This window comes from Macaca nemestrina, chromosome 19 (assembly GCF_043159975.1).
Source record: "Macaca nemestrina isolate mMacNem1 chromosome 19, mMacNem.hap1, whole genome shotgun sequence".
In the NCBI taxonomy this organism is placed as follows: Eukaryota; Metazoa; Chordata; class Mammalia; order Primates; family Cercopithecidae; genus Macaca; species Macaca nemestrina.
Genome location: NC_092143.1, coordinates 6,728,746 through 6,872,924, shown reverse-complemented (window position 1 = coordinate 6,872,924; position 144,179 = coordinate 6,728,746). Strand labels below are relative to the sequence as shown.

Below are 144,179 nucleotides of genomic sequence, written 5' to 3'. Positions count from 1 at the left end.
TTATCCATACAATGGAATACTACCCAACTATCAATGGGAATAGACAGTGAATACTGGCCACATCAGACACCGATCTCACACTTATACTGAGTGACAGAAGGCACACGAAACGGTATGTACTGTATGATTCCAGTTATAAAAAGTTTCATAAAGGCAACTTAATATATCATGAAAGAAGCACATTGGCTGTTATGAGGGCAAGATGTGAGGAGAAGGGATTCCCAAGGGGCACAGGACAACTTCTGGGGTGACCATGGTGGCCATCACGTCCCTGTGACCTGACTAAAGTTCAGACAGATTTCTTCCTGACCCTAGGTTCCAAGCTCTCTTGTTCCAGACTGCTACTTTTGGAAACATAATTGTCAGTTCTGCCCCTTTGAGCTGTAAATCTTTTTTTAAAAGCCTCTGACCAGTTTCACAACACAAGACTTTCTTTCTGAGAAACCTGGGAGTCATCTTTTTGACATGTAACAATCAAGAATGACCACTCTCTGTGGGAGAGTAGGAGCCTAACTTTGCTGAATGCCTTTCTCCACGTTATAGAACTACTTCCCATGAAAACAGAAGGATTACTCCTGCTTTGGGCACAGCCAATTAGCAAACAGGAGACCTATGATCTCGGCTCCTGCTCACTCACCGCAGCTCTTAAAACTCTCCAGCTCTTTATTTTATTTTATTTTTTAGAGATGAGGATTTGCTATGTTGCCCAGCATGGAGTTCAGTGCCTATTCACAGGTATAATCATGACACATTACAGCCTCAAATTTCTATGCTCAAGTGATGTTCCTGCCTCAGCCTCCCAAGTGACAAGGGTATAAGTGCACTACCATACCAGGATCCAGGCCTTAGTTTTCAGTGGAATCCAGTTCAGACCAAGTCCTGCCTTTCTGCCCTCTTGCAAGTCTCATATGAAGTCTTCTTTGCCTGTTTAATGTTGGTGCAATTTTGTTTTGACTGGGATGATGAATACATTCAATGTCTTGATTGTGGTTATGGTTTCATTGGTTTGCACATAGGCCAAAATGGAACATCTAACATGTGTGCACTTATTATAAATAATTATAACTCAATACAGCTATTTTTTTTTTTTTTTTTTTGAGACAGAGTCTCACTCTGTCACCCAGGCTGGAGTGCAGTGGCCGGATCTCAGCTCACTGCAAGCTCCGCCTCCCAGGTTCACGCCATTCTCCTGCCTCAGCCTCCCGAGTAGCTGGGAGTACAGGCACCCGCCAACTCGCCCGGCTAGTTTTTGTATTTTTTAGTAGAGACGGGGTTTCACTGTGTTGGCCAGGATGGTCTCGATCTCCTGACCTCGTGATCCGCCCATCTCGGCCTCCCGAAGTGCTGGGATTACAGGCTTGAGCCACCGCGCCCGGCCAGCTGTTATTATTTTAGATGCCATACTAAAACCCAAATTTTAAAAAAACAGCTAACTACACAATTAAAATAATTAATTTGTTCAAATTAACATTTGGCAAATTGAGTTTTGGTGATCCATGGTGCCTCTGTTAACAAAACACAGACAAAGAGGGTATGTTCCTTATTGTCCAGGAATGGTTTTGCCTCCTTTCAGTGTTTTTGTTTCCTGTTGTGAAGGTTAGGCATATACTTGGGTCATGATTTTCTCAGCCATGAATATTTCTAAATGGATTTGAACCTAAAACACAGCAATTTAGTCAATAAATAGCAAAACACTAACATATTCCCACAGGTTTTTCAAATATTATTTTATTAGCTAACTCCTGTATTTAGCTTTTGTGAATCTTCGATTTTCTTAAGGCAATGAATATCAGATTAAAAAAATTAAGGACAGATATAGCAAATGATTTTTCCTGCCACGGGAACTTTGTGGATAACATTCTGGTTTCCTAATAGATTTCTCAAAGGTCATTTTGTCAGAGTTCTTTCTGCCCTCAATTCCATGTCAATGTCTTTATAACATACTCTCTTATCTACATCCACTTTTCCTTCATGGCAGTCGTCTCTGTCATCTTAGCTGTATTGTGTGGATGTTTGACTGATGTTCATCATGCATGGAAAATGTTTAAGTACGGAAACATGCAGGACTGGCTCTCCTGTGCTCACTGTTCTTTCCTCAGCAGCCTATGTTGATCTTGGTATGTGGCAGATACTCAATAAATATTGGTGAAAAAAATGAAATCAGTGAAAACACTTTGCAAATCTGACATTCTGTAAAACATTATTAATGTTTGTTGTAAATTTAGGCAAGTGCTTCAAACCCAATATCTTATTGTTATTTGGTTATAGTTAGTTGGGTATATTTCACAATAAACTCTAGTACACACAATATACTATATAACATCGGGGTATAATACTGACTCCATGAAATTCAGTCAAATTGAATTTTGTATTATTGTTAGTAATACCGTTTATTTGTTGTAGTTTGTTTAAATATGGTTTTAATCAACTAGAGCATCGAAAACTTTCTATAAAGAAATACTGGTCTGGTCCTATCATTGTCTTGCTTCAAGACTGAAACATCTGTATGTGTGAAGTACAAATCGTAAATTGTAATAGGTCCTGTAACATCTTCAGCTGAGTAACTAAACACCACATTTAGTACTTTTTCACTCCTGTAATTAACATTGAGTAACAAAGCTGGAACATGTATTATTCATCTTAACATAAATAATATATTTGGTTCTGTTTTACTTCAGATGAAAATATTTCAGGTGATGTTTTAATAACATAGATGCTAACCATCCTGTTTATAAGTACATGTAATTGCAACTGAAATTTAATGTAGGCATAACACAGAATGAAGTTTCATAGTTAAAATATTACATACTGTATACTTGTATTGAAATATCACTGTACTCCATAAATATGTACAATCATTGTGTGTCAATTAAAGTAATAAAATAAAAAATACAAGTTCTAGAAGATGCATACTTCAAAAAGTAAAGGAGAATATATATGTATGTGTTAGTATTTGAGGCTATGTCTTCCAAAACTTGTATATTTGGGAACTTTAATATATATAATCTTAATATATATGAAATATGTACATGTATTAAATAATATATTTTAGCAACAAAAGGGGGTATATTTTGTTGAGCCCCATTGAATAATGTATGGTAAGTAGCCAAATAATGTATAGTATTTCGCTAAGCAATTAAATACAGTTTATAATGAATATGCTAAAAAGTGATTCTTACCCATAAGGGAGTAAATTTTTATATCAAACTCAGAAAACCATTTTGTTCTTTCATACGAGCTGAGAGGTTAACACCATGAAAGGTAGTTATGTAAGTGACAATAATAAAGATGCAATGTGATTTGTGGTAAGAATTAACTGAACCATGATCTGCATTGGACACTTCAAAATATTCAGGCGATTTGAGGGAAAATATATAAAATAAAAAGAGGAACATTTCATCTGTGAGGGTGATCTAGAAGCTAATTAATATTAATAGTACAAATTAAGTATTAAAATTTGTGAGAATTATATGTTAAATAAGGAGAAGATAATGTACGTCATCTTAACCATAAACTATCTGATGGCTCTGGCTGTCAATGGAGTTGACATCTTCCATTCCCAGCACCCTCATATCACGATCATCCAATTCATCTTCTTTCAATCAACCAGTGAAGCTAAAAGGATATCAGAAAACTAATGTTTTGTGAATGGTAATTACGGAAGGACACTTTACTTAAATTGTCGCAATTAATCTTCACAGTACCCTGTGAACTAGATATTAACTCAATTTACATATGCAAACAAGCTCAGAAAGGTAAAGTAACTTATAATAAAATAATATAATCAGTGAATAACAGGGCCTAGAACAGCATCTATTTTTAAAGATGAGCTCTGTCCACTCTACTACACTGCCTCAAGCAAATAATTCTTATCAGATTCAATTAACTCAACATTTTTCTCTTAATTGATATCATAATATACAGATAGAAATAGTTATCAAGAATAATTATTAATTTTATTTCTGCAAAGAAAATGAGCCAACTTTTTTCTTCCACAAATAAATGAAAAGAAATATTGTAACAGAGACATGTAGGTCATTTTTGGAGAGAGAAAAATGTAGCAACATGTTTTATTTATTAAGGCACACAATTGAAGAAAAAATTGAAAGCTCTAGAATGAACAGCATGGCTGTCTGTTCTATCCTTTAGCACCCTCAAGTCTGTCTGCAGAGGCTTCTGGGTATGATGGTTTTGATGTTTGGTGTTTCTGAGTAATGACTTCCATGATTTTAAATGTACCTTACAGCTCTACTTACGTGTCAGCTTTACATACTGCATGTGCATGGTTGTTTTTGAAAGATGAGCATTTGACTCACACAAATTACTTTCTACCTTCCTTCTCCTCCTTGCCCACAAGCTGATACAATTTTATTTTATATTCATCTACTGTTTATGTTTGCATTTTTAAAAATTGTGTACTTAATCCTCTATGTCATTTTCTTTCAGTTTTAGTTGTAACATCTCATCTCCCCATTGTGTAAAATAAAGGTATCATGGCTTACTATATCTCCTTAACACCTCCTATACAATATTTTCCTCTTTACAACTTTTTTAGTCTCTAGGTCACTGATATTATTTATATTCTATTCTATAACCATGAAACATTAAATAAATGGAGATATATTTAATATTTCATCTCTCAAATGCCTAAGATTTTTGAAAAATAATATGAATATAAATCAATAAGGTAATAGTTGTCATTTCTGAGTCAAGTAGTAAGATTTCATTTTTATCACATTCTATCATTTTATTTTTATTACATATTTTTCACTAGTGACACACAAATAAATAGTATCAAGGCAACCATTTTGCACTCTAGAAATTTCTCAGAATCATACCATGTATTATTTTGCACTCTGCAGAAGAAGAGAAAAAGACTGGTTGACAAGGATTATAGAAACATCCTAGAGGAAGAGATCCTTTAATTACAACTTAATTAATGGAAAGAAGGAACTATTCAAGTGGCGATGAGGAGAGACATTCTAAATGCAGGGAATCAACTGAGATAAAGCAAGAGAAGGAGAATTATGACTCATTTGGGTACAGCTTTAATCCCACAAAGCATAGTAGGGGAGATATGGCTCCAACGTAAGCTGGGGCAGAATTCAGGCTCCTGATGAGGATTATTTTACCTTGGAATAATGGCAGCTGGAAAGACAGGAAGGTCAGGGAATTCTGCATAGCCAACTCAATCAGTGACTCGGTAGGGAACCAAAGTTTATGAATAGCAAGTCATTCCAATGACTAGCTGAGAGTTTCACGTGGCAAGCCATTTTATACGAAGAATTGGATGTTCAAGGAAGAGAACATGACAGATATGTTATAATCTAGTGTTTTTGTTCCTGATAACCCACTTTATTGAAAAATGGTTTACAACACATATCCTAGTTTTATAAATGGCAATCTGCTTCTTAACAATCAGCCTTTTACTTTACCTAAATTTGTAATGTATTAGAAAACAAACTATTCAGGGCATAAAATATTTAAAAATCAGTAGTATTTCTATATGCCAACAGTGAACAATCTGAAATCAAGCAAGCAAATGCATTTATAATAGCTACACAAAAATAAAATGCTTAGGAATAAATTTAACAAAAGAAGGAAAAGATCTCTGCAATGAAAACTATAAAACACTGATGAAAGAACTGAAGAGGACATAAAAATAACGAAAAGGTATTCTGTTGTCACAAAATGGAAGAATTAATATTTTTAAATGTTCATACTACCCAAAGATCTATAGATTCAATGCTAAATCTATCAACATACCAATGACATTCTTCACAGAAATAAAATAAATAATTCTGAAATTTATATGGACCCACAAAGGACCCAGAATAGCTAAAATAATCATGAGGGGAAAAAAAAAAAAAAAAAAAAAGCAAAGCTGGAGGCATTACATTACCTGACTTCCAATCATACTAGAAAGCTATAGTAACCAAAACGGTATTGTACTGGGATAGAAACAGACATGTAGACCAAGGCAACAGAATAAAGAACTCAGAAATAAATCTCCATTCACAGCCAACTCATTTTCAACAAAGGCACCAAGAGCATACACAAGAAAACGACATTCTCTTTAATAAATGGTGCTGGGAAAACTGGATAGCCATATCCAGCAGAATGAAACTAGATCTCTATCTCTAACTGTATACAAAAATCAACTCACAATGGATTAAAGACTTAAATGTAAGACCTTAAACTATCAAACTACCAGAAAATAATATTGGGGAAATTCTTCAAAACATTGATCTGGGTAAATAAAGATCTCAAAAGCACAGGCAACAAACACAAAAATAGACAAAAGGAATTATATGAAGCTAAAGAGATTCTGCACAGTAGAGGAAACCATTATAGAGAGAAAAGACAGCACACAGAATGGGAGAAAATATTTGAAAACTCTTCAACTGGCAAAGTATTAATCACCAGAATATGTAAACAACTCAAATCAACAGCAAAATTAAAAAATAAAAATAAAAATAGGCAAAGGATTTGAATAGACATTTCTCAAAAGAAGACTTATAGATGGCAACCAGGTATATAAAAAATGCTCAACATAGCTATTCATCAGGGGAGTACAAATCAAAGCCACAATGAGCTGTAATCTCACCTCAGTTACAACTGCTATTATTGCCTGGGCGCCGTGGCTCACGCCTGTAATCCCAGCACTTTGGGAGGCCGAGGCAGGCGGATCACGAGGTCAGGAGATTGAGACCATCCTGGCTAACACGGTGAAACCCCGTCTCTACTAAAAATACAAAAAAAAAAAAAAAACCCAAAAAAAAAAACCAAAAAAAAAAAGCCGGGCGTGATGGCGGCACCTGTAGTCCCAGCTACTCGGGAGGCTGAGGCAGGAGAATGGCGGGAACCCGGGAGGCGGAGCTTGCAGTGAGCCGAGATGGCGCCACCGCACTCCAGCCTGGGCGTCAGAGCGAGACTGCGTCAAAAAAAAAAAAAACACAGAGGCCAGCAAAGCAGCAAGGATATGGAGGAAGGGGAACGAATATTCATATACTGCTAGTGGGAATGTAAATTAGTACAGTGACCACAGAAAACGGTATGGTGGTTTCTCAAAAACTAAAAATAGTACCAACATACGATACAGCAATCTCATGGCTGCATACATAGCCAAAAGAAGGAATCCTTCATACATGTTTATGTTATATATGTGTTGATTTCCTTATTTGCAGATTATATTTTGTTATTCATTTCTAAGATAATTTTTTCTTTTATTTAATGTCTGTCTGAATTTTTTCCACTTCAATTATATATCTTTTGCTGTTCATCCATTTCTATTTTAAATTTATGCCTATTAGTTTGTATTTTTATATGATGGTTGCTTATTTAAATGAGTAAGCGATAAATTTTTTCCTGTTTGTGCTCTAGGTTTCTTCCCTGCTTTACAGATTTTTTAAGTATTTTCATCAGACAATGTCTTATCTTCACTTTGTGTTCTCTTCTCATAGCTTTGATTAAATGAAGACTTTGACTTCCTGCTCATTATTGCATACTAGGATATTCCTGTTTAAACAATAATAAAGCATTTTAACAATTTTATGAGGGGAAAGTTTAAGTAGCTTAATTCATTTTTTATTCAAAGCACTCTCTTCTTTTGGTATTATGAGGCACCACATTATTAAATCAATGACGTCTATGGAGAGTCTATCTTGTAACTTTTTACACAATCTCTGTTTTAACCAATCTTTCTTGCAGTCACTTTGTTTTAATACCTTCCCTTCTAAGTCTACAAGTAATGTCTTCCCTCCCCCAGGAGCTTTCATTTCCAAGACAGGCACCTCTGGTCCTTCACAATTTCCAAGCCCATAATCTTTAGTACTACTCTCAAACCTGTTCTTCTTGTTCCATTGTCACTCATTTGGGGGCAGCTTGGGGTGACCCCCCCACCACTGGGCATACTTGTGCTTCTCCATCATTTGTCACTTTCGATCATCTTCAGCTTATCTTCCCCTTAATTATGTTGCTGATAATAGTTTTAGAAACACCTCTGCTGACCTCAGGAGTTTATTTCCAAATTACCAGTAAATCAGGATTTATCACATTCTTTATTTATGAATTGTCCTCTTAGTATGAGTTTTGAATGATAGTACATGTAGTCTTTATTTATCTGTGTCACTTTTAGAACAGGTGTGTGAAGATTTCATTTAGCAGCCACATCGGTGCTATAAGATGTAGGAAGCCCTCTGTATAACTGTCGTTATGTCATCATGACCATTCGGTTTCCTAAGGGCAGCTTTTAAACAATATTCATCTTAATTTTTTGTTGTTATTATTTAACTTTCCTTAGGGAAGCTTTTAAATATTGCATGACATCTTACTTATCCATTTAGAATTTTAACCTAGAAAATCTCTAGACTATGGTTAAGCATTTTTAATTTTAGAAAACAGTTATTTCCCTACATGATCTCAGCAAATTCTCAGAACTGTTGTTTTCTTCGTTGATGTCTTTGTGCCAAAATGAAAGAAATTACACCAGGAAGAAATTTATACATGTAAAATGAAGATTAGTGGAAAGTGCTGAGAGAGAAAATGAAAAAATATAAAATGTCTGAAAGAGAAATGAACAGCAATAGGACGTATTGATTGATACTATGACATTTTTCTTTTTTAAAATGTATTAAAATCTCAATAATATAAGATATCTATAATTTTAAATATTTCTCTAAGTTTCTATATTGGAATATAAATTCCTCCATCTTCATTATTAATAGATGTCTGAGTCTGAAGACTGTATTCTTTACCTACCATAGTGTTTTTTATTCCCTCTCATTTTGAAGGGTGATTGAATATATTACTTTACTCAGAAGATACCTCAAAGTACAATGATAGATTATATATAATAACACTGAAATATTACATGAAGACTAAGATTGATGCTTACAACAACTCTCTAAAGTAGGTATCAATATTAATATTATAAAGCTGAAAAAGATTGACTCACCAAATCAACCGTACTAAAGATGATAAAGCTGAGACTTTCAGCCTGTCTTATCTAACTTCTACCCTAAAATTATGAGCTCCTTCAAAGGAAACATAATTTACTTAGTATTTTTGTCCAAAAAATAAACACAATGCCACAATAGAAGGTAATGAATAATGTACTGAATTTATCTTTTTACTTGTATATATCTTATTTCATAGAAGTAACAGTATTTCAAAAGTGTTACATTCTAAAGTAGATATCATGAATCCTTAAAATTATGTTCTAGTTAATTTGATCAATTAAAAATTATTCATTTTATAATTCACAGGTGTTTACTCAATGAACACTGAATGTAAGAGAGCCCATGCTTTCAATAAACTTAGTCTTTTGAGAAGCTCATAAACTAATACATTTAGCAGAGTGTAACACATACAGTAATAGAGAAATATAAAAGATACAGAAGACATACAATAATGAGAATTTAGGGAATGTCTTATAAAGGAGCTTAGCTTTGGCTTTACCTAAAGCTAAATTTGAAGTGTAAATATCAGTTCTTCAAATCTGGCTAAGAAAAACAAAGAGTTTCAGAAAGAAAAAATGATACATGGAAAAATAGATTCCACAAAAATCCATGAAGTGTGTTTAAATATCTACCTACAAAAGACAGACAAAAGAGGATGTAACAAGACCTTATGCTGGATTCTGAAAGCAGCAAGGAGCCTCTAAATGCAAATTATCCTCCTAACTAGTATTACTACCTTTTTTTTTATCCGCTCTTCCTTATTATGGTTAAAACTAGTGACTCTCTTCTTAAAAATAGAATATGGCAAAAAGTGATGAGATGTCACTTTCTATGACTTGGATATGAAAATATTGTAACTTCTATCTTGCCCTTCCCCTGTCTCTCACTTAGAACCTTAACTCTCAGAAAAACAAGCCACCATTTTTTCCATAGCCATACTGAGACCAAAGTGGCAAGAAACGAATATATCTGGTCAACAGCTAGTGAGAATATGAGGTCTGCCAAAAAAATGAAAATAAAGAAAACTGTAAGACAGCTCTAGGATAGTGGACAACATGATGGGTTGTCGTGAGGCTCTGAGGCAGAGGCAGTTAGCTTGTCCATACCTGGATCCTTGCCATCATGAGATGTTACATGTTTGTTGCTTTCATCTGCTAAACTTTGGTATAAATGTAGCAATAAATAATGATTACAAATGAATAGAAACAGATGATAGAGAGTCCATAAAAATCACACTGAGGATACTGAAATTTGACCCCAAAGAAATGGAATACATAAAGATTTCAGTAATAGTGCAATATTAGTAAATTAGTATAACTAATATTAATGATAATGGATATTTGACATTAGAGGCAGAGGTTAGAAAAGCCTAATGGGAGAGGAATTCATCTCAACCAACAACAGTGAAGTTTGAAAGGCAGAAGTGGAACTCAGAAACACGTAGAATGCAAAGCAGGAGACCTTTGCTGTGATCAATTCAGAGGAGGCAAATGAAGAAAAGTCTATGATGATGTCAAGATTTTCAATCTAAATGACTGACTGGATAAAGAAGCTACCATTAATCCCAAGAAAGACCAAAAAGGAAGAAAAAGTTTGAGTTAAGTGGGGAAGGAAGGGGCAAAGGATGAGTTCCATCTTCAGCTTGTCAGACATTTGAAGGGCTTACAGTATCCTGAAGTGGAAGTGTGAGTGAATGAAAGCTTCCAGGGAGGAAGAAGAGAAAGGACAAAAAAAACCCAAAAAAACAAAAAAACCAGGCCAGCATCTATGTGGAACACCAGCATCTACAGTGTGGAAAGAAGATAAAGATGAAAGCAAAGAGACAGAAGAGAGTATCAGAAAGCTACAAAGAGAGCTGGGGGAGCCCAGGGTCACAGAAATCAAGGAGGAAGGATTGCTGCAGAAGACAAGAGGAAGGTGGCACATTCAGCAAGAAAAATAGTTGCTTGAAGCCTGGAAACCAGTTGTAGAGATTTGGAAGCACCTGACTACCAGAGCTGTAGCATTTTCACTACTGCTATAGGTATTCTTAAGATTGATATTTTGTCTTCCTCGTCCAGAGTCTGTGTTCTGGGCATTCATTAACTCTTATTTGCTTTTCTATATCAAGATAAGCACTACAAGAAGGCCTTGTGTCATGGGTATATAGACTATATATTTTTTTCATACTTTTTAGCAATGAGAGGTAATAAAAACCTGTTACTAAATGGTTCACCATCAAGGGTTGTCAATGAAGTCTGGCATTAGTTGCTATCTTGAAACAGGAGCAGGATACTAGCCTCACTGTGAAGAATGGGGAATATAATTTTTTGACCTATCTAATAATGAAAACACTTCCCCCCCCCAAAAAAAAGAGAAAATCATATCAACTTGTGTGTTCTTAATTTCTCCATCAGACATCTTTCCTTCACTACTCTTTGGATTTATTCATCAAATTAAGTCTCTTCCTATTTATAAGTTAGAAATAACTAAATTAGACCCACACAGGTTTCTACTAGCCCCTCACCCAGTACAAGTATTTCACTTCCAAAGTAAACATTTATTTTCCAAAGCAAGCTTATCTGACTCCCCCATTAATAATGCTGAGGTAAAGATAATAATGTTCTTTTTAGGCCTTCTAATTTTCTCAGTCTGCCTTTTCTCTCTAGGTATGCAAAACACGAGGGCAGAGAAAAAGTTTTAGAACACACCCATATGACCCCAGTAATGAGTTTCCATGTGTGCCCTGGAGGTTGGAAGAAGAGTCAAGGCAGATGCTGGGGCAGATGGGCCTTAAGGCACTGACTGCCCTTGGGGTATCATTTCACAGGTATTTGGTGCACCAACTGGAAAGTCAGATCGCTTTCCATTTACACATATCCCAGTGGGTAGAGACCATAAGTGTTCTCAATCCATGGTGGCTGCAGGTGCCAAGTCCTGTGGTCAGGACCGTAAGTTTATCCCTGCTCCTGCTGTTCATGGTGCTGCTATTTAATACCATGGAAAACGTTCCACTTTCCAGCATAATAACAGCATGGGAGCAATGTGTTCCCTCTCAACTGAAGGGATGATCTTTTACTTCTGTAGTACCAGACAGATCCAAATTTAATATCGGCTAAAACCCTGTGAGTGAATAGTCCTAAAGTTTGAATTCAGAAGCTCATGCTCATTCCTCAACCATTTAAAGGAAAAGATGCAGTGAAAGGGACTTAAAAAAATGTGTCTTTCAAGTCGTGATTCTCTTACATTATTTTGGTGAAAGATATTCAGATTTTTATTCCTCTTTATTTAATGAAACATATGCAACAGGAGGAGAAAGAATTACATATAGTCTGCAGCCATGAAAAATCTCCTGTAATACTGTTGTTTCCAGCAATGTTTACCCAGCTGTGAAAAATATTTATCCAATCACCCTGAGACCTTGAAAAGAAATAAGCTGTCACCCTGACCTGAAGGTCTTTAATTACCTCTTCGAGAGAAGATTTTGTTTTCATGTTTTGTTTTCAGCGTTTTCTGATAATGTTGGTAAAGTTTTCATTTTTTTTCCTTAGCTTACTTAGTTTTTAACCCCTTAATTTTTAAAATTTACATTTATTTTGTATTTATGTTTTAAGTTTGAGTTTATATAGACATTTTGTCTTTTTAAAACTGAACATTAGTCAATCAAGCAAACAAAACCAAACCAAACTTTGGGAATCACTTGTATTTACAGTCCTTTCCATAGAGATGGGATTAGACAATTTAAACCTGTTAAATAATCTTCATTTTTATCTTTTTGGGGAAAAAGCAGGTATATATATTTATGAGGTACATAAGATATTTTCATACCAGAATACAATGCATAATAATCACATCAGAGTAATGGACTGTTCATCACCTCAAGCATTTCTCCTCTCTTTGGGTTACAAAAAAATCAGTTACGCTCTTTTAGTTATATTAAAGTGCACAATAAATTATTGTTGACTGTAGTTACCCTTCTGTGCTATCAAATACTAGGTCTTATTCATCCTATCAAATTAAATTTTCGTATTTTTTGTCAAAAGGACAAAATGAATTCACTTAAAGGAATACTAAACTACTTGTAAATAAATGTAAAATACATTAAGATTTCTAATTCATCAGAGAACAAGTCTGATTAGGTTTTTCCCCCAAAATTATATGAGACTGTAGATTTCGGAAGATTTTTAAAAACAAGCACCCTATGATTAGATCATATTATCAGGACCTATAATGGAAAACAAGGTGATCTGACACTAGTACAGGAGAAGGTGACAGATTTGGGGGTTTGAAAAGAATGGAGCGAGTTTCAATTGCCCTCGGCAGCCTGGGAGGGAAGCTCAGCAGGTGACATAGGAGGCTGACTGGGCAGCACGGGAGACCCTGCTGGAACCTGGAGCCCACCCTGTCTCATTCCTGGCATCCATTTGCACTGCATGGGCTCTTTTTAAACAGCAGTGATCAAGCTGGTACAGTTGTGAAGAGGGTGTCCACCTGGATTCAAGGAGGATTTCATTTTATATCGAAGAAAAATGGAACAGTTTTGGAATGGAAGGGTTAGAATATGAGCCAGAGCATGGTTAAATGAAGAGACCACTAGACATGAAAGGGAACAGTTTCAGCTGAAAGAAGAAGACTGAAGGCACTGGAGGCCTGGGGTTGCTGAAAGAAATGCAGTGCGGTGAGATATATGAGGGAGTCAGAACAGGATTCCCAGGATGATCTGGAGGACATGACGCTGTGGGGTTCTCATGCGGGCAGGAAGACTCAGGCACCAGTGAAGAGCAGCTCAATGGGGGTAAGAAGCCAAGAGGCTGAGACTCTGGCAGTGACCTGTTGTGGGAGACAGCCCAGGCTTGGGATGGAGGAGTGGAGTGTGGCATGGGCAACACAGTCTCCAACTAAGGAGTGAAAATTATCATCAGTGAATCAGAGTGGCCAAGGCATATGGCGATTCCACCCTCAGCCCCAGGACTGCAAATGTGTCATCTTACATGGCAAAAAGGACTTTGTGTATGTGCTTAAAGTTACTAATCAGTTGATTTTAAGAAACATCCAGGTGTGCCTGAGTAATCACACAAGCCTTTAAAAGCATAAGGGGGAGTCCAAGAAACCCAAAGCACAAGGGTCTGACTTTGATGGAGGAGAAGACCACAAGCCAAGGAGTGCGGGCAGCCTTGGGTTCTGAGGTCGTCTCCCCAGCTGACAGCCAGTAAGGAAATGGGAACCTCATAATCATATCAGCAAGGAACTGGGATTTTGTCAATGGCCTGAATAACGCTGCAGACAGGAGCCTCTAAATAAGAGCCCAGACTCTCTGAACCCCAATTTTGTCCTTACAGGATGCTAAGCACGGTGCCCAGTTGAGTCCAACAGAATTCTGATACTTCTGACCTGTAGAATTATGAGATAATAGAGGGATGTTGTTTTAAGCTGCCAAATGGTGGTATTATTTTCAGCAGCAATGGAAAACAAATTCGTACCCAGTTGTCACCACCATTATGTCTTTTTATAAAGTAATGGAAGGATAATAAAATAGACTCCAGTGTGTGAACTGAACTGGAAAGGACTGTGGCTCTTGGGAACATGAAACAGGGAATAATAATATTTGAGAGAGGTGGAAGGAATTTAACATGTATGAAGAAAGAGAGGCTTCAGGTAAGATGAAATACAGAAGAAACATTCTTAGAAAGGAGTATGGATGCAGAAAATGAAGAGAAATGTGCTGGTTGGAGAGATTCCACAGCTGAGCAGGCAGTGGTATGGATTCAGGCTGTGTGATGAGAGGATATATTTTCTCACATTGTGTGGGAAAGGCGGGGACAGGCAGCACATCTCTTGAACAGGAAACAATTTATGATCTCCGCGTAAGGATAAGTACACAAAAACAAGTAGTTTCAGGGTAGGCAGGAGGGGAAATTTTATATGTGAAGCAAACTTGGGGTAAGAAATTTCATTTGAAGAAGGCTAGCATTGAATTACAGGGAAAAAAAATGAAGTTAAGTGTTTCTGTATCCCCTGGCCGTATCCCATCTAACTCTTACCCTTTTTAAAAGTCAGAATCATAGGAACAGCTCCAGTCTCCAGTTCCCAGCGTGAGCGACACAGAAGACAGGTGATTTCTGCATTTTCAACTGAGGTACTGGGTTCATCTCACTAGGGAGTGCCGGACAATCGGTGCTGGTCAGCTGCTGCAGCCCGACCAGCCAGAGCTGAAGCAGGGCGAGGCATCGCCTCACCTGGGAAGCGCAAGGGGGAAGGGAATCCCTTTTCCTAGCCAGGGGAACTGAGACACACAACACCTGGAAAATTGGGTAACTCCCACCCCAATACTGCGCGGGCACACCAGGAGATTATATCCCACACCTGGCCGGGAGGGTCCCACGCCGACGGAGCCTCCCTCATTGCTAGCACAGCAGTCTGTGATCTACCGGCAAGGCAGCAGCGAGGCTGGGGGAGGGGCGCCTGCCATTGCTGAGGCTTAAGTAGGTAAACAAAGCCCTGCGAAGATCGAAGATCGAACTGGGTGGAGCTCACAGCAGCTCAAGGAGGCCTGCCAGTCTCTGTAGACTCCACCTCTGGGGACAGGGCACAGCTAAACAACAACAGCAACAACAACAACAAAAAAGCAGTAGAAACCTCTGCAGAGGCAAATGACTCTGTCTGACAGCTTTGAAGAGAGCAGTGGATCTCACAACACGGAGGTTGAGATCTGAGAAGGGACAGACTGCCTGCTCAGGTGGGTCCCTGACCCCTGAGTAGCCTAACTGGGAGACATCCCCCACTAGGGGCAGACCGACACCCCACACCTCACACAGTGGAGTACACCCCTGAGAGGAAACTTCCAAAGCAAGAATCAGACAGGTACACTCGCTGTTCAGCAGTATTCTATCTTCTGCAGCCTCTGCTGCTGACACCCAGGCAAATAGGGTCTGGAGTGGACCTCAAGCAATCTCCAACAGACCTACAGCTGAGGGTCCTGACTGTTAGAAGGAAAACTATCAAACAGGAAGGACACCCACACCAAAACCCCATCAGTATGTCACCATCATCAAAGACCAGAGGCAGATAAAACCACAAAGATGGGGAAAAAGCAGGGCAGAAAAGCTGGAAATTCAAAAAATAAGAGCGCATCTCCCCCTCCAAAGGAACACAGCTCATCGCCAGCAATGGATCAAAGCTGGACGGAGAATGACTTTGACGAGATGAGAGAAGAAGGCTTCAGTCCATCAAACTTCTCAGAGCTAAAGGAGGAATTACGTACCCAGCACAAAGAAACTAAAAATCTTGAAAAAAGAGTGGAAGAATTGATAACCAGAATAATTAATGCAGAGAAGGCCATAAACTAACTGACAGAGATGAAAACCATGACACGAGAAATACGTGACAAATGCACAAGCTTCAGTAATCGACTCAATCAACTGGAAGAAAGAGTAGCAGAGATTGAGGATCAAATGAATGAAATGAAGCGAGAAGAGAAATCTAAAGAAAAAAGAAGAAAAAGAAATGAACAAAGCCTGCAAGAAGTATGGGATTATGTAAAAAGACCAAATCTACGTCTGATTGGGGTGCCTGAAAGTGAGGGGGAAAATGGAACCAAGTTGGAAAACACTCTTCAGGATATCATCCAGGAGAACTTCCCCAACCTAGTAGGGCAGGCCAACATTCAAATCCAGGAAATACAGAGAACGCCACAAAGATACTCCTCGAGAAGAGCAACTCCAAGACACATAATTGCCAGATTCACCGAAGTTGAAATGAAGGAAAAAATCTTAAGGGCAGCCAGAGAGAAAGGTCGGGTTACCCACAAAGGGAAGCCCATCAGACTAATAGCAGATCTCTCGGCAGAAACTCTCCAAGCCAGAAGAGAGTGGGGGCCAATATTCAACATTCTTAAAGAAAAGAATTTTAAACCCAGAATTTCATATCCAGCCAAACTAAGTTTCATAAGTGAAGGAGAAATAAAATCCTTTACAGACAAGCAAATGCTTAGAGATTTTGTCACCACCAGGCCTGCCTTACAAGAGCCCCTGAAGGAAGCACTAAACATGGAAAGGAACAACTGGTACCAGCCATTGCAAAAACATGCCAAAATGTAAAGACCATCGAGGCTAGGAAGGAACTGCATCAACTAACGAGCAAAATAACTAGTTAATATCATAATGACAGGATCAAGTTCACACATAACAATATTGACCTTAAATGTAAATGGACTAAATGCTCCAATTAAAAGACATAGACTGGCAAACTGGATAAAGAGTCAAGACCGATCAGTCTGCTGTATTCAGGAGACGCATTTCACATGCAGAGACATACATAGGCTCAAAATAAAGGCATGGAGGAAGATCTACCAAGCAAATGGAGAACAAAAGAAAGCAGGGGTTGCAATACTAGTCTCTGATAAAACAGACTTTAAACCATCAAAGATCAAAAGAGACAAAGAAGGCCATTACATAATGGTAAAGGGATCAATTCAACAGGAAGAGCTAACTATCCTAAATATATATGCACCCAATACAGGAGCACCCAGATTCATAAAGCAAGTCCTTAGAGACTTACAAAGAGACTTAGACTCCCATACAATAATAATGGGAGACTTCAACACCCTACTGTCAACATTAGACAGATCAACGAGACAGAAAGTTAACAAGGATATCCAGGAATTGAACTCATCTCTGCAGCAAGCAGACCTAATAGACATCTACAGAACTCTCCACCCCAAATCAACAGAATATACATTCTTCTCAGCACCACATCACACTTACTCCAAAATTGACCACATAATTGGAAGTAAAGCACTCCTCAGCAAATGTACAAGAACAGAAATTATAACAAACTGTCTCTCAGACCACAGTGCAATCAAACTAGAACTCAGGACTAAGAAACTCAATCAAAACCACTCAACTACATGGAAACTGAATAACCTGCTCCTGAATGACTACTGGGTACATAACGAAATGAAGGCAGAAATAAAGATGTTCTTTGAAACCAATGAGAACAAAGATACAACATACCAGAATCTCTGGGACACATTTAAAGCAGTGTGTAGAGGGAAATTTATAGCACTAAATGCCCACAAGAGAAAGCAGGAAATATCTAAAATTGACACTCTAACATCACAATTAAAAGAACTAGAGAAGCAAGAGCAAACACATTCGAAAGCTAGCAGAAGGCAAGAAATAACTAAGATCAGAGCAGAACTGAAGGAGATAGAGACACAAAAAAGCCTCCAAAAAATCAATGAATCCAGGAGTTGGTTTTTTGAAAAGATCAACAAAATTGATAGACCACCTGGGTTTTGCAAAGTTCTAACCTATTTGGACAAATGAAACAAAAACACGTGGAAAATAATGTTTATAAAGCAGTGTATTGGTAAGTTCTAACTTATGCTGTAACTGCATCAGTGATTGACAATTTAGGGAAAAAGTATGTGAATAATGAGAGGTGGAGGGGCCAGGAAAAATTCATATGGATTGGGAACATATAGCATAGAAATAAAACCCATGGACTTTGGATCATACAGTCTGGGTTATAATCCAGGCCATAGTATTTACAAGATATGTCACCTTGGACAAGTCAATTAAACTTTCCAAATCTCAGGGGTTTTTTTTTTTTTTAATCTAAACAATGAAAAACTAAAATTATGAACTCATAGGGCTTTGATAGAATTTAATGATACAAAAATTGCAATTCACAATTAAAAAACAGTATGTACCACTTTTCAAAATATTTTACACTTATTAATACATTGTATCCTCTCAACAATTTTATGAGATAGATGCTATCATTTCTCTCATTTTGTAACTGAGAAAACTGAGACACAGAAAAGGTAAATAACTAGCTATGGTCACAATTATTAATGGAGGAGCTGGGATGCTGAACCCAGAAGTCATGTACATGAGCATTAAATTATATTGCTCAATAAATGCACTACTTATGGCTGTGATGGATAGAAAGGGAAAGATCTATTCTAGACCTTAAAGCATTATTAAGATATAAAGAGTCAAAAGAGAAATATCACATACAAAATAATGCTTTAAAATATCTATCTGCCCATTGAGTTTGTGAGATCAGATATGCATTTTAGATGCATGTAATTGTAACCGTACCTGAAAATAATTTTTTTCAAGGGTTACTCATTTCTCTTACAGATTTTGGCTCACACTCACATAAATGATACCTGTGGGAAATTAAGGTATAGATGATACACATCACAACTCATTCAACCACAAATAAATCAACCACATTGGTAATCCTTTACAAAATTTAAGAAAATTTAATTGCATTATTTCCTCAATTTGAATTTGTAGGTGTATGGCAAATATCTTACCAAAGAACATTGTTAGTGAAACCCCAAATTTAGCAGCTATTACTCTTAACAAAATCATATTTTATTGAATCCTTGAGAGCCTTAAGTGAACTGCAATGTCATGAGTAATAAATTAAAAAGAACATACCCATTCATGAGTTGAGTTTTCACTCAGAGACCTGGGATGATCATTGATATTTTCTTCCCAGAAAAATATACAAAGAAACTGACTAGGAGTTTTAATATTCTCTGTATTTGTTATTCATGTTTTTCTGGACAAATTACCTTTTACTACATTTTATAAGTAAGATAAAAAGAAAATATCATTCTACTGCCTTGGAATTTTAAGTAGTTTATTACCTAACAGTTATTTTTATTTGAGGAGAAGAGAAATGATCATCAATCATAGAAATATATTTACTTAAGCAAGAAACATAAAGTTGTCTCAGTCTTCTCATTTACTCTGGGAAATGAGTAATAATGTATCTAATTGAGAAAACATATTTATATATAACTTTCTACATGACAGATTATTTACAGATATGTCACTGCTACTAAAGAATCAACTTGTTTCTTACATAAATCTTAAACACTAGACTGCTCATAAATGCAGATATTACACTAAAGAATTCAGATTCCAATCTCAATAATAGTAAATACCACTTTCTATATAATGTAAAGAATTTGGAAATGTTTTAAGACGAACTGGATATTTCTAAAGAAATATTTTAGAAATATTATAATCGAATTGCAATCTCAAGACTGAATATTAATAGCAAACAGCAGCAACTTAAAAACATACATACATATTATACATGTAAAGAAAAAGTACGTAGTTGTCCACCGTCAAAAGAAGTCGATAATAATACACAATACTCCAGTTAGTTTTGGCCAAAAATTTTTTTCACCTTCCATCCCACCCATTACTCTTTGTGAGTAGGTTCTGAATGATAATGGCAAAATGAGTCATGCTAGTTGACATCATTATGAATGGCAGCCTAAAAAAAAAATGCATGAAGGACATGCTCATTACAGGTCCTACATCACAGATTCTATTGCAACTTTGAAGCTAAAATCTAAATCTGTTTCTTGATGTGTTAATGGAACTAATAACTCCCATTTCTGCCTTGAGTTCCTTTTCATTTCCCTAACTCTAAAAGCAAGGGAGGCTTAAGGTTTGCAAAGTAAACACCCGAGTAGCAACGTCAATTGCTGTTTCTTGAACATACAAACTGAACAATAGAAACTATTATTAAACCTCAATTTTGAGCATTGTTTGTACAGATGAAATATATTTCAAAACCAAAATAACTATTAAACATAATTAATGAGAGCCTCTTCCCAATATACATCTGAATGAGAGTGAAAACTGATTGTTCAGACTTTTTACCTTGCAAACACTTTACAATAAGAAGATGTATTCGGTTGCTTCCAGGTTGTAACTCTGAACTATTAGGATTAAACATTTATAGATATTTCTTGGGCTATGCCTTTTGTAATTACTGTAAAAATGTGCTTTATCTAGTACAATACAAGTTTTTCTAAAACACTTTGTTAAGTAGTCTATAATAGACAAGTTATGAAAATCAGAAAAGTTAGGATTTTATGCAACATTTTTATTATAAAAATTAATGTCCATTTCATGTACCTAATTCACAACTCAGTGTCTTTGGAGTTTACTATGAGTCAAGTAACACCAATTACTCTTCTACAGTGTGGCTTTATTTGTCAACTTTTTATTTACATTACACATAAAACCAAGTAAAACCTATGACATTTTAAAGGGTTTTGTTTTGTTTTGTTTTTGTTTTTGTTTTTACAAAAAGGGCAAATCCTAGAGAAAATTAATCAGTAATTGTAAAACCTAAGTTTCACATTATTCTGTGCTTAGGTAAAGCCATATACAAATGTAACAATCTAAAAATGTGTAAATAGATCCTCACATATTATGAAGAAAGATATTTACCTCAGTATATCAATCTGAATGTTCTCAGGATGAAAAAGCCACTACAAATATTAAAAGATTAGGAGGCAGTATATACAAACTACTGTTTGCACAAGTGTTTGAAGAGCAAACAGGAATATTCAATAACCACTGCAGCTCAAAGCCTTGGTGCCAGAGCTAAGGCCAGAGAGTGCAGACAAGTATGAGAGGCAGGATGCGCAGGGCTGCAAAGTGAGGGCCCGTGGAGGGCTCCTGAATCTGCCTGGACAGTGGCCTGGGAGCTCCTGTGGAGGTCTGTGCAGCATCTGGGTGTGTGGCAGCCCCTAATGTGTAAAAACAAACTGTTCTCTAGGAACTCCGCATCTGAGCCTCACTGCGTATGACAGTTACCAGCTTCTGAGAATAAATGCTTCCACTGCCTTCCCACCATCTCAGTCTTGTGTCGGTTTCTCTAATTCACAGAATTTTAACCAGGAGCTTCAGAGAAAAGAGAAGTTAGAAAATAATTCCCATCCTTGAAAGGGACTGGGGTGGGGAGGCCTAGGAAAGTCATTAAACAGGCCCAGCATCCTTGTAGGGATAGAATTGTGTCTCCCTCTAAATTCCTACGTTGAAACTCTATCCCCTCACTATGGCTGTGTTTGCAGACAGGGCTTTTAGGAGATGATTAAAGAGAATGAAATAAGAGTTGGGCCCTGATCTGATAGGATTCATCTCTCTCCCCACACGTAGAGATACCCAAGAAAGACCATGTAAACACACAGCCATCTGCAAGCCTTCAACAGAAAACAACCAAACTACCACCCTGATCTCAGACTTTCAGCCTCCAAAACTATGAGAAAATAAATTTACACTGTTTACAGATCTAGTCAGTGGTATTTTCTTACAGCAGCCTGAGCTGACTGATACACACACATGCAGGCACTACCTTTACTGTAAATGGTTAACAGTCTAAAGTTTGGCATTGTGTTTCTGATTTCTGTGATAGGCAACATGACTAAATATCTAGAACAAAATATAAGTAAATCAGGTAGAATAATGATATTTGGATTTTTTTTACCTAATGAAACTGTCTAGACAGAAAACCTTTCAGAGTTTAGAATTCCCTAAAAACAGTACGTTTATAAAAGAAGAAAGCCCAGAGGCTTAGTCATTGCTTCTACCGGATACATTACCTATAATATAAGCAGATTTTAAGTAGTGGTTATAAGAAAATGAGTTACAAACATATAAATGTGTGCCCTAAATATTTGTCGACTTTTACCCAAAATTGAGTAGTTGACTTTTTCTGTGCTTTTCTTTAATGTAATTGGAAACTCCCGCTTTGAATCTGGTCTGGCCTTGTAACTTGCTTTGTTCAATGCAATGTGGTGGTGGAAGTGATGATGGGGAACTTCTTAGCTCTAGTCTTAGGAGGACTAGAAAATTTCATTGTATTTATTCATTTATTTACTTCTATTTTTTATTTTGTTGAAACGGAGTCTCACTCTGTCGCCCAGGCTGGAGTGCAGTGGCATGATCTCGGCTCACTGCAACCTCTGCCTCCCAGGTTCAAGTGATTCTCCTGCCTCAGCCTCCCAAGTAACTGGGATTACAGGTGCCCGCTGCCACCACATCTCGCTAATTCTTGTATTTTTAGTAGAGAATGGGTTTCACCATGTTGACCAGGCTGGTCTGGAACTCTCTGCTTTAGGCGATCTGCCCACCTCGGCTATTTACTTATTTATTGGCTTTTAATTTTTGTGGGTACGTAGTAGGTGTATATCTTTATGGGCTGTGAGGGATATTTTGATATAGACATACAATGTGTAATAATCACATCATGGAAAATAGGGTATTCATTATCTTTGTGTTGAGGGAAGCCTTTTTCCTTTGTTTTACAAACAATCCAGTTACATTCTTTTAGCTATTTTAAAATATACAATTAAGTTATTTTTGACTATAGTCACCTTGTTGTGTAAGCAAACACTGAGTCTCATTCATTCTTTCTAACTATTTTCTTTTATCCATTAACCACCTTCATTCCCCCACCACTGTCCCTCTCTAATTAACCTACCCAGTCTCTGGTAAGCATCATCCTACTGTCTATCTCTATGAGGCCATTTTAATTTTTAGCTTCCACTAATACGTGAGAGCATGCAAAGTTCGTCTTTCTGTGCCGAGTTTATTTCATTTAACATAATGTCCTCCAGTTTCATCCATGTTGTTGCAAGTGACATGATCTTTTTTTATGGCTGAATAGTAGTTCATTGTGTATATGTACCACATTTTCTTTATCCATTCATCTGCTGATGGATACAGAGGTTGCTTCCAAATCTTGCTATTGGGAATAGTGCTGCAATAAATATGGGGGTGCAGCTGTCTCTTCAATGTACTGATTTCCCGTTTTGGGGGGTATATACCCAGCAGTAGGTTTGCTGGATCATCTGGCAGCTCTATTTTTAGTTGTTTGAGAAACATCCAAACGGTTCTCCACAGGGGTTGTATTAATTTACATTCCCAACAACAGTGTACAAGGGTTCCCTTTGCTTCACATCGTCAGCAGCATTTGTCATTGACTGACTTTAGATAAAAGCCATTTGAACTGGGATGAGATGATATCACATTGTAGTTTAGATCTGCAGTTCTCTGATGACTGATGACTTTGAGCACCTTTCCATATGCCTGTTTGTCACTTGTATGTCTTCTTTTGAGAAATGTCTATTCAGGCATTTTGCCTATTTTTTAACCGTATTATTAGATTTCTTTCCCTATAGAGTTGTTTGAGTTCCTTATATATTCTGATTATCAATCCCTTGTCAGATGGGTTGTTTGCCAATTTTATCTCCCATTCTGTGAGTTATCTCTTTACTTTGTTCATTGTTTTCTTTGCTGTGCAGACTTTTAAAATTGATATGATTTTATTTGTCAATTTTTGCTTTGGTTGCCTGTGCTTGTGGGGTATTACTCAAGAAATCTTTGCCTGGGTTAGACACTTTTATATCCTCCTTCGTAGAAGTCAACCACCATGTGTAAGTCAGTCCAGTCTAGACAACTGAATGCTTGAAGGACTGGAGAGGACACTGTGAACAATGAGAGGCCTACCTGTGGCTCTGGCCCTATCTGAGGTTCCGGTTCAATGACACTGACTGGGTGGCTCCAGCAGCAACAGACAGACTTTGGAAAAGCAGCACAACTGAACCCTACCTGAATCCTGACTGATAAAATCATTTAAAAGGTGAAAAAATGCTGTTGGAATACACTAAGTTCTGGGGCAACCTACTATATAGCAATAGAGAAGGGACACGAAATTTTGTATCTGGAATGGGAGTGCTGCTGAAAATTTTGAAAGATATCATTGATCTTGGACCAGGTTGAGAGTTCCAGGTGAAACACTGAAAGTGTCAGTCAGCTTCTTTTTAATTAATTAATTAATTAATTATACTTTAAGTTCTGGGGTACGTGTGCAGAACGTGCATGTTTGTTACATAGGTATACACGTGCCATGGTGGTTTGCTGCACCCATCAACCTGTCACCTACATCAGATATTTCTCCTAATGTTATCCCTCCCCTAGTCCCCCAACCCCCAACAGGCCCCGTGTGTGATGTTCCTCTTCCTATGTCCATGTGTTCTCATTGTTCATCTCCCACTTATGAGTGAGAACATGTGGTGTTTGGTTTTCTATCCTTGTGATAGTTTGCTGAGAATGATGGTTTCCAGCTTCATCCACGGTCCTGCAAAGGACATTAACTCATCCTTTTTTATGGCTGCATAGTATTCCATGGTGTATAAGTGCCACATTTTCTTCATCCAGTCTATTATTGATGGAGATTTAGGTTGGTTCCAAGTCTTTGCTATTGTGAATAGTGCCGCAATAGACATATGTTTGTTTGTGTCTTTATAGTAACATGATTTATCTGTAAATAGCTTAGGATGAAGTGTGGAAAGAGAGAAAAACTAAAGAAAAAGTTTTTCAGTTCTCAAGCAGAATTTAGAAGAAATAGTTCCGAACCGGACTTATTCTATTGAAAAATAAAATTGTTTTTCACTTTGAACCTCTCTGGATAGCAAAAACTTCTCAAAGTTAAAAACTAAAAATAAAAATAAATTTTAAAAATGATAGTTTCAAGGTAAAGATGAAATCTAGGGTCCAGGGGACTCCACGTAAAATATAGCTTCAGTGTAAACATTAAATAGGTTTGTGTCTATACAGTATTTTTTGAAATTTCAGAAAGATTTAAAGTGTTACATTGTAGATGTTATCAACAAACTAAAAAGCCATCTAAAAATCTTAAAGGTTTTTTCCTTTAGCATTCTGACTGGCAGCCCAAATATAAAGAGAAATTCAGCACATACAGTTTTATGGGAGGGGCTTTTAATATAGGAAATGCATTATTATTTTATGCATGAGAAGCCCACAGAGTTTTTAAAGGAGGTGTATCTGCTTGTATTTAAAGGAACAATGGTCGTTTAATAATAATAATAAAGCAGCTGAACGGGGTGGCTCATGCCTGTAATCCTAGCACTTTGGGGGGCTGAGGCGGGTAGATCATGAGGTCAGGAGATCGAGACCTACCTGGCCAACATGGTGAAACCCCACCTCTACTGAAATACAAAAAATTAGCCGGGTGTGGTGGCACACACCTGTAATCCCAGCTACTCGGGAGGCTGAGGCAGGAGAATCGCTTGAACCTGGGGGCAGAGGTGGCAGTGAGCACTCCAGCCTGCCAACAGAGCAAGACTCCATCTCAAAAAATAAAAATAAAATAAAATAAAAACATTCAACTTTCTACAGCCAAAACCAAGCTGAGAAAGCAATTCAGTTGCATACATAGGACATTCACTTATGGAAAAGAATGGATCAAGTAGAGCCAAAGTCCAGAAGACAGAGCCAAGAGTTGCAGAGACGTACCCCAAAGAAGAACTATGCCCCAGTTGAAGGATGTTCCCTGCTGTTGGAATAGGAGGCCCTGAAAATCTATGTCCAGTTGGATTTGAGGATTGCATTAGACCAATGGCTTCCCTGAATTTTTATGTTCCTTGCTTTTTGATTGGGCAGATCTATTGCAGTCATTCTATTCCTGTTAGGTGCATGGGTCAGGAGGTGAAGCAGAAAAAAAAATATATTTTGAGTTTACAGGTGACCTCACTGAGAGGAGCTATACTTGAAAAGCTTCCATATCTAAACCTTAATTTAAAAATTGGTAAACGAACGGAATGTTCAGAGAGCGTGCGAATGTGTTTTTCTTGTGAGGGATGTTGATGTTTACGACAGGCATAATATTATCTTATAGCCATATGCTTATTGTCTTCCTCACTTCAAGAAGTGGAGTCTATTTTCCCTTTCCTTGAATCTAGTTTTATGTTGTGACTTGCTTTGATCAATACAATATGGCAAAAGTTATGTTCTGGAATTTCAAAGCCCAGGACATAAAATCAGGCAGCTCTGCTTCCTCCATCTTAAACCCCAGTCATCATGCAGTAAGACAATCAGATGAGAGAACTGGCTGAGAAGGCAAGTGAAGATAAACATTTAAGGACTGAGAGTCTATCTTATTTCTTACAGCTCCAGAGAAGTTCACTGCTCAAATTCCTGGTTAAGAGAATTACAAGAAATTATACCTTTAATATTTTTAAGCCAAAAAGTCTTGAAACAACTTGTTACAAAGCTATAGATAACTGAAATGCTGTTTTGCCTATTGCTCGAAATATTTGACAACATTATCATTTTGGGTGTTTTACTTAAAAATATTTTGTTAAATTTTCTAAACATATTTTGCATATATTTAAGATATTTTTACCTATTGATACATTAAAGTAAAAGACTTTCAGATATTAGAAATAAAATCAGCCTAGTCCTCAGATAGATTCTATATCTTCAATGCTACTATACTATTAACTTCTAATTTCTATATGGCATGTTATGCATATATGTTTAGAAACTAGCATTTATGTATATATGCAACTGCATGTATGCATATATGTTTATAAGTGAGATTATTCTGTTAAAGGTTTTCTCAAGTTTTGGTATCATGATTAGTTTTAGAAATTGTGTAATTTCTCTCTTTTCCTAATCCCTAAATAATTGCATATTACATACATTTATTTGATTTTTGAAAATTTCAGAAGCTTTATTACTGTACTATTTTAACCCTATATTTTAGACATATTTAATATTTTCTGTCAATTGATAGACTTATTAGACTTCTATTTGTAGAATTGATTTTGATGATATATTTCTTTTAGCTTTTAGATAATCATTATAGATTATATTAATATTCATATGTCTCTCATTAGATGGTAAATATATATTAACTAAAAATATATTCTGGTAATAGCCATCATAAAAACTTGGGGTATCACACTTAATTCAAGTTAAACTAACTGATAGAAAATATACAGTTTATTAGAGATCGGATTTTTGTGATTTTGTAAAAGAAGAAATTTTAAGTTCAGGACAAGCAGGTTTGGCACAGAGTAGTTTTTCTATCCACCAGGAATTTGAAATTAGTGGAAAATTCTGTAGTCAGGGTGGAAATCCAGCTCCTGTCCTTAAGGTAATTGGTGTCTTGGAAATCATTCCCAGGAGTGCTGAGATCAAAGCCTGGGCTCTGCCGAATCCTCATTCCAGGGATGCCTTTTCCAGAACAGTTGTCCTTTTCTCTGAAGCTTACATTTCTGAACATTGTAATAGGCAATAATTTGAGTTCATTAACTTATTAATGCATATTGATGAATTTTTCATGTCATTGTTTAGGATAGGCTTATTTCTATAAGAGTATTTCAGCTTTTATGGAATGCATTCAAAGTTCGTACTGTCACAGTTAAACAACAGGAGATCAAAGTTACAATAAGCAGCGATTATCTCTTCTAATGATCAGTACCAGCAATCCTAAATTCACTAACAGAATGTTGATAGCATATAAGGCATTTAACTTGTTATGACAAAATAGCAGTAGTCTCATTTTAGTATAAATATAGATATTAGCAGAATACAATTTTGAAATAAATAAAAGACATAGGCCCTGCTAATGCCTGTGTGTATACATCTGCACTCTGCATCTTCTCTCAGGAAATTCAGACTCCCGAATTCACACCAATAGAGAAGAGATGCCTGTGGACTCTAGTATCAGAACATCGGCTACAAGAAAGCACAAAGCAAAATGAGCAACTGAATAATAGTCAACTGAGGTGTCTTCTAGTGCCTCATGTACTCACAATCACTACTGCAGGTGAAAACACACCTCACTCATCCATGAGTCCACTATATTGTCGTCACTTAATTAACTTATTTATAGACTATGGAGCCATGAAAAGACATTGAAGAATCTTGCAGGTATATTGGTACATTAAATAAGACAGTCTGAAAAGGCTATCTCCTGTATGATTCCAACTATATGGCATCCTGGAAAAGGCAAAATTATAGACAGAGTAGAGAAAAAAAATCAACAGTTTTAGAAGCAATGGGAAAGGTAAATAGATAAAGCACAGGGGATTTTTAGGGTATTAAAATACATTCTGCATAAAATTGTGATGGTGGATACATGATGTTATATATTTGTAAAAACATAGAGATCTTAATGACGAAAAGCATCCGGCCATGGTGGCTCACGCCTGTAATCCTAGTACTTTGGGAGGCCAAAGCAGGAGGATCACAAGGTCAAGAGATCGAGACCAGCCTGGCCAACATGGTGAACCCCCATCTCTACTAAAAATACAAAAATTAGCTGGGCATGGTGGCGGGCGCCTGTAGTCTCAGCTACTTGGGAGGTTGAGGCAGGAGAATCCCTTGAACCCAGGAGGAGGAGGTTGCAGTGAGCCGAGACCATGCCACTGCACTCCAGCCTGGGCAACTGAGCAAGACTCTGTCTCAAACAACAACAACAACAAATAAATAAATAAAATAAAATAAAAGCATGACGAAAAGCACGCAAACTAGAGAAATCATTATGTTAGGGGTCCTATGAGGCTGTAACAAGAGATTCTAACCTTATTTCACGTGTATGAAACAGACTCACTGAAGCAGGGGAGGGAAAAGGTATGCATCTAACTTAACTTTGAAAGTGGGCGGGATCTTTAAAGACTAAAGCAAAATGACTTGCGTATAAGCACTGTCCTCCATATCTTACGACTGTTTCCTAGGGTTACACAGATGAACAATTCTGACCTTGCTATAACAGTTCTCACACATGTGTATTAGTATCGCACATTGAAGTAAATAGATGGCAGCTCATGGGAGCCAGATTTGTCACTGTTGGGATAGGAGTTTACAGATAAGCAAAGCGAGCAGGTTAGAATGATCCATGTGGTAATGCATTAGAGTTGGAGATACCACTATAAATTCGTATTTCACTCAGATGTCCTTCATACACAGATAGTTGAGTATGGAAATATTTATAGAAATACATGGGTTAGTGTGTACACATAGATTTCCTTTCTATGTCAGACGGTATGACAACAAAGAAACAATACTCTAGTAGCAAGAAACACACCCAATTTCCACATCTTGGTTTCTAATATCATTCTCTAATAAAAGGAACCGTGGTTCCTTGATGAAATGGCTGATTCTAGCATTGAAAAGGAAATACACAAGATGAGCATCTGGTATCTTGTAGTCAGAAAGTAAGGAAGTGCTAAACACACACACAAACACACATTGGTAGGGGTGTGTCAAGGAGACACAGGAGTCAACTGAAAGAGCTCCCAAAATCCAACCAGGGGTGACTTGAGCAACAAAATAAAGTAACATTGGATGATAACCCAAAGTGTAAAATAAAATTCATCAGTATTTATCAATATAAATAAATGACTGAATAAATTAACAAATGGTGGAGAATGCCTGGGCCAAGAATTCAAAACACTTTTATATAGAAACTCCACCCTGAATGAAGAAGAGCCTCATCCTCTATGCCTTAAGTGTGGGTGGCACATGGTGACTTCCTTACAAAGATTACAGTGTAGAAAGAGCAGGGAAAGGAAATGTAGAACAGAGAAGCCTAGCAAACCTCAGTCAATTGAAGAGGTCAGTCTTCACAGGTTGTTAGCCATCTTAACAGAATGTAACCTTGATACGTTGTGATAATGAAAATAGCATTTTACCTCTGTGGTGTTCTTTCCAATGAACAGGACCAGCAATCTACTCACGAGATAAACATCAGATCAATTCCAGTAGAGAATCCCTGCTATAACCGGGCCAATATTCCTCAAAACTGCCAAGGTCATCAAAAACAAAGGAAGTCTGAGAAACTGTCACAGTCAAGAAGAAACTGTGGAGACATGATAATTAAGTGTAAAGTTGTATTTGGGATGGGATCCTGGAATAGAAATATGACATCATATAAAAACTAAAGAAATCTGAGAAACTACAGGCTTTAGTTAATAATTATGTGTCAATATTGGTTCATTAATTTTAAGAAAGGTACCCTACTAGTGTAAGATGTCAACAATAAGGAAAACTGTGTGGGGGGGGAGTGGGGGTACAAGGGGATTCTCTGTATTATGGTCTCAATTTTTCCATTAGTCAAAAACTGTTGTAAAACATAAAATGTGTTATACAAATGCAAATATGAGTTAAAGAAAATCTCTGTTCTCAAGGAGCTTACTGTCTAGAGAGAAGACAAATACCCAAGAAATTACAGTCCAGCGTGTTAAGTTTTGTGATAAAGGGAAGCAAGGGACACAAGCATCTGGTGATGGCATACCTAACAAAGGCTGTCAGTTCTAGGGAATCCTGTAGGAGAGAATAATTATGAATGGAATATTACAGGAATCAAGGAGTGAAGAGGGAATGAGAAAATGCAAGAAGCAATAAAGTCCAGCCCTGAGTAGTTAACTCCTTTTATCACCAGGATCGAGAGCAAATTCCCTAGACTTTTACAGTTATTCTAAATTTCATTGCAAGTGTTCTTTTCTGCATTATCTCCCACCCCCCGACTCTGTATCATTAATAAGTCTCCCTTTCTATCTAGCTTCGATGTAGCAATTGCTTAAACACATGCTCTCCTCTCTGGCCTCCTCTGAACATATAGTTACTTTGGAGATGCTGAGCACATTTTTGCCTCTTTAAAAGGCTATACAGGCTTTAATACTGGCCCTGTTTCACTTCTCCTTGAAAAATCCCAGACTCTTCCATTTCATAAGTTCCCTTCCTACTTCAAACTCAAACTCAGTTTGTCGTAACCTTCATTTTTAACATGAAGTATATCAAATCTTTTTAGGATCCTCTGAATCCAATTTTAATAATTCTATTATTTTTTCTTAAAATATTTCCTGGTAACTTTGGAATTATGTACATTCTTATGTACTTAAACATTTTCAACAGTTATATTTCTCAATCCTCCAAATAATGAACTTATTTTGAAATCATTGTTTAAGAATCATAGAATCCTTGAGTATCATTTTTCCCTCCACCATTATTTAAAGAGGGAAAGAATAAGAACTCATATTTATTGATTTCAGTGTATCAAGAACTGTGCAAGGCATGTGAAATACGTTAACTTTTCAACCCCTCCAAACTCCTACTAGGTAAGTATCATTATTTTCATTTTCTGTGAAATAAAACTATCAAAGATCCCTATCTATGTAAAATCTACCCAAGGAAATATGTCAGAATCCTGAGTGTGGAATCCAACAGACAACAAACCCAGGCAGTTTCTATTCTCGTATATATCCTTCTTTGTGCAGGCAAAGGGACTGAGACTCATAAAGCTGCAATTCCTTTTTAACATTGAAAAGTTATTGAGTGCCAAGGCCATACTGATTGTCATTTTTCTATGGCAGCCACAGGCCTTGGCACATATATGACCTTAAGCAAATTTTCAACATCCTAATTCCTCAGTTTCCTCCATTTTAAAACGGGGCTAAAAAGAGCACACATCTAATGAGATTGTTGTGAGGAATGAATGAGATGATGTGGGTGAAGTGCTTAGAGTATCATCCGACAAGGAAAGCCCTGTTGCTACCGTTGGTAACATCATCATACTTTGTTGTCATGATTTCTTTTTTCTCTTCTCAGATCTCTATGGCATAGAAAACTCCCCAAACTTACATATTTGTTTTATGGTTTCTGGTTTTACTTCTATGACAGCCTCCGCATTTTCCAGAATATAAAAAATGAAATGGTATTTGACTTCAGTTCAAGAGCTTGACAGTTAGTCACACTTAAGTGCTTAAGGAAAAGTTAAGGGTGTAGTTATGGCTGTCAGGAAAATATGGGGGTTGCCACACGACTCTGGGCAGGTAGTGATGGGGGCAGCGCAGGTGCAGGAAAACTTTCTCTCCCCGTCTTCAAACACCCTGGTGAATTCAGAAAGGCAACGTTGACATTGAGAGCACACAGAGAAGAGACACTAATTGAAATACAGCCATAAAATGTGTGATATATGTTAGTTATTAGAGGAACTGCTCAGTTCTCTTCTCAGGTTTAATAGCGTCTCAAAGATTGTGAATTAGTTGGGGTACTTTTTAATATTCCTCTGAAATATGTATCCATGTTCAACTTTGTATTACATAATTAAAAATGTCTTTGATCTGAAGGTCTTAGATTTATCCTAGCAAATTAAGTATTGAACAACTGATCTCTAGGTTTTCTTTATTCACAAAGCAAATAAGTGAAGGCAATCAGAGCCCAGTTTAGGATGCTGGTCAACACGGAGGGGTACAGAAGCTTCAATCACATCAAATAGCACGATCTGTCATCCAAGAAGAAGGAATGCAGGGTGATCGGCACCATGAGAGTTATCTTAAATCTGTTCAGTTTGTAAAAGGTAAATAGTTTTGAAGATGTCAAGGGTGGGAAGTGTATAACCACATACTCAAATACGACCATAGTTCAGAAAAGAAGTATTCACAAAGACATGTCCTTTGTTTCCCCCAGAAAAATACATAACAGGCTTCAAAATTGAATCATGTGTCACACTGGAGAATAGAAAAATAATAAAATAAATGCATGCATCTGCAAAATTGTCAAAGATGTTCTCAATTTCATGAAATTAAATTATGTTGAATTTCATGTTCTCAATTTCATGATTGATTACCTTTCGTTTCTCATGATCAGCAGTGCTCAAGGTCAGTGGGTCTCACTTGTACTGGATAACCTGTAACTTACTGGGAGGTTTGAGTCAACCTTCGATTCTTCAAATCTATTCAGGAATTTTATTCTTCTTGTTTCTTTTTTAACTTTTTAGATTCAGGGGGTACATGTGCAGGTTTGTTACCTGTGTATACTGCATGAAGCTGCGGTTTGGGATATGAAGGAACCAGTCACTTGGATACCAAGAATAGTACCCAACGGTTTTTTGTTTTGTTTCGAGGCAGAGTTTTGCTCTGTTGCCCAGGCTGGAGAGCAATGGTGCGATCTCAGCACACTGCAACCTCCACCTCCCAGGTTCAAGCAATTCTCCTGCCTCAGGCTTCCGGGTAGGTAGTATCACAGACATGCACCACCACACTCGGTTAATTCTTTTTTTTTCTTTTGGGGGGGGCATTTTTAGTAGAGACAGGGTTTTGCCATGTTGATCAGGCTGAACTCGAACTCCTGACCTCAGGTGATCCACCCACCTTGGCCTCCCAAAGCGCTGGGATTACAGGCATGAGCCACCACATCCAGCCAACAGTTTTTCAACTCTTCCCCCTGTCCCTCCCTCCAGCCTCTAGGAGTCCCCAGTGTCTATTGTTGACAGGAACTATGTTAAAACCTTTCAGTTTGTATATTTTTATAGGTGGATATCAAAATGTGTATGGCAAAGATAACTCTAAAATGCTTGGTTTCAATGCATCCACTTTAATTCTATGAGTTGTACTAAAGTTCTAATTCACATAACTGTTTAAGACAGTAAGCACAGCAATGAGCTATGTGAAGTGCATGAGACATGCCTGGCTCCATTGTCTTACAGAACTTGGCTGTGACTACTGAAAGAACATTGTGTATCATAATATTTTAGAAACAAAGACTGTTATACATATATTTGTTGTATTTTTATTTTTTAAGTGGGCCATGTATATGGCAGAGCAGGCAAATTTCTGTTTGACCTTTTGTTTTGTTTTGTTTTCCTAAGAGAGAGAGGGTCTTGGTCCATCACCCAGGCTGGAGTGCAGTGGCATAATCTCAGCTCACTGCAGCCTCACTCCTGGGCTCAAGCAATCCTCCCATCTCAGCCTCCACAGTAGCTGGGACTGGAGCTGTGAGCCGTCAGACCTGGATAATTTATTACTTCATGTAGAGACAGGCTCTTGCTGTGCATCCCAGGGTGGTTCTGAACCCCTGGCCTCAATCAATCCTCCTGCCTTGGCTTCCCAAATATTTGACCTTATATGTGGTTTTATTAAAAGAAATAGGATGTTTCCAGTAATGGAAGAGAACCAAAGGAAGTAGTAACAATGTGTTGAAGTGCTAAATTTTACATTGAATTACATTTAAAAATGTTAACACTGAAAGAAAACATCATTGTTACATCACCAGCTTTTCATGTTCTTGACTTATCATAGTAAAATGGTACCTGTAATTAATTTATACTAAATGGCACCTGTATTTGAAATGCTAAATTTTATACTAAATTACATTTAAAAATGTTATTAACACTAAAAGAAAATATCATTATCACATCACCAGCCATTCATGTTATTCATTTATCATAGTAAAATGGCAGCTGTCATCTGTACTAATGTGAAACACTGGTGATATGTGCTGACCGTCAGGACATATTGAATGAATGGGCCTGAAGAACAGGTTAGTGTGGTGAGAACTCAGGCAGGGCTCCTTTCACAAGGGCACTAGCTGCGGGAGGTCTGTTCCTGCAGACCCCTGATTCCGATGGATGAATAAAGCCCACTGACACACAGATATTCTGCTTTGCCAGTCCAGCTGTGGGTCTGAGCCGCTTACAAAGCTCCAAGCTGAGTTCTGTAAACAGTTGCGACTCGGCCCTGATCCACTAGTCAGGCCTGCATTTATTCAGTAAGACTAATTAACAAAAGTTGTGAGTAAAGACCACTAGAGGGTGAAGATTAAAGGCCAGGTTCCCAGACCAAAAGCAAACACCAAACTTCTGCCGAACCCCTGCGTAGGAGGCAGTAAAGCCCCTAAGGTAGGACAGAGGTTAGTCTTCAGCCCATATAAGTAAACAGTTTTTTGGCTATTACTGTAACTATCTTTAATATTTTTCCTACCGGCCAGATCGAATCCCAACAATGAATCAGTACAGTCACTCCTTCATACAAGATGGGCTAGACATTCTTCATCCAGGAAATGAAATAGATTAGATCCTTGTTAGGTCAACTTCCAGTCACAGTTCTTAATCATTCCTCCTGGGGCTAATCATTTTGTGCCTTTAGTGTAGAAGAGTCCTGCTATTTTGTAGCTCAACATTGTACTGATTTCCAAAGCCGTATTTACAGAAAAGAGAACGCATCTCTCTTCACAGTTCATCTTACTTAAGGATGGTCTCCTATGCATAGATTCCAGAAAATGTTTTAATTTTATTCCACAATTTTCCTGTAACTTCTTTTCTGGGGGAAGAGTGAGAATAGGAGTCTTGTTATTGAGGGGAAAACATGAAGAAAGAGCTTAATTGTTGCAACAGCGGTACTTTCATCAAGGTAGGGAAATGTTCTGTTCACGGAGGGACCTAACAGTTCACCCAAGTGACACCATGTTGTGTAGTCAGAAGAATCAGTGTTGCCCCAGGCAGAGTGTTTGTTCTTCTCTAGGAGACACAAGTCCAAACTTGGAGAGCTGCCAGCTCTTGATTTTTACTGGCTACAAAGATAAAGACGAAATAGTTATTCATTAAATAACATTTTTACAATTAAAGAAAAAAAAGGTACTAGAAGTAAATATAATATTATTTGGTTTCATCTCCTTGATCACCACAACCCATAGTGCTGAATGTAGGCATATTCCCTGATGTGACTATTAACATAAGACCCTCTAAGTATTTGATGAGTTTCTATGTGCCTTACAGAAAATCTAATTTCCGGGTTATCGCTGACAGTATGTTCTGCTTCTGAGACTGTTTCTGTTCCCTCAGAGGATACAGATTTTGAAGCATACACTTGCTATATCATAGCAACACTTGGATATTTCTGGTGAAGATAAGACAAGATATTAGGAACAATAAAATTATTTATGAATCAATCCAATGATTTAGGATATACTTATATCAATGAAACCAATAAGAGGCAATGTTCAAAATAATGCAGATGTATCAAGAAAAAAAACTTTATTTATAGCTGCAATAATTGTTGTATTGGTTTTATAAGGTTTTATCAAGCCATTGTTGTATTGGAACATATATGCTTTCTATAATCCTAGATATTTAATTTCTGATTTTTAAACTGATATAATTTTTGAAAATGTGAAAATACAGAATAATTTTAATTTTAATTAAAATCAGTGTAGTATAAAATATAAATAATTATTTTAAGCAAGTAATGAATTTCATTATCATTGTAATTTTTAAGTCTCTTACCTTAATAATATTGCAATCTCATATATCAATAAAAATACAACTGAAACAAACAGATGTGACTGAGGTATAAATTGCTCATCTATGTCCAGAATCCAAACTTACGATATACTTCACTGTTGAAGATATACTATACAAGAGGCTCAAAGAACAGTGCCTCAAACTTTTATTCTATTACTATGTTGAGAAGGAGGCACGCAGAATAAACTTAAATTATTATTCATGCTTCAGGATATTCAAAGAAAATTTTATTTGTCCTACAGGGACCTTTGAGCCTGAATAAAATGAGCAAAACCAGCAGTATTCTGAATGTTCAAAGCTTATTTCAGTCTGCACATCTACTATGATTTCTGTAAAGTTATGTCTTGAAGAGATTTATGCTTGTCTTGTTACATATTCACTTAATTGTAAGTTCCAGAATCCCTGTGCATGAAAAAGATGCTACAAGGAGGGTTGGTTTCAGTAGATTTTTCTGCTGAATGATTATGATATCTAGCATTAGATATTGAATTAAATTTAGCATTATTCTAGCTATTACACATAAAACAAAGGATAGGCAACATTTTTTGTTGAAAGGAAAGCATAAAAGCATATATGTGCCTCCCCTTTTCTCTCTTTCCCTCCCTCTTTCTTCTGCTGTCTTGTATTTGCTTCTCTCCCTCTCCAACCCCCTTCTATATAAATACTCATACAACATCTGTGATGTAAAAATCAGCTTTCAAGATTTCTTCTCTTTCTTATCAGAGGCTTTGTAGTTTGAATGGTATGAGAAAAGTAGCAATTTAAATCTTGTTTTTGTTGAAAGGTGTTTAATGAAATAATAACATCTTTTCTAGTTGATATGCACTGATAGAATTTTACCGCAAACATGTATGAATTAATTCAAATATCATGTTTTGAAAAATCTACTTTACCCTGATGAGAACAGAGAAACTTGATCAACAGAACACTGAGGGCACTAAATCAGAAAGAGGCACAATTTTTGAATTCTTTTACTCTTTCAAAAAACACAAGTGAGCCAAATATTCTTTCATTGCTAAGGATATAATAAAAAGAGCTATTGTTGTTTTCTCTCTAAAGCTCACACTCTGGTAGAAGGTAAAATGTGCATAATAAGAAGTGCATGTGCTCTAGCTCACTTGGATACAGGTTGATACTGAGCTTCTCATATGTATCAGCTACATTAAAGTATAAGAACGGTCAGCTTCAGGCATGACTTCCTCAAGAAGGGGGGACTTGAGCTAATTTGTTTTTTTTTTTTTTAAGTCTGAGTCTTGCTCTGTCACCCAGCATGGAGTGCAGCGGTGCGATTTTGGCTCACTGCAACCTCCACCTCTGGGTTCAAGCAATTCTCCTGCCTCAGCCTCTCAAGTATCTGGGATTACAAGTGCACACCCCCACACCCAGATAATTTTTGTATTTTTAGTAGAGACGGGGTTTCACCACGTTGGGCAGCCTGGTCTCGAACTCCAGACCTCAAGTGATCCACCTGCCTTGGCCTCACAAAGTGAGCTCAGTATTAAAAGTTAATTTTGGTCAAAGAATGTGTATGGGGAAGATTACACTAAGAGAACAGATTGAGAGAGTGTAACATTGAGGAACTTCAATTTTTTTTGGATGGATGAACTATAAGGAACACAAGAAAAAATGCGAAGCCAGAGAGGTGGATTGTGACATACTCTCAGGTCAGATTAGGAAAAGTCTTATGTGAATGCTTTTATTTTGGGGGGAAGGAGATAGCAGGCTACTTACAGATTTTAAAGAGTGGATTACACGATTCACATGCATTTGGAAGTTTAATTTTGGAGATAGTTGAGAAGTTTACTGGAAGAAGGCTACGCTGAATGAGATGATATGCATTATAAAGTCATTCCCACTGTTAAGGTAAGAGAAATCAGCCTGAAATAAGGACAATGGGGGAAAAGAAGAAAAGACATGGTCAGAAAATCCTGAGGAAGTAAAACAAATTGATGTGGTTAGTTTTAGAGAATATAGAATTTGAGATTCTGGCAGAGCTGTCCAGTTAATGGAAAGAAGACAGTTTGTGAATTCAACACTAAAAACATATTTTGGGTGGTAGCTGAAACACTGGTTGTAGGCGAGGTATCAATGCTGTTAAAGAGTATAGTGAAAGGAAAAGAAAACCATGCATAAATGTAGAATTTAATGCAAAACTCAAATAATAATGTTTACCAAATTTTAGGTCCACATCAAAGTTCCTCCAGGGACAAAGCACATTTCCACAAATCACAGTGGCTTATTCTATGATATGGTTTGGCTGTGTCCCCAGCCAAAGCTCATCTTGAAGTCCCATGTGTCATGGGAGGGACCTGGTGGGAGGTAATTGAATCATGGGGGGCAGATATTTCCCATGCTGCTCTCGTGACAGTGAATAAATTTCATGAGATTTGATGGCTTTAAGTGAAAGTTCCCTTGCACAAACTCTCTCTTTGCTTGCCACCATCCACGTAAGATGTGATTTGCTCCTCCTTGCCTTCCATCATGATTGTGAGGCCTCCCCAGCCATGTGGAACTGTAAGTCCATTCAGCCTTTTTCTTTTGTAAGTTGCCCAGCCTCGGGTATGTCTTTATCAGCAGCGTGAAAATGGATTAATACACTGTAGAAGTGAGTCTCCGCTGGGATCGCTGGCTCACTGTAGAAATGAGTCTGCAATGGGACCTCTGACTCACTGTGGACAGGACTCTCCACTGGGCTCTCTTTCTTGGGTTTTCTTGTCCACATTCACCAGGTGCTACTACTGCCTCTCATGATATCTCTGTGAAACTCCAATCTAGTCAATGATCTTTTCTAAGGCTGTATTTCCTAGGTTATAATCATCTGGTGTAGCAGTCATTGAAATAGTGTGAATATCATCCTGAAATACAGGAAGATTTTTCTAAGGAATTCACTTGAGTTGGTAAATTTTAATTATTTGATTTTTTAACAAATTAAGGGAAGCATAATTGTTAGATCGTAAATTATTTAAAATAATTTTTGATGATAAATAAGAAGTACATAATGACTTTGCTATAATGAGATTACTTTATGCCTCATTTTCTTATTTATAAAGTTTGGTAATTTACATATAAAAGAAAATAAAGCTGAACACTTGAATTCTAGTAGTAATTCATATTCCTATATTGATACTTAAACTAACTGAAAATTTAAAACCCCATTGATTTCATTGTGTGATATATTTCTAATAAACAACATTTGCACACTGTTGGAGAAAATGTAACTTAGTACAGCCATTGTGGAAATCTATATGAAGGCTCCTCAAGAAAACAAAATAGAACTACCACATTATCTAGCCATCCTACTGCTGAGATACACTAAAAATATTTGAAATCAGTTTGTTGAAGAGATTTCTGCACTGCCAGGTTCATTGCAGCATTATTCACAATAGTCAAGTTATGAAATAAACATAAATGAATACTATTCCATCATAAAAAAGAACACAATCCTGTCATTTGAGACAGGATAGATGAACCTGCAGGGCTTTTTGCTGAGTGACATATGCCAGACACAGAAAGACAATTAACTGAAAGTTCTTACATATATATGGAATCTGAAACAACCAAACTCATAGAAGCAAAGAGTAGAAGGGGGTTCACAGAGGTTAGGGGATGAGGGGAAGAGGGAGGTGATGGCCAAAGGATACAAAATCTCAGACAGAAGGAATATTTCAAATTTTGAGCTCTATTGTACAGCATGGTGAATATAGGTAATAATAGAATATTGTACTTTTTTTTTTTTTTTTTTTTTTTTTGAGACGGAGTCTCGCTCTGTCGCCCAGGCTGGAGTGCAGTGGCCGGATCTCGGCTCACTGCAAGCTCGACCTCCCGGGTTCACGCCATTCTCCTGCCTCAGTCTCCCAAGTAGCTGGGACTACAGGCACCCACCACCTCGCCCAGCTAGTTTTTTGTATTTTTTAGTAGAGACGGGGTTTCACCGTGTTAGCCAGGATGGTCTTGATCTCCTGACCTCGTGATCTGCCTGTCTCAGCCTCCCAAAGTGCTGGGATTACAGGCTTGAGCCACCGCGCCCGGCCTATTGTACATGAACATTTCAAAATGTTCATGAGAGTAAATTTCAAAGAGTGATGAATCAATTTTAACTTATAACATCAGTATTACAACACACTAGAAATTACATCATGTGCAACAAGTTAAAATTAGGATGAAACATTTTATACATCAACTTAAAATACATAAAGGAGTTAATTTTAAAAAATTATTTTGAGAAGTTTACTAGTCAGAAAGGTAAGATTTTTCTGCAGTAATAAACACCAATGACTTGACTCCCCTCCCAATGTTTTTCTGTTTTGTTTTGTTTTGTTTTGTTTGCACACATACAAAGTCTTTTATAATATGCACGAGGGAAGGAGAGGATGAACATGAGAAGCCTCTACTTGATGTTGTTCCCTGGGGACTCAGCTTGACATTATTACCTTTACCACCCACATGGTCATCGGCCTCTTCAGGAGAAGAATGGGAGCTCTGGAGTTATCCTGCGTCTTTTCATTGCTGTCATCTGGAAAGGTAGACGTCGCTTTCCATCTCAGTTCATTGGTAAGAATGCAAGCGTCATGGGACGTGTAGTCCTCCATCTTCCCTGGAGGGAAAGAGAATTTTGGTGTCAGTAATATCTACCAGTAATGTGTGTCACGGGATACATGTGAATGATGAAATATGAAACCATTGACTTTCCTACAGTTTGTAAAAGTGGGTGCCGAGGTGCAGATGGAGATCAGAAAATGTTCAAGACTCCTAACTTCTCTCTGGGCTTGTGACATCTACTTCCCACCTCAGCTAAGATCTGCAACCTCTCTGATGCTACCTTGAATTTTAGGCAGACTAATTGTCCTTTAAGAAATTTGTGTTTGAAATCTTAGAACTTATAAGTAGGCCACCTGACATGGCAAAAGGGACTTTGCAGATGTAATGAAGTTAAGGACCTTGAGATGAGAAGGCTATCCTGGATTATACTCGGGGTGAGTGTGGGGGACAATGTCATCATAAAGTTTCTTAGAGGAGTAAGGGGAAGGCAGGAGATTAAAAGATGAGATGACATTCACAGAGGTGGGAATGATGTCATCACTTGGTTTGAAGCTGGGGGAAGGAACCAGAAGCCCAGGAATGTGGGCAGCCTCTAGAAGCTGAAAAAGGCAAGGAAATTAATTTTCCCTCAGAGCTTCCAGAAGGAACCATCTCTGTTGACATTTCAGCAACAATTTTAAGTTACTAGTTATTCTAAACAATTATTTGTATCTTGTCACTTTTGGTAAATCCTTTTGCATGTGTTTTGTAGACACTCAAATCTGAACAATTCCTCAACTCTTCTGTAAGTCTCTCTCAAATTACTTAATGATTATTAAAAATAGCAATTGTAGCTCTTTAGATAGTTTACACATTATTTCCATATGGATTTTATATTTAATGTTTCTTCATTTGAAATATTTTTTACTGGTTTGTGTGCAAGCTCATTGAGTGCAGAGATCAGGACCTATACATAATTTGCTTATTTTATACAATGCCTTGCATAGTGGTTGACATACGGTGGAGCATCAATATAAATTTCCTGATTAATTCAACATGTCAGTCTCATTTCATGTATTTTTAGATGTGCCATTTAGAATGGAGTTGCCCAAATCTATTCTCCCATCCATGGTGTCTGGCCCTCTTTGGATCTAGCCTTCTGTTTCCCTCGGTTGTAAGTTAAATTGTGTTTTCCACAAATTTAAACATTAACATTCTTACTTTTAGTATTTCAGAATCTGATCTTACTTAAGTTGTTGAAGACATATTCATTAAGATAACCAGGTAAACCCATTATGTTAGGTGTCCTTATAAAAGGGGGAAATTTGGACACAGATGCGCAGGAGAAGAACATCATGTGATCACGTGCAGGTGAAGGCAGAGATGAGGTGATGCACCTGCAGGTCAAGCTATGCCACAGATTCCCAGCAAACTAGAAGTGAGGAGAGAGGCCTGGAACAGCTTCTCCTTTACAACCTCAGAAGGAGCCAACCCTGTCAACACCCTGATCTGGAACTTCTATCTTCCAGAGCTATAAGACAATAAATTTCTGTTGTGTATGGCCCCTGGTTTGTGATGGCATCCCAATAGACTGATATGACTCAATAATCTTTTCTCCGCAGTGGCTTCTCATACTGTTTACGTTAGTTTTCAGAATCTGTTAAACTCTTTTTCTTTTTGCAGCCTCTTAAGGACTGCATTAAGGGGGCATAACCCTCAGATTGTTTTACTCTCATCTCAGCGGAAACTGCCTATTTATATTTTTGGCATGTACAACTTCTCAGAGATTAAATACACATCCGCTTGCTAGTTCTCAATGTTTTGCACAAAGCTCTTCTTAGGGTTGATTTCATTTATTATCAATGAAGTTTTCCTCTTATACCCTTTTGTTTTTGTTAATAATTTATACCAGTATTAGAAATACTTATATCCTCTATAATTAGATTTCCCTTAGTTTTTATCTAGTTATAAATTTAGTCAACAAAATCTATCTCTAGTGTCCAAATAAAGGAGTCCATGGTAATTTTATCTGTTCCTTTCTCACCTTGCCCTTTGTTATAATATGTGATCGTTTAAGAGAATGGCTACGTAAAGTCTACCAAAATCTATCTTTCCCAGATATTCCTATCTTAAAAAAGGAAACAGGCAAAAGCACATAATACAAATTGATGGAAACAGATTTGAGTGTGATAAAAATACCTTTTTGCCTAGGCAAATTAGAGGACATCAAAATAATTTGTGATCATATTATTTTATATATGAAAATTTTTATGATTAGGTGAAATAAAAGAATCTCAAGAATTCCTCCCAGACTGTTTAGTGGTAATTATTATGTTTAAATAATATTAATTTACTTTAATTGCAGTTAAACACAGTTAAAATCAACTTAATTTTGTATTTCTTGTATACATTAAACAGTGAATTCTTACATTTATAATTATATTTTTTATAATAGTTATGCTTTATAGTTCATATTTTTAAGTCAGTATATGTTCTAAATAATTATTTGTTTCCAATCATCATTTTTTATTGAATGTTTTGCATGTCTCATTCAAACCTTACCAGTCCTTCAAGGCCCATATTAAGCACCAACTTCTCAAAAAAATGACTTTAACTGATGTTAACAATAGTTGTAGTAGTAGTATCTCTGTAGATAGCTTATGAATTATTTGCTTACACATTTTATATTTGATGTTTCATTTATTAAAGTATTTGTTTTTGGAGTTCAAGCTCATTAAATACAGAGATCAGGATAGATACATATATAAAATTTGCACATCTAGTGCCTAATATAGAAGCATTGCATATACCTTGCATAATGACGGGCATATGGTGGAACATAAATATGAATTTTTAAATTATCATATCAACCTTATTATATATACATGCTATTTTTTTTTTTTTTTTTGAGACAGAGTTTTGCTCTTGTCGCCCAGGCTGGAGTGCAGTGGCGTGATCTTGGCTCACTGCAACCTCTGCATCCCAGGTTCGAGCGATTCTCCTGCCTCAGCCTCCCAAGTAGCTGGGACTACAGCCACCCATCACCACGCCCAGCTAATTTTTATATTTTTAGTAGAGATCGGGTTTCACTATGTTGGCCAGGCTGGTCTCGAACTCCTGGCCTCAGGTGATCTGCCTGAAATGCCTGTAATCTTGTTGTTGTTACACAATATTTTATGTTTGTAATTTTTATCTGAATCTCTGCAACTGAATGTGAAATCTGAAAAGGAATTTTAATTTTGCTTTTGGAATTTATATTTCAAAAATAGAACAACTATTCAAAATCAACTCAATTTCATGAAGTAGCACCATTACAAAGTATGCACATATATTAAAAAGTATGCATATACCACTAAAAAGTATATATATATTAAAATGTATGTGTATATATTTTTAATTCAGATTTCATATTCAGTTGCATGTAAAATTTACATATATAAAATATTGTGTAACAGCATCAAGATTACAGGCACTTAAAAAATAATTTTCAGATATTTACATTTCTTAAAATATGAGTATAAAAAAATAATTACTGAGTAGCGTTTTGCACCCAATCTGACATCTGTTTGTCAGTCAAGAAATGTTTATTGAATATACACAATAGAGACAAGAATGTTATAAATCATTTTAGAATTTTCAATCATAATTTTTTTGGCATATATGTTTTCCCATGAGAATAAATGACATGTCTCTTTTGTCATTAGATAGCCCTGGTACATGAGACTGGGGTATGATTTTATTGAGATAGAAATGTTTTATTATTTTTCTTTTTGTTGAGAACATCATTTTTCTTTCCTGCCTTGAAATGACATCTCAGGGTATGATTGACAGGATGATAGAAGTAGTTAAGTGGTGACATTTTTAGTTTGAATTTGAAAGAGTAATTCTCTAAGCTCAAGATAATTGTGTAGAACTGTTTTTATACAAATGCTAGTAATTTTATGGCTATGTCAGTACAGTATATAAGACAAAATTGAATTGAATATGAAAAGTATCATTAGCATCGCATGAGTCACACATATCATCAAAATGCCGCTTAAAAATAAATGGAAAGGTATGCAGAGTGACAGATTGGCACAGACCAATCAGCAGCACATTGCAGAAACAGAGAAAATTCAGTCTTGCAAAAAAGTTATTATTCCTGAAAAGAACAGTTTTTACTCCAGAATGGCTATAATAGAGCTTGATTGTCTTAATTGTATTATTAACAAGATTGATGATAGAAGAGTTACAGCATTGTCAAAATGTCTGTAGGCAAAATAGTAAAGCGTTTTTTTAAGCAACATAACACAAAACAGAACGAGTCAAAAACAGAAGCCCGAAACAACAGGCTGCTGTATCGTGGCTTCTTTTATTGGTAAGAGAAGAAACAGCAATGATTTATGCACAATTTTAACTGAACTCAGCAAATGTTTGACCACAGGTTTTATAAAATAAAGTAAGTGCATAAGCAATAAAGTTAGGGTGCATGTGACCACTCTAAGGAGACAGAGGTGGAGATAGCAAATAGAAATGCTCAGATTTGAGCTCTAGAGAATTAGTTTCAGTGTTTGTGCTGTTTCCCAAAGAGCTGGTTTGACTCCTCGCCAGACACTCAATGATATGTGCCATTGGGTAAATTATTTAACAGTTCTGTCTTTTGGCTTTTGAATATTTGAAAAATTAAAAATAATTAAAAAATTTTAATAGTATAACCATTCTGTATCACCTTAGAAGATACAGCAAAATTCAGAAATAGAAAGCTGGCTTACACATAAAGAGTAAATGTTTTCTTAATGTAAATCATGTTGCCTGTAGAATTCTTAGAATCAACCATGTGTGATAATAAGGCTGATGGAGACTAAATGAAGCATCGATATGGAACTGGTATTTGGGAATCCAACTTTGTATTAGTCTGTTTTCATGCTGCTGATAAAGACATACCCGAGACTGGGCAATTTACAAAAGAAAGAGGTTTAATTGGACTTAACAGTTCCACGTGGCTGGGGAAGCCTCACAATCCTGGTGGAAGGCAAGGAAGAGCTAGTCACATCTTACATGGATGGCAGCAGGCACAGAGAGAGCGAGCTTGTGCAAGGGAACTCCTCTTTTAAAAGCCATCAGATCTCGTGAGACTTATTCACTATCACGTGAACAGCACAAGAAAGACTTGGCCCTATGATTCAATTACCTCCCACTGGGTGCCTCCCACAACATGTGGGAATTCAAGATGAGATTTGGGTGGGGACAAAACCAAGCCACATCAAACTTAGATTTGAGTCATGGCATCTCCAAATTCTCCTTTCATAAGTCACCCGGAGCCATGCTTTAAATTACAGGATTCTTGATTTCTTCTGGTGTAAAATGGGAATGCAATAATGAGTATTTCGTAGAGCATTTGAGGAAAAAATGTAGATAATTTATTAATGTTTTCAGCACAGCACATGACATGGTAAATGCTCAGTGATTATTAGTTATTCCTATCATGATCTCTTAATTAGGCACATTAATTAGAATTTTATGCTAGATAATTGCTTCCCAGAGAATCTTCTGTGATGATGAAAATGCACTGGCCAATATGTAGCCAATGAACACATGTGCATATTGAGATTGAGATGTGGCCCGTGCATCTAATGAACTGGTTTTTATTTAATTAATTTAAATTTAAACAGCTTTGTCAGGCTAGTGGCTACATTATCAGACACTGCACTTCTGGACGCTTTCCTTATTCTACACTCTCTAAGTGGTCCCACCTACATTTACTGCCTGCATGATCACCTGTATCCAGGTATCCCCCAAGTCTCCATCTCACCACAACATAGCATCTAGTATTTTTGGGACATGTTTTGGGTGCCAGCCATCATTCTATGTGCATGGCACACTATATTTTATTCCAACCCTCTGCATCTCTGTGACATAAGTACAATTATTCTAGTTATCTTGCAGATGAGAAAAAACAAGAACCAGGAGATTTGTGTTTAAATGAGAAGTTAAGATAAGCTTCATGGCTGCTGTGATGATCCTGGCACAGAAAAGGTTTGCCTGAGGACGTGGCTTCTTCCCACAAAGCAGGACTGGAGTGCACTCAGATTCCAGTTCACCTCCCAATTCTGATTTCCATTCTGCCATACTGTAGATTGGAGGCCCACTATATCAGCAAAAATGCCAAAAAAAAAATTCAGATTTACTGAGGAAATGGGGTGGATGTGGGAAGAAAGATGCCAAAGAAGGAAGTCAAGTTTGTTCAGGTGAGTCCTAGTGAAAGAAATTATATGGGATCAATTCTGAATTTGTTGAAGGAAAAGTCTCTCTCTTTGATTCTGTGTGTGTTTGTGCGTATGTATAGGCATATATATAAATAAAATGACCTTTAATAATATATACCTATACATATGTTGTGTGCATGAATGCATACACACATGTATACACACACATATACCCACACTATGCAGAAATAATTTAAAATAACTATAAAATGGAATATTTCAATATGAACTTTAATGAATCAAATTACACATCAACCTTTTATAAATTGTCTGGAGTGTGAGTCTATAGATCTTTAAAAACTCCTTCTGGGTCTCTCTGACTGTGTGGTATGTCAGTCAGTAATTTGACTTTCATTTGCATAGCTTGAAGAACATGTTTGAAAAAAAAAGATGAGACACCAGAGAGAAAGGCAACAGAATGTTGGTGTTTCCTTTGTTCCTCTTTAGAAAATCAAATATTCTTGAAGTTATTAGAAAGAACACAAAAAGGTCATTTCCCAGCCAGTATGACAGCAGTGTATTTAATCTCAAAAACATTCAGAGAATATCACTTTTTTAAAGATCCTATGCATCTTATTCTAACCCTAGAGCACTGTTGTGCTCACTGGTAAGAGATTAAAGGCAATTTTTAAAATCAGACAATTTTTCCAGTTGACTTGAGATAGGATTATAGTTATCTGAAATACACAAAGAAGCAACTTAATGTGCTTGTTATCAACAGGAAAACATTGGTATTCTTTTTGGTTAAACATTTGACTTATTTTAATATTGTTTCCAAATGTCATCAGATCACTTAATGATTTAATTTAGAGATATTCCATGGTTAATATCAACAAACATCAAGGTAGAAATTTGGTAACTCTGCCTATAACTATCTCTACGGAAAGAGAAAATATTAATATTTGGGAGAAGAAAACATACTTTGCCACTACAGAATAATTAGGGTTTACTGTTGTTTATACAATTTTGCAAACTCATTTACAATGCCTACATGCTTTAGAAAATATTGCCATATTTTACATTTTCACAAACATTTTAGCCAAAATAAGCAGTAACCTTTACTGTCTCTGAATAAGTTGTGGCTCTAATTTCTAGATGGCTAAACCTAATCAACTTCACCTCACAGCCTGGATTAAATGTTGATCCCCAGGGAGCATGACTCATGCACAAAGCTAACAGCCTCTGGAATCGGGGTTTCCTGAGTCACCAACTGGAGTTCATTATTTGGGAGCGCTCCCAATAAAACTCAGAAGATAGGTTGTTTTCCTACATTAAAATTTTAAAGATGCATAGAATTAGATTGTCCTCCTGCCTCATCCTTCTCCCTTCTCCAATGTTGCTAATTTTACATTCCCCCTTGTTTAAAGTAAGCTCACTAATGTATTGCATAACATTTCTTTCAGAAAGTCTTCCCTTTCACCACATAAACGAATTTCAGGGAGCCGACTCTCCATGTGCATTCAAACCAGCCCAGTCTCCATCACTGCCCTTACCACAGGATGATAAAAATCTTCTTGTGTATCTTCATCTCGCACTAAGGCTTGAAGATTTTTAATGGCAGAAGCTGAATGTCAATGACTTACAGCTAAAAGCTAACTTGACACTTAGTACCTAGTTAATTAAATACTGCTTGGAAAAAAAAAATGAATAAGGTGAAAGAATGTGGGAAAGAATGCCTGAATAAATGTAAATTCGGCTGGCATAAAGACTAATGTAACTTCAGCTTTGTGAGGGAAAAATTGAAACCGAAATATTGCACAATATTTCTTCTACCAAGAGTTTTAGTTCCTTCTGACAGTCAGAGATACTTAAGAAAACTAAGTGCATTTGTGCTTTCAACTTTGCATTTGGGAAATCTGTATTATGCCATTAAAAATTTTTTTTTATTCCTCTAGCTCTTCTCCTTTGCTCCATCAAAGATGACAATCGCCGGTGCTTCTCAAATCACGGACCATCAAATAACTTCTTACTGCTTAATAAAATGTCTATGTTGTGGGCACAAGTATAATGTTTGAGCATCAGAAAATGAACCACAGGTACTGGAAGTGGGAATCTGAGGACCAAGAGTAAGAAAATAATTAGGAGGTGGCTGATTGAAGAATGACAGCAAAATGGAATGGAAGATCAGAGAAGGAATACTGCTGCCTGCCTGAAGAGCAGTAAAAATGAAGCAAACACCTCTCCTTGTACCTTTCACTCTTTAGTTTGCTTATGATATGTGAGATGAAGATAAAGAGAGTCTGAGAATTCTCTGACTTTAACATCTTACTTTTATGTGCCCTCCAGTCCAAAAATCATGCTCTTGTCGAATGAGCTCAATTGTAACAAAATATATTAATATATGGGCTCACGTCATACCATGGAATACATTTCTGTTAAATTAAAGAGTTACATATAAAATAATAATATTTTTAAAGATGCAAATTAAGACCTTTTTTTCTGAAGATGAGAAATGATCTTCTAAGCATAAATCAATGCAAGAAGTCCTAAATAGATTTGACCACTTTGAACTTTTTAATGTCAAAAATAATTATCAAAAATTTAAAACGAAACAAGTTGGAAAAACAATTTATACAAGTATGACAGACACATTTTTATAAATAGAGGTCATAAACCAATAAGAAAAGGAATTTTATCACCTGCCTGTTAGTTTCTCCAGCCTAAACCCCAGGAGTCACCCTTGATCTTTCCTCTTTATCAGGTTGCCACAGCCAATGAATACAGAGGCTCTTTTTAACTTCGTCTTTCCAGATCCACCATAGCAGATGCTGTGCTAGACCATCCAGGATGTGGGTGCTCAACTCAGGCACTTGGCTGCCAATGTCTCACAGCCAGATCCCTCTCAGGAACGAGCCAGAGGGAGCTCCCCCAACCAAGGTTACTCTTGCTTCCAGGGTTACTCAGCCTCTGGTGACTGACTTCCCTCCATCATTCAGATGCAAGTCCAACAGTTGCCATCCATATTACAGAATGTGATATTCTTTTTGGCTAGTGCCCTGTGCAAAAACTATGCCTACTTTTCTTCTTACTGCATCCATAGCCCCTCTGCGGCTGCAGTGAGGTAACTGCTTGATCTTACTTTCAAGAACATACTTGTAGACTAGAAATTTGCTAAGAGAGTTTTAGTTGATCGTGTCACACACGCAAAAATAGGCAACTGTATGGGATGATAGAGATGTTAATTCTCTTGACTATAGAGAGGCATACCTGTTCCATTGTGTGTCACTGTATTGTGCTATATAGATATGACATTTTGTTATGACTTGAAGGTTTCTGGTAACCCCGCATTGAGCAAGTTTATTGGCATCATTTTTCTAATGGCACATGCTCACTTTGTGTCCCTGCCACATTTTGCTAATTCTTGCACTATTTCAAACTTTTTCATTATTATTACATCCGTCATGGTGATCTCTAATCAGTGATCTTTGATGTACTCTTGTAATTGTTTTAGGGAACCACACACTGCAGCCATGCAAGATAACCAGCTTAATTAATACGTGTGTGTATTCTGACAGCTCCACCATCCAACTATTTTCCCATCTCTCTCCCTCTCCTGTGCCTTCCTATTCCCGGAGAAGCAGCAATAATAAAATATTCCAATTAATAAGTTTACAATGACTTCTAAATGTTCAAGTTGATAAAAGAAAAACTTCAGCCGAATTGAATTTCAAGGAGTTTAACTGAGCAATGAACAATTCACGAATCAGGCAGCCTCCAGGATCACAGTCACAGAGACTCCAGTGCAGCCACGTGGTGGAAGAGGATATATAGATGAAAAAATGAAAAATGATGTACAAAAATGGGCAGTGAGGTACAGAAATAGCTGGATTGCTTACAGGTTAGTGTTTTTCTTATTTGAGCACAGTTTGAACACGTAGCAGTCTGTGAGTGGTTGAAGTGTGGCCACTGCGATTGGCCAAGACTCAGTTATTGTTACAAGTGCATACTTCTAAATTAGGTTTCATTCTTGTCTACCTATTAAGCTAGATTACAGTTCATCCACAAGGACTCAAATATAGAAGTACGGAGTCCTTCTCAAGCCATATTTAGTTTGCTTTAACAAACTAAAAGGAAAAGTCCCAGATCTCTCATTTTAAATCAAAAGCTAGAAATGATGAAGTTTGGTGAGGACAGTGTGTTGAAAGCTGAGATAGGTTGAAAGGTAGGCATCTTGCACCATTGGCTTCTTTTTAATTAACCAAGTTGTGAATGCAAAAAAAAAAAGGAAATTTTTTAGCGCTACTCCAATGAACACATAAGTAATAAGAAAGTAAAATAGCCTTATTTTTGTTAGGAATAAGTTTTAGTGGTTGGACATAAGATTAAACCATCCACAATATTCCTTTAAGCCAAAGCCTAATCTGGACAAAGTCCTAGCTAAATCTCTTTAATCCTACAACGGATGAGAGAGGTGAGGGAGCTAAAGAAACAAAACAAAACAAAACAAAACAAACAAACAAAAACACGCATTTGATACTAGCAAGGTTTGGCTCATGAAGTTGAAGGAAAGAAGCCATCTCCATATGGCAAAAGTGCAAGGTGAAGCAGGGAGTGCAGAGGAAGAAGCTTTAGCAAGTTCTCCAGAAGATTTAGGTAAGATCATTGATGAAGGTGCCCCACTAAACAACAGATTTTCAATGTAGACAAAATAGCCTTATATTGGAAGAAGATGCTATCCAGGACTTTCATAGCTAGAGAGAAGTCAGTGCCTGCCTTCAAAGCTTCAAAGTATGTGATGACACTACTATTAGGGACTAAAGAAGCTGGTGACCTTCGTTGAAGCCAATGCTCATTCTTCATTCTGAAAATTTTAGAGTTCTTAAGAGTAATGCTAAATCAACTCTGTCTTTGTGCTTCTAAATGGAACAACAAAGCTTGGATGACAGCACATTTGTTTACAGTATTGTTTACTGAATATTTTAAGGCCATTGTTGAGACCTACTGCTGAAAAATAAATTCCCTTTCAAAATATTATTGTGTATTGACAATGAACCTCATCACCCAAGAGCTCTGATGGAGATGTACAAGGAGATTAATGTTATTATTATGTCTGCTAACACAACATCCATTCTGAAGCCCACCCCTCCACCAGCGTCTCTCAGGATGTTTGAGACCATAGCTTGAAATTCATTTAAACAGTGTCCTTAATTTTAACCTTCTCTTCAAAATAACGTTATGTAGCCAAATTTTCTCTGTAGATAAGTCTGAAGAAAATGACATCGAAGAGCTTCCCGTGTTTGATAAATCTTCATTTAATTATTACCAACTTTGGAGACATGGAGGACTTAATGCATCTTCCTGAGAATCTTAGCAGATTTAGAAGTAAAAAAAAAAAAAAAAAAAATCTGATTTTAAAATAAGAAGGCTTTAATTAATAATAAAAATAGATATATTTTGTAATAATTGTAAGACTGCCTGAGACTCATGTTACTCAGTTTGAAAATAAGGCTGAAAAAAAGAATATTCATCTTAGAGAAATGTTGCAAGCTCAAATGATACAACTTGATAGAATGGAAAGTGTCATGAAAAGTCAGTAAATGATCATATAGATGAGAGTCTTCACTCAATTTAAAAGAGCTAGTTTTCAACCAATAAGAGCAATTTTCAAGTTCCTTGCTTTCTTAGTTTTCAATAGTTCATACAAAGTCAATCAGTGACCATATTATATAATATGATGGACGCCCTACAAAATATCCATAGAGTGACGGTATTTTTCTGTCCTTAATTTTCTTCAAGTACAACATAGTTACTTCTGCAGTTTGAAAAGAAAACAAAATAAAGAAACAAAATCTCTTGATGATGAACTGAATAGAATAAAATATTTAACTTGTACAATTCTAAAATGTTTTCAGTATGAGAAACTTGCTAACTGTAAAAGAAAAATTCAATCTTCATTGTAGGTTTTATAAAGACTTTCAACACAAATCAGTTCTGGGGCCATAATTATAATGTAATTAATTTGTTTATTTATGGTAGAAATCACATTTATCATAAATGTGTGTACTCTCTCCACATTAATATACATAATAGAGAACTTTAAAACATTAAGGTAATTTACATAATCATTGTCTGATACATGAAAACCTAAACATAAATATGGGCCTTTTATTTTTAATGATTAGAAAGTTCAATATTGAATTTAAATTTACTTTTATAAAATATCATTTATCATGATTATTATTTAATTTAGGTGAATTATATATCAAGCATGGAAAACAAGATAATAGCCTTCGCGAGAGAAAATGTATCTATTTTGAGGTACTTTCCACTTGTGCATTTTGGTGTGAATGTGTTTGAGCATATGTGTGTGTGTGTGTGTGTCTATGTGTGGGAGTATGGAAGTGTGAGTGTGTTTGTGTGTGTGTGTGTATATACATATATTTAAACAAACATTTATTTTAACTTTGAAAAGGATCCTCCAGGTGTAGAAGTGACTTACCATTACTGATTCTGACTGCACAAATGTATAGTTTACAATACCAGATAAGGATCATGTCACGTAAAACATTACCATGAAGTAATATCATATGAAATACAATCAAAATGAAAAATTTCTGTACTTAAAAATTGTTAGGTTTTATGTTAGTGATATTTTTTTATAATCAATTGAACATTACAAATATAAATGTGTTTATTACTTGAAAATCAAATATACTTTGTGTTCAGTATTGCTTAGAAGAGAGGTGCCTATTTTGTAAGGAAGCAGTAGGTCCCCTGTCTGTTACTATTTCAAAAGGCATTTATAGAAAATGACTATAATCATAAGACAATATTGTGAGATATTATGATACTCTCTAAAATTATATATTTTGTGTTCTTTGTCAAGATATTTGTCTGATGTCCTCAATAACATTCCCATTAAATCAGTTTTAAATATCAATTTTTAATATTACAGATAAAAATTTAGAACCTGTATTTTAAATTATGTTACAACTTAAAAATCACAAATTCTAAGGTACTTTCTTAAAAGAAATGCTACTTTGTCATAAGAAATTCCCTTTGTTACTTAAACTAAAAACCTCAAATAATGTTAGCTTATGTGGTAAATGTTGTTAATTTGTATAATACATACCTTATTTAATTTTCTTGGTTTATCTGAGAAGTTACAAGGCAAAGTATAAAAGATAAAATCAGCAACTTACTAACATTATAGTCATTATTAAATAATATTTCAGAATGATGAATTCTTAAAAAAAATATTAAGTTCAAGAAATAAGCTTACCCATAATACCTAAATAGTTTATGAACAAGTTTTGCCAAATGTTCAGAGAACAGATTATTCAATCTGTTTTTTCATGCAAACAATGGAAAAATACCAAAATGATTTTCTCAGACCTAAATAACCATGGTATTCTGCCAGAAAATGATAGCAAAAGAAAGAAAATACAATTCAACATCAGTAAAAAGCACAGATGTACCATTCTCCAAAAATGTTACCAAATTGCATCAAAAATATACTAACATAAAAACCACAGCACAATCAACCAGGATTTACCTGTGTAATCCAGAATAGTTCAAATTAGATAACACAATAATGTAATTTTCTATATTAGATAATTAGATAACATAATAATGTAATTTTCTATATTAATAAGTTAGAAAATACTATGCAAAGACAAAACAAACATTCAATATTATTCATAATGTAACTGTATAAATAATATACAAAATATACCTAAATATGATTTTTAAGAAAATATAAAAATAAATTTTAACATTGAATTGAAGAATAAAAGTTTATAAAAATTAAATAAATAACACAAGATATTATACCCACATATTAAACATACATAAGGAAATCTATGTGAATTAAATATTAATTCAATTATTGTGGTGTAGGAGTAAATCGCAATATGAAAGGAAACAGACTAGAAACAGAGTCTCAAATATATTGGATTTTGGTTTACATTTCTAAAACTTTAGATTGCATTTGGTTGCATGCAGCAGAAAACCCAACAACACCAGTTCGAATAAATTGTGGTTAATAGAATTTCAGCATTGAAAACAGTGGTGGAGTGGTGCTGTTAGAGACACAAACCTTTTCACCCTTCTCTCCCATCCTCCTTTCATATGGAGCTTTGTCACATGGATTCAAGATAGTTCTTCCTCAAAACTCATTCATATTCTAACCAGGAAGACCATGATGGAACCAAAGCCAAATGAGGGATGCTAATTGGATCCATAGATAAAATTTTTGAGGAAACCCCATTGAAATTCATTGGCAAGAACTGGATCACATGTCCACAGAAAGCTGCAAAGGAATCTGGGTAACTGAATGTCCACACTTTCTGACAAATATAGAAAATTAACAAAAGCCAGAAGGAAGTCGTGGTTGGCCTTTGTGTAGACAACTCATACTAACGTGGTGATCTGCATTCAAACCAATGGGGGATTAATAAAACTAATGGTACTTGTATACTTGCTTATTAATATATAAATTTATAAATTTAGAGTCACTTAGCACCACATTAATATTCCAGATGGATTTAAAAATCATAAGCCAAAAAAATTCAAGGGAAAATATCAACATATTTATATAAATTTAAACTAAACAGAGCTTCTAAGAAGAAACACAAATCCAAAAGCCACAAAGAAAAAGATGAATACAGTTTATTGCTTCAAATTTAAAATTGCTCTACAACATATATTATTTAGAAAGTTAAAAGTCAAATCAATTGGGAGAAATTAGTTAAATATTAATATTGTTAAAGCAAACCAAATATGGCCTGAGAAGGACTCTGCACTTCTGTATTTGAGTCTTTGTGGATGAATCATAACCCAGCTTAATAGGTAGATGAGACTGAAAACCTAACAAGGAATATGCACCTGTAACAATTGCTGAGTCTTGGCCAGTCCTAGGAGCCATACTTCAACCACTCATACGCCACTGAGCTTTCAAACTGTGTTCAAATAAAGCAAATGCCAAGCTGTAACCAATCCAGTTGTTTCTGTACCTCACTTCTGATTTCTGAACCTCGCTTTACCTTTTTTGTCTATAAATTTATTCTGACTACATGGCACCCCTGGAGTTTCTCTGAATCTGTGTGATTCTGGGAGCAGCCTGAAATGCAAATCATTCATTGCTCAATTAAACCCCTTTAAAATTAATTCAGCTGAAGTTTTGCTTTTAACAAAATCAAATAATTCATATGGAGAATATGTTTAAATCCTATACATCTTTATAAAAAACAATGCAGTAAAAGAAATAGACAAGAGACATGAATAATTGACTCACCAACACAAGGCTGAAACACCTAAGAAAAGATGCTCAATCTCAGTAATAATCACTAAGCTGCAAAGTAAATAATGAAACACAAAGTTTCTCAACCACCAGATTAAAAAAATACGAAATTTGATGATGTGACTGTGTTGTGAAGATGTGATAAATGCAAAGGAAGTTTTAAAATGTTACAGATCTTTTAGTGAAAGTTTTTTTTCTAACTTTTTAAAAATGTAATTTCCCCCCTACAATATTACTCACACATCACCCACAGATCCAAAAATTGCAAATCTGTATTTATCCGGAATAAAAGTACACAGATATAAAATATTTTTGTAATGATGCTGATGTGCATTGCATGATGTTTTGAAGCAGAAAAATAGTGAGTTACCTAATTCTTTACCAGGAAAGAGATAGACATATACAAAGTAAATGAGATTCTACACTCAGAAATAGGAAAGATATCTTTAACATGTTGTTTGTTAAGTTACAAAAAGCAAGAAATAATACAATATCATTTACATGTAAAGCTAAAACATAGGCTACCTTAGATAAATAGATGAATATACATATGTATACATGTGTATGCATATATGGTTGAAAGTTTGGAAGGTTGTAATTCAACATGGTAGTGGTGGCTGGTTCCAGGAAGAAGATTGAGATTGGAAGTTTGGAGATCATCTTGATCACTGAATTTTTTTCGATGTAAATATAGCCACTCCATTGCATAAAAAAGTATAGTTAGAAAGAATGTAAAAGAAGTTGACACAAACCAAAATAATTTTTAAGACAGCATTTTTCTCTGGTACTTTAACAGTGACAAAGTGAAAGGTGAATGCTGATTTACAAGGTACATCCTCACATTTTGAGACAGCCACCGCCGCAGAGCTCTGGAATTAAAGTCCTGACACGTGAACAGAAAGGCAAACATCCTGAAGATATTAAACAAGGATCACTTTGTTGTTAAAATCAAACCACATCAGATACTAAAATGGCAAAGATATTTCTACTAGTATGTAAAAAACCGATACTTTTTTCACATTATAAATGCTCATATGCTGTGAGAATCAAACAAAAACAAAGGCCAACAACTTGGATCAAGAACCTGCAGAATTAAGGCTGTTATAGAAATGAGGGCACAGTATCAAATCTGTTGTAGCATATGTTTTACTAAGCCAACAGAGAGGCACCGAAATCACAGCATTGACAAAGAGCAACTTCAATTGGTTTATCCTAATGCATCTAGGAGGAAAAAAAAAAATCATGTGCTAAGTTTTTCTAGAATCGTTAAAAGAATGAATTTGTTAAAATCCTGTTAAACTCCACCAGAAATTTTGAATACAGGAATAGTAAAGAAAATGCTTAACTGCCAGAAATGAATAAAATTTAAATATTTTAGCGTACATCTTAACAAAGCAAAAATTTGTAACAGTTCCTCAATTACTTTAAGTTGATAATAGATTAATTTGTCAAATTAAGACACAACAGATAAAATGAGGGCATATATTCAAGTAAATAAAACTACTTGGAATGACAGAACAGGTTATAAAATTATGGAAAATTTGAAGAGAAGTGATTTCAACAAATGTTTAAAAAGTATATGTTTTAAGGCAAGATTTAACCAGGCCCCAGATCCCTTCAGAGCGATGTGGTTTCATTTGAGTTGAGATCATTTAACTCTTGTTTGGCATTTGATTACATTTTGTTGACTGACTGGAGTCTAAATGTTGACTCTTTCTCTCACCTTGTTAGCTGTAATCTACTCAAATAAGTTATTTAGAGCAGAAACCCCCAAAGGTTGTAAGCATGGGAAAAGCTGTATCACAATACAATGTTCCACAAGAATTTCCGAATACCCCCGGTGGCTCTGAAGTACAGGTGGACTGGGGATTCCACAATGAGACTGAGCAACTTGACTGTAGCCGACGCCCCTGCTAGACCAATCACTCTCAAAGTTAACTTCCATCCTCATACCTTTCACTTTCGCCTTTACTAGAAGCATTCTATGTATGACATTTGAACATGAGACACAAAAAGACATATTCCATATTTTATGTAATCTGCTCTGTCATTCTCAAGAGAAGGTTTCTTTTCCAACATATTTTGGCCAAACATCTTGAAACTGCAATTGCAAGCTTAACTCCTCTAGGGAGTAGATGGGAGATTCAGAATGCCCTCCAATCATGACAATATTATAGCTCTCTCATAATTTCATATAAGATAAGTGTTTACTTCATGGAAGTTTTAAATCTGTGGACAGCTTATTCACCAGTAGCTTCTCAAAGAATCATCAAACAACAGCTCTATGATGTACAGCCTAGAGAGTGACTAAACATTTTCTATAGAGCTAAATGTTTGCTCTTTTGGAACTAGAACTTATTTCCAACCTGGACATTGATATAATTTCCCTCAATAGACCTCAGCATCATATCCTTAAGAGATCATTCCACAGGGCTCTAGTGGTAGAACAAAAGGCCAAAGTGTCCATCTCAATGTTAATTCACACTAAGTTCACAGAGACTCTGTTTTTCCTTCCTTCGTCTTTCCAGAACTTTTCAATTGCCGAGCTCAAAATAAGAGAAACATGCTAGGACAAATACAGCCACTCTTTTCGAAGAATATGCTATGAAGCCAACAATAGTTGGAGAATAAACTAACCATTTTTCTTCCTTCCTTCCTTCTTTCCTTCCTTCTTCCCTCCCTCCCTTCCTTCTTTTTTCTTTATTCTTTCTCTTTCTTTTCTTTCTTCTCTTTTTCTCTTCTTTCTTTCTCTTTCTCAAATGTCATTTTTTGTACCATTTATTTATTTATTTGGTCATTGTACACCAAAGCGATCCATAATTTCATAATTTCAGGCTGCCTAGACTTCCTTATTTTCTTCCCTTCCCTTCCTTTTCCTTGATTTCCTTTCCTTTTCCTTTTCTTTCCTTCCCTTCCTTTTCCTTGATTTCCTTTCCTTTTCCTTTTCAAAGTATGTTGTAGGAGTAATGTATAAACAGCCCGCGGCACTCACTGAGAATAACAAGAATTATGAAATCCCAATTTGTTGCTCTTCTCAAATGTCATTTTTAATGAAACTCGGAAACAGTTAAGTGGCCTGTTGATGCACAGGATAATGATAATATTCAGTGCTTTCCTTGCATAACTTATTTCAAACTATTTGTACAGAATGCATACTAAGAAAAGTTGATGGCATAAGTAGCTTATATAAGCTGTGATTTTGTCAATATATTTTTATAATATGACAGTTACAGTGAGGACACATCAATTTATTAGGAAGAACAATGAATGCTTAGTCAAAGTTACTTTTTGAAAAATCAGCATATAACTAAACAGCATTTTCTTTGTCTCAGAGTAATGTGCAATGGAGGTAATAATGAAAGTGCCATTTGTTGATACAAAAATAAATTTACTATTTTTCTTAAATGGAGTTTGGCAGGAATTAAATCAAAGATGTACAACAGGGCTACATCATACTTGAAATAAATAGTTATGATAAAATACTTATTAATCAATCTCGTGGTCACAAGGATTATGAGAATTGAAGAGAATACACCCATGAAATATGAGCATTGTCAACACAGCCTATTTCTTGACTAATTAGCAAATTACTTCTAAGTGGAATTTCAGCACTTTCAAATGAGCTTCTTATCGCTAATTTATCTTGGCCTTCCTATATAATTTATCAAATTTTTAATAATAAAAAACCATTACAATGTTAATCTATAATAGATTGAAATAATTTAGTGTTGGTTTTTCTTGTTTTATGCTTTACATAGTGTTGAAAGCAAAGATATTCTGTACATTGCAAATCATTTATTTTGCATGTGGTGAGATCATGAGTAGTATGCAGTGTTGAAATCCCTCTCATACAGAAGTGTGGGACTCAGACTGATGGAGTGAATGGTCATGCAGAACCTATTCTGTTACAGGTACTGGGTAAAAGACACTTTGGCAAATATACTCATGATATGAGTATCTGGCATTTCAACTTACTGCATGTGTCAAGCTTATGTTATTGGATATATGTGGGGAGCTACAAAAAAGAATTTTGTTTCTTTTCAAGTCTCATTAAATATCCAAATCACATGTCATCATAAGCTACTAAGTGATTATAAATTGGTGATGAATACAGTGTTAGTTATCTGATGACCAGTAAACTTACAGCACAGAGAGGTAGTCAGACACACAATACCTCTTCCACAAAAAAAAAAAAAAAAAAAAAAAACAACAGTACATAACATTTCATTTTCCCTGTTTGTTGTTAACTCTCCATGTCCAAGGCTACATTAACAAAATGCATGGCAGGAATTACTTTATCTATATATAGAGACAGGAAAAAAGACAGAAACAAAGCCTTCTGAGGCCAAGCATTTCTTTATTCAAATCAAATCAAGCTGATTACAACTCTGTAAGCCCCTCTTGAAGTTTTATACAAAGCAACTGGGTATTGCCTACATGCATTGTTCTGAGTCATTAAGACTTCACATGGGATTTTAAAAATATAACTCCATGTGAGTTAGCTAAACAGTTTGGGCAAGGAGCAAAAGCTTACTGTTTCTTTCTTTTTTTTTTCTTATCAGAACAATACTTGGTATTAATACAGTGGTACATCTTGGGGCATGCTGGATTATGGGAAAATGGCAAAACATCTACAAATGTGTTATGGAACTAATTCATTTACATGCAGCAGAAATGCCAAATACAATTTATGTAAAACCTGAAGGTTATTTATTGACTGTCACCACTGGAAAGATGAAAATGTTGTCAAGCATAGCTTGATCCAGGACTCAGACAGCCTCAGAATCCATGTCATCAGTTTGTTTCCTTGTGTGTGGCTCATCTGAGGATTTAAATGTCCTTTGCCATCTTGGGCTCTCCCCACAGGGTGCCTCTTCAGAGCCTCACAGTGGCCTTACTTGGCCAAGACCAGTGTCTTAGTCTGTATCTGTTGCAATAACAGAAATACCTTAGACTTGGTAATGTATAAAGAACAGAAATTTATTTCCTACAATTCTGGAGGCTCAGAAGTCCAAAATCCAGGCCCCAGATCCGGTGTCTGGTGAGGGCTTTCTTGCTGCATCCTCACATGGCAGGAGGTGGAAGGGAAGAGGGCAAAGTCGCTAGGGTACTTCTTTCAACCTCTTTTATAAGGCACTAACCCATTCATGAGGGTGGAGCCTTCTGACTTAATCTCTTCCAAAAGGCCTCGCCTTGTGACACCATCACCTTGGGGTTTAAGTTCCAACCCAGGAATTTAGGAGGTACACATACATTCAAATCATAACAACCACTCTAGAACCAATTGTGGTGGCAGTGAAAATGAGATAATCTGATTGTTTTATATTAGAATAATCCCAAATGACATGAACGAATGTGGGGAGGGTTGGTTGCCAAAGGAAATTTGGAGTAGTGTTATCAGGAAGAATGGGAAGTGGGTTTGAGGTAGCAATAAAATGTATATTTATTATTTACTTATTTAAAATTTTTTTAACTTTTGTGGGTACATACCGGATGTATATATTTATGGGGTACATGAAATGTTTTGAGACAGGCATGCAATGTGTAATAGTCACATGATAGAAAATGGGGTATCCATCCATCAAGCATTTATCCTCTGGGTTACAAACAAGCCAGTTATACTCTTTTAGTTATTTTAAAATGTATGATTATGTTGTTATTGGCTGTAGTAACCCTGTTGTGCTACCAAATAGTAGGTCTTATTCATTCTTCATATTTTTTGTACCTAATCACCCTCCCCACCTCCCCTCTACAGCAACCCCACTACTCTTATTGTCCATCTTCATACCTTCCTTTATCTCTCCACAACAGTGTACCTGTGAATATGTGTTAGAGGAAGGAGGGGTAGCTAATGAGGAAAACAAACAAAGCTGCCTCTTTTTTTTTTCTGCAATCTTCACCTTCCCGGTGGTAATTCTGATACCATGTCTTCTAATGACCTTGTCTCATCTTTTGATATTCCATCTTGGTTATTACCAAGTTCCTTTGCACATGGTAACCAATCCCTAAAGTCCTACATGTACATATATACCATATGGAAGGAAATCTGTATTATTCTTTTCCCACATTTATTACCTTGTTATAATCTTGTTGACAGGGGTTTTGCAGTCTGGCACTAATAAAAAGTGAAATATGGATGTTACAATCAGCTGAGAGCAACAGGAGAAGAGGAAAACAATTTTCAGAACTGTCAAAAACATCAGTCTTTTCATCCAGAAATTGGGTCTCAGCAGGTTTTCCAGTTTCCTCAAAATATTTTGCAATTATTATCAGTTCTTTCTGCAATTCTTTATAACAGAACTCAATATATAAACTTAGCAATTATCCTTAGCACCTAGAAACTCAGTAAATTTTCCAATTTTAAAAAATATGCCAATAACTTTGTTATAAATGAACTTTTCCTTTATGAATGTAAACACAATCATATGTTTCTTTACTCTATAATAAATACATAAATACCGCTTTCCTTTGCATTGTATCCAGACCTCAGCATGTTGCCCTACAGAGAGGCACCCAAACTAACACTGAGAAATGGAACTGAAATCTCTTTTAAATTGGCATCGTTTGTAAGGAACTTTCTGTAGCCTGGTTGGGAAGTTTAAAATCTTTCATAGCTTATCAATAGCTAATATTTTACCTGTAATTTTTGTATCAGAAGATCTGAGCACATTACGTTTCTTTACAAATCCTCTTTCAGGACTATGACTTTGGAAAATAGTAATAGTTACAATGAAATATTTACAAACAATTAATCATTGGTTTGACAAAATGGCCTACTTAATAATTCAAGAGTCGATTTTAAATTTTATATTAAAAATCATTCAGGTCTTAGAGTATGGTGATTTCTAGATACATAGTTCATTTAAGAATAGTTATGATCCAAATGAAACTCTCTGTGATCATTTTTCCTTCATGAAGCATTGTCAAGTTGCTTTGCTGACAAAGCATTTTTCTAAACAGAGGGAACACAAGAGCTGAACGTTTACTCACCTGCTCCCAATTCTGAGATTCAATGTGTGTGCAGTAGTTTTATTGATCATTGCCACCCATTTTTGAACCGAAATTGACCTGACAGTAGGAAAAAAGAAAACCCCTGAGAAGATGTTTTATCTGGATTTTGACTGTTACACACTGCTAATAATTTGTATTTTATTTTCTACTTGTATTGATTTAGCAGAGATAATTGAAAATTATCTAATATCCTCTCATTTACTAAGCCTAGTGTAATCCCCAATAATAAATAGTGATTTGCAATAAATGTCTGTACACTACATAAAAAGGTTTGAATGAAAGAAAAATTTTGGTTTATAAGCTAATTATATTTTTATTACAGAGATAGAACAAAAAATCGTAACAGTCATTCTCAACTTTTAGTCTGTGTCTCAGAAGTTCTGCATATTTAGTAAGAATTTCAGAAAGTGCACTGTAGAGACACTACTCTTTAAACAAATGAGTATGGTTTTGAACATTGCAGATCATTTACTAACCTAGAACTATGGCGAAAATAAAACATGGGATGCAATCAGAGTGGACTGCATCTTATAAAAATCTTAGCTTATAAATTCTGGGGACAAACATTAATATTAGTTATAGATTGGTGGTCACCTTGTTAGGTACATGTCTTTTAATGACGCCTTTTTTTAATAACAAAGAAACCTATTAATAAAGAATGGCCATTACTCAAGCAAGAAACATATGCAAATTATTAGAGATTGGGTCAAAATTGCACATGGATAAATCTAAAAGGAAGATTTAGTCTTATTCTGACTTTAACATCCATTCTCCCTTAACTAAGAAATCAGTGAGATCATTTGCCAGACAAAACCAAATGAGATTTCTTTGGACTCAGCCAGCTGTTTTATAACATTCTCCTTTTCATAACATTCTAGTTCCTTTTCAGTGACTGATGCTGTTTGAATGATGAGCCATCTGTATTGAATCGATCTTTTTCACAGACCAGGACTGTTGGTATGAATTGCACAAAATTATGTTTCTCAGTCTATTGTTATTCAAATTTCATACTTTTAAGTTTAAAGTCTTCCCATATTTGAAGTGTCCTATTTTTGCTTAGTTGCACAGATAGGGTCAATTTTCTTCTGCAGGTCAGTTTGCTCTCTTTATAACATGTACTAGCAGCATGCCTTACTAATTTTGCATGCAACATCTCCAATTTGTTTCTCCTTGAGTTCTACGACTACAGACACCTGGATTGTGGTGCGAAAGTTCAACTGCTAGGCTGAGCTTTATCTAGTTAAAGTTCCCTCTTGTGCAGAAAACAAGAAATTTAGGACATTTTCTGAATCAAACATGATCATTCATACTTCCTGGTTCTAGCAGCTTATAGTTTGATCATTTTACCATATTATGCCCCAGATTGACAAAAAAAACTTTTCTCACTTAAAATGGCTCCAATGAAAAAGCAAGAGCCATAATTGAATACATGTTCACCACAAAGCCAAAGTTAGGAATGATGGACAAGTTTATTCTCAATAATAATCTGATGAGAAATGAAAAGGATGATCTGATGATGATCTCTTTCAACATCTCTCTCTATGTGTATGCATGTGGGTGTGTAGTTGGGTTAGTGCCAGTAGGCTGAAGGAAGATTGGGGTCCTAAGGAAATTTGTCAACTTAAAATAAGAAAAAAATATATGAATGTCTTATTTCTTCCTAGGCATCTCAGGATCTTGAACATTATGATAACAAAAATATGTGCAATATCTTAACTAGATGTTTGTACTTATAAGTTAGATGATGAAGGACCCCTGGAGGCCCCTATTTCCTCCATAAGTTCATATTAGGTAAAATCAAGCATAAAGTTTCAAAGAGGAAGAAAACATTCAGAGTCAACTAAATCCAATATCCTCTCATTGTTGGAAAAACCCAAGGACCCAAAATACAGTTGACCCTTAAATAATACAAGGTTGAACTTCATGAGTCCACTTGTATAGGTAGATTTCTTCTGCATCTGCTACCCCTGAGACAGCAAGACCAACCCATCCTCTTCCTTCTCCTCCTCAGCCTACTCAGTGTGAAGGCAATTAAGATGAAGACCTTTATAATGATTCACTTCCACTTGATAAATAGTAAATATATTTCTGTTCCTTATGATTTTTCCCTAGCTTACTTTATTGTAAGAATATAGTGTATAATACTTATGTCATAAAAATATGTGTGAATTGACCATTTATGTTATCAGTAAAGCTTCCAGTCAACAGTAGTTAAGTTTTGGAAGAGTCAAAAGATACACACATAAATTTTCAACAATGCAGACCATCAGTGCCCTGACCCCTATGTAGTTCACGAGTCAACTATTAAATTACCCGTTAAATATCACATCTGGGGCAAGAATACACATTTTTAGCTTCCAGGATTATGTTGTTTCTATTTTGACGTCTCATAATCACAGACAAAAATACCTGTTTTGATTTTTTTTGTTTAGTAAACAAAAAGTGAAGCTAAATAACATAATATTACCTTCAAAGAAAAGAAACTCTTTTTCCTTAATTAGAGTTAGCAGATATTAATTCATTCTACTTTGGAAGTTCAAAGTCACAGACTTCTGTATATTAACACATTTAAATAATCATTGGATTACATTGCATAGACAAGAGACAAACCTGTACCAAAGTGTGCAGGAAAGTTTACTGACAGCATTCAAATAATCTGAGACTGCTTATTCTACCCTCTTTGGCATCTAGACTTCAAAGATTCCCTGCATTAAACTGGAGTTTCCACTACTCATACCTTGGTGTAGCTCTTCCTGCAGTGACTCTGGGTGGGTCAGTCACTTGGATTAATGAACTGCAGGTGGAAGAAGTGACCCTGTACCAGTCTCTGGTTAATTTTTTTTTTTTTTTTTTTTTTTTGAGATGGAGTCTCGCTCTGCCGCCCAGGCTGGAGTGCAGCGGCGCGATCTCAGCTCACTGCAAGCTCCGCCTCCCGGGCCGACGCCATTTTCCTGTCTCATCCTCCCGAGTAGCTGGGACCACAGGCGCCGCCATCACGCCCGGCTAATTTTTTGTATTTTTAGTAGAGACGGGGTTTCACCGTGTTAGCCAGGATGGTCTCGATCTCCTGACCTTGTGATCCACCCGCCTCTGCCTCCCAAAGTGCTGGGATTATAGGCGTGAGCCACCGCGCCCGACCAGGTTAATCTTGAAGTTAAAGTGCACTACAGTTTTGTCCGAAACTTCTTAAAACATTTCGTGCTTTGGGGACCAGGAACCACCCTGTAAGAAGTGCAACTCCTCTACTGCATAACGTATGTGAGTGACCACAAAGAGAGTCATTACAATTTCCTATTATACAACAATAACACCGATACCGTTTACTCTTAGGAACACCTGCAGCTTGTTAAGTGTTTTGTAATCCTCGTGCCCATTGAGTCTATCTCAGTTAAATCAAAGGTGAATTCTGCCATTGAAAAATTTTCCACTTAACGATGGTATTTCTGTTATAGACATTTTCTCTTTTTTGTTTTCATTATTTTTAATTTTTCTAAACTAAGCATTTCTTGTGTCTTGAAGTCTAATGACAGATTTTTTTTTTCTTGAAGGTTTCTAAAAGAGAGCCCTATTTTTAAACCAAATTTCATATCCTGGATATTAATTAAACATAATTTTACTGGATTACTATATAATTTGGCTCTTGAGTCAAAGATTTATTGCCTTACAGTCAAAATACAAACTTTGTTGAATACATAATAATATATCAGTAAGATAATTTGGGGCATACGATTTTAATAAATTGATTAATTAAATTAACCTCAGTTGCCTCATTTAATCTGAAGCCTTCAATTGGAAGGTCTGATCAAGGGGTATAATCCCTTTTAATAATGAGTATAGTATGGAACTTCCTGGGAAAATAGCCTAATGGAGAAAATAAAACTTAAGCAGCTAATTGATAGAAGTATGGATTTCCCTACTCAATCTACCAGACAATGCAGAGGACTCCAGACTTTCTACGATTAGAATAAGAACGTACAGAAGAAGCTAGACTTTCATCAATCATTTAATGTATCAACTGGGATAGTAAGAAGAAAGATGTGGATAAATGTGTGAGAATTTAGAGTGTCAGGATGGTAATAGGGCTATTTCTAGTGTTTCTGAAAATTAAACTCTTGATGTGGGAGAGAATTTCAAAGGTAAGTTATGGAGAGACGAGGGTAGAAAGTTGGGTAGAGTAGGGGGTGTTCAAGAGGTTGCATAATTTCATGTTAAGCTCCCTCAAGCAAATTAAGATCTCTGATGGTGGCACAAGGTAGACAAATCTGAGAAACAGCAGAATTGATCGGTTTCTACAAGGGATGTGAAAGCTTGCCATCATCATTAGGAAGTGAGGGGTTTGGAGGATGGCTTCTGGATTGAGTTCAACATGTTAAGCAGATTGACAGTCTCCCATCTTCACATTAAAACAAACAAACAAACAAACAGCCAAGTAAACTGAAAATCAGTGACTTCCTTGGACCCATCAAAGATTTGAGATCACAGAGCAAACAGACCCTGAAATCGAGAAATATGTGAATACAGAGAATTGTAACTGAAATCAGGTTTCCTGCAGCAGAAGTTACTGGAGCTGTTTGCTGGTAGACACGTAAATGGTAATAATGACACTTGCTGCTGGAGTGGACTGGCAGAGGAATGAGGAACTATTGGAGGCCCAGTCTTAGTTGACCCCCGCACTTTTGTGGGTTTTACCCCCAGGAACCTCACTAGATCCTCACAATTAAAACCAGCCTCATGAAATTTAAAACAACAAGCAGGTATTTTATTTTACCACAATGAAATAAAATTAAAAATCAGCAACAGAAACTTAAAAAGTGACAAATATGATAGTACATACCATACTCCTAAATATTCAATGGATCAGGCAAAAGTAACAAATTAGAAAAAACATTTTATATGAATGAAAATGAAGACATAAAACACCAAAATGTACCAAATTAAGCTAAAGTCATATTTAAAGGTAATGTATACCTATACACGCCTTTAAAAAAATCTCAAATGAACAATTTAATCTTCTACCTTAAGACAGAGGAAAACGAAGAGCAAATTAAACTCCAAACAAAAGAAGGAACAGTAAGATGCAAAATAGAGAAAATCAATGGAACTAAAAGCATGGTCTTTGGAACAACAAAATCGACAAACATTTAGGCTAAAAAAGGGGGAAAAACTCTAATTACTAAAATAATGAATTAATTTAAAACGATAATTTGCATTAGGAATTTTAAAAATTTCCATACAGAAAAGACTCACTGTTTCACTCTCTGCTTCTATGAGTTTAACTTTTTTAGATTTCATGTAGAAGTGAGATCATACTGCACAGATGGCTGAACAGGTGAATTCTGCCAAACCTTTAAAGATATTAATATCAACTCCTCTCAAACTCCTCCGAAAAAATATACAAGAGGAAGGAACACTTTCCAATGGATTATATAAGACATCTATTTCCCTGACACAAAACCCAGAAGACATCATAAGTACACAACTGACCAAATCTTTTATGAAGACACAAAAATCCTCAACAAAATATTAGAAAACCAGATTCATCAGCATATGAAAATGATCATACACCATGATCAACCCGGATTTATCCAAATATGGAAGGGTGGCTTAACATCTGAAAATTAATTAATACACTGTATTATTAGAAAAATGTTTTAAAAGATGGTTATCACAATAGATAGATAAAAATAATTTTTTAAAAGTCCTACAATACTTCACAATAAATAAATAAACAAATAGAAATAGAAGGATACCTTATCAACCTGACAAAGAGCATCTATAATAAACCTACAGCAAACATCACAGTTGATGCTAACTGAACAAATGCTTCTGACTTTGTCAGATATTAGGCAAAGATGGTCATTATCACCACTTCTATTCAACGTTGCAGTGAAATTCTACCCAGGGCAATTAAGACATAAAATGCAATAAATGACATCCAGGTTGGAAAGAAAGAGATAAAGCAAGCTCTATTTGAAGATGACATAATCTTGTATATTAAAAAATCCTAAGACATCCCCTAAAAGTTTACCAGAATTAATAAACAAATTTGGCAAGTTTCCAGGTTGCAAGTTCAATATGCAAAAGCCAATTGTATTTCTGTACACTTGTAATGAACCATCCAAAAATGTAATATTTTAAAATGTCAATTTATAGTAGGGTTAAAATGAATAAAATAATTAGGAGTAAATTTAACTGAAGAATTAAAACACTCACACGGTGAAACTGTAAAATATTATTGAAAGAAAATAAAGAAGACCTAAATAAGTGTTACAACACCCTATTTTGATGGATCGGAAGACTTTGTATTGTCAGGATAACAATGTCTGCCAAATTGATGCACAGCTACAATTCAGTCCCTATCAAAATCTAGCTGATTTACTTGCCAAAATCAACAAGCAAAGACTAAAATTCATATGGAAATTCAAGCTGACCAATAACAGTCAAAACAATTTTGAAAAAGAAGAACAAATTTGGAGGGCACACACTTCTTGGTTGAAAACTTCGTATAAAGCCATGTAATCAAGACTGAGATAATGTTATAGGCTAAATACATAGATCAATGGATGGAATTGAAAGTCTCGAAACAAATCCTCACATTTACAGTCAATTCATATTGAACAATGGTCACGAAACAATTCGGGGGGGAAAGAATGGTGCTGGGATATCAGAATATTCATAAGCAAAAGAATGAAGTTGTGCATCTTCCTCACACCAAATGCCACACACAAAGTTTAACTCAAAATGAACACAGAACTTATGTAAGAGCTAAAATTATACAAACTTTGAAGAAAATATCCAAGTAAATATTTGTGACCTTAGTTATGCAAAGTCCCTTTTGATAGGGCAGTGAAAGTACTAGTGACATAAGACAAAAAAAATAGATAAATGTGCCTTTATCACATTAAAAAGTTCTTTGCTTGGCCTGGCGCGGTGGCTCACGCTTGTAATCCCAGCACTTGGGGAGGCAGAGGCGGGCGGATCACGAGGTCAGGAGATGGAGACCATCCTGGCTAACATGGTGAAACCCCATCTCTGCTAACAATACAAAAAATTAGCCGGGCGTGGGGGCGGCGCCTGTAGTCCCAGCTGCTTGGGAGGCTGAGGCAGGAGAATGGCGGGAACCCGGGAGGCGGAGCTTGCAGTGAGCTGAGATCGCACCACTACCCTCCAGCCTGGGCGACAGAGCGAGACTCCATCTCAAAATAAATAAATAAATAAAAATAAAATAAAATAATAAAAAGTTATTTACTCACAGGATACCATCAAAAAAGTAAAAAGACAACCCACAGAATGGTAATACATCTTTGAAAATTGTATATATTATAAGGGACTTGAACTTAGGATGTGTAAAGAACTTCTCCAGCAAAATAAAAATATAAATAAACCAAATAAAAATGAGCAAAGCATCTAAATGGGCATTTATCTAAAGGAGACATACAAATCGCAATAACAGAAAATAATGCTTAACACCATTAGCCTTCATAAATGGAAAGCAAAACCAAAAGGAGATACTGCTTTATACCCAATAGGATGATTGCAAGAGAAAAGACAAAAATAATTGTTTGTAAGGGTATTAAGAAGTTGGAATTCCTGGTGGGAATTGAAACTGGTGGAAGTACTTTGGAAAACGGTCTGGTGGTTCCTCAGTAAGTTAAGCATGGGGTTGATATTTAACATAGCAATTTCACTGCTAAGTCTATACCAGAAAGAAGGCAAAACATATGCTCGCACCAAAACCAGTGCATGAATGCTTATACCAGCATAATTAATAATCACCAAAAAGGGGAGACAACCCAAAATGTTGTACATTCATACAATGAAATATTATTTGGCAATAAGTAGACTGAAGTACCGATACATTTTGCAACGTGGATGATCCTGAAAACATTATGCTATATATGAAAGAAGCAAGTCAGAATATATGTTGAATGATTTTATTTAAATGAAATATCCACAATAGATATATATATATAGATATAGAAAGTAAACTAGTGATTGCCTAGAGCTGGAGATTTAGAGGGATAAGAAGAGTGACTGCTAATGGTCCAGGGTTTCTTTAGGAGTGGTGAAAATACTGCAAAATTGATTGTGGTGAGAACAGTACAGCTCTGCTAATAGAAGAAACAATGGTTGAATTGTACAACTTACAAGGGTGAATTATACAGCCTGTACATTATATCTCAACAAAATTGTTATAAAATTGAGTGGCAGAATTACCCTGTAAAGCCATCCAGGGCTGGTACTTTCTGTTTTAAAAGGTCGTTCATTATTAACACAAAATTTTGAATAGGTAGGGATATTTGGTTATCCGTTTTTCCTCGTGTGAGTTTTAGTAGTTTCCATATTTCAAGGAACTGACCCTTTTAATCTAAATTATAATATGGGGCCATAGAAAATAGTCCTTCATTTGTTTTTATTGTTCACAGGATCAGTGATGATGACCCTTCTTTTATGTCTGATATCAGGAATTTGTATGTGTGTTTTATCTTTGTCTTTTCTTTTTTTTTCTTTTTTCTTTTTTTCTTTTCTTTTCTTTTCTTTTTCTTTTTTTTTTTTTTTTTTTTTGCTTAGTCTGTCTAGAGGTTTATCAATTTCACTGATTTATTTAGAAAAATGTTGATTTCTATTGCTTTCCTGTTTTTTTTTTTTTTTCTATATCATTGATTTCTGCACTAATTTTGCTGCTCCATTTCTTCTGCTTGCTTTAGGCTTAGTTTTTCTGTGTCTAGTTTCCAAAGGAAAACACTTAGGTTAACAATTTTAGAATTTTTGCTTTTCTAATATATACATTTAATGCCATAAAATCTCTTTAAGTATTGCTTTACTGCATCCTTCAACTTTCATTGAAATTTGATATTTCAAGGAATTTTTTAATAACAAAATTAAAATATATTAAAAAACTAATTGAAAAATAAAAATATGTTAACATAGTTCATTTTTCATTTTTTCTTGATACTTTGATCCATATGTTATTAGAAGTGTATTGTTTAATTTTCAGTATTTAGAGATTTGTGTGTTTATCTTTCTGTTATTGATTTCTACTTTAATTTTATTGTTGCCTGAGAACATACTTTATGTTGTTTGTATTCTTTTAATTTTGTTAAGTCATGATTTATGGCACTGAATATAATTTATGTTGGTGAATGTTCCTTGTTAACTTGAGAAGAAAGTCTATTCTACTGTCATTTCAAGTATCCATAAATGTAAATTAGATCAAGTTGATTGATAGCACTGTTAAGGTTATTTACATCCCACTGATTTTCTACCCTCTTGATCTTTCAATTAATAACAGACTACAATAGTGTATTTGTCTACTTCTTTCTTTCCTATCAGTTTTTGCCTCATGTATTTTGACAGTCTTTTGTGTGATATGAAATCGTTTAGGATGGTTATGTGTTTTCAGAGAATTGACCCTTACCATTATGTAATGCCCTATTATTATTCCTAATAATCTTCTATCCCAAATGGTTCATAGTGTTTTACCAGCATGTGTCAACTTCTGAATGAAAGCATTAATTCATTCTTCTCAGTCATTAGAGAGCTAAAGGATATTAACGCTATTATGATAGAAATCACCCTCCATTTTAAATCAGAACATTGCTCCTCAAAGCCTTGATATATCTTAAAACTTGTCCTATTATCTGATTAAACACCAGGCTACATATTTTCCTTTATTAAATAGGATAAGTAATTTTATCTCTAAAGTTAGAACTGTTTGGATCTAAAAGTTTTAGGAAAAAAAATCTAATTTTAAGATAATTCTGTTTGACAAAAGGGACATTCTACCAAATTCTGTTCCTGGGTACTTCTCACACTGACCCATTAGCAATTTCCTATGGAGAATTATGCCTTGCCTTGGATATCAGCGTAGAAAATAGACATACTGTCATTCATCAAATTTGCTGAGGACACGGGAAGCCTAGGAAATAGTCTGTAGTCATTTCTCTGGATGCCCCATTCAACATTCGATGATATCTTAGTAAATTTGCTCAGTTTGAAAACTGAGCCCTCTTGCTTTCAGGCTCAGAAAAGTGACTTATCCAATGAACTAAGGGTAAATTCACCTAAGCTCAAGCGTGAATAAAAGGAAGCATTGATTAATTTCTATGCCAAGTGGCACAGTTACTACAGGCTTCAGATGATCACTCCCTGTGATTTTACCTAAACAGACAGAGACGGGAAGCTGATAGTCTGGGTGAGTTTAAAATCAACAAGAAGAGTTAGAGTACAATATTTAATTATATCAAGACTGATACAGACATCTCAAAGTAGGAATTGTTTTGCCAAGGGGCTGGAACACCCTAAGTCCATTGGCTCTGATTCTCGCTGCTCAGAAAATTGAAAGTGGTCCTCTCTTTTTCAACTTTCAAAGATGATTGAATGGCCTTTGAATTGGTATTTCCTAACTTAGATATGCTAATGTACTTAATTAAGTTATAAATCCACCTCCACATTTATAGAAACTACTTTTTTTCTCATTCTAAAGGATTTTTCATACCTCTACTCTGATCCATTATGCATTGACCTCAAAATTTCACCCTAGGGCAATCTAACTTTTGAACTTCTTGGACTAAGTCTTACTATAAATTCCATTAACAAGAATGGTTGATAATTTATGATGCCTTTGCATGTGTGCCTAGGTTTTAGAAATTGCTGCTAAAACTTTTAATTTATATCATCTAAACTACAAAAAATATTTTTATTCTAAATACATTTCAATGGCTGGTGTTACATTTGTTATTCTTAAAAAATAAACCAATAAGTTGTCAATGAAGTGAATATTTTGATTGAGAATTTTTAAAAGAATGAACCAAATGGTGTGCAAAATGCAAGTGGAGAAAATAAATAGCCATTTATTTGTTTGTGCTACCCTACAAGTCTGTTTTGTTTTATTCCTTTTTATTCTTTTTTTTTTTTTTTTTTTGAGGGAATCTCCCTCTGTTGCCCAGGATAGAGTGCAGTTGTGTGATCTCAGCTCACTGCAACCTCCACCTCCTGGGTTCAAGAGATTCTCCTGCCTCAACCTCTTGAATAGCTGGGATTATAGGTGCCCGCCACAGCACCTGGCTAATTTTTGTATTTTTAGTAGAGATGGAGTTTCACTATGTTGGCCAAGCTGGTCTCGAACTCCTTGCCTCATCTGATCCGTCTGCCACAGCCTCCCAAAATGCTGGGATTACAGGTGTGAGCCACCGCTCCCGGGCTTCACCTTTAATTTTTAACCTGACTAAGTTCAGTGAGCAGTCAAAGGTCTTGTGTGTGAATGAAATGTAGAGAGGTGCAAATTCGAATAATAAAAACAAATGATTTTGTAAACTCAAATATGGCAAATCAAAGAAAGTAAAACATAGTTCTGAACTGAAGCCAACCTAGGGATTGATACATTGCATGGCACAATGATGTGCCACAAAAATGTCAAAGTATGTATTTCACCTTAGTTCTCATTGATGTGTCTGTAATGGACAAGAAAAAAATAGAGCAAAAAGTAAAGGAAATGAATGCAAATGTAGTGTGGAAAGGTGAGGAAGAATTTAGTAGCCATATTTCATGTAGGCGTCAAGCCATAATCACTAAAGGAAAATCCTTTTTGCTCTACCAATGTTCTCTTAGTGTCTTCGCTAGACTGTAATGTTTTCATAGAAGTTTTGAATGGAAAGAGTAGCATATACAGAAAAATAAAAAGAAGTGAGAGTTGAGATGATTTATTGAATATACCCAGGAAACCTCACCTGTCAGCATTTTGTTGATGAAACTATAATTGGTCCTAGACACAAACATTCAACCTAGAGTTTACTCCATAAACCAATAGGAAATATAAAATACAAATAAGCTGAAGTGATAGGATTAATCTTATTGGAATTTTATTCATTTTTTTCATTAGGAGTAGAAATTTCTTTTGAACCAGAATTGATCGTTGGAATGACCACTGTATTCTTTACTTGAAAAATATCTTGAGAAGTCTATTTATAATCAGATAGGCATTTTATCTTAAATGAATCAGAACAGAAGCATTTATATAATGCAAATATTTAATTTTATGGCCATTGTGTGGGTGTTATTTAATTTTACGGCCATTGTGTAGGTGTTATGGCAGAAAGAAATATTCTGCCATATCCGGGAAAGGTAGTTGATGCTTTTCCCAGAAGTTCCAGGGGAAGATTGTAATCATAATTATTGTTAAGTACATTTGTATCAACACAAAGACCGAGAAAATTCCAATAAAACTCAGTGCCCCATTTGGCTGAGCACACATTAAAACCTAATGTTTCTGCTTTAAATACAGTAGATGTAATAAATTACTTCATTAAAAATTAATAAACAAACAAATATAATCAATTATTAAAAATATTCATCAGTTAGAAATGGAAAATATTCATCAGTTAGAAATAGATAAATAGCCCTGAAAGTAAGAAAATGACACCCATAGTAGGAACCAATATTTTCTAGTGAGGGTCTGGGGAAAGTTGTCCGCACACATAGAACTGGGGATGAGGAATTGAAGCATATGTGAAGCCCTGGGCTAGGATCCTACATTGCGCAGTGCTAAGACTCTAGACATGCTGTCTGGCCACGCCAGGGCCCAGGAATCTCTCATACCATCCTCACCCTCCTGGAGAGTGCCAGAAGCCAGCTGATATACACCGTGGCCAAGTCCAACAATGACACAAGAATGGCACCATGGACATGACCATGGATATTTTTGGAGATGATATGGGCTGTAACCAGGTCCCAGAGCGGGACATCACATTAGGAAGAAGCTTGAAGTCACATTGGTCACACATGAGAAAAGTCCCTAAACAAGATGACTATGAAAGGCTTGGACCAGAGCTGAGCTAGAAGACGAGTGCTGAGGTCATTACAAAAGCATCCACAAAGGATAACCTCACTCTCCACACCTAGAGAGAAACTGTGACTCACCCACACTATGACCTCAAACCAAGAATCAAGACCAGTCCAACACAGTGAGAAACACAGCAGCATATTCAACAAATGGAACACACGAAAGTGAAGAAAAAGAGGGAACTGAGCAGTTTAATAGCCTTTACAGTAAGTGCTTGAGGGAATTGAGCAATTTGATAGCCTTCATAGTAAGTGTGCTTAATGCTGTCCATGATAAACAGAAGGAATAATGCTCATGAAATAGAGACTGGGTCGTGAAACATAAATACAAAACAATGAGGCTATAAAATTTAAAAAAAAGACTGATATATTTTTTATCATTTTTTTAAATTAGGAAAACAACAGTAGATGTGTTGAATACAAAACTAACAGAAACAAGAACTACTAAACTAGAAGATTCAACTGAGAATGTAGCTAACATTTTTTAAGTAGATTAAAATTTTTGAAAAACAAGTTGGATGTATGGAGGATAAATCCATTGGTACTAACATATATCTGGTAGAGAGAACACAGGTGACACAATATTTGAAAAACATAATGGCTCAGAATTATCTCAGAACAGAAAAGTGCAAGGCTTCATTTTGGAAAAGCCAGTAAGGATACAAGACACATCAAAGTAATAGAAATAACAGTAGATGCAATGAAATAAACTAAAGAATATGAAGGAGATAAAATGTTAAAAATCAACGAGGAAGGAAAAGGCAAGGAGATTACCAATAAATGAAACTGAGGTGGATCTCAAAACCAGAAGCTGGAGTGCATTGAAAGACAGAGATCAGAAATAACAGATTAAATAAATACAAAACTGCTGTCAAGATAGATATTGGGAGTATTGGGAAATTTTGAATGATATTGTAGTTAGATAGATGATAGGTAGATATAGGTATAAACACAGATATAAATAGACATTGGTTAGACAAGTAGGTAGACAAAAGATGGAAGTATGCATGTCACTTTTTAAGTAACTAATTCTGAATATGGCTGATAGTTCTTTATTTGCACTTTTATATTTTCTATGTTTGTTAAAATTAACATCACAATCATATTTGCCTGTGTCTCTATTCATTAAAAAGTGAGATTATTTTTAGATGCTTTGCTTACATAGATTCAAATTTTCACCATTTCTACTGTCTCAGTTCTGAAATAGCTGTTTGCAGACACTGGAGGAAATGTTTTAAAAAATTCAAGTGAGAAAGCAGAACATTTTTGTGCCTACTAGTTTATCATCCTGTGTCCCTAAATGCCAACTCTGCCGTATGAGTGAAACTCTTAAATCTTCCTTGGTCTGATTAAGGATAGGCAAAGGAAGATTTGACCATGATATGTTCATGAGTTAGCATATAAAGCTATCAGTTTCTCCCTTTCTACTTCTACCATAAAGCCGCACTATCCCTTCATTTCAAAAAGCAGTAAGAGAAAAGAAGAAATGAATTACTCTTGTATCCATAGTGAAGTTATCTGAATGAGGCTCTTCAAATCTTACCCCTGGATGGTCCTTGACATGTTGACCCTACAGACCAATACTTGCGTGGAAAAGCCAATACACTCCCTACTTTCGTACTCATTGCCTCTAAGAGAACGCATAAGAATATTGAGTTATTTCAACACAATTGAAACATTCACTTGCCACTGATTTTCTTAGGAGTCCTAGGTCTGTTGAGAGACTCCAGATACTCATTTCTTGGGGATCATTAGAAAGTCCCTTGTCATGGGAAGTCTAAATCTGTAAGTCATTTTTCAGTGTGTTCCAGGGGCAAATAATAACACAGACAGTGAAAAGAACAAATTCAGAATGTGTTGTTTCTTGTGGTGCCCTGAAGTTAGAGAGCCCTGGCTCTCCAGATCTGATTGTATGTATCACTAATGGAAGAGTATCTACCCCAGGCAAACTGGCAAGTGCTACATATTGGAGGTTTTCTTTTTTCCAAAAACATTCTGGCACACCATCATCGCTTGTTTCATTTTCTTGGAAAATATAGATATCATTCAGAAAGTAGAATATTTTATATAATTTTATCAACTTCATCCATTAAAATATAAATGAATTATTACTTATTAAAGTGCTAACAATTAATTTTTCTTTTTAAATTAAATCTAGACCTTTCAATAATTTAAATTTAAATTATTAGTTATAATACTAATGAAGAGAAAAAATAGGGAATAATTGTATTTCAGTCTTTTTTCTTTTTTTAACAGAAAAAGCCATCCTTTGAAGTCCTAATGCTATGAAGGACTGATCCATACATTTACACATCATTACCGTCTATCCTTGTAGATGTATAATGGTGACTTGCTGTGACACATATATACACACACACAAACACATATATGCTATATATGCTGTAAATAACACAACCCATAAATATATGCTCTCTCTCTCTCTCTCTCTCTATATATATATATATATATATATATAAACACAACCCATAGAAATCATTTAAATTATAAGTTTGGTTTTCTCTCTTTTGACCAGATTACTGATGGTAAGAATTTATGTTTTTTTTTAAAAAATCTGGATTATTAAATTATAATTTATTTTCAGTAAAATGTACCATTTTTACTAGTTCAATGAAAGCTTTATGCAAGTAAGGAATTAAGTAATTTTATCATTTTTTACCTATCAGTTTGGGGGAAATATTGAAAATTTATAATATTCATTGATGAAATATTATATAATAGGACACTTTTTTGTTGGTAAAACATTTTTAAAATATTCTTATTGTTTTAATTTATAGAAAAGTTTACTCATAAAAATTGAGATGGTAGTACATAACATTCTGGCATACCCCACACCAAGCTTCTTTCTCTTATTAATAGCATCTTACATTACTATGGTACATTTGCATAATAAGTCAATGTTGATGTGTTATTGCTAACTAAAGTCCATTGTTTACTCAGCTATCCTTAGTTTATACCTAATGTCTTTTTTTCCCCAGATTCCCAACAAAGAAACCGTATTACGTTTATTCATCACGTTTCCTTCAGCTCCCCTTGGGCATGACATCTTTTTCAGACTTTCTTTGTTTATGATGACCTTGACAATTTTAAAGCATACATTTGTCAGGTATGCTGTAGGACACTCATTTATTGAAGTTTATTGTTGCTTTCTTTTCATGATTAGACTAGATTTATAAGGTTTGTGAGGCAGACCACAGAAGTAAAGTATTGTTTTCATCACATCATATCACAATACATGCTATCAACATAACTTACCGCTGTTCATGCTAACCTTGAACACGTGGCTATGGTAAGATTCATCAGTTTTCTCTGTGGAAAGATTATTGTCCCTGTCTCTATTACTCAGAGCTCTCCAGAGAAACAGAATCAATAGGAGTGATGTGAATGTGAAAGAAGAGACATATCTTGGGAACTGGCTCACATAATCATGGAGACTGAGAAGTTCCATGATACATTGTGTGCAAGCTAAGGAACCAGGGAAACCAGTGGTATAATTTAGTCCAAGTCCTAAGGCCCTGGGAACTCCGATGTCTCAGCTCAAGAATAGAGCGAATTCACACTTTTTCTACCTTTCTTTCTGTTCAGGTAATCCATGGATTGAATGATCCTTTCTCACATTGGTGAGGGTGGATCTTCTTTGCTGAGTCTACTAATACAATGCTAGTCTCTTCTGGAAACTCATACCCAGAAATAAAGTTTTACCAGCTCTCCTAGTATCCTGTAGTCCAGTCAAGTTGTCACATAAAATTAACCACCACCCTCCTTTCTCCCTTTCCACACTTTGCTCTCTGGACAGAAGTCTCTGTGCAACTCAAATTTAACAAGTGGAGAGTTAGGCTCCTCCTCCCTTAGAAAACAGTGTCTACGTAAATGATATGGAAATTTTTTGCTTGGAGGATTTCTCTCTTTTCAACTGCTGATTAATTCATTCTGCCTTTTTTAAAAAATCTGTATGAAATCACAAACATTTATTTTGTGTTTTGGATTATAATCCAATAATCCAATATAATCCAATTCAATACATTTTTCTCAGCTTTAGCCATTGATAGCTCTTTCAGTGAGCTCCTACACTGTTTTGACATGCTTCCATCAATGTGTTTTGTTCTGTTTTCTGTTTTGAGAACTTTCTGGCAGTAGAAGAGTTACGGGTTCATCATGTATATTTCTGGCTCACTCACAAAATAAGCAGTTTCTCAATGGAGCCCCTGGTTCCACAACAGAACTTCAGCAACATAGCAGTGGAATATAGCCAGAAAGCTGCAAGGTGTAGACTATATGTCACAGGGAGATAGCAGGAAAACTAAAGAGAAAATGGGAGAAAAACAAAGTTAGAGGTAGTGATGGCTCTGCCAATTTACCTACAGTAAACATAAAACACAGAGCAACTCCTAGCAACACTAAAGTTTTGTTTACCTCACTTCCTATTGCCCTGTACTGTATGTCTTACCTTTAACAAAAAAGTACACAGCATACCCAAAAGAATGAATTTAAAAAAAAAAACCTACAAATACACACAATCTGAAAAGACAAAGAAAGCATCAGAATAAGACTCACATATGGCACAGATTTTTAAATTGCCAGACAAGGAATTTAAAATAACTGTGATTAATACATTAAGCGTTCTAATGAAAACAGTAGGCAACATGCAAGAACAGATGGCTAATGTAAGAAGAAAAATGGAAATTCTAAGAAAGAATGAGAAGGAAATGGTAAAAACACTGTACGAGGAATGAAGAGTGGCTTAAATATGCTCATCAGTGACTCGCTATGGCCAAGGAAAGAATCACTGAGTAGAAAGATCAACAGAAACTGTTCAAATTGAAAAGCAAAAGAAAACAGAATGGACGACAACAACCATGACAGGATATTCAAGAACTTTGAAGATGTGAAATATATGTAATTTAAATACACAAGAAGAAATAATGTAGCAGAAGCAATATTTAAAGCATTAATGCCTGAGAATATTCCAAAATTAATGGCAGACACCAAAAAAATCACAGATCGAGGAAGAATACCAACCAGTTTAAATAACTCCCCAAAAATATGCCTCATTATATCATATTTCAATTGGAGAAAGCCAAAGGCAAAATAAAGTATTAAAGGAAGACAGAAAATGACAACACCACATTACTTAGAAAGGAGCAAAAATAACAATTACATTGGACTTTGCATCAGTAACCATGAAAGCCAGAAAGGAGTGGACTAAAATAGTCAAAGCATTTAAAGAAAGATAATCCCAATAACCTAGAATTCTATATCCACTGAAATTATCCTTCAAAAGTGAAGGAGAACCAGAGACTTCCTCATACAAATATAAATTGAAGGAATTAATCACTAGGAGAAATGACATGCAAGAAATATTCAAAGTTTTTCGGGGTGATATAAAATGACATAGGTCAGAAACTCATGTCTACGTGATGCAATTGCAGTGGGGAAGAGATAATGAAAGTAAAATAATATATTTTACTTTTTAGTTGTTCTTAATGGATCTAATAGATAATTATCTGTTCAAATAATAGTGACAATGTAGTAAGTAATTTTACAGAAAAATGAAATGAATGACAGCAATATTATAAGAAACCGCAATATTACAAGAAAGAGAAGAGAAGAGGAGCATTCTATAATCTTATGGTTAAAAATCAGTCTCATAGTGGCCTGTGTCCATGGGCTATCACCATCACACGTTGCTCCCCTTTCCCCACACAGGAGGGCTAGATGGGGATGGAGCTGGGTAATTGCTCTTCTACTAGGTCTGATGAGGACCTGGTAAGGTCTTTTCCCTTGCAGAGTAGGCCTTTGTCATGATGAATCCTCCTTGTGTACATTCAAATTGTTGCTTTTTCCCTTCTCCTGCCAGATACAAGAAGGTTTTCTTTTTCTCTTGACTCTTCATGGAAACCTAGTGGGGTTTTTGAGACAAGACCCATGAAAGGGGGTGATTCTCTCAGACTACCACCCTGAGGAGTTTCTCACACTCACACTGGTGCGCACTCAGCCTCCACAAAAGCCATTTGTGAAGGTTACCATTTTTGTATGTCTACCAGTTTATAACAACAGTGACTTCTGCTTCAGGTAAACTGATCTTAGCTGTGACTTTCTGTGTTTATCTGTCTGTCCAAAGTTTGGGGTGGCAGTTTGCCCTGCAACCTCAGTTCTCTGACGGTTGCAAGAAAACTCATTGATTTTCAGTTTGTTCAACTTTATTTTCATTAAAATATAGGAGTGATGAAACCACAGTGAAATGAATTTTAACATTTCATAGAGTGACATAACCGTCTCCACATCAAATTATAGATGGTTCATAACTCCAAATAATTTCCTGTGTCCCTTTATATTTATCTCATTCACACAACCTTGTATCTGGCACCGCTCTTCTCTGTCCTTAAATTTTGCCTTCTTCATTTATTACAAAATTGTACATTATTTTGTAATGCCACTTAAATGGAATAATAATGTGGAATGCCACTTAAATGGAATAATAATGGATGCAGACATTTGATTCTCCTTTCATTTATTTTACCTATTCAAGAATGGAAAAGCTGGCATGCTTGCTACAGGTTCCTTCCTCATCAGGTACTATTATATTCAGCCTTTCTAGCCCAGCTCTCACACCCTGCACTCCAGCATTCAGGAAATGTCCAGTAGGGGAAAATGAACATGTACTTGAAATTCCTCTAGATTCTAAATGCATGGCAATTCACGTGGTCAGTTTATACATTTAATAAATGAAACAGTAAATAATTTGAAGGCCATGTAAAGATCACCTTTAATGATCATGTTACTAACTCTGTGAATTCAACTTAACTCAGGAGACTGTCAACACGTCTGACTTAGAGTATACAGGGTACATCAAATGTGCCAGAAGTTCTGCACAGTTTCACGATTTTGCTAGAATGTACTTGCAGCATACGGAACAGGAAGCAGCGGCTCCTCCTCTGTTTACTTCAGTGTAACGTTAATGCAATTCTAATATGAACACATTACTCTTTTGCCATTTAATGTAAAGAAAGTCTATTATAAACAGTAACAAACAACTGGATTCAGTGATGGCCTTTTTATCTTCAAATACACTTAACTTTTAATTAAAGTATTTTTTCTTAGTAATGTCATCAATACATAAAAGCATCTAGGCCTAATTAGTGGAAATTTTCCCATCATTTAGGGAGGAGTCGTAATTATGCTCAGGCCTCATGGCTGCCATTTAGGAAATTGCAAACACAGTTCACTAAATGGCACTTTTGCCAGATGACTTGCAGAGCATCCAAGTTGTTAGTCAGAGTAAAGGCAGGTCTCCCATGTGGGTTTACAAGGGAAACCAGAACAGCTTAGTTTTGTATATTCAAGCCAACACCCACATTACACTCACTAGAAGTGGTTCAGAGGATGCTAAATTTTTATAATAAAAATTATTTATTGTTTATACATATAAACAGTTAAGTGTGTTTTCAGGTACACACAATCTTATTTTATTAGCATACCTGAGATTTTTTTAGAAATTTCAGTGTTACTTTAGATCATCTATATTTTTGTAATTAGTGTTTTTAAGCATTATACTGACTGTGTAAATGTATGTATGTACATATGTACATGTATGTACACACATATATACATACGTATGTGTACATATATACATATGCATATGTATACATATTTACACACATATGTATGATTCCAGAAGGTTCACAGATATAATCTTTATTAGTCAACAGATATTTATTGGGTGTTTATTATGCCCCAAGCACTAGCTATGCAACTGTGAATAATGGCCCTTTTCCTTTTGCAAATTTTAACCAAATAAGCAAAAAAGACTCTAAGAAAGCAATATAACACGAGAAAATGCCAAAGATAGCCCCACTAACATAATCAGGATTTAACTCTATCTTTACTTTAGCAAAGGACATTTTTATCCTCTGAAATAATAGTAGCATATAGTACCAATTCCAAATTAGCAAATGAGAGAAGGCAAAATATAGTGAGCTTTTAAATTAGTCAAGTATCAAGTACAGGTGAAAGGGAAATGACAAATAAGTACTAGGCATGCATACAATACAAGGAACTGAGTATAACAGGTCTCACTAAATAGTAATGGGCCAACTGCTTGTTAAAGGGAATTTATAAGAACTATATTGTTACATTTTATGAAGTGTAATATGAAGAGATGGGCAGTTAAATGCTAAAACAAAAAGGTGGGATGTGAGTAAATAGCAGAAGTGCAAAACTAATACTGATTCGAGAAGATTAAAGACAGTACAAAGGCCTAGGTGCCCACAAAAATTAAAAATTAAAAAAAGCGCTATGAAGGCAAACAACATTTTCAGAGACAAATCGTTAAAAATTCAAATAAAACTTGGAAAAGAAAACTGTATTGGGACTTTTAAATCTATCCCAATTAATTATAATAGCCAAAAATATAAGTAAAGAAATGGATGAAATGAACAATTATCCCAATAGGTATATAGAAAATATTCATTTTATTATATCCATGGAACAATTAGATAATTGATTACATATTTAGCATCCCCCAAAAGACATATTAAAAATAAACTTAAATTATAAAATTAGTACTAGCTCTTTTCTCTATTCATAGTATACATATAGAAGTTAATAATAAAATATAACAAATGTATGAAATATGTTTGCAAAAGAATGTTTATTGCAACATGTGTATACTAGCATGTATGTACCACATTGTGTTGATTCTTCTTCATTTTGGTTGCTTCTGCCTTTTGGCTACTGTGAATAATGCCGTTATGAACCTTCCTTCCTTCCTTCCTTCCTTCCTTCCTTCCTTCCTTCCTTCCTTCCTTCCTTCCTTCCTTCCTTCCTTCCTTCCTTCCTTCCTTCCTTCCTCCCTTCCTCCCTTCCTCCCTTCCTCCCTTCCTCCCTTCCTCCCTTCCTCCCTTCCTCCCTTCCTCCCTTCCTTGCTTCCTTTGCTTTTCCTTTGAAAATACCTATTCTAATGGACATGAGGTGATATTGTCACGGGATCCTTGCGGTATCACTTTGCCAGCCAGAAACCTCTGTGGTTGGTGGCCTTTTGCCCAAGTTTTTACTCAGGCCTGCTGGGCTCATTCTACCCACTCAACCTGGCAGTCTGCATTCATCTTGTGCTACCAACGTGAATATCGTGCCTGCCAAGGGTGAGCCAGGTGCAGAGCTATGAGGGGTGTGTAAGCAAGCAAGCATGGGGTTCAGCCACTGCACACAGCCAGGCACACCAGCTGCGGAGGGGGAGGCAGCTACAGACACCAGCACAGGTGCCGGCTCCCTGTAAGGCTCCAGCTGGACCAGGTGTACCACAGCAGGGTCAACAGCTGGTGCCAGAGAACACGGTGGCTCTTGGAAGCTTGGAGATACCAGGAACCGCAGAGCCCCAGAGTGGGTGTCACAGCCCTGGTGTGGGGAGTTCCTAGGTCTAGACTGCCCAAAGGGCCACAACTCTTCTCCCCTTCTCTCTTCTTTACTTGTTTTTGCCTGTAATATGGTGAGTAAGTGGTGTATTTCAGCCCTGTTTGTATTATAGCTCTTTTAGCCCCACCATTCAGCAGGTCCCAAGTTCTTGTCCTTTGTCCAGAAGAATAAGATACACAGACAAGTGGAAGGTAAGGAAGGTGAAGAGGAGCTTTATTGAGCAACAGAACAGCTCAGAGGAGACCCGCACTGGGTAGCTGCTCTCCACAGGCAGTGTGTCCTGATGAGTGTTCAGTTCTCAGCAGAGAGAAGAACCTGGAGTAGCTCCTCTCTGCAGCTTGTGGTCTCTACGTCTGCCCAGCTCTCAGCACAGAGGAGACCCTGGAATGGGAAGCTCCTCTCTACAGGCAGGTCATCCAGGCATCTCTTCTAGTTTGTCTGAGTCCAGGGTTTTTATGAGCTTCAGAGGGAAGGAAGTACATGCTGAGTGGTTCATGGGCAGCCATGGGTGGCCAGAAAAACCACCATAAGTTCCCATTCTGGTGTGTCAGCCAGGCCCCCAGGCTTCAGACTATCCCTGGTTTGAAGGTGGGCCTCCACTAGGGACATACGGTGTGATGGTTAATACTGTCCACTTGATTGGATTGAAGGATGCAAAATACTGATTCTGGGTGTGTCTGTGAGGGTGTTGCCAAAAGAGATTAACATTTGAGTCAGTGGGCTGAGAAAGACAGGTTCACCCTTAATCTGGGGGACACCCCGTCATCAGCTGCCAGTGCAGCTGGAATATAAAGCAGGCAGAAAAATGTGAAAAGATGAGACTGCTCTAGGCTCCCAGCCTACATCTTTCTCCTGTGCTGGGCCCTTCCTGCACTGGAACATTGGACTCCTAGTCCTTAAGTATTGGGACTCAGACTGACTTTCCTTGCTCCTTAGCTCCTTGCTCCTTAGACAGCCTATTGTGGGACCTTGTGATCATGTGAGTTAATACTTAATAACCTCCCCTTTATATACATATTTATCCTGTTAGTTCTGTCTCTTTAGAGAACCCTGACTAATACAGATTTGGGTACCAGGAGTGGTTCTAGAGGAATAGATTAAGGATGGAGTTCTTTTATTGGTTTGGGGGTTTCTGGAGTTGGCTGCTTAATATGATTAGACACCAAAATGCTAAGGACTCTACTTCTAATAGAGTGGAGAACACTGACAGTCCTTGGCGTGAACTGTTTAGAGAGTTATGTAAAGTAAATGCATTTGAAACTCCTGCTTCACTGCTCGTGAGAGGCAAGGAGTTTAGTGACTCTGTACGTAATACATTTGACCATATGTGGAGAACCAAGGAACATAATGAAGTTGGTTGGTTGCTCCTCAGTTCAGTGGACAAAGTTAGGGTGTCCCTTAGTATCACCATGCCCTGTGATTAAGGTCAATGAGAAACTACAAGAGCTCCGCCCAGGCAGGACTACAAATGGCCCCTTCGGGAATGAAGGTTTGGATCACTCCACCGGGAAAAAATAATGACCTTCTGAGGTGCTTCCTGAACGCAAAGAGAATACAGAATGGGTAGTAGAAGAAGGTCATCGTCAATACCAGCTACAACCACATGACCAGCTGCAGAAGTGTCATGAATATTTCCTCCTTCTTTTGTTAAAAACATGTTTGTGCATGTATACGCTTGTACTAAGAAAACATCTTCATTTTATTTCCTTTTCCTTTTATCATGTAATATAAGATTTATTGACTTCATATCAGCGTTTAAGTATTGTTAACTTAATGTAATAGTATTTGGGTTGGGGATTGGTGCATTTCCAGTTGTACGAAGGATAGTTGTATTATGTTAGGTGTAATTATGAGATTATTGTTTTTATTTGAAGATTATGTATGATCTCATGAGATGTGTATGGGTTCAAGTTGACAAGGGGTGGATTTGTGATGGTTAATACCGAGTGTCGACTTGATTGGATTGAAGGATCCAAAGTATTGATCCTGGGTGTGTCTGTGAGGGTGCTGCCAAAGGAGATTAACATTTGAGTCAGTGGGCTGGGGAAGGCAGACCCACCCTTAATCTGGATGGGCACCATCTAAACAGCTGCCAGCGAATATAAAGCAGGCAGAAAAACATGAAAAGGCGATACTGGCTTAGCCTCCCAGCCTACATCTTTCTCCTGGGCTGGGTACTTTCTGCCCTTGAACATCGGACTCCAAGTTCTCAAGTTTTGGAACTTGGACTGGCTCTCTTTGCTGCTCAGCCTGCAGATGGCCTATTGTGGGACCTGGTGATCATGTGAGTTAATACTTAATAAACTCATGTGTGTATATATATATGCGCATATATATGCACACATATATACGTGTGTGCGTCTGTATATTCCATTAATTCTGTCCCTCCAGACAACCCTGACTAATGCATATGGTAAGATTACATTCAGTTTTGTAAGAAACTGCCAACTTCGTTCCAAAGTGGCTGTGATATTTTGCATTTCCAGTGGTGTTGAATGTGCATTCTGATTGCTCCACATTTCTGTCAGCATTCGGTTTCATCATACTCTGTGCTTTGGCCATTCTAATACGTGTCTCAGTAAATAAGTTTTACTGTTTTTAGTATTGTGTGGCAAATTGTTTACTAAATATTTATTTTTGTTAAAGATATCTTTCAAATATATATCTAATATAAAATATATATGTGTGTATATATATAATATTCCATTTAAAAATTGAAAGTATACAATCTTTCCAGTGTTTATCTCGCTATTTACTGGGTATATAGCTATTTTGATAGACTCTTCTCTATATTCATTTCTTATTGCTCAAGATTTTATAGCATACTTTATTCTCCACATAAATGCATTTTTTTAACCAATGGTAAGCTGGATAATATCAGGTGTCCAAGAAATAGTTTCAAAGTATTAGCAACGTATCTGCTCCGTTCATTGTGAAGTAATTTGACACTTCGAAAGATAGTAAGATCACTTGTATCTGATAAAAGTGGAATCCACTTACATTATTTTTATTTCACAAGCCTCCCTAAAGAATAAAGTGCTTAATACCAAGCAAAGCACTCTTCCTCTCTCTACTTATGAAAAACACTCTGACCTGTTATCCTCTGTCACCTTCCTTCTGAGGCTTTTATCGACTTCCCAGTAAAACTACACCTCTCAAATTTGACAAAGCAATGGAGTCCCATATTTTAATAGAGGATTATGGTTTTATGGCTTTAAAAATCTTCCTTGCTTCAGTGTGCTACTTAGTTTCAGCTTAAATCTCTAATACTGCTGGCTTTGATCAGTGACATTTGTAGGATTGGTGAAGTGTTTACTTCAAAGAAATTGTTTGCCTTATCCAACGTTTAAGGATTTTTAATGTAAACATTTTCAGGTATTCTAAAGTATATTCTAATAGAAAGTCTGTATTTGGGTTTATCATTGCAATGCAAGACAGGGCTCTAAAATTATATAATATAATGTTAGGAAACAAATCAACTTACGTGTACAAATCAGTCTTCTTTACCTAAAAGAGGTCACAGAGAGGAGATACATACTTATCCACTTATAGTGTCTCTTAACAAAACCTCTAAAAAACATATTGCTTTTGGGATTAGTCAGTGAGTCCTCAATGATACTCACTGATATCTTTAATTAATCTTGAGTAGACTCTTTCTAGTTCTCCACAGCAGCTGTTCTATATTCTTTCCACCTTCTTCTACCTCTCTAGTGCATTTTTATTGGTTCACTTTCAAATGAGCTTGATTCCTACTTTACTGGGGGGAAAAGTAGATTTTTACATACAATTTTATTCACCCTTACTCTGCTTCAGCATAATCTCTATTAATTCTTAACCTGTTGGGTTGCAGAACACATTGAGACTAATAAAAACCTCTTCAAATAAAGTGTCACAAAGAATGCCAACCCATAATATTAAGGGTAGAGGCTCTGTGATCCCCTTTGTGCTACCATTTTTTTTGTGTATGTGCTATCTGAATGAATTAACTTAAATCCCCTCACCCCCAACTCACCAATGGGCCCTGGTGTGTGTTATTCCCTCTCTGTGTCCATGTGTTCTCGTTGTTCAACTCTCACTTATGAGTGTGAACTTGCAGTGTTTGGTTTTCTGTTCCTATGTCACTTTGCTGAGGATGATGGCTTCCAGCTTCATCCATGGCCCTGCAGAAAACACGATCTCATTCCTTTTTTATGGCTGCATAGTATTCCATGGTGTATATGTACCATGTTTTCTGTATTTAGTCTATCATTGATGGGCATTTGAGTTGGTAGGAATATAAATCATTCTACTATAAAGGCACAAGCACATGAATGTTTATTACAGCACTATTTTCTTATCATTGTATGACCTCCACCCACTGATTCAGAGTTATTCATTAACTCAGAAGGAAAATCACGTAGCATAAAACAAAGAATTATGTTTCTGAGTGGACTTCCTTTTAAACTAAAAGAGAACCCAGCAGGTGGACCTGTGCGGAGAATGTGAGCCTTTTAGGCAGGCCGTGTCTGCGCAGGTGCTGACCTGGCTGCAGCATTAAACCTTTGATGAGAAATAAGACTGAGAGGATGGCCCTGACAAAGAACTGGTGGAATCCACGGCTTCCCGGCAGGGCATGGGGAACGTAGGTGGCGGGTCCTGTCCCCCCAGTCAGACAGGAGGGAGACTCCAAGAGAAGAGCAGCAGAACCAAAAATACCTGGGCTGAAAAAGGAGCAGAGATGCGAGTGGGGAGTCCTGCAGCTGGAGGCTTCGACAGGACCAGCAGATATCAGCGAACAACAACAAGGACCAGAGGAAAGGAAGCTCATCTAACAGGGGCCATGTATGGAGAGCGTGACACGGTGGCTCTCCACGCCACTCCCTCAGACACGGGGTGACACGGAAGCACCTCACTCACCCCTACCCCCAACACTGAGCTCACTACCTGGGGCAGTTGGGCAAGAAGGGAGATACAGAAGAATGCTGAATGATCCTATTATTTTTTCTCTAGAAACTGACTTTTTCACAAGAAGTAATTTAGGATAGTTTAGCAAAATTAGATTTTCCACTTAACATACAGAAATTAAGATTCAAAAGCAAAGTAAATTTTCTTTATAAAGAAATAAAGTTACGTATTTGACAAATCTAAGTTTATGATTCACAAAATCCCTCTCTATTACACACATAGAAATGAGCTCCTTATCTAAGTCCCAAAGCCTATGTCTCCTTTGGATTTTCCTCACTTCGCTCATGGTCTTCCTGACCCCTCGGGTCTATAGAACATATTCCAGCTTTGAGGCAAAAACGAAGTACAACAACCACCATTCCAAGTCAGATTCCTGGTGCACAGGGTTTTGAATTCTTACTGAGAGCAGAGGAATTCTTGTGGAAAGGGCTGCTGTTCCTCATTTTGGAAGACGGGGGCCGTGCAATGGAAGTTGGCATAAAATTGAGCTGTCATTTTTCAGAGCAGCTCCAGGAAGCACTTTGCACACACCATGAGGTCTGCTACCAGACGCTGCAGGTATTTATCTACATAAAGCAGGTTAGCGATACTCCCAAGCATATTAACAGGTTCTGCCCTGGTTAACCAAGACCAGTGCTGGTCTTAATTTCTCAGGGGAAGTCCTGTTATTTCACTCTACCTAGACAAAGGCTATAACTCTTTGAAACAATTATATGTTCTATCTTTTAGGTCTGAAATACCATCTTTTTCTTAATTATAAGCTGGTCATTAAAATGGCTAAAAACATTTCATTGCAAAACTGGAAAGCATTAGCAGGATTTATTGGCTTTCTATCACCATGTTAATATGTCTTAATCTTCCTGCTCTCTCTATCTTTTAAAACTAGAACTATTATTTCAATATAAAAAGTTCTCACTTATGGAACCAGCAATGTTCAGCTCTTTTTCAGCCTCATCTCATTTGATTTTGCAAAAGACGGGTTGTTACCAACCGAAGAGATCAATAGTGAAAGTGGAGGTCCAGGCCTCAGCAGCCAGTGACTGAAATGCCTCCAAACTTCCTCCATTTCAGAGCTGTGGCTGGAAGAAGAGGATAGAGGATTTTCCACTTCAATGCCTCTTTCTTTCTGCCATCACCTTCACCATGGTTATAGATGCAGCCACATTTGACTTAGGATGGGGGAGAAGAATGGACAGAAAGAAGAAGAAAGAAAATGTATTAGTCCATTTTCACACTGCTGATAAAGACATACCAGAGACTGGGAAGAAAAGGAGGTTTAATTTGACTTACAGCTCCACATGGCTGGGGAGGTCTCACAATCATGGTGGAGGGTGAAAGGCACTTCTTACATGGTGGCAGCAAAAGAGAAAGAGGAAGAAGCAAAAGCAGGAATCCCTAATAAACCCATCAGATCTCGTGAGACTTAGTCACTATTACGAGAATAGCACAGGAAAGACAGGCCCCCATGATTCAATTACCTCCCACTGGGTCCCTACCACAACATGTGGGAATCTGGAAGATACAATTTAAGTTAAGATTTGGGTGGGTGCACAGCCAAACCATATCAGGAAAGGAGGAAGACAGAGAGGAACGCGGGGAGTTACGGTAAGCAGAGAAGGGGAATCTGATACACGCTTTGTGAGCTCAACTGGTGGGGAGCAAATTCATTCCCCAAACACTAAGTGTGATTATTTGTCGACTCTGGGCTCAGTTATGTGGGTGGAGGTGGCAGCAAAGTATGGACTTGCCACAGGGGAAATGATAGGGGCCAGGGAAATGCTATCAACAAAGACCTTTCCATGGTAGACACAGGGGCAAGGTGCTGGGAGAGGATGAAGGAGGAGGAGAATCCACTACACTTGCTGAGAAAGGGAATGTGTTTTTTGGATGGCATCATGCCTGAACAGCACCCTGAAAAATACCAATAATAATCACCCAAAACCTCATCTAACCCATGATCATTAGTTGATTCAATACAATTTATGCAATTTCCATCACAACACTATAGGATAGATACTCTAAAAATTATGATCAGGATTTTTTCAGTAGAAGAAAATGGAAGGGAGAAAGCCATGTAGAGGGAAGGCAGGAAGCAGACTCACTGGCACAGAGCCCAGGAGGACCCTCAGAGAGGGAGAATGCCAGGCAGCAAAGTTGGGACCAGATTGTGACACCGAAGCAACGTGGGCTCGACCCTACCAGCTGGGCACACACCACACAAGAGTATTGAAGAGAAGGGAACAGGAAGCTCAGAATTCTCATTGAGAAAGATACTTGGCCAAGGGAGAGAATTGCTTGAGGCCAGCTGTTCAAGACCAGCCCGGGTCACACAGTGAGACCCTGTCTCTACCAAAAAAAAAAAAAAGAAAGAAAGAAAACAAAAAGAAAGACTATTCCTGGCCTCTCATGTGGAGGAACCTTCCCAGACTCTCTGTGTTCTCATATCTCAAGTTTGGGATAAAGGAAAAGTCCACTTTTTCCCATTCTGCATTTTTTGTACTACACAGCAAGCTTCCCAGGGCCGGGTCTGTCCTTCTGGGAGGCCCCTGTGATGTGTGGTTTTTCAACACTGCCTGGGGCTGGTGCATTCATCTGTCTCTATCAAAGGGGAAGGTTTATTAGTCAGTGAAGGCAGCTGCAAATCCAAGGCCATATTTTCTGATCAGCTTTATTGGTAATAAAGCAGATATTTTGATATCAAAACATGTAACTTCTGTTTTATCACTGAAGAGATCATGATCCTGGAAAACAAAGCAGGGTGTTACTTATTGGCCCCCAAAACCTAACTGTATACATGCATGGCAAGAAAGAGAGAGAGAGAGATTGTTTTGATATGCAGTATAAGTATACACTTCTTATTCATGATGAAATGTATTAAAAGGCAAGCTAAACAAAACTGAGGCACAATAAAATTCTTAATAGTTTATTTGAGCAAATAAAGATTAGGAACTCTATGCCAGAAGTGGTTTGGAGCCCTCAAGGAAGGAGTATGAGGGTCATTCTTTTATGGTGTGAAGGAAGAAGCCACACAAAGAAGATGTGTGATTGGTTACAAAGTTGCCTTATTTGTTCTATTCCACCAGAAAGTCTCTAGTTATATAATTGTAAGTTTGTTGGCTGCTTTTGGTTGGTTGAGCTTATGTTCTGTTTTTCAAAATAGGCAATTACAAGAAATAGCTCGTTTCACTTATGTTTGCAAATCAAGCAAAGTTGGTGTCACGAGGCCTGGCAGGCTTTGTCTGCTTGGGGCTTCTGCAGGCCTGGTCCCCATTTTAATTTACGTTAACAGATGGGAGACTCAAGTCTGTGCTTTTTCATTTAGCCTCACAAAATGTGAGATTTATTTTTTAACCTGTTGAGGGTGTGATTATTTTGTTCAAAAATACAATATGTTTTCTTGACAACCTGCCTCCCAAATATAGCACAAATAATTTAGTTTGTGTTCAAGTTTAATAATAGTGATCTGTTTAAATGATTTGGGGAAAAAATGTCCTGCCTTGGACATAAAGACATGGCACTGTATTGTTCTCTTGTGGCAATTTAAGGTATTCTGAAGGGCAATTTTTAACTCTATCCTTAATAATATGTTATTGAAAAAAAAGTTGATCTAAATATGTAATGATCAATTCCCACCAAGGGAAATCTTTGTTAAACATATAGGCAGTGACAACCTTTGACTTTATGTTCCTACCCTAAATAAAAATAGATAAAAGACACTTTGGTCTCACATCTCAGACTTACCAAATCTTTCAGTGGCTGAAATAGTTTTATAAGAGTCATTTGGGAGAGGAAAGAAGGGATCCCTTCTTCAAATGCAGATGCACCCAGAGGGAATAAAACGTCCTCTTACATTGTCATCTAAGTTTTAGTTGAGAAAAATCCCAAACAGTTCTTGAAAAAGAAAGAAAGGAACGAAGAAAAGAAAGAAAGACTGAAGAAAAAGAGAAGCAGAGGAGAAGGGAAGATGGAGGAAGGTACAAAGGGAGGGAGGGAAAGAGAGGAAGAAGGAAAGGCATATTCAAAGCTGGGCCTCTGTACATTTTGTAAACAGCTTTATTGAGGTGTAATTGACATAGAAAGAACTGTACAAATTTAATGTGTACCGTTTGATGAGTTTGAACATATGCACACACCTGAAACTGCCTTTCCCAAATTATAACTGAGGAAATTATGACAGTGAAAGAAGTCAGACCTAACCGCTCCATCTTGCTTCTAACCTTTAAGCTGTCCTTGTCCATTCCTCAGCATAGGCCGACTAACTTTGGGAAGGAATTCAGTTCATGGTTTGACTCTGAAACAAAATTGGTAACAGCCGTTTCCTGAAAAGACCCCCTTGTTGCCTGGGGACCAGTCTGCCTTTGCAGGACTAATGAATTCACTACAAGATTAGAAATTACAGTTTAGGGGTTGTGCAGCCTCTGGCTCCAAGCATCTAAGCCTCCCCAGACCTCTCCTGGGGATAACATCACTACTGCAAAACCTAAGATCGGGCCTGGCGAACATGGTGAAACCCCATCTCTACTAATAATACAAAAAATTAGCCAGGCGTGGTGGTGTATGCCTGTAATCCTAGCTGCTCGTGAGGCTGAAGCAGGAGAATTGCTTGAACCTGGGAGGCGGAGGTTGCAATGAGCCAAGATGGTGACATTGCACTCCAGCCTGGGCGAGAAGTGCAAAACTCTGTCAAAAAAAAAAAAAAGGGGGGGGGCTTGAGATATTTTGCAGACCCTGTACTCGGTGGATCAGCTGACACCACCCAGACCTGTAATCTGGCTCAACCAGTTCTGCTATCCCACCCAGGAACAGAAGCCAGCAAGGACAACTGACTTCGACCCCCTTTGATTCCATCTCAAACATGAACAACCAGCGCTCCCCACTTCCCAAGCCCCTACCTGCCAAATTATCTTTAAAAACTCTGATTCCCGAATGCTTGAGGAGACTGATTTGAGTAATAATAAAACTCTGGTCTCTTGCACAGGCTTTGCATGAATTACTCTTTCTCCATTGCAATTCCCCTGTCTTGATAAATTGGTTCTGTCTAGGCAGCCGGCAAGGTGAACCCCTTGGGCGGGTGGTTACATACCCATGAAGCCATCAGAACAATCAAGGCAATAAACATACCTGTCACCTCGAAAACCTTCCTTGCATTTATAAAGCAAGTTTGCCGGGGGAAGAGAGAGAAACCAGTGAGGGCTTTCAGAACCCAAATACATCTCAAGAAAACTGGGTAGGCATTCCCAGCAAGAAACTCTAATATGAATATAGAGGCAAATATTGCACTATACCAAAGTAACCAGCTAAGGAAGGCTATTGCAATGAGAGAAAAGTCAGGACTCAGTCGCCAGAAAGAAGAGCTGGAGTTGGAGAGAGCATCTGAGGCCATCTGTGTTTGCTAATTGGCCTTATGCAAAGGAAAAGTACATTTCCTCTCATCTTCTTGCAGGAGGTAGTTGTACAACTTAGAGCAGGGAAGTTAGGCTTCTATCCTCTCCCAAAGACTGGGAGGTGGGGACGCTAGCTTCTCTGATTACATGTCAAAGGCATGGCTCCCAGGTGCTTGAAAAGAGACTTTCGGATTAGGAAACTGCCAAGGAGCATTTTAAAAGATTTGTATCTCAAACAGGTGATGATAATGACCAGTTTTTCTAAAGCAAATGCTTTAAGGAGAGGGAGTGAAAAGCCTCTGTGGTTAGGGTACCTGCATTCCGTAAGGGCTGGTGAAAGGGAGTTCAGGCCTAGAAGCGGGACGCCTATCTGAGGTTTGGTCAAACTGAGGGGAACATGGAGGCCACCTTGGTCCTTGGAAATAATTCAACAGAGATAAAATTACTCTGAAAGGTGAGGAAAAAAAGGAAGGCTGCCTGGGGATCCCTGGACTTGGTGACACTGAGGTGAATTCTGCAAGCTTCCCCTTTATCTCCCTTATATCCCAGACTGGGAACCACGGTCTTGGACTTTGAAACTAACAACAGGCGCAGACCAAAAGAGAATAGGAAAAATAAACAAACAAAAACAAACCTGGGCCGGGCTGGGCCGGTGCGGTGGCTCACGCCTATAATCCCAGCACTTCGGGAGGCCGAGGTGGGTGGATCATTTGAGGTCAGGAGGTAGAGACCGGCCTGGCCGACATGGTGAAACCCTGTCTTTACTAAAAATATAAAAATTAGTGGAGCGGTAGTGGCACGTGCCTGTAATCCCAGCTACTTGTGAGGCTGAGGCAGGAGAATTGCTTGAATCCAGGAGGCAGAGGTTGTGGTGAGCTGAGACTGTGCCACTGCACTCCAGTCTGGGCGACAGAGCGAGACTCTGTCCAAAAAAATATATATATATATCTGGCTTCTCTCTGGACAAAGTGGCAGGAAAGGGACAGAGCAGCAGAGGCCTGGCAGGGGGATCCGTGCCTGAGCCCACCTGGGGAAGAGCAGGCCTCCTCAGCGACAACAGCCTGAGCAGGTGCCCTCCCCATCCTAGGTGGTGGTGACTCAATCTGCCAGCAGCATCAACTTCAGCAGAGCCTGGGCAGCTACCTACCCACCATCACCCGTCCCACTCTCAGTGGTGTGGGTGGCCCTTGGGCAGTGCCAGTTAGCCTGATATCCCTGGGACCTCCACCCTGCAGCAGAAAATGACCCAGGGCCAGCATCCACCTGTACTTCCCCTTGAATCAGAAAGCAAATCAGGGTCAATATTTGTTTTACTCCCACCCAAAGGCACCTGCAGAGATAGAAATCAGACCCAGAGGCATCAGAAGAGTGAAAGCATACCAGAATGTTATTGCAAGTACTCTGAAAACTAAAATGTTATTGGATATAAAGCTTATAAAAGTAAGCCAAGACCTACAAGCTAAACTTAAGAAAGTTGAAAAAAAATGTTTAGCAAAATAAGTTTAAGTTGTCTGCTAGAATATATTTAAATGGGATCAAAGTCTCCCAACATCCAAAATGTCTAGAATATGATGAAAAAGCGGATGTCATACCACAAACCAGGAAAAGCACAATCTGAATAGTATAGACAATCCACTGTTGCCAATGAGAAAATGAACACCAAAATAAATCAGATATTAGAATTATCTGACAAGAAATTTAGAGCAGCCATCATTCAAGTGGTCCAGTGAACAATTTGAGTTATCTTGAAACAAATGAAGAAATGGAGAATCCCAGCAAATAAATTAAAGTTACTAAAGAATTCTAAAGGCCTTGCCTAACAGCCTCTGTGTGCAAAGTCCAAGTATTCATCAATACTGTCTGTGACAGAGAGGCCAAGGCCATTGGTCCTCAGCAACACATCCTCATGGTGATGTATCATGTCATTAATCATTTTAAAATAAGCTACAGCATCTTAGATTGTGCCTGCCTCAAGAGAAGGCTGTCTCATTAGCTAAACAGATTTCCTCCCAGGTTGCAGGTTTTAAAAGCAACCTTCCCCTATCCCAAGTAAGAAGTGAGGTCTTCTCAGTCCTTATTGTGCAGACAATGACCTGTTCACGAAGATGCCTGAGACCTGGGGATTAAAAAGGTTGGCCCTCCAGCCACGTGTGGTTGCCTTTTTACAATGGATATTTCTTGAATTTTCCCACATTTTCACCTCTACTAGATGGACTTGTCAGGTTTGAGTCTCAGTTTACTCCCTGATGAGACAGTGTTTTCACCTGGGCCCAGAAACAGACAATAATTGAATAATTGCACTCAGAAGGGATAAAGCTTTCAGGAGAGGGGACTTCCCAAAGTCCAAACACCTAAAGGCCAGATCTAATCAGATCTCAAATTGATCACAGCCTCTTTTAAGTTCACCAGAAATCCTGCAGTAGAGGTTGTTGTGAAGTTATAAGTGGCTTCATTTGGACATCTAAGGTTTGTGGTACATTTTTTTCTAATTCTTTAAATCACCTTTCAAAACATAAGTGAGAATATGCTACCCTTATATGAATTTCTTCAAGAGGATATTTTAACTATTTGTATTCAGAGTGTCAAATTCTGATCTGTTAATAATTTTATAATAAGGTACAATACGTGTAACTGTTTCCTCAGTGATAGTCCAAATATAACTATGAGGTTCTATTTAATAAGGATTAATCAATTTAACAGTGATTAAATTGTCCATTGTCATTAATGATAGTGAATTCATGCATTTAATTTCAAAGTAACTTTTTTTTCTTAAATTCTGGAATTATTCTCATTATCAGCTTCCTATTTATTAACGGTAACACTTCAGTTATCATAAGGAGGAGCAGTAACCACAAGCAGTCTGTTTTCTACTAGTTGCCACCTGCATTGGCATTTTATTCAGAAAATACCTTTTGTGTTATTTTGGTTTTAACATTTCTCAGTCCTAACAAAGTTTTGTTTTTTTAAATTTTTTTGGGGATGTTTTTGCAGCATCTCACTTGGGTTTAGCCATGATAAAAGTCAGAAGATGTAAGTAAGTTTCCTTACAATTCTAACATGCCCAGTAGTAAAAATGTTGTATTGGTTTGTATTAACCAATTTTCCTATATAAAAATCTACTTGGAAAATCTATATATAAAAATATTTTAGAGTTTTTTCTTATTTTCTTATATTATGACATGAATTGCATTATTATTATTTTAATGATATTAGTAAAAATTGAATTTCCCTACATTAAATAAGCTACTTCTCGAAAATTTATTTTAGCTGAGCGTTCTAACACCTGTTTACAGAAGACTCAAAGTTAATTTTTTAAATGAAAGTTTTCGCTATTTCAACTCGATGCCATATTTAAAAACCTACTTAAACATACAAATAGTTATTTGGGCTACCTAAAAGTGCTGGTCCAATAGTATCATATTAATTGAACTCTGAGAGATTATATCAAGGTTTAACATAAAGTGTATACTGTCCTTGTTATGCAGCTCAAGGTCGGCAATATGAGCATTTATGGTATCTCAGCTGCATGAAAATAAAATTACAATCAAGCTAAGTGGTTTCAAAAGCTCTAAAAGCAAAATGAAGCTGTTTCTAACTGGGGTTTGCAGGGCTGGCACATACCATGATGTGATTAAGAACTATTCCAGAGATACCGAAGAAAATAATAGAGAAAACATCAAAAACTTCAACAAGGTATTAAACTCTTTAGCATTTCCATCTATCTGGAATAAACCAGAGTATCCCAGATTAGCATGAAATGTAATGATCTTTCAATCCTGTGTTTCTCACATTCATTGTGTGCCTCAAGAATCATCTGGGGTGATGGGAAAACACATTACTGAGCTTCATCCCAAAGTTCTCATTTGGTAGGACAGGGGTGGGACCTGAAATGTGCATTATCAACGAGTTCCCAGGGTTGCTGGTGCTGCCGGTTCATCCGGGGAACACACTTTAATAACCATTGTTGTAGAGAATTAGATGTGATCATGTGTACCAATTCCAAGAAAAATACCAGGCTTATGATAAGCCCTCAGTAAATCCTAGCTAGTTAATAAAAGTAGTCAAAGAAGAAGCAGAAATAGAAACAGCAACATTTTTCTCTTAAGACTATGCAAAATGCAGAATCCACTTCTGTAGATCCTTCTTCCGAGCAGGATGGTTTTCTTGGGCACCAGGTTTCTCTGCAATAATGAAGTTTCTTCTCAATTTTTACACTCTTATGCCTTCATATTCTGCCCTAACTATGTGTGCAAAGGATAACGGGCAAGGAGAAAAGAGAAGGATTTGAGATTCTAATATCTCAATAAATTTACCTTGTAAAAGTCGTGCTAAAAGTGAAGTGGGAAGATGAGAGAGATGAGATGATATAGTTATAGATCCATGTATTTTAGTTCTGTATTATGGAAATGAAAAACTTTTCAAGATAAGATCCAGAAAATGAGCAGAATGTGAGTTTCAGTTAGGAAGGGACTATATTTGCTTAACTTACCACCACATTGACTTATACAGTGAATTAATTCAGTTAACTAAAGTTAAGCGATATTGACAAATTTTGAATTCTAGAAGGTTGGATGGTGTACCAACTGTGTGCTGATTGAGAACACCATTGTGGACCAGGTAGAGCCTCCTTGCAAAGTGAAGAGAAGCGACTGAGAATGTTATGATAACCCCAACAAAAAGAGTTAAATGGAGATGCAACCAAATGGTTAGGTTAGTGAATGGGAGGAGGACAATGAGTCACGGTGTAAGAGAAGAAACATACAATCAAATTGATGAGTAAATCTGTAAAGTCTCCGATCATGAACAACATGTTCTGAGACAGTGATCTATGAAACATCCAGCGAAATTAGGGAATATTTTAAAGAAGTGTGAATATTTGAGTGAGGTTTCTAAAAATGAATAGGAATGTCATAGGTGGAGAAAGAGATACTATCCATGGTAGAGGAAATCGTACTTCAAAAAATATGGAAGCACAAAATAAAACTGGTTGACCTAGAGAAGAATTAGAAATCATTCATCACAATGAAAACAACAAAAATATATGTGTGTGGGTATGTCCCTTGAATAAACTATGATTTTGTTGTGGCTAAGAAACATTCCTATTTCCAATTACACACCCCACAATCACCCAACAGCCTGGCTTCTTCATTCCTTTGCCTACTCAGAGCCTGTACCCACAAAGCTGAGTGTAGTTAATTAAAAACATACAACCCTGTTAGTATGTTTCATTTTAAAGTTATAGACACACCTTCCAAGTGATTCTCCAACAATCCCTGGTTGTCATAGGATAATTACATGGTCAACTAATTTGTCTACTCACTGAGATTAAAATTTCACAGCCTGTCCCTCTCTCCTTCAATTTAGCTAATGTCTTTACTGATTATTTCCACTGAGACATAAAGTGAGATTTCTTTATCTATCGGCTTTAAATCCAATCTGTGTTTGTGCCTTCTTAGATACTTTGTTCCTTCTCCTTGCTTTTGGCAGGTTGAACACATTAGTTACAGTGAGATAGAAGAAAGCAATTCTAGTAGCAAGTTGTTGACACTGGTCTAAATTTTAGTAGAGCAGACCAAATGAGCAAGAGAGGCAAACTTTGCCAAAATCTTTCTTAAAAGAGTAGGTTCAAGTCAATTCTTCAAAAACCAATGCATACCCTTCCACTAATGACACTGTTCTTTGCCATAAGTCCCTCTTAAACTTCTCACCACATCTCTCAAAGTGGAACCAAGTAGACCCACAGCTGTCCTGCTTCTGACTGCTCATTTTCTTTGCGTGTCATTTAATTCATAAAATACCACGGACGCAAATTGGGAGACAATTCTGTTAGATCAACAGTGCACTTTTGACCAAAACTTTTGAAAATTAACTTTGAGACATAATTTACATAAACTAAAATGGACACAAATGAAGAGTGCAGATCAAGAGGTTTGAGCAATTGCCCTTCCCACCACCATCACAATCAGCCTATGGAACATGTGCATCACCACAGAAAGTTTCCCGGTGCTGCTTTAAGGTCAATCTAACTGGACCCTGACTCTAGGCAACCTGTGATGTAACTTCTAATTTCTATCACTGTAGATTAGACCTCACTTTTTTAGATTTTCATGTAAATGGCATCACACGCTATCAACTCTTCTGAATCTGGCTTCCTCAGAGGAATATGTTTTAGATTGCTCCATAACGTTGCATGAGTTGATATTTCTGGCTATTTTATAACCAAGTAATATTCCTGGCTAGACAGACATTAATTTGTTTATACATTCACTGTTAAAGAACTTATAAAGTTTTCCCAGGGTAGAGCTATTAACAAGAGACCTGCTCTAAACATTTCTGCAGAAGTAAGTGTGTGTGAAATGTTTTCATTTTCTCGGGTAAATATGTAGGAAAGAAATTGCAGAATCGTGTGTAACTTTAGGCTTATGAAAAAGTGTCAAACTGCATCCCTTAGCAGTCATTGTACCCCTTTACATTCCCCCAGCATTGCATGAGAGATCCACTTGTTCCATATCCTTGCCAATGATTGGTATTCTCAAGTATTTCTAACTTTAGCAGTTTCACTTTCATTGTTATTTTTACTTGCATTTTCCTGACAACTAAGATGTTCAGTATCTTTTCACTTGATTATTGGCTATTATTGGAGATATATATGTGTGTGTGTGTGTATATATATGAAATATATGTTGTATGTGTGCTCACATTTTTTGACTATTTTAATTTTGTCTTCTTATTGAATCTCAAGAGTTCTTTATATATTATATATTTATATCACAGAGAGATATAGATATGGTATTATACATGGTTTGAGGTAAAGAGAAAGATTTATTTATTCCCCTATGCATATACATTTGGTACAGAACAATGGGTTGAATGATTTTTCTTTCTCCATCTAATTGCCTTGGAATCTTTGTTAAAATCAACTGACTTTTTGTGTATGTCTGTTCTTGACTCTATTTTACTCCACTGATCTACATGTCTATTCTACGTCAGTAACATACTGTTCTGATTACTATAGCTTTGAAGTAAGTCTTAATACCATATAATCTAAGTCTAACTTTGGTTTTTCTCTTTCAAAGTAGTTTCAGATATCCTAGATCCTTTATATTTCCAAGTAAATTGAAATACAAGTTGTCGATTTTTACAATAAACAAATAAATAAATGTAACCCTGCTGGTAATTTGATTAGGATTGTGGAGATCTGTGTATCATTTGGGGCAAAAATGAACATCTTAACAATATTGAGTCTTCTAATCCATCAACATGGATTACAATTTCATTTACTTTAGGTCATTTTTTAAAAAAATAGTTTTTGTAGTGTTTCAAGTACAGGTCTTGCGCATATTGTATTGCAAGATTTGTCCTATGTATTTGATATTCTCGGGACCTCGATTAAGTATTGAATATTCTAGGATACCATTGTAAATGATCATTTAAATATTTTCACTTTCAAATTGTTGTTTGCTTAAATGTAGAAATGCAATTAATTTTTAATATTGACCTTGTATGCTGTGACTTTGCTAAATGACGTATCAGTGCTACCAGCACTAAGAAGCCTAAAGATTTTTTACATGCACAATCATCTTCTCTACAAAGAGGGACAGTTTTACTTCTTCATTTCCAATCTATATGACTTCTTTTTTTACTTGTCTTACTGTACTGGCTAGGATCCTCAGTAAAATGTTAAATAGAAGTAGTAAAAGCAAATATCCTTGTTTTGTTAGTGAACTAGGAAAAAATTCAGTCTCCCATTATTATGTTTGACATTAGCTATTTAAATATATTTTTTATTTTTAGCTATATTTTTATAGATGCCTTTCACCAGATTGAAAAATGCCTCTTATTCCTAGTTTGGTGACAGAATTTTATCATGAATGGGTGTTGATTTTTTAAAAGTTTTTTCTTTTTTGACTTATTAATATGGTAGATTACCTTAATTTTCATATATGCAAACAAACTTTGCATATCCTGGGATAAAGCATGTCTTTCTATATGTGTGTACACACACACACATACAGTTGGATACAGTTTGCTTAAACTTCGACTATATTTTCTCTGTATTAATCAGTGATTTTGTCTATAGTTCTCTTTTTTTTATAATGGTCTTCATGAGTCTAAAATCAGAGAAATACTGGTCTCATGGTATGAGTTCCGTTTTCCTGTACACTATGGTTCCATTTTCCTGTACACTATGGAATATTTTGTGTGAGATTGGTATTTTTTCTTAAATGTTTGATAAAATCTTGGCCTGGGATTTTATTTGTGGGAAAATTTTAATTAGAAATTCAATTTATTTGATAAATATAGAGTTATTATGATTTTCTTTTTTTTCTTGAGTCAGCTTTGGAAATGTGTGCTTTTAAAAGATTTTGTCTGTTTCATCTAAGCTGTCAAATATTGTTCTGAAGTTATTCATAATATTGTACGATAAATAACTTAATAGTACTGTTCCCTCTTTGATTATTGATATTGTTAATGTGTATCTCCTTTGCTTTTATATTTAGAGATTAGTCAATTTTATTCATAATATTCAAATAAACTGGCTTTTAGTTTCATGGATATTTTTCTATTATTTATACATTTGTATTTATTCACTTCTACCATTATCTTTATCATTTCCTTATGTCTACTTAATTGACTTTAATTTGCTCTTTTTATTTTTATTTTTTTTTAATGTTTTACAGGAATGAGGTCTCTCCATGTTGCTGAGGTTGGTCTCAAGGGATCCTCCCTGCACTCCTGGGCTCAGGTGATCCTCCCGCCTCTCATCCCAAATGCTGTAATTACAGGCATGAGCCACCGTGCCTGGCCTGCCTTGCTCTACTTTTTCTAAAGTCTTCTTAAGTTGGAAGCTTAAGTTATGGGTGTTGGTCCTTTCTTCCTTCCGAATACAACTGTCTTTGCCTATACATTTCCTGTTAAGCCCTGCTGCGGCTGCATCCCATAAATGTAGATTTTCCACAAACTTTTGATTTTTTTTTTTAAATAATGTAGTTCAACACATGTTCTAACTTCTCTTCTGAATTCATTTTTTTGAGTCAGGAGTTGTTTTTAAATGCATTATAGAAATTTCTAAATATTCAGGGTATTTTTCAGATTGTTACTTTCTTTAAATCAAATTCTCTTGTACTCAGAAAACAAGCTGTGTATGGTTTCAATAACTTTTTGTTTATTTAAATTAGTTTCATTGCCCAGCATATGGTGTGCCTTGTTGAATTATCTATGTGTATATATATTTTTTAAATGTATATTCTGATGTTATTGGGAGGAGTGTTCTGTAAACGCCAGTTAGTTTAAGTAGCACTCAACTAGGTTGATTGGAGTCTGTGATATTCTTACTTATTTTGTCTCATATTCTAGTTCTCCTTACTTTTGGTGAGCAAAGATTGGCTTTCTTACTTATATACTGCATCTTATCTTTCTTCCATACCCAGTATTTTCTCTTGCAAACCCCCTTTGTTTTCTGCATCAGTTTCTCCTCTACTGTATTAGCCCTACAAGGTTACGATCAGAATTTGACACTTTTTTTCTAAATATTCTCTCCTTTCATTCCATGTCACCTTAAACCTACCATTCCATTTTTCTGTGCCTATAAATAGCAGAGAAAGGGTGTCCCTAGAAATAATGACCTATCCTGTTTTCGCTTTATCAACTTTTTTTTTTTTTTTTTTTTTTAAGATGAAGTCTCGCCCTGTTGCCCACGCTGGAGTGCAATGGTGTGATCTCGGCTCACTGAAACTTCCACCTCCCAAGTTCAAACAATTCTCCTTCCTCAGCCTCCCCAGTAGCTGGGATTACAGGTGCCCGCCACCACGCCCAACTAATTTTTTTTATTTTTAGTAGAGACGGGGTTTCACCATGTTGGCCAGGTTGGTTTCAAACTCCTAGCCTCTTGATCCACCTGCCTCGGCCTCCCAAAGTGCTGGAATTACAGGTGTGAGCCACTGTGCCCAGCCTCAACTTTTTTCTCAAATCATTGTAACCAGATTCTGGGATCACATCCACTGGAAAGGCTCCTTTCAAGGTTGTCAGTAACTTCCATCTTGCCTAATTGAGTAGTCAAGCTTCTGTCTTCATCTTCCAAAACCTTCCCTTGTTTAGCATAGCTTACCATTTCCTCTTCAAGTCCTCCTTGAAACACCTTGAACTTGAACGCTTGGCTTCTGTGACACTGTACTCTTCTGCATTTACTCTCTGACTATCTCTGTCTATTTTGTGTTTCCCTTATTCTCCAAACTCCAAATGTTGGCATGCTTGGCCGTCTCAATTTTGGCCTCCTTCTCTCCTCTACTTTTATTCACCTTCTAGGTGATCTCATCTAATCACAATGCATTACATATCATCTAGGTGCTGAAACACCCAAGTTTATCTTACAAATCTTGACATCTTTTTAAATCTTCATGTCCTACTACCTACTCAGAAACTCTACTAGAATGTCTAATAGAAACTGCAAACCAAACAGGGAGAAGACACCCTTCATTTCTCTCTTCTCTTTCAAATGGCATCTACAATTGCCATCTCCATCTTGAATACAGACCATTATTCGTTTTGTTACTCAGGCAAAAGTCCCTGAGAGGCATGCTTGTTCTCTCTCTTTTCCGCACACCATATACTTAGTCAAGCTATCATCCCCATTTTCACTTCTACAGGCAGCATCTGAACATTCTGGTTGCTCTACATCCTAATACTTGACATTTTCCTTTGTTTCCTTGTAGCCATGCTAGTGAATATCTAGTGGCATCAAATTGTGATTTTAATTTGCAGTAACCTGATGGCTAACAAACTTGAGAGCCCCTTTCCATGTTACTGTTTGGTCAAATGTATCATCTTCTATAAAAACACCCATGTCGTCTGCCTGATTTATGTTGGGTTATCTTTTCTTATTGATTTTTAGTTCTTTATATCTTTATATTCTGAATATCTTGGATATGAGGCATTATACACACACACATATGTACACACATGGGTGTATACATATTTGTATACATATATGTGTGTATATGCGTATTTGTATATGAACACACATATACATGTGTATTTGCAATACACATATTGCAAATATCACCACCCTCTCTACAGGCTGACTTTTTCCTCTCTTGATGGTGTCTTTTGATGAACAGAAGGTATTAATTTTCATGTGGTCCCGTTGATCAAACATTTCCTCTCTGGATAATGCTGTTGGTGTCCTATTTAAGGAACTTTGAGTACTCCAAGCTCATAAAGATGGGTTCCAACAATCTACTTTTACCCGACAGCCAGTGAATCTTCCTTGAAATATACATAAGACAAGAGAATACTATTCCCAGACTTAAAACCTTCTACTGGCTTCCCCTCATGTGTAAAATAAATCTGAACTCTAGCCCCTGACTGGGTTTCCTTCACTCTTCCTTCACTTGCTTCTCCCAATCAAATTGATCTCGCTCTTCCTTAAACATGCCAAGTTGGTTCCACCTGCTGATTTTTTCTGATCGAAATATTCTTTCTCTCACCTCTACTTGGCTTATTCTCTCACTATTTTCAAGCTTCTTCTCAAATATCACCTCCTTAAGAGTGGTTTTCCCTCATCGTCTATAAAGCAAGCAAATAGCAGGTAGCCCAGACATAAACTATCCTGTGTATTATTTTAGCCTGCTTTGGTTTCTTTTTATTCACAAAACTTATCTCTACCTGACACATATTTATTCACCCACTTCATTTCACTACAATATAAACTGTGTTTTCAAAGAGCCTTTGTATCTTTTGTTTATTACCTTATCTCAGATGCCTGGAACAATTATTTACTCATAAGACAGCTCAATAATATTTACCGGATGTTGAATAATGTTGCACACGCCTATGCAGAACAGGTACCTAATGAATGTGTATTAACATGCATTGATTTTTGCTATTTTCCCAGTCATTTCAAACTTACCTAACTTAAAACCACACTGGCTCAAGAGAAATTGGGAGCTTCTTTCTCAGGCTGAGACTCTGTAGTTCTTTTGACATAAAATTGCTTTTTTCAACAGGCGGCAGAGTACTGAGTGGTTAACTTCACAGGACTGACTTTCATCTTGCTTTCATTGTGTGAAAGGTCATTGTAGAATTTGTATTTGACCTATGACACAACGAAAGACAAGAAACTTTGTCTGAGATGGGAAATGTTTTCAAGCCATAGATCTGGTGAGTTTCCATCTCATCATATAGAAAAATCAACCCGAGGAACAAAATATATTTGGTGTTAGTCACCAAATAAGGCAAAGATGAAAGTTAAAAGAAGACAACTAAGTATTCAACATACTCTTAGAAGTAAAATTCTTCAGCAGCTTCCATTTTAAGTTTGTTACCTTAAAAACATAAATTGCTGACAGGGTGCAATGTTGTAAATCAACCCACATCAATATTTATTGAGTAAATGCTTCACAGAAGACTCTTTTCTCATTGAGCTTATCGGGCATTAAAATGTATCACATCATTAAAAGGAAATCAATTGCCCAACTCTAAAACGTAGCTCTTAAATTTTCCTACCAGCCATTTGAAAAGCTAAAGTCTGCTTGTTGGGGGATAATGCCAGGATTTTGAATGTTATCTAATGAACTCAAGATAAGTTTGTAAGGAAATTTTAATTTTTTTTAAAAAGGATTTATTGATTGCTATTTATGGAACAATAAGATATCATTGCTTTTATTTGCTAGTGTATTTCATCTGATGTAGGGAGGTACTCCATTAAGAAAATCCCAACGTTCTGAGATGGTTGATCAAAGAGATATTTAGTGCCAAATTCAGACGTGCTTTGAGTGATATGTAATCAAACATGATATGAGAAATTAAGCCAAAATTGACTCAGTAAAAACATATAAAATACAAATTGCTGAAAGCCTTCTTTTTAATTTTAATGATATATCTTAGAAATAGTTCAACTCATATGAATTTGGGCAAGACCAGTATAAAAAGCAGGAACACTAAGAATCATATTTGAACTTAGTTCAAGGAAACAACTGTCAAACTCTAAATGTTGAAAGAAGCAATGATGGAATCTAGTGAATGATGACGATGATGATGATGATGATGATGATGATAATTCACGGCCAGCAGCTCCTGTGTGTTTGACATTGTTTTTACAGCTAATGTGTCATTTAATATTCATAAGTGTTGTGGATGTGGAAGTAACTTAAAATAAGGCAAAGGACAGATAACAGTTTCCCCATTTGTATACTTTAAAATATGCGACTCAGATTGACTGACTTTCCAGTATTGACAATGTTAACTATTGCCAGGGAGGGGACTAATGTGCTCCTCATTACATAACACTCCTAGGATTTCTTTACCTTGTGATTCTAAGATGTAACGCTAACATTATTGGCTCAAAGCCCACTTTACATGCAGCACACACCCATTTGTGTGTCCATTCTACATGGAGGGCTCGTGTTCGTGAGACGCACTAACACCAAGATAAGAAAAACAAGAGATCCTCTTTTATGAGAGTTACAATCTACTAAGGCAACAGGCATCAAAAAGTTAATTATGCCAACACATGTTTAATCGACTTAATATATGTACATATTTCTATATAGTTAATACATACTTAAAAAATAAAACATACTTAACATAAAAATATGTATTAATAGGTCCATTTTTTTACCAGCAGTGTGTCTGGGGAAGTCTCAAAGCCTCTGTTCCTTCCTGTGCTTACCTGTACAATGGAAGATTAAATGAAAAAATGCATATGTTCTGCTATACACGGTTCTGGACACCTAGGAATTTTCAGCCAGTATGTTACTACTCAATAATAATTATTGTCACTCTAATTATGGTAATAAAATATTGTTCTTATATAAACAAGATGGACTTAACATAGCATATGTACAATAGCTATTAATAAAAACACATTTATTCAAAGGCAGATCATGTTTTTTACATAGATTTCTCATTGGACTCTATTTTATACCATCCCAAAGAGGCTTTAAGAATCACAAACAAGCCATTAACTTCTATTGAGATGAATTTAAAATGTAAGGTAAATTTATTCATTATATACAATGGATTTTCATGTTTCATGGTAGTTGTGTTCTATATAGTTGCTGTAAATACTGAATTAACAAATACAGAACCGTTGCTCCTAAAGGAAGTGCAAGGTTAGATTCCTGCGAGCCTCCATTCATTTTCATCAAACAATCTATACATAACCTCTTTGTGTGTGTGATTTTCTTGAAAGACACCTCATCTGATGTATATGATTGATGCATTAACATTATGAACTCATTGATGATCCGTAACTCATGCCCAATTGAAGCTGATCCCTAACTTCTTGTATCTAGGAACACTAGCCAGCAGTTTGGCACTATGCTTAGGGGCTATTGTAAACGCAGAATCATCAACAAAAAGCACACAAATAGGGCTGGGCACCGTGGCTCGTGCCTGTAAACTCAGCACTTTGGTAGGCCAAGGTGGGCAGATCATTTGAGCTCAGGAGTTCGAGACCAGCCTGGCCAACATGGCGAAACCCCATCTCTACTATAAAAAATACAAAAAAAAAAAAAAAATTAGCCAGACATGGTGGCATCTACCTGTAGTCCCAGCTACTAAGGAAGCTGAGGCAGGAGAATCGCTTGAAACCAGGAAGCAGAGGTTGCAGTGAGCCAAGACCGCACCACTGCACTCTAGCCTGGGCAACAGAGTGAGACTCTGGAAAAAAAAAAAAAAAGGCACACAAATGTCAAAATCATGGCACTATACAGACTGCAAAATGAGCACATGTTCCTACTGTTGAGAGCTGCAACTAAAAGGCAGAGCATGGCCTTGTTTGTTGTCAGGTGGGAATGTTGGCATCAGTTGACTCCAACTTTTTACTGCTTTGTGCATCATGAAAGGACTGAGAGTGTTGGTTAGGGGGCTACAGATAAATCTTAGCAAGGCAAATTCACAAATAAAGATATCATGAAATGATGAGAATCAACTATACTTGCTATTGTTTTTGCTAACTGAAACCTGGAGAAATTGAGAAAGAATTTGAATAACACCAACTTACACTAAGTGGCAGGAGAATTCTTGTTCTTAGAGGGAACCTGACATGGTTTGGCTGTGTCCCCACCCAAATCTCAACTTGAATTGTAGTTCCCATAATCCCCAAGTGTCGTGGGAGGGACCTAGAAGGAGGTAATTGAATCACAGGTGCGGTTACCCCCATTATGTTCTCACGGTAGTGAGTGAGTTCTCACGAGATCTGATGGTGTTATAAGGAGCTTTTCCCCATTTGCTCAGCACCTCTCCTTCCTGCTGCCCTGTGAAGAAGGTGTCTTGCTTTCCCTTCACCTTCAGTGATGATTGCAAGTTTCTTGAGGCCTCCCCAGCCATGCTGACCTGTGAGTCAATTAAACTTCTTTCCTTTATAAATTACCTAGTCTCAGGTATTTCTTCAGAGCTGTATGGACTGTATTAGTCCATTCATGAGAATTTTCCCCATATTTGTTAAGTAAATCTCATGAGAATGGACGAATACAGTACCCTATAAACCTGCAATGCTAAAGCAGAAATAGTGTGAATCAAAAGCTAGTTTTCACTGTATTTGGACTGTGGTTTTTTTTTTTTTTTAAAGCAGGTTGATGGTCATAATTACCTGGTTACTTTATTAAGAATATAACTTCCAAGTCTCACTCCCCTCTTGCAGAAACACAATCTTTAAAGACAATGGAGAAAATAAATTTTATCTTTAAAAATGCAGAATTGTTTTGGTCAATAATTACAAAAGTATCTCAATACTTCATAAAACCTTGTGGTCATCAGTATGGATGTCAATCATAATTATGTATGGCCGAAAGATGTCTCCTTGATCAGTTTGATTTCAGGGTACTAGTAGTTGTTAACACTGTCAACAGATCTCAGTCTGTTATTTCAATCTGGCATCATGACCCAGGTTAAATTATTTTACATTATTATTTAACATTTAAAACAAATATTAAGGCGTTTCGTTCATCTTTAACAAGAAACAAGCCATTTTTAAGACAAAGAGCAAAAACAGAAGTACTGTTTTTTGAGACAGAATTTTGCTACTTGCATTTGATCGATTTGTGCATCACTGGATATATGTAAATTTCAGAATATACCCCTCTCTGAAGCATAAACATAGGTTGGCTCACTCAAAATAAAGCTTTATTTAAGGCTGTGTAATGTTAAGACTGGACTGATCTCTCTGATTCTTGAATAATTTTCTCAATGTATTCCCAAGCAATTGTTTTATTTTTTTCTTTTCCTTCCTTTTCCCCATATTTGTTAAGTAAATCTCTTTGTAACAAAATAAATCTTTCTGGCACAATATAAAAATATAAAAGTTATGCCTATGTACATGTCTGAATGCATGCACATACACACATGCATACACGCACACACGTGCACACACACACATGCACACACACGTATGTTCCTGCTCTGAACACAGGCAAATGTCTAGTACTGTTTTAAAATTCTAAGTTCATTTCATACTGTAGCATTGATATGGTGGTTAAATTTGTTATTAAAATTTAAAAAATAGTTGGAAAACTTAGAAATTCTAGGTCAGATAGGTTTTATGCAAGGAGTGATTTATAGTCAAATTAAAATATCTGTGTGATTATATTCTTTCTGTATTTCAGCACTAAATGAGAACATACTTGCTAAAACTTGCCTCAAAATACACTCTTATTGATTTGGCCGCTGTGAGTACCTTAAAGTAAAATCCAACTGGACTCATAGGCATCTTCTTCCTGGAGAAGATTGCAGATAATATTATGTTAGAACATCATTTTATGGCTCTCACGTTTCCATAAATGCCTCCACAGCTGAGAGAAAACAGAGTCAAACTTCAATGAAACATTTGCAGTGTAATGGTTCTCTGAGGTTGTAGTTTCAGCATTTATTTTTGTCAGTTAAAATCTGCCCTTTGTTGAAATAAAAGGATGTCTATCTTTGAAACTCAGCTTGCATTTGAATGAGGATGTTAAAACAATTAAGCACTGGGCTCTATCATTCTGCCATCCGCTTCTCCTGCGTAGCTAAAACACTGAACATCTTGAGCTGTGTGGTGCTTGGAGCTGTGCCACGTGGCATGGATACTGTCAGCAAATATGGGAACTGCTAATTACTATGTCCTCTGTATTCTGTCCCAATCATTCTGATTTCTCCCAGGGAAGGTTAGTCTCACTTAGGACACCATAGTCCATAAACTGTAACTTTAGCAATGAAATTTGTTCAATCACAGTAAGGTTCACAAATATTCCGAATGCCACATAGGGTCTGCCCCCAAATGGCAAAACATAGAAATGGGAAACAGTTGTGTAAATACCAAAAACGTAACTCTTGTAATATAAAAAGTAGAAAAACATCAGCACCAGCAATAACTAGAACTTACTTAGCACATGCTGTATGGTAGGCCCAGGCTAAGAGCTTAACTTTTTAAAAATTTTAATTACCACAGCACCCACATGTGACTGATATCATTATTATTCCCATTTTCTGCACCTGCATGTCCATTGCAGCATTATTGACAATAGCTAAGATATATACACAACCTAAGTGACCAATGACTGATGTGCGGATAAATCAATTGTATACACACACACACAAATGATGGAATATTATTCAGCTTTAATAGAGAAGGAAATCCTGTCATTTGCAACAACATAAACGAACTTGGAGGCATTATGCTAAGTGAGATACACCAGACATAAAAAGAAAAATAGGCATGATCTGTCTTAAATGTGCAATCCTAAACAAAAGTTAAATGCATAGAAACAGAAAGAACTTCTGAGATGAGGGTAGGAGGAAGGAGAGATGTTGGTCAAAGGGTACAGACTGCACTTATTCAAGATAAAGTTAAGAGCTCTAATATACAACACGAGGGCTACACTTAATATTATTGTATTGTGTATTGGAAATTTGCTAAAAGAATAGATTTTAGGTGGTTTTACCATATACACAGAAAAAGATAATGATGTGAGACAATAGATATGTTAATTACCTTGACTGTAGTGATCATTTCACTCTGCATAGTGTATATCAAAATGTCATGTAAGGCCAGGTGCGGTGACTCCTGCCTGTAATCCCAACAGTTTGGGAGGCCCAGGCGGGTGGATCACTTGAGGTCAGGAGTTTATGACCAGCCTGGCCAACATGGTGAAATCCCGTCTCTACTAAAAATACAAAAATTAGCCTGGCACAGTGGCATGCACCTGTATTCTCAGTTACTCAGGAGGCTGAGGCAGGAGAATCACTTGAACCTGGGAGGTAGAGGTTGCAGTGAACCGATTTCGCTCCACTGCACTCCAGCCTCACTGACAGAGTGAGACTCTGTACCAAAAAAAAAAAAAAAAAAAAAAAAGTACACCTTCAATACATAAAATGAAAATGAAATGAAATAAAAACAAACAAAATCAACAAAAATGCATAAACAAAGAATAAAGAAGAGTAACAGGAAGAGGATTTTATCACCCAAGAACATGCCTGTAAAAATTTACATTTAAGATTTATCCAGTGCCTCTACATATATTATCTTACATTTGTTCTCATGTAGGTTATTATGTGTATTACACGGGTTTAAAAACTGAGGTGTGTTGGTGTTAGCAATTGCTCAAGAACACAATGCAACCTAAAGCCAGGATTCAAACCCTGGGTTCTAATGCTGAATCTTCTACTCTTTTCTTGAGTAGAAAGACAGTACTGGCCTGCACTGATTTAATTCAAAATAGAAATGCCCACAAAAAGAAAATACTTCAAATGATTTAGATTTTCCTAGAAGAAATGCCAACTTACAAATACAAACTGAGACTAAAAATGTGTGTGCTACGAAAAAAGACTTTTGCTAAAGTATAATCTATTTTATTCATATTTCATAGGTGTGTTCACACCATTATTACAGATGATAGTTTCTGCCTGTGATACTTGGTTACCATAGTCTTCTGTTTATACCTTCTCTATTCATTAGCTCCTTGCTTTCTGTAATTGAAAATGCTTTCCAAGCCATCTGTCAACAAGACTCACATTTTAACCTCTCTGGCAGGCCCTTACCTACTTCTACATAGGATTAGTCCATGGCCCAGATGCTATCAGAGTTTCAAGTGAGAAACAGCATCAGAAATGCCATAGGGGGATAGTTATCAGTGGCCATTATTTAAACATGTAATATGTAATGAGTGTATTTAAAAAGAGCTCTCTTAATTTGCAAAATCATTTCTTAGAGTAGGTTTCCACCTGGGAGAAGGATAGAGAGGTAACAGATGATGTGTGACCAAGGAGAGCAATACAATTTTACAGTTATCAAAAGTTTTCCAAAATAAAAAATAGTGAAAACCTCTGCTTTGGCATCTGTCTAGAAAGATAATTATGGCATCTAATATTTTAGGAGAAGAATCATTAAGATCTCTGGTCACATTGTTGCTGATTGTTTGAAGTGTGGTTCATCCCTACTAAAGAACATACATGACCTACTATGTGGAATAAGGTTATAATTACCTCCAACTTACCCACCAATGTTTTGATATTAAACTATTCATTTCTGATACCATTAAAGAAATTATTTTAGAAGTTATTATTATATTAGGTTATATATAATACTTTGCTCACTATTTTTATGGCTTTCCTTTAATGCTTTCATGGATAAGACTCTTATCTACCTAAAATTTTGAGAACAAAAGCTATATACCCTTGTATTAGTTCATTCTCACATTACTATGAAGAATACTACCCAAGACTGGAAAATTACAAAGGAAAGAGATTTAACTGACTCACAGTTCTGCATGGCCGGGAAGACCTCGGGAAACTTAGAATCATGGCAGAAGGGAAAGCAGGCACATCTTACATGGTGGCAGGTGAGAAAGCATGCATGAGAGCAGGAAAAACTGCCATGTATAAAACCATAAAATCTTGTGAGCATTTATTCACTATCACGAGAAGAGCACGGGAGAAACTACCCACATAATCTAATCACTTCCCTCCCTCCACACTCGAGGATTACAGGTTCCTCCCTTGACATGTGGAGACTATAATTCAAGATGAGATTTGGGTGAGGACACAGAGCCAAACCGTATTAACCCTCATGGTGCATAAACTCTTAACATGAAGCTTTCAACCTAGGAAATAGTCTATAGCCACTTCACCAAGTTGTTTTATATCAGGCTTCAAGGTATTACTTAACTGACTGATAATTTCCCAATTCAAAATATATTTTAGAATACAAACTCTGTACTTGGCACTGCATTAGATGTTGTATGAAACAATATTGAATCCTAACTGCATAAGTAAGGTTTTCTTCAAAACAAAGGCAATTTATTTAATTTGAAAATTATGAGATTAATAATATTAGATATTTAATTGTGTATGCAGAAACCTGGACTGCCTGTATGTGTTAAAGAATAGCTAAAAGAAATTACACTGAATGAAATAAACACAAAAACATGAATAAGTGTGGTAGAGGACCCATAAAAAGGTTACATCAAATAAATCAAATTCTGCTTCATTAGAAAAAAATTAAAATAAATGAATTAATTTAATCTATAAAAAGGTAAGATAAAGCAGAAGCATACAAGCTAATAAAAAATGAAGAAGAAATAATTATTGATACATGGGAAATTAAAATTAAAACAATACAATACAAATAAACCACCCAAAGAAGAGGGGAAAATACTGTTTATTCTGCTATGTGAATAATAGAGGTGTAAATTATAGTAGCCAGCCTCACAACTATTGCTATTCTAACACCCAGCCCAGGGTAAATTATAATTGATGGTAATGCATGATGGTAATACTAGAGAAAAGGGATGCATTTTTACAAAATACAGTCTTCCAAAACTGACCCTATTAAGAGACAGAAAACTGAAGCCGGCAAATTTTCATAGAAAAAATAAAAGTTATTTAAAATTACTTTATAATAAAAAAGAAAAGAGAAGAGAAATGGTAGGTCTTGGTCATCTCAAAGGAAATTCTGACAAACTTTTAGAAACCAAACAGTACCAATCTTGCACAAATTCATCAGAACATAGACAGTAAGAAAAACTTTCAAGTTATTTTTATGAAACAAATGTAACACTGATAAGGAAACCTGATAAATGCAGCAGAGAAAAAAATTAAAGATAAATATCATTTATAAATATGCATGCAAAAATATTGACTAAAATACTAGCAGAAGATCCCAACATTACATTTAGAAGATACTACATCAAGCAGGTTTTATATCAGGAATGCAAAACTACTTCAAAATTTGAATATGTATCACAATAATTAACTATATTAATCAATACAAGGAGAAAATTTACATTACTCTCTCCATAGATCATGAAAAATTATATGACAATATCTATAATTTATTACTATTGAAAAATCATTTAGACAAGAAGGTAGACTATCATCTATCTATCAATCATCTATCTATCTATTGATATATAGAGTGAGATGGGATGAGGAGAGGGAGAGAGAAAGAGAGAAAGATTCTAAAGCCAATGTAATCATTTAATGGGAAAACCCTAGAGAAAAAGTCTGAGTCAATGGACTTGGTCAAGGTCAATGACAGGATGACTTCTATTTCCACTGCTATTTAAGATACTTTGGTATGTACTAGCTAATGAACTTAGACTTCAGAAAACAATTGGAGACATAAGAATACGCAAAAAAATTAAACATCTCAATACACAGATGACATAATACTATTATACATCAAAACTCTATTGAAACATAGTAAAACAAACCAAAGTATAAAAGAAGCTAAAGTAGCAATATACAAAATTGGCATAACATCAATAGTATTTGTATTCACATATAAAATCCAGTTAGAAGATATAATGAATGAGATAATCTCATTTACAATAGCCATAAAAATCATAAAGCATTTGATTATAAACTTAATAAAAATGTTTAAAACCTATAAGAAAAAATTATCAAATACTCCTTAAAAATTAAAAAAAAAAAAAAGGCTGTGAACAAATAGAAAGCTATTTCTTGTTCTTGGCTATGACACCTCTATGTCATTAAGATGTCCATTGTCCTCAGTTAATTTATCAATTTAATGCAGTTTTAATAAAAATTTCAATGGGAATTTTTTAATGAACATAGACAAGTTGATCCAAAGTTATTGCAAAAATAAAGATACAACAATTGCTAGGAAAACAGTAAAACAGAAGTACTCCAATCCCATTAGTTGTTAAAACTTAATAAAAAGCCTCTATAAATGGCTTTGTGGTGCATGCATAAACAGACACAATAGAATAAAATGAAAAGTTTAGAAATAGATTCAGCTGCACTTAAAAATCTACTATATAATAAAAGTGGTGTCTCATGCCACTAAAATAAAGGTAACAATTTGTAAAAGATCAAATTAGGTCTTTTCCTCACGCCATGAATGACAATCAATTTCAAATGTATCCAGAGGTCTGTATGTAAAAATAAGACCTGCAAATACCAGAAGAAAACACACATTACTCACAACCTGGGTTCCAACAAGGAATTTTTAAGTCTAACTAGAAATGTCAGTGCAGTAAAAAATTGATAGATTTTACTGCATCGATTTTTAATTACAAAGCATTGTAAGCAAAGTGAAAAGATAAATGACAAACTGGGTGAAACCACTTGCAACATGTAGCACAGACCACAGATTAAGGACTATTAAGCCAAGTTCATATAGAAATTCTAGAAATTGAGGGAAAAGGGCCAACATTATATAAAGAAATAGATAAAACATGAACAGACAATTCACAATTAAAAATATTAAAATAGCCCTGTGTCATGTGAAAACATGTTCAAATTTACCAGTTGATTCTGCCATGAGCTCACTGACCCACGCCCACACAAAGAGCATCAGCAATTTGAGAACCTCTGGTTCAAATTATACACTCTCCATAAAGAACTTTCCAACTTTGTCTCATCTAGCATTCCTGACGCATTAATCACACTCCCCAACACGTTCGCCACATCTATCATAGTGGCTCCCAGTCACAAGGACTTTTCTCAAAGGTAATGGATTCTTAGGGGCAGGTGGATTCCTAGTTTGCAAGAGCCCCAAGGAGAAATACAATATCTTTTTCATCTCACCTTGCTTTGAATATAAGTATTATCCAGACAGCTTTAGGCAGGTAAACTGCAATTTTAGAAACCAAGGAAACAAATAATGATTAGATTCCTTGTGTGTAAAGATGACAGACTGCACCCCCTCACAACTTGGTATTCTTTGAGTTTTCTGTTTATAGTTTTGTTTCTTTTCATTTCAAATGGTGATGCAAGCAGACAGAAAAGAGATCTTAAATATTTCTTGTTTTCCCACAGCCCCTCTAACGCCCCATTTGAAAACAACTGCACAACATAAACAGGAAAAAGTAGGGAGGGTCTATTACTTCCTCTTCTTTAGTGCTATGTGTTTGTGGGAGGGTATGCATATCAAACAGCGATCTCACAAAAGAGGCATTGAATGCCCTACATCACATTTCACTAAAGTACTGTGTTTATAATGGATCTACTGCCATGTGTCAATTGAAGAACACACTAAATAAAGCCAAAGAACGATGAAAGGAAATAATATTCAGAACATCTTGTTTTCCTGCACTTTTTCCTTAGTCATACAACCACTCCAGAAGAGACATCCAACTGGTTTTGAGTGAGTCACATTCAGAAGACCGGGAAGTTTACTCCAACTCTATTTATGAGACAATGAGTAACTACTCAAGCAGAGGAGGAAGAAACAATACTTATGCCCCCAAAGAAGTACTGGATAAATGATGAGTTGAAAATTACACTTTTTTATTTGTCTAAATGTAAGGGGTGCAAATGCAGTTTTATTACATGGATATGTTGTGTAGTGGTGAGGTCTGGCCTTTAAGTGTAACCATCACCCAAATAAAGTACACTGTGTTGATTAAATAATTTCTCATCCCTCACCCTGTTCCCACCCTCCCACGCTTCTGAGTCTCTGATGACTATTATTCCACATTCTATGTCCACGTCTACACAGAAAAGACATTGTCTTCTTCTAATACTCAGCATCTCATATTATACACAATTTGCTCATCAAAAATTCTGTTCCAATTCATTTGTGGGGACAAGCAGTTCAGCTAAACATTTATGAGGGAGAAAAATGGGAATTTCGAAGGACTCTGGCCTTGTCATAGGTAAACAAGGGAGCATCTGTGACTTTTATCGAAGTCATATGGGGAAGTGGGATTCTTTCCAGGAAGCTGTTTCTGGAACATAGCAGGCTGAGAGAGATTTTTTTTTTTTCACTTTCACTGTTTTCCGAGGACACAGAGCTCAGGTAAAGTTTGACATTGTCAATAGCCTTCATCATCCCCAACCATGTTAGCCAGTATACTTGTGATTTCAATGGAGCCAACATCTCCTCTTGCCTGCAAACCATTTTTTCTTATAATCTACAAGATAAATTTGTCTGTATTCAAGATTTTGTCAATACTACAAATGCTAAAATCATTGTTTTAGATATCCTAATAGTGAACACAATTATCCTATCTTTTCTGATTATTTGGTAAACCAGTAAACAATAATCACTTGTTATGTGTTTACCATAAAAATCTGTCTTCATAAAAAGTCCTCTTCTAAGACCCACTCAGTTTCCAGTGAAAAAGGCCTGAGAAGCAACACATGAAATAATCATCCAGGTGACCCTTTTACTGTTGGGCAAGTTTGAGATACCTGTTTTCGCTTCCTTATCTGGGCTTCTCTTAGCCCAGTAGTCTTCAATCCTGACTACTTATTAGAATCATCTATGGAAACTGATAGGGTCTCACTGTGTCCCCCCCAAATTCATATATTGAAATCGAATCCCCAGTATGATGGCATTAGGGGGTGGGACCTTTGGGAAGTGATTAGACCCTGAGAACAGAGCCCTCCTGAATGGGATCAATATCCTTATAAAAGAGACTGCAGGGAGTTACTAGATAAACCCTTCCACTATACAAAGATACAACAATAAGATGTCATCTGCGAACCAGGAAGTGAGGCTTCACCAGACAGTGAATCTGCCAGTACCTTATTCTTGGACTTCTCAGCCTCCAGAACTGTGAAAAATACATTTCTGTCATTTATAAGCCACCTAGTTTATGGTATTTTGTTATAGCAGGCATAATGAATTAAGACAAACCTTTTAAAAAATACTGATGTCTGCACTCCAGCTTAGACTAACTGAATTAAAATTTCTTCTGGTGATGGGATTCCAGCACAGGTAATTTTTAAGAGTCCCAGGTGATTCTAATGCTCAGCCATGGTCAAGAAACAAGATCCTGCTTCTCTGATCTCTTTTCTTCAACTCCCCTCCCTGTCCCTTCAGCTCTCTTTCTTTTTGTCTTCCTTACATATATCTAACTTAGATTCCATGATCCATCATTTCACTAACTTTCCTGTCAGTATTTAAAACTCACCTTCCTTTTGTATTTTGATTGAGTATACCTGTCAAAACCAAAGCTGGGTGTCGTGGTTCATGCCTGTAGTCCCAACACTTTGGAGGCCGAGGCAGGAGGATCACTTGAGGCTAGCAGTTTGAGACTAGCCTGGGAAACATAGTGAGATACTATCTCTACAAAATTAAAAGAATTTAGCCAGGCATGGTCATGCATGTCTGTAGTCCCAGCTACTCAGGAGGCTGAGGTGAGAGGGTCCCTTATGCCCAGGAGTTCAAGGCTGCTGTGAGCTGTGATTGCACCACTGCACTTCAACGTTGGGGAAAAAGACAAGACCCTGACTCAAAAACAAAACAAATCACTGCTTGAATCTTAACCATTGAGCAGTGCTATAGAAATTATAATTTTTGGACAAATAAATAATACCATAAATTAAAAAAAAAAAAAACTACCCAATTTTTTCAAGACAGTGATTTTCTGGCTTGAAAATGTGGCCTACAGACCAGAAGTATCAGCATTACCAGATAATTTGTTAGAAATGCAAATCCTTGGAACTTTTTCTGAACCAAACTGAATCAGAAACTCTGGGGTTGAGCCCTAGCAATCTAGGATTCATCCAGTCCTCCAGGTGATTCTCATGTGAGTTAAAGTTTCCGAACCACTATTCTAAGTAGCTCTCTTTCTCTCTGCGATAAACTCTGTATCCCTTTATGTTTTAGTAGTCCCCCAAACTCTGATGATTTCCTGACCAAATTATTCATTTGTGTCTCTGAAGTTCAAATTTAACTGGATCTTCTCTATTTTATCTGACAGCTCTAAACCCAGTGAACCTCAAGTATTCATTTACCAGCTCTGAAAAGAAACTTATAGTCCACTGAATGAGAAAAGTTTGGAACATTTGACCAAATGATCACAAGGCAACTGAATCAAAATTGCGCAGAAAATTACCTACATATTGCCACGTATGGACACACAGGGTAACCCGGTTTTAGGAGGGCACATTGGAGTCAAAGATTTACAGTTTCTATTCTGTGTGTCACCCCTCACTGTATGGGTATCACAGGCCGGTTACATATTCTTAGCCTCAAGTTGATCAGATTTAAGGTGGGAATACTATTTTTATATTTGTTATTACCATAACATTGCTCAATAAAAATAGGCACGATATAAATATATTCTGGCAAAGGCCTTTTCAAGGGGGCGGGGCAGTTCCAGGCTCAGGAAATGAAGCAGAACAGCTGCTGCTTTGATTCTCTTCCTCCTCCCTCTCCCCTTCTTTCCCTCTCTTTCTTCCTCCTTTTCTCTCTTCACATAATTTATTGCAAATATAGTAACAAAACACTTCATATTAGAGCAATTCAAATGTACAGGGCACCTCAAGTGACTGGCAATTGGAACAGGTCAGCAGAAGAAAAACAGGTGCGCATGCTCACTTGCTTGTTTTGCTCTACTTATTTTGCCCACTCGGTCTGCAGTGAGCTGCAACACCCTCCATTTCAGCTAGTTGGATCTGCAGAAAGATCCTAAAAATCTATTTTCCACTGAGGATAAACTCTGCAAAGTGTTATGGGTTTTCACCTTTTCTTCTTGATTTACAGTTGAGAAAAATGAGGCCCAGAGTTGCTCAGTGGTTTTTGTCAGATCACTCAGCTAATAATAGGCAGCAAAGCCAGGACAAAACCCTCTGTTTTCAGACCCTCCGCTGATTAACCTTTCTACTCCCATAGTGGCTTCTTTCTTAAGCTTTAATGGCTGATGCTATTGAGTAGAGAAAACTCGCTCTTTATTGTATTTCCTTATTGCTCAAATTTGTACGGATTCAAGATGTTTTTTGAAAAGAGAACTTTCCTGAGGTAAGCAAGTATTTCAGTAATGCCCAAAGCAAACTTTTTTTTTTTTTTTTTTTTTTTTTTTTTTTTTGGCTTCAGCTCACTTCTGACTCATGTCCCTTGATAACTGAGTTCTTCTTCACCAGGAACCTTAATTATTTTCATCACTGGTTCTTCAATTGTTCCTTGGCCTGATTTCTTCTGTTGTGTTAGATGCTTGATCATGAAACAGGAAGTCTGAGAGCTGGGTGCAAGCTCCACTTCCATTCTCCTCTAAGCCAGAGCTGAGTGTGGCCCAAGGACATTGTGTCACAGGACAATTTTCTTGGATGTTACCTTATTTGTAGCAATTTAGAATTTCAGAAGAAATCATCCAAAATGCTTTCCTCTCTTTGTGACTTTCAAGAACTGGCCTTAGCAGTAAGCTCAGGTTACTGACTCCCTTGTCAGCTCAGCAGCCTTTGGAAAGAAATGGCTCTAGAATCTCAGGGGTGTCCAATCTTTTGGCTTCCCTGGGCCACACTGGAAGAAGAATTGTCTTGGGTCACACATAAAATACACTAGCTCTAGTGATAGCTGATGAGCTAAAAAAAAAAAATTGCAAAACAAAAACAACAACAACAACAACAACTCATAATGTTTTAAGGAATTTGTGTTGGCTGCATTAAAAGCTGTCCTAGGCCTCATGCATCCCACAGGCAGCAGGTTGGACAAGCTTGGCTCTAGATGATGCGAACTGCTTCAGGGGTCACCTGCGTCTCACATTAAAGACAACGAAAGATGGGGAAAAGAAGGTAACTCTATTGGGTAATAAATCGAGGTTTTATACATGCAATTAGTGCTCAGGGTTCCTCTTGTCATAAACATGAAGCTCTTCATATATGCCTATGTGAGGACGATTGTCTAGTTAACAATTAGTTTGGTAGAGACACTGAGCATCAGAGTGGACCATGCCAGGAGACAGAGCTGTGAGAAGGGTCCTGGAGGCGTCTACAATGCCCCTTTGTTAAGTATTTGTGTATCTAAACATAGCTAAATGTAGAAAAGATTCAGTAAAAATACAGTAAAATAATTTTTAAAAAATTGTCCACCTGTTTAGGGCACTTACTGTGAATGCAGCTTGAAGGCCTAGAAGTTACCCTGGGTAAGTCAATAAATGAGTAAATGGTGAGTGAATGTGAAGCCTAGGACATTATTGTCCACTACTGTAGACTTATAAACACTGTATACTTGGGCTACACTAAATTTATTAAACAATTTTTTTCTTTAGTAACAAGTTAACCTTAGCTTACTATAATTTTTTACTTTATAAACTTTTACTTTTTTTTTAACTCTTGAGTCTTTTGTGACAACACTTTGCTTAAAACACAGAAACATTCTACAGATCGTGTATAAGAAAATAAAAATATTTTCTTTCATTATATTCTATTTTGTAAGCTTTTTTGTATTTTTAATTTAATTTTTGTATTTTTTATTTTTAAACTTTTTTTTTGTTAAAAACTAAGACACGCACACACACACATTAGCCTATGTCTTTAATGTGATCGCACTAGAATTTTATCACATGGTTGGATATTTGCCATTTCAGTCACACCCACCATTTACCTATTGAGTGCTTACTGTTTGCCAGGAACTTTTCTATTATATTTTCTATAATTCATATAATATTAATAGACAATATTTTATGTAATTTTGGTTAGTCCTTCTAACAATTCATAGTTTGTGTTGTCATCTGGATTTGCAGTTGAGATCATAGTGCTTGAGAACAGGTAAGCCACTGAGACCTGGGCCATGGGGTCACTGAGTTGGGGTCACTGCGTTGGGGTCTGAGCCTGTGGCCAGCTGATGTGAGGCCCCTGCTCTTGGCCAGGTCTTCCATGGCCTGACTCCCACCTGTAATGTGAAGTCTTCAGGGCTATTTGCCTTAACACACTAAGTAGATTGTAGGACAAACAGCTGGAAACCTGGCTGGCAGAAGGGCAAGCTCATGTTTTCTGTCTGTGTTCTTAGGAGCTCACGATCTTGCTTTCAAGCATTTTTCATGCATTTCACAAAATAAATGGGAAGTTGTGATTTCTATTTGATACACCCTCAAAAACTGGCAAGAGATATTTAGGGTCTGGGCTTTTGTTTGGAGAATGAGATGTAGCATTAAATGCCAATGTATGCATCCCACCAGCTTATATTGAAAGCTGGGTTTGTAATCCACAAAAGCTGCCTCTTCAATTTCAAAACAACACATAATTCCCACCCAGTTTATTTGTTGAGCACATCTCATTTATCAATCTCTGATATTGTTGAGGAGGCTGCAGCTGTTGCCCTCTTTATCATCTTATCTCTTGTTCTCTGTCTGGGGAGGAAGGAGCTGTGCAGGCACCTAAGTGGATGACCGGCTGACTGCAGGTGCCCCCGAGAGCACTGAGCAAGCAAGGTCCAGGCTGACTCACAGCAACCTGGACCACCCTGCTTGTTTAAAGCTAGGATAAAACAATGCCCAACCCATCTCTGTAAGTTCTTTTTCATCCAGCATCCCTAGATTGGTTAGCTTAAGGCTGGGGTCTTTAAACACTTCAGTCATTTCTCTGAATATCAGAGTGATTACTGACAGTTCAAACCTTCCATTCCCATTCAGATTTCTTTAGCATCACAACCACAGAAGTTCTCTACAGGGCACAGAGGGGCTGCACTCCTGCTGATCCTGCCCGTCCAACACCTGGGCACCGTGTCCATGGCCAGGACTGAACACCTGAACAAAGAGCTGCAGCGTCACCATCTCCTCCAGGGACTTGGTCCAGCCTTGTTTAAAGGTGCCAGGACAGACACAAATGAAAAATAAAAGGTTTAATTCTCCCCATTATTAAAAGATTTTATCTTAGAAAACATGCAATTCTAAGAACTTTCTCCTCTCTTTGAAAGGTATATCAATTATTTTGGAGACTAGATGGTCTTTTGTCAGCTTTATGAGCCAGGAATGTCTTTCTTCGGGAATGGGGAGCTACCTCTTGGAAATGTTAGCAAAAAGGGATATAATGAGCTGCCATCTTCTACTTTCTCAAGACCTTAGGAACAGAACTTCAGTAGGTATCTGGCTCCAAGCTGCAAAACTACCCGAAAGCATAAAGATACGACATGTTTGTTTCTCCTCTGCATAAAGCCAACTGGGCTAATAGGGATGTTCACCTCAATTACCAGGTAAAGTTATTGTGAGCTGTGTGACAAACAGTGCTGTCAAATCCTCTTACTTGAGGACTGGTTATCATTTATCTGGATAACATGTATGGAATGGGCTATCTCTGCCTGGCTATATCAAAGGGTAAGATTTCTTTCTGTCTCTAATCTTCTAGGGATTGCCGGCAACGCACATCACTTTCTGGCTGAAAGCTTACTCAATAATAAAAGTGTTTTTTCGTTTGTTTATTTGTTTTTGTTTTTTTTCCTAGCACTTTTATAGAGAGGATTTCCCGGTTGGGAGAAGATTTTGTCTTTAATTATATTTTCTTGACAAGGGGTAGGGTGGGGAGAGTGGGGGGGTCTTGATCCTATCAGCAGGGGGAGTCCCAGCTCCTGAGGGGTCTAGAGACCCTCAGCTTTCTCCTGGGCTGCTTGGTGCCCTGTCAGCACTGTCATCATGCTCTTCCCTCCATCACGCTGAGGAGTGGGGTGCGCTAACAGCTTCCACCCAGACTCTAGCAGCCTTCCGCCAGGGACCCTCTTTGGGAAGGAGGGTCTTTGCCTCCATTCCTCACTTTCTAGGGAGGTATCCTCTCCTCACGGTTTCTTCAATTAGCTCTCCCATTTCCCAACCTTCTAGGGCACAGAAGTGACTTCATGGGCTGAATTTCGTACCCCTACCTCCAAATTTATAACTTGAAGTCCTAACCCCCGAGCACTTCAGATTGTGACTGAATTTGAAGAGAAGGTCTTTCAAGCTGTGGTGAAGTTAAAATGAGGTCCTGTGAGTGGACTGTACTCCAAACAACTGGTGTCCTTAAAAGAAGAGGATAGGGGACACAGACACACACAGAGGAAGGGCCCTTTGAGGACACAGAGAGAGAAGATGGCCATCCACCAGCCGAGGAGAGAGGCCTCAGGAAAAAGTGACTCTGCCAACATTTTGATCTCAGACTTCCAGCCTCCAGAGCTGTGAGAAAATAAATTTCTGTTACTTAAGCCTCTCAGTCTGTAACACTTTGTTATGGCAGCAGTGAGAACTGACAGATCCAACGATCCAGGGTGTATCTGAGGGATATCCTCTGGTTGTCTGACTATTTTACTTATAGATGAGGATTCTTAGTCACCTGAGCCCCCAGAATCTCCAATTTAAATAATACAAAAAATAACAACGTGGTCTCTTCCTACACGTGTGTGTGTAAGAATCTAATAATCCAATCTCTTCTTCCCCCCCACCCCCATTTAGTGGAGGCAGGTCCACAAACGTTTCGGCAAACATACGCAAGCTCCCTCCGTCCAGTTCTGTACCTAGCCTGCATGTGCATGTCACAGTAGTGAGCAGCAGTGACCTAATGAAACAGGTTAGAGTTTTACCACCTTTTTGCTTCTGGTGTGCATCTTTTGGAAACAGGAATATTTTTCTGTCAAAATGGATTCAGGGTTTATTTTGACTGTGTTATTTATGCTGTGATTCATCTGTGCAAAAAAACTAAGCCATGGAAGATAGTTTCCATTTGCTTTTTACCTGGAATTTCTATTGGTCCACCCTTAGTGTGGGGATTCGGGGAAGATTCCAGGTACCTGTTTACCATGACTCAAGGGGCATTCTTGTGTTGACCAGGATGTTGCTTTCCCCTGAGTAGGAGAGTGAAGGTCTTACTGCATGCACCAGGTAGAAATACTTTTGGGTAAAGTTTGATTTGCAAATCATGGATGAGTTTATTCCAGGCAGAAATAAAGCATTTGATTAAACTGCCGTTTATGGGAGTCATTAGCGTCTGCTGTGCAGGCTTGATTGCCTGTGTGCTTAGAGCTCGCGTCTCATCTGGGATGCTCTGCGTTAGGACTTCTAAGCAGAACGCAGCCTGTTGCTTCTTCCATGTGGTTTGCGTTGATCAAGCTTCTATTTTGTGATGCTCTGAGAATGGGGAACACGATTGGCTGTGGAATAGCAGCAATAATATCATTAGAAACCAGAGCAATTATCCAGTCATCATCATTTGCAGTGCTAGCATGAACGATGGTGGTTAGAGCATGCATCGTGTTTGGACGGCGTTTTATTAATTAGCATTTCCCCCTGCTTGCTGGGGACGATGATTCCTGAGTTCTAAACGAATATGAACACAGACAACAAAGAACTGCCTCAATATCCCAGTTACCATGCCGACTATCTTAGAGTCATTTTCTCATGACAATCTTGATTGATTCTTTTGGGAACTTTGGTTACTACACAGGCTTAAGGCAGTCTCTTTTTTTTTCCTGCCATCTTGACAATAACATTTCTCTTCTCTCCAAGTGAAATACAAATGCATCTTCAGGGTGGTATTCCTTTAACCTGAGCTTGTAAGTTTTATTATTATTTATCAAAATTAAATAAATCGTGTGGTTAATTATAACACTGATAAAGGTTTCTTTTCCTGCTGGGGAGACTGGCTCCAGAAAACAACCCGGGCTGCAATTGCTTGCGTGACCCGCTAGGTGGTGCAGCTGAAGAAAACACGCGCATGCAGCTTCGTAAATGGCCGAGGAAATAAATCATGGGGTCGCTTGATGGGTTTGGGGATAAATAATGACTGTTTGCTGTTTTTTTTTTTTTTTTTTTTGACAACTTTGATAGAGATCTTGCGAATGAAATATCAGCTTGACAACCTCCTATCTGTTCAGCACAAAATCAATTATGTTTCTAGTTAAACATTAGGAATGGAGAGATTTGATTCAAAGGTAGGCATGAGTCTCATTTTATTTTTTATTTTAGAGCAGTTCCTGCTTTTCTAAGGGCGAATAAAAAAGTTACAAAAGAGAATGAAAGAACAAAAACCCCAAAGCACTCTCTATTCTCTTCATTCACCTGTAGGAAACAACCTTCCCCATGAGGTCTCTATCCTGTCCGGTTTTAAACTTAAGATTGTAAAAACTTTTTATGCTAGATATTATCTCCTGGTAATGGAAACAATGAAAGGCCTGAGAATATTTGTGATGCTCAATACATAGTCAGTATATAGCATTGTTCTCGCGTTACGTAAGTATCTTTATTGGTGTAAAATGATTTAGCCACCTAGCCAGTGGCATACAACCACTGAAAGATAAAACATAAAATCTCACCAGGAGCCCAGTGGAACACACACTGTGAAATTTAACTACAGGAACCCTCTCCACAGGCTCCTTCTCCTTCTCCAGCTCTACCTACAAACTGTTACATTTTTATTTGGATTACTTCTGTTAAGAGCTTGACTGATCTAAGCTTTAAATCAGGTACTTAGCCAAGCTTTACTGGTTAGAATAGGTTTGTTCGTGAGCTTTCTCAATGATTTATTTTACATTTTGTTGATATAGACCTTTTGCATTAGCTGCAGAAGAGCCATCCCTTAAACAGGTAGCTCAATAAGCATCATAAGTGTAGGCAAGAATAGGTGTGACCTCTGTAGACAGCAATTTGTCCAATAGTACAACATTTAAAATACGTATCTCCTTTAATCTAGTAATTCCGGGACTAGGAATTTAACCAGCACACATGCTTGCACAAATAGTTAGCAGTATATATGTGAAGATTTTTTTTAATTGCAGCATTGTTTGCAATAAAAAAGAAGCCTACAAACAACGTGAATATTCACCACTAGGGGACTGGTTCTGTGAGGGTATCCATAATGGGAAATGGTGCAGTAATTCAAACAGATTAATTCTGTTTATTTGTATTTACTGGTATGTTGTCCATACAGTGATTCATCTTAAACAACATTCAAGAAATATTAAGTGAAAAAATTGCAGAATAGTATTCATTTATTTTTAGTTTTAGTTTTTGTGAGTACATGGTAGGTGTATATATTTATGAGGTACATGAGATGTTTCAATACAGGCATGCAATGCGAACAGTCATCTCATTCAAGCAGTTATCCATTGAGTTGCAAATAATCAAATTACACTCTTTATTTTATAATGTACAGTTATTATTGACTATAGTCACCCTGTTGTGCTATCAAATAGTAGGTCTTATTCATTCTTTCTAACCAGAATAGTATTTATGATGTGGTGTCATTTGCATAAAAAGGATTTATCAATTATATCTATATATACATAGATAGATAGATAGATAGATAGATAGATAGATAGATAGATAGATATGTGTGTGTGTGTGTGTGTGCTTGAGCAGCACAGAAAAACCTGGAGAAACACACAAAAATGGTAACTGTTATCTTCAAGAAATGGGGCCAAAGAGAAAACATAAAATAAGATTTTCCTCTTGATTTTGTATGTTTTCCTCACCAGTGACTTCTTTTTTTTTTTTCAAATCCTGTGAATATGTATTTTTTTTAAAACAAAGTGAGTTTCCTCCGCGGGTTACTGTCTAAACACCACAGGGACGTCCTGAGCCTCACTGAAAGATGTGTGAGCCTCTCTGCGATGTCCTGCAGAAGCCCTGAGAAACTGAGTTTAAGCTTTTGTATATTGCAGAGCAGAGAAGCTGCTTGGTCCCCTCGCATTCCCAGGCAGAGTCCTGCTTTTCCCAACAGGTATTTGCACACCCACCTTTCCCTTGGCCTCCACTTGGTGAGCCTTGGCTGGCACCAGGTGACAGCTGCTACCTCACCACAGGGCCAGAGCCTAATGGGCCCGGGAAGTGGTTTCCACCGCTCTCAGAGGCTCTCTCCTTGGAACAGGCTGAAAGAGTGAATATGATGGATGCCTCGCTCACCACCTTCCCAGGAGGACGCATCACTAACTTCATTGCTTATTGACTCAAAGCCCTGATGCAATCTGGTGTGAGGGACACAGGTATTTGCTGACTCTTTCAAGGTTACAGGGTTGTCACTGAAATGCATCTGATGCTCTGAGCTCCCCTCTGACTTATCTGCCTCAACTCTGTGCTACTCTTTCTCTACATTTAAAGCGGAGTTAGCCTCTGAAAGCCATGGCTTTGGAAATCCACAGTGCTTGCCGCCAGGAGGGCACAATGCTGGGCTTACATGACTCTCCTAATTAGATCATTAGTTACATAATGACCACATTCAGAAGGAAGGGAGGGCTGTGCAGTGCACTCAGCATTTTAATGCTACTGCAATTGCTGCAATCATTTCTTAGGATTACTTCTGTCCTAATTTTTCCCAAATCTGCTGCACAGATGCGGCACCTGTCCCAAGCATCTCTGGCCTAATGGATCTATGCCTGTGATGAGCAATTTGCACCTAGCAGGTTCGAGATGGTGTCTCTCTAGTGGATCATGCCAGCTAGTCAGCTGTGTTGCCCTGCATGGGTTGTGGAGGCCTCACTTCTAGTTGGTGTGGTCCAAGGAGTCTTGTCTTCCTGCATGTGTGGCATTCACCAGCGCATGCAGAAGAATGGAGACTGCACCTCATTTAATGGTGGCCAGGGCTAGAGAAACACCTTTCTAGGGAGTGGAGAGGGCCAAAGGATCCCAGACTTGTCAAGAATGATCCTTTTGATAAATTACAAGTCAAGGCTCAAGAAACCTAGCTGCAAACTGTCCTGCATTTTTCTATATAAGGTCCATAGTATTGGTCATTTGTTATACTTTCACTTATAGGCACATTTTATGTTTTGCTTTCATCAAATAAATAAAACTTAGCTATCTATCTTTAGATAATTTATACTTCCCTTCCCCCACCCTGCTGTGACTCTATAAAGACTAATTGCTTCAGTCATCCAGCACTGCTGGGCACCAGGTCCTCCCAGGGCAAGGAAAAGGTGGGGGCAGTGGGGATAGGTGGTCCAGTCTTCAGTTCAGGATGCTCAGCAATGTTTGGATTCTCCAGGCTGCAAAGACCATGCCAGAAAGAGACCTGGTATTGCCTACAGACATCAGAGAGGGGCTGGGTTTGAGTTCAGTGGCACAAGATTCCTTAAGAAATACTGGGGTTTTATGGCAAGGAGTCTATTTGCAACATTTGTTGAGCAATTTCCTGGAGCAGAAGTTGGTTAAATTAAACCAACATAAACATGAGCCGTCACTGGCTTTCATCATGAGCTCTGGCAGACTATCTCCAAATACCTTCACCACATTCCCTCATCATGTAGTGAGGTTTTGTAGTTGGGGCCCCAATGTTCACTTTTGGTGCTTTGGCTGCATTGCTGTGAACCATTGCTTTCCTTCACTTAACCTGGCAGACATCTCAGTGGTTCATAACCACGATCACTGGACTGACTATGATTCCCACACTGGGAGTCCTAGGGTCTCCCTGGAAAGATGTGAGAGAGTCACAGAGACTAATTATCCTCCAACTCTCTTTTCTTAGGAGGCTGAAGAGAGAAGGGCATCCGTGTTCCGTGTACACTGTTCTGCAGCAAACTGTTCATTCTACCTTCAAAGAGAGCATTTTCTTCTGCACTTTCTGCAGCCTGATCTTTCTTTTGTTGATATCATGGAGGTGCATTACTTTTCTCCTTGCACCCAGCTTTCTTTCTTTTTCTCAGCCTATGAGCTGCACCAGGAAGCCTCGAGTTCTTTTTTGTGATTTCCCTGCTTTTCTCTTACGGGATATGCGGCCAGATTCTCTAGGTAAAACGTTTTGCAATTACGGTTGCATTTATGGAAGTTAGAGTATGAAGTCCAGGAATAGGAAGAAAACATCATGCCTCTGAACTCAGGAGATTGCCCACTTACCCTAACTGTAAGATGTTCCCAAAAAGGGAGACACTAGATGATTAGGTAACTCAAGTGGGGTCCCTTTGCTTACTTCATCAGGGACACGGGATATTTCTCTGCCTGTTGTTTTGTGACAAGTGTTATTTTTGGAAGTTGCTGAAATACTTAAGCATTATATAAACTCTTTCAGTAAATGTGGTTATTCAGTTAGATGCAGTGACCTCTAAGTAGGTTTTCAGGTATGGCAAAAAAATAAATAAATAAAAGTACAGGACACCAGGTTAAATCCGACAAATTCAGATAAACAACAAATGACTGCTTTTTTTCCCCCAAAATTCAAGCTTATCTGTGAATTCTACCTCTAAGGCCAGTCCCCAAACAGCTGCTGTCTTCCTATGAGATACTTTCTCTAAAGAATACCTTGACAGTGAGAGATTCTCTTTTCCCTTGTCCTCATTCTCCATCAGTTTACCAAACCATCATCATTTTTCTCAAGATGCTGCCCAGGATGACACTTCTCTACTCTTGATTTTGAATTATGGAGTAAGAGTAAGAAAACCTCTACCCTGATGAAAAGTCTTACGATTTGCACTCATTACTACCAGCTTCACATCATTGATTGCCTTTATTATATTCCTGAAATATGCACGTTAAATAACTAGGGCTTTCAAACCACTCCCAAAGAAGTTAATAGCAACAGTCTCTGGTTTCCCCTATTTTGTATAATCACAATAATCTCTTTGCTTTTGAGGCTTACTTGCAGTAAATGTCTTTGGTGATTAATTATACTGATTCCACTACAGCATTTAAATAATCACAGCTGTTGTTTATTACTTCACATCCTAAATGCGAGAGAAGTGCTTGATTAAATAGCCTATACCAAAACACCCCGAAGTGTAAGTTGCTTGTATATGGCAAAGGGGCACGATTATTTTCCTGGCAAATGGAACTTTTTCCATAATAGTGACAGAGCAGCTGCACTTACCAAAGATCCTCAATCCAGGATCTGATCTTGGGAAATCAGATCCCCACATGCTGGTCACTGTTTAATGGTGGAAACTGGAGGAACCGTGAACACAGGGAGCGAGGGGATCTGAAACTTTATGGCTACTAAATGAATTGCAATCATACCCCTAAGGCAGGTGCACTAAGGCATTGGAACTGGAAAGATAAACAAGAATCTTGACTCCCCAACATTCTGTTGTCCACACTCACCTCTTTACCTAATTGCATGTGTTTTTCTTTGTTCTCCTCTACCCTTGAGTTTCTCCTCCTTCTTTTATGTGTATTTTGCACATGGTAAGTCCTGACTACTCCTTGGTTTTATTTTTGTATGTCTTCAGGGTATAAACATACTGATTAAGAGAGTCACATGCAGGCAAGAATAGGTCGTTTTACTAACTTTCAAGCACTCTCATCAGTCTTCAACAAATGGTGTTGGAAAAAGCAGATATCCACATGCAAAAATCACACACAAAAAAATCGACTTAAAATGGATTGCACCCTTAAGCATAAGACAAGAAACTGTAAAACTCCTGGGATAAAACATAGGGAAGAAGCTTCATCGTACTGCTCTTGGCAATCATTTCTTGGCTATGACTTCAAAATCGTAGACAACAAAGGCAAAATGAGACCACATTGAGTCAAAACGCACAGCAAAGGAAACAACACAGTGAAAAGCGACTTATGGAATGAGAGGAAATATTTGCAAATAATACATCTGATAAGGGGTTAAAACATAACTCAATATAAAAAGCCCAAATGACCAGATTAAAAATTAGGCCCAGGACTCGAATAGACATTTATGCAAAGACATACACACGGCCAACCCATCTGTGAAAGAGTGCTTAATGTCACTGATCATTGGGGAAATCAAACCACCATGAAATATCCCCTCACACTTGTTAGAATAGCTATTATCAAAAATACAAAATACAAGTGTGGACAAGGATATGGAGAAACTGGAATCCTTTCTGTACACTATGAGTGAGAATGTAAAATGGCATAGCCACGATGGAAGACGGTATGGAGCTTCCCAACAAACTAAAAACAGAACTACCTTATGCTCCAGCAATCCCACTTCTGGATATGTATCCAAAAGAATTAAAATTTGGACCTCAAAGAGATATCAACACTTCCATGTTCACTGCAGCATTATTCAAAATAGCCAAGATATGGACACAAACGAAGTGGCCATCGACAAGGGAATGGATAAAGAAAATATGCTCTGTAAATAAAATGGAATGTTATCTAACCTCAAAAAAAATCCTCCCATATTTGACAACCTTGAGGACGTTATGCTAAGTGAAGTGAGCCAGTCACAGAAAGGCAATGACTGTGTGATTTCACTTATGTTAGGTGTCTAAAGTATCACTCCCAGAAACAGAGAGTAGAATGGTGGTTGGCAGGGGCTTCACAAAGGAAGTAATGGGGAGTTGCTATTCAATGGGTGTAAAGTTCTAGTTACACAAGATGCATACGTTCTAGAGATCTGCTGTACAACACTGTGCCTTAAAGCATTTGTGCACTTACATTTTTGTTAAGAGAGTAGATCTCATGTTAAGTGTTCTTAACACACGCACATACACACAATGCTGCCTCTTGGGTCTGGTCTTCAGAGGTCAGAGGAGGCTTTAGCTAGTGACAAAATGAGTCACTATATATAGATTTTTATAATTTACAGTATTCCAGGATTCCGCAGTCCACTGGCATAAATAAAGTCGAATAGCGGTGTGATTTGCTGACCGTCTGCTCCCGCTCATTAGAACCTTAGGAACTTGGCCCTTTAAAGTTTTCTTTCCTGCTACTCTCCCTACCCACAACAAAAGTATTTTAGTCTCAAAACTCAATTGCATTTGAGTATCGGCTTCTGCACTGCTGACTCAGTCCCATAGCTGATAAGAGCCTTATGTATCAAATCCTATTACCCTAATTAATTTATAATGAAGTATATAATTGTCACAGGGACAGGAAAATGACATCTTCTCTGGGACATACTCCTCCTGAAGCTGAGTCATAGGAAAGCCTACTTATGTTCAGATGATTACTTGGCGAGCAAGGAATTAAGGACGAGGGAGTCCAGGGTTCCTGGAGCATCTTAACGGGCTATGAGATCCAACTCCATGAAATGGCCTTCCATGAGCAAAATGAGGGTGGCTGGAAAGTGACGGGTGGCCTTTCTTTGGTTTCCTTTTTCTAAGCTTCATGGCTTTGGTATTCCACTGCATGAGCTCTCCTTACACCCTCCCTGCCCACCTTTTACTCCTTTCATCTCTCTGCAAACTAGTTTACATGGCTATAACCTGATTGCATTTCACATGGTTTATAAAATGTATCTTTCTTTCCATTCCAGTACTTCTGGATGACTAAGGCTTGGGGTTCATCTGCAATCCTGCAGGGGCTTGGGGGGTTCCCACCTGGGCTCACCTGTAAACCTGGCAGTGTGAGGGTGCACACCTCATGGGGGCACAGTTCACAAATGGAATCTGCAATGGTGAGAAGATGCTCTCCTTTTCTGGAAAATTCTGAGGTACATTATTCTCTAGAAGGCCCCAGTGGGATTGAACCCATGCTGCCCACATCAGGGACCAGCTCAAACACGTGCCCATGAGGTGTTTCTGTCCCAGCAGAAGCAGCTGCCTCCTACTCCACTTACCCAGACACCTTGCAGAGACTTCACTAGGGGCAGGTGTGTGAGGGGCTTGCCGTCCTAAGATTGGCTCTACCTCCCACATTGCCAACAGCCCAGTATCCGAGGTCGGGATGTAGAAGTGGGCAAATTGGTTTCTGCGCCAGGAAAACAGTGTAACCACTCAGAACATTGCATGGCATGGCTGTACCACCGAGAATCATAGGAACACGCATGGGAGGAAATCTTGAGGTTGTTGCATGATTATGGGAAGAAAATAAGGCAGGGAGGAGAGAACCGATGGACATGAGAGCACTGTCCCTTGACTTGTGCTTCAGCATCTTTGCGGGGACACTGCGAACAGGTCCAGAGGTGCTATTATACCAGAAGCCCCTCAAAACCCAGACACGAGGATGCACTATGGTAAATGAGCCAGGGCGTCTCTAACTGCCTTGGCGTAGTGATAAGAAGGATCAGAAGGCACAGGGTGGTAGAGACATGGAAGAGCAGAAATTCTATCACCGAGTTATGTTCCTTGGGAAGGCTCAGAGGACACTCCGTGTAATAAAATAATAAGGAAAGCCTGGTGGGAGGGTTAGGCGCTGGTGTCTTTAAAAACCCTGGAATACCCCGCATTCACACAAATGCCATTAGGTAGAAGACACACCCCACGAACAGTCAGTGGTTTGCCACACCGGTGAAGGGTTAGGCGCCAGTGGTTTGGTGCATACCGTCTCATCCTTTCAGATAAATGGCAAGTTCTTGCATTCCCCTTCCCTCCTATTAAGAAAGAGTCCTCTTGCCTGGGAAGGCTCTTTGGCATTTAAAAGCAGATTATTGCTTCAACCCATTAATCTAGTAGCCCAAATGCTTCCACTTTTGAAAGATTCCCAGAACAAAATAGAGCTATGCAGCAGGTCCTGCCGCAGTGGAAATTGCTCTGTTGATCACAGTGTATGACTCAGCAAGTCTGATGGGTCTGGAGGCATCTCTGGTGGATAAGGGTGCTCAGTAGAAGTCTGTCAAGCCCCCAGTGCAAGAGTCAGGGCAGACCCCTAGAATTCTGGAGCAAGTCATTACCTTGGGTAGCAGAGAACCTTATTTACCATTTGAAAAGCACAGAGCAGCTGGGCCCTAAATATGTCTGGATGTTCCCATGACAATCTGGGTATTATCAGCTCCTCCTGGCCAGGAGGTGCCCATCACAATCTGGGTTTTATCAGCTGCATTCCATCAGGAGGTGCCCATCACAGTCTGGGTATTATCAGTTCCATTCCATCAGGAGGTGCCCATCACATCATGTTGTAGGTATTTTTGGATCCGTTCAGTCCTAAGGTCTGGCAGGTACAATGAACATGATTCACTGGAGATCACTTGGGGTCACTCTGAGAGGTCTGGAAGTCCTGTCAGTGACATGAGCAGGTAGCCCAGCCTTCTATCTCTTTATCTCTGTAATACCAGCACCTCAACTTAGAGCTGTCACCTCATTGGGGTTTCCTATGACCATTTACAGTGAAGGAAAGATTCCAGTTTGGTTCCCAGATGGGTGGGCATGATACATCATCGGCAAAAAAAAAAAAAAAAAATGCAGTGCTACCACCACACTGCAGCCTGGCTCAGGAGCCTCCAAAGCAAAGTGATGAGGGGAACCCATCCTAGTGGGCAGTAGCAAGGTGATCTTGGTCATTCACTTTGAAGAGAGTGAAAATGCTTGCGGCATGGCTCTTCAGGTGGATGTCTGGCCTGTGCAGAATGGCTTGGCTCTTTGGGAGGGGCCTGGAAGGGGAGAGTGGACACAGAGAAGTTTGGGGAAGAGAGAGGTGAGAGGTCATGGCAGCGGGAATGTGTGAGCATCTTCATGAAATGCTAAAGCTGCCAGAGAGGGCTACGGTGGCCCAGCACCTGTTGTGTAGGGTGACTGTCCCGTGGGTGTCACCAGCCTCTGTTCTGGGCTCCCAGTGCTTAAGCAGGGGACCCATGGATGGAGTGGCCAAGGCGATGGGAACAGAGGCTAGGCAGTGGCCGCAAGTACAGGCTTCCTGTCGCCACGGCCGATTCAGCTAGTACTATGGCTACAGGACCAGCCTGTCATCAATTCAGTGAGCACCACGGCTGTGAGACCACACTGTCATCAGCAAAGACTGATACGGCACCTTCTCTCGAACACTAGCCATCCACTGGCAGTGGTATGTGCAGGAGACCCCCTTTACCCAGTTGAGGTAACTGTCATTTGCTTACCGTGCCCTGTCTCTGTCAGCACCCTCATCAAATGGCGTGAAGGATGCCTCACCCACCAGCATAGATCCCACACAGTGTTGCTTCTGACCAAAGGACCCCTGTTGAGGTCAAGGCAATGCCAAGAGGGTGTTTGACCATTTGATGTACCAAGCAGCTGTGCCCTAAGCTTTTATCACGTGCTGCATCCCTTCTAAGCAGAATGCAGGGATGGCTGATTAAGCATTTACCTTAAAGGCTACTCGGCCCTAAGGCCCTGTGGTTTGGAGAGCTGCTTCCTGTAGGTGGTATAGGCCCTAAGCCAGTGGCCATGTCCCAGCAGCAGGAATACATGAGTTCAGGACCTGTGACCCACTGGTGGAATTTGTCCTCCAAATCCAGCTTAGGCTGTCTTGGAATAAAAGTCCTAGTTCTTGGAGAAGCGGTGGGATGGGGAGAAATGCTCTGCCCAGGACACATTGAAGGTTCTTGTGAACTTGAAAATGTAAACACCACTTGGCCATCTTGGGGTCCTCATGCTGGTGTTAGTTCCAAGGTTGGGGGCCATGGCCCACTCTGCTGACCACTGCCGCCAGGATTGCAGTTGTGTAATGCAGAGGGGAAGGGCCAGTCGGGCACCTATCTGTTGATACTTCCAGTGTGATCATGACTGTAAATGGCAAAAAAGCAGCAATCATGGCCTAATAAGGGCTCAACAACCAGGCACTCAGGCCCCTCCATACAAAGCAAGTAACTCAGTCTGCCAAAGTGCTGGCCTGGTATGAAGGGATACAGAAGATGAAGTGGGGTAGGAGATAGCCCAGGGCCTGGGACAGCAGTGGGCGCTATAGCTTGTCTAACCCTAACCCTCCTACATTTGGTCTTTTTAGAGAATGCGACCAACTGCAAACTTGAGGGCCTTGTGTTGAATGTTGTCTGGATATGAGTAGGACATGCTGTGGACTGTGTCAGATATCACCTGTGCCTGGCCTCACACACTCCCGGTCCACCCTTTACTCCTGTCATTTTTGCAATCACCAGCCTCCTCACACATAACCCGAGGGCTCCTCAGCTCAGCTGTGGTCTGTGTGTTTCTCTCTGCTCCAGGTGCTGTCTGACTGCGAGGCACGAAATACTGGAGCAAACTTGGAATTGCAAGGGAATGACCACACTATAGTGTAACCCCTCGCCAGCGGGGACTTGAAGCCCACGGAGAAACGGTCCCTTCTGGTGGGCACATTCTACAGAGGGACCCGATGGGACTGAGCCCAGATGCCCGCTGTCATGACCAGCTCAGTACTGCAGATTTCAATTCCTTTCATTAATTTTCTGTTTCATGTTTGCCAGTTTCCCTCTCCTGTTTCGTGAGGTCACTTCCAAACACAAACTCGCAGCATGCAGGCCCTAGTCTTGAGCTTTGCTTGTGTGGAAGCAGCTGGAGCACCCAAACAAAGACAGTATCTGCCCTTGGATTCTCACAGCTTCAAACAATTACAGTCCAGCGTGAGGGTCTGGAGGGTCTGGGAGTCACTCCATTTTTGTTTTTCTCTCTTGCTGCATTTTCAATAAATCTCTCTGTTGTAGACTCAATGGTGTCCCCCCAGCGTTATTCATATGTTAATGTCCAAGTCCCCAGTGCAGCCGTATTTGGAGATATGGCCCTGAACAGGACAAGGAAGGTTCAACAAGCTCATGAGGCTGGGGCCCTAATCCCATAGCACTGACATCCTTGTAAGAAGAGGAAAAAAAACCCGAGCTCCCTGTCCATGCTCACAGAGGAAAGGCCATGTGAGGACACGGCCGGAAGGTGCGAGCCACAAGCCAGTGACATCCCTCACCGTCGCCTCCGTTTTCACACCACTGTCTGGACCTGGACCTGCCCCTGTTTTCCCCACCTCCTGTCTCTCAGCTGAGGCAGCAGAGGCATCATTCAGGTCTTTAACCCCAGCTTTTACTCATTTGCTGTTTTGAGGCCTCTGTGTGATCTGAGCATTTTTGCTCAATCTTAAAGCACCTGTTTCTACCATCATAAAAGCATCACACCTCATTCTCTTCAGCTTTGGCTCCCAGCAGCTTGCAAAAGCTATAATAGAAAGTAGTTTGACAAACAGGGCTAAGGGGAAGAGGACAAATGCAGCTATTGGCTTCTGCTTCTCTCGAGAAGAATCTCTCAGCGGTTCCGTCAGTTCACACTTACTAGTGTTCCAGTTGCTTCATGTCGCTGTCAGCACTCGGTGGTGGTATGTTCTCTTTAATTTGGCTATCCCAGTGGGTGTATATTGGTGTTCATTGTGGTTTTAACGAGGTGTTCTCAGAGGTGTGTTACCCAGCCTAAAGAAAAGATGAATCCCTGATTAGAGAATATGGTGTGAGACTTTAGAGGGGTGTTGAGATGGTCTTTCAGGAGAATGGAACAAACATTTATTAAGCATTTTATACATTCAGTGCAACACGAGATGTTCCACCCAACTAGTATATTTAAGATGTCCAACTTTTCTATACATTAAGTTTCACTTTTCCCATTTTGGGGAAAAAACAGATTTTATAAATAATAAATTACCCCAGGTCTCATATTTATAAAGATTTGGCTCATGTCATATCACAGAGGTGGCTGCAGGTTTCTTGTAGTATTGGCACTAACATTGAGAACCATATGTTTATTTTGCAGAAGGAAAGAGAAGACACAGGGAGTGGGGTTGGGGAGATAGGAGAAGCTAAGGGAACTTGTAATCGTACTTTGGGATTTCAGTGGGAGAAAAGGAATTGAACCTGGCCTGCTGACCCCACTTCAGGGATGAGATGCCCTGGCTGTGGAGGGCTCCTGAGGCCCTTCTGGTACAATTGTCCATGTTCCATGGCAAACTCAGAAGCCTTCCCACAGCAGGGACAGTCCATCCTGATCTCTCATGCGTTCCTCCAAAGCTGTAAAAGCCACGGTCGCTTCATCCTCGTAGCCTCGAGAAGAGACAAGACGGATAGTATCTTCCTTTTCAGATGAACCAGCTGATTCAGGGAACTCTCTAGTGACTTACTCAAGACCGCAGAGTGGACAGAGCCAAAGCAAGAATCCAAGTTCAGGCCTCCTGCTGCTGTAGAAATATTGTGATATGGTCACACATGATCTGTTTTCTTCAGGGACCTTTGTGGCATGTTTGGGTCCTATTACCTCATAATTCTTCCGTTTTATTAAGCCTGGTGTTGGCTACAAGAAGGTTGTAATGAGTGCAGTTTCACTAATGATGGTAGTGGTGGCTGACTTTCACTGAATACTCTTTCTGACTGGCTCGATCCTGAAAGCTTTAGGTGCACACATTCTAATCACAAGATCAGCACTGCCGCCCCAGAGAAGGCCGCAGCACGCAGAGGTGGAGTAGCTTGCCCAAGGACACTGAACTCAAAACGTAGGCACTACACACATTTAACTTTATGTTTGTTACACAACCTTCCTCTTTGTGAATATGAAAGTAAACCAAGTGTGGTTTTACAGACAAGGGTTGTGAGCACTTCCGTAAGGAATCTACAGGGGCCATGAGCAGAGGGCTGTGTGGTGCTGTGATTTCTGACATGGGAATGTAGGAAGGCTCGGTAATAAAGCTTGCCCATTAGCACTGAGAAGCACTTGTAGAGTTGCTGCCTATCAGCTTTAATCCACTTACGGTGGCTTCAGACTGCTGACTCCAGGACACCAGATGGAAAAGCCACATCAGGCTGGCACTTTTCTTCCTCCTCCATGTCTTCCTCTCCTTCCTCCCCTCTGCCTCTTTCTTCACCCTCTTCTCCTCTTCCTCCTTCTCCTCTCCATCCTTCTCTTGCTTCTCCCTCTCCTCCTCCTTCTCCTCCTTCTTCTCTTGGTCCTTCTCTTGCTCCTCCCCCTCTTCCTCCTCTCTCTCCTCTTCCCCCACTCCTCATCTTGCTCCCACCCTCTCTTCCTTCTCTTCTTGGTCTTCCTTTCCCCTTCTCTTCCTTTTTTTTCCTCCTCCTCCTCCTTCAATAGAAAAAGCATTACAATTAAGGCACCTATGGACAGGTGTAGTTTATGGAGCTATAAGACAAAGTCAGCTGGTCATTGATAGGGTATAATTGTTCTGGTGTTAGCCATTCTTTTTGTTGAAAACGAAATATTTCTAACATACTAGAGTTTCTGATACCCATGTTCCCACAGCTGAGATTATTAACACGTTTTAATATTTCACCCTATTTGCCTAATTTTTTAGTGAAGAAATCAAATGTTTCAGATTAGGTCAAGACTGCTGCCCACCCCCGATCACTCAACTTTAAAAAGCAGAACTCTTGATTTCCCCCAAGCCATGTGCATCCTGCGTCCTCCCCAACTTCAGCAGAAGGCACGGGCTCTCCTCGATGGCTCAGCAGTAAGCAGGTCTCCCCTTGCTCCTCTGTTCCCTTCTGCCGGTCCTTGTGTCTCTGCCTCCTACGTTTCTCCCATGTCTGCCACCTCCCTGCCTCATCACACCTCTCAGACTCTTCCCAGACTCCTGCCACAGCCTCAGTGGGCCCCGCAATTCCACCCTAGCCCTCCTGGCATCAAGACTTCAGTCAACAGTTCAGTGGTTTTTAAAAGACTGTCACAGCAGGCCACTGTCCCACATCACGTTCAGAAGCAACCTACAGGTGATGGGGCTCCCCTCTCCCCAGTCTGGCTACACTGGCCTTTCTTCTGTTCCTGGAGCCCCTCAAGCCCCTTTCTGCTCTGAGGGCTTCTGCCTGGAATCTGGTCCCTGGGTCTTCGCAGAGCCGCTTGCTCCCCTCACCCAGATCCCTGCTCAGAGGCTCATGCTCCCCGAGAGCTTCAAAGGACCTCCTCTGCCGTCTTCCTGCTGCTCAGCCTTCCGCTGTCCTCATGGACAACCAGCTTCACATTACACATTCATTGGTTTGCTGTCTGTCTCACCCACACCCACTGCCCTGGAATAAAGCTTTCTGAGTTTGTCTTGTTTACCACCACATCCTCCATACCTAGAACAAATGCTTCATTTTTGTTAAATAGGTGAATAAATCTCACTGGATTGCTTTACCCCAACAGCAGCTCCTCAAAGAAGTTGGTGTGTATTAAGCCTCCTTATGATTTACTATATTTATTACACATTTATGTGCCCATATGGATTTCATGCAAACT

General features: G+C 37.5%; 1 long non-coding RNA gene across 2 annotated transcripts; it reads left to right on the top strand.

Moving 5' to 3' along the window:
- Positions 1–66,650: 66,650 nt before the first annotated feature.
- Positions 66,651–120,087, top strand: LOC139360096 (uncharacterized). Of its 2 annotated transcripts, none has more exons than XR_011617204.1 (3): positions 66,651–66,925; positions 104,950–105,014; positions 119,813–120,087. It is a non-coding gene; the product is annotated as an uncharacterized lncRNA (long non-coding RNA). The 2 variants fall into 2 exon arrangements; XR_011617203.1 differs by having other exon boundaries at positions 66,651–66,929.
- The last annotated feature ends 24,092 nt before the right edge of the window (positions 120,088–144,179 follow it).